The sequence below is a fragment of the Choloepus didactylus genome, chromosome 2 (genome assembly GCF_015220235.1).
Source record: "Choloepus didactylus isolate mChoDid1 chromosome 2, mChoDid1.pri, whole genome shotgun sequence".
In the NCBI taxonomy this organism is placed as follows: Eukaryota; Metazoa; Chordata; class Mammalia; order Pilosa; family Megalonychidae; genus Choloepus; species Choloepus didactylus.
Window position 1 is genome coordinate 127,358,542 of NC_051308.1, and position 144,179 is coordinate 127,502,720.

The 144,179-nt window shown below is 38.8% G+C and overlaps 1 protein-coding gene and 1 pseudogene across 1 annotated transcript in view; one reads left to right on the forward strand and one right to left on the reverse strand.

Moving 5' to 3' along the window:
* Positions 1 to 27,949: 27,949 nt before the first annotated feature.
* On the reverse strand, positions 27,950 to 77,504 carry LOC119513245 (annotated as a pseudogene).
* Positions 77,505 to 129,633: 52,129 nt separating this feature from the next.
* The window catches only part of LOC119518164 (monocarboxylate transporter 1-like), a 16,178-nt gene continuing 1,632 nt past the window's right edge, over positions 129,634 to 144,179 (forward strand). The window contains exons 1-3 of the mRNA XM_037815221.1: positions 129,634 to 129,850; positions 130,890 to 131,033; positions 142,924 to 143,790. Of these exons, the coding sequence (XP_037671149.1) occupies positions 129,634 to 129,850; positions 130,890 to 131,033; positions 142,924 to 143,790 (1,228 nt within the window). The remainder of the gene's footprint in view (positions 129,851 to 130,889; positions 131,034 to 142,923; positions 143,791 to 144,179) is intronic.

The window sequence follows — 144,179 nt, forward strand, 5'->3', positions numbered from 1 at the left end:
TCTGACATCTGAATTGGATCCCATGTGTAGCTATTCTACTCTCCTCTATGAGGAATGGAAAAGAAGTAAATAGGCTTAGTTACTTAGGAAGGATTTAGTTTGACAGAAGAGAATCTCATAGTAATAAGCAGCTCTGTGCTCTCTTGCTGGAATGCTGTTTTCATTGTGTTGAGTGTCCTACACTAATCCTTTGGTCCATACTGTCAAACTCACTTAACAGTCAGGATTCTGCTCAAGGAAGAGAAATCACTCTAGATACGTTTCAATTTGCTAACGCTGCCATTATGTAAAACAGCAGAAATGGATTGGCTTTTATAAAGGGGGTTTATTTGGTTACAAATTTACCATCTGAAGGCCATAAAAATGTCCAGATGAAGGCATCAACATGAGTATACCTGCACTGAAGGAAGCCAATGCGTTCGGAAAACTTCTGTTAGCTGGGATCCTGGGTTGTGTTCCAGCTTCTCTCTCAGCTGCTCTGCATTCTTCAAAATGTTGCTCCAGCTTCTCTGGAGCAAACACTGGGCTAGCATCTCCAAAGTGTCAGCAAAAGACTGCTTTCAGTGGCCATCTACAAAATGTCTCCCAGCTGCTTTCCAAAATGTCACTCTCAGCTGCTCTGAGGTTCCAGTGATTAAATCAAGAGCCCACATCTCCATGGAAATAATCTAATCAAAGGCATTACCCACAGGTGGGTGGGTTACATCTCCGTGGAAACATCCAATCAAGAGGTCACACCCTAATCAAAAAGATTAATCTGCCCCTGCAAGACAGCATCAAAGAATATGGCTTTTTCTGGGGGCATAATATGTACAGACTGGAACAATATCCTAAGCAGAAAGGGATTTGATAAGGGAAAATAGTTGGAAGAGCTGGAGGATTGTATAAGACCCAGGACTCTATAGAACTGACCCACCTCTGAGGCTACCACTGGAATTGTCCATCCGAACTTGACCTTCCTCTATTTTATTGATATGTAAATATTCATTCTCTAGTAAGGAAATGAAGAAACTACTAAAAATACATCATGAGAAAAAAAATACAAAACCTATTTTAGTTATGCACTCATTTTTTCTTAAAAACAAGGCTTTTCAATCCAATTTTGGACCAATTTGAGCTGCTACAGCTCTATACGAGTGTGCCTATTTCAACCCAACTTTATGAGAACTGGATGTTTTCTTTAAACATTTTTCTAACTTTTTTTAAAATTAGGAGACATTTTTATTTTTAAAAAAATGTTCAAATCGTCTTAGAACTCTCTGCCCAAGAAACTCCCAGCAGAAAGGTAGATGCCAGTAACACAGACTGAGGGAGGAATCATGTTTTTTTTCTTTAATTAAATGCTATCACACCTGAAAAATTTTATTCTTAAGGACTAATATTTATCTTCCACTTGTATGTTAATTTGTTATTTTCAGTTTGTCTTTGTGAGTTGTCTCTTATTTTTTGCCCATCTATTGAGGGCTTATTTTTAAATCATAACTTCAATGAGGTTCCTTATTTTTTTGTCAAAATATTTTTTCTGCATTTATTGAGTGACCATATGATTTTTCTCTTTTATTCTGATTATGTGGCAACTTAAATTGATTTTTAAGGTAAATATATGTTCTTTTGCATATTAATATTTTAAAAAGATTTACATGGGTGTGAAGTAAATAGGAAAAATATGAAATTACAGAAACTAAATTAAAACATTCCATTATGGGTGAATCAATCAGGATAAGATAGTCTATGCTGCAGAAGATAGTATACAACAAAAAGTTAATAACTTACATAAACAAAGGTTTAATTCTCTGATGTGGGTTAGTGGGGCTCTTCTCCATTCAGTGGTTCAAGGTATTCTCTACCTCAATATGTTGCTTGCATATTTTTACCCTTTCTGTTGTTCTTTCTTCCTTTCTGATGTTCCAAGATTCTATCTTTTTATTATTTCCTTTCAGTTTGGAGAATTTCCTTTAGCTATTCTTTTAGGATAGCTCTGTGGGTGACAAATTCTCTCAGTTTTCCTCCATCTGAGAATGTCTTTATTTCCTTTTCAGTCCTAAAAGATATTTTTGTGGGGTATAGAATTCTGGATTGACAGTTCTTTTCTCTCAGCACTTGAAAAACATAGTGCCATTCCTTCTGGCCTTCATGGTTTCTGATGGAACCTTCACTCAAAATGTTTTTCCCATGTAGGTAATGCATTGCTTCTCTTTTGCTGCTTTCAAGACTTTTTTGGTTTTAGTTTTCAGAAGTTTGATTAAGATGTGTCTTGTTTTCAGTTTCTTTGAATTCATTCTGTTTGGGGTTTACTCACCTTCTTGAATCTGAGGCTTATGCCTTTTGCCAAATTTAGGAAATATTCAGCCATTATTTCTTCGAATACTTTTTCAGCATCACCCTCTTTCTCCATCTCTATTCACGATTCTAATGACACAAATGTTAGCTCTTCCATTGCAGCCTGAAAGGTCCCTGAGATTCTGATTATTCTTTGTCAATCCATTTTTTTTTTCTCCTTTTAGATTAGGGGTAATTTTATCGACACCTTAAAGTTCACAAATTCTTTCCTCTGTCCGCTCCATTCTACTGTTGAGCCCAACTATTGATTTTTTTTTTTTTTGCAGACACAGATGATTGCAGTATATTTATATATTACAACATATACAGTATATTACAGTATGTTTACATCATATATGGCAATCTGTACCATCACTTCCCAGAAAAAATCATTATTCTGTTCTTCCAATCTGCTTTCCATGTGTACAAATATACATGGCTTGTTCACACACACACACACACACACACACACAGAGGAATATAAAATACACGGATAGGTTTTTTATATATCCATATTCACACAAATTCTATATATGTGCATATATGCTTATAATTATGTTTGTTTATGTATTATAGTTATATAAAACATCTGTTATTGGCACCATAATAAACAAATGTGTCAGTGAACCAAATTCCCTGCATATTTGAAATTTAATAGAGGACAAAGGTTAATATTTCAAAATAGTGGATAAATGATCAATGAAGGATATATAAGCAACTGAATAGTCACACAGAAAAACTCATTAGATCCCTGCACAAATTATTATATTCTATATGATGTATTATTCCATTAAAATATACATTATACTTAAAAATTGATTCTAGATGGAGAAAAGAGCTAATCAAAAGAACCAAAGATGAGGAAAGCAGAAGAGAACATTATATAACCTTGAGTGGAAACATCTTTCTTAAGTAATTCAGGAAGCCTAGGAATCAGAAAGGAAAAAGTAGGAAATTATTGATCACATGAAATGTTAAAAGTTTAATATAATGAAAGAGACCATCACTAAAATTAAAAGGCAAGTGGCAATTTAAGAGAAAATATTCACAACTTGGATATTAAAGTGTAAGTATCCATAAAGAGTAATAATCTCCCAAAAAGCAATAAAGAAAAGAAAAAGAACCAAATGTAAGCAATTCATAAAGTGAAAAATACAAATGCTTAATACACATAAGAAAACATGCTTGACTACATTGGTGATTGGGGGATTGAAAAGAATGGACTGAGATATATTTTTCATCTGCCAGATGAGGAAAACTTACAGACAAGTGTACATCCTGTTAGAGACCCTGGGCACACAGCCCTTTGGCCCACTGTTGGACGGATATAAGCACCCAACTATTGATTTTTACATTTGCTTTCATATTTTTAAGTTCTAAATTTTCTATTTGGTTCTTCTTTATGTCTCCTGTTTTTTTTATGTGGCATTCACATTTGTTAAAAGTGTGCTCATAATTTCTCATTGAAGCCTTTTTAAAATAGCTGCTTTAAAATTCTTGTCAGACTTCCAGGAAGATGGTGGAATAGGGAGTTTCAGGGCTCCCTCCCCTTCCAAAAACAGCTAGGGAAGAGGCAGAAACTGTTTGAAACAGCTGACCTGGGGATCCAGAGACCAGAGGATTACTGCCCAGCATCCAGGGAAGAGTGGAATGGAGACTGAGAAACTGCGGTGATAATCAGCAAGTAACTTGCTCAGATGTGGCACCCGATGCCCACCCCCCACCCTGGAGAAAAGCGGCTTTGGGTTGGCCTGGTCTCTGCCTGGTGGGCTGCTGCAGTATTGGAAGTCCACAGAAGAACAGAGGGGGACATGGCCCAGTACTGATCCAACTACTGGCTGGCCAATTTAGACTATAAGGTCCTGCTGCTTTAGCTCATCCCCAACAAAAGCTGTCACACCATTATTTTGACCCGTCAGAGGTGCAGCAGCCAGAGGGCTAAAAATACCCTGCCTTTTTAGGGCTCCTGAGAATGGGTTGCTGAAGAGCACCATTTTTTGGGCAAGCCAGGAAAGCAGAAATAAAAGCTTTGGGGCATTTGGGGCATCTTTCCTGATCTTCTCCCAAGGGCTGTTTGGAACTGGTCTGTACCCCCAGCATGGGTCCCTGGCCCTGTTTTGGCTGGGAAATGCTGACAAACCAAGTGTCAAAGAAGAGCCTTAACACAAACCCAATCAACAACAAAATCTTAGACAAGAAAAAGAAACAGACCTTAAGAATAATCTCATCAAGATAACCAGATATCAGAAAAAAGTTACAAGCCATACTAAGAAGCTGGAAAATATAGCCCAGCCAAAGGAACAAATTAAAAAGTCAGAAGAGATATGGATTTGGAAAAACTAATCAAAGATGTTCAAACAAATCTACACCAATTCAAGGAGATGAAGGAAACTATGACTAAAGAGATGAAGGATATTAAGAAGACATTGGGTGAACATAAAGAATTTGAAAGCATGAAAAGAAAAATTATGGGAATAAAAGGCACAATTGATGAGATTAAAAATATGCTAGCAGCATACAAAAGCAGATTTGAACAGGCAGAAGAAAGGATCAGCAAGCTGAAAGACTGAACATCCAAAAGCAAACAGACAAAAAACAGATAGAGAAAAGAATGGAAAAAAATGAGCAGGTTCTCAGGGAATTGAATGACAGCATGAAGCACACAAACATACATGTTCAGAAGGGGAAGAGAAGGGAAAAGGGCCAGGAAGAATATTTGAAGAAATGTAGCTGAAAACTTCCCAACTCTTATGAAAGTCATAAATATACAATTCCAAGAAATGCAATGTATTCCAAATAGAGTAAATCAGAATAGACTTACTCTAAGACACATACTAATCAGACTATCAACTGCCAAAGAGGAGAGAACCCTGAAAGCAGGAAGAGAGAAGTGATTCACCACATACAAGGGATGCCCAATAAGACTAAGTACTCAATTCTTATCAGAAGCCACAGAGACAAGAAAGCAGTTGTATGATATGTTTAAGACATTGAAAGAGAGAAACTGCCAGCTAAGAATTCCTTATCTAGCAAAACTGTCCTTCAAATGAGGGAGACACTACTCAGGATATACCCGGAAGATCTGAAAGCAGGGATGCAACAGACATTTGCACACCGATGTTCAAAGCAGCATTATTCACAATTGCCAAAAGATGGAAACAACCCAAGTGTCCATCAACAGATGAGTGGATAAACAAAATGTGCTATATACATATGATGTAATATTATTCAGCAGTGAGAAGGAATGAAGTCCTGAAGCACATGACAACATGGATGAACCTTGAGGATATTATGTTAAGTGAAATAAGTCAGACGTGAAAGGACAGATATTTTATGATCTTACTGGTAAGAACTAATTTATAATATGTAAACTCATAGACACAAAATACAGAATATAGGTTACCAGGATATAGAATGAGACTAAAGAATAGGGAGTAGTTTCTTTTTCTTTTTTTTTTTTTTTGAATTATTATTATTTTTTTAAATCTTCATTTTATTGAGATATATTCACATACCACGCAGTCATACAAAACAAATCGTACTTTCGATTGTTCACAGTACCATTACATAGTTGTATATTCATCACCTAAATCAATCCCTGACACCTTCATTAGCACACACACAAAAATAACAAGAATAATAGTTAGAGTGAAAAAGAGCAATTGAAGTAAAAAAGAACACTGGGTACCTTTGTCTGTTTGTTTGTTTGTTTCCTTTCCCTATTTTTCTACTCATCCATCCATAAACTAGACAAAGTGGAGTGTGGTCCTTATGGCTTTCCCAATCCCATTGTCACCCCTCATAAGCTACATTTTTATACAATTGTCTTCGAGATTCATGGGTTCTGGGTTGTAGTTTGATAGTTTCAGGTATCTACCACCAGCTACCCCAATTCTTTAGAACCTAAAAAGGGTTGTCTAAATTGTGCATAAGAGTGCCCACCAGAGTGACCTCTCAGCTCCTTTTGGAATCTCTCTGCCACTGAAGCTTATTTCATTTCCTTTCACATCCCCCTTTTGGTCAAGAAGATGTTCTCCATCCCACGATGCCAGGTCTACATTCCTGGGGAGTAGTTTCTTAATATGTGCAGGGTAAACTTAAATGTTTGGAAATGGAGAGAGGTGATGGTAGCACATTATTGTGAAAATAATTAACAGTGCTGAATGGTATGTGAGTGTGGTGGAAAGGGGAAGTCATGTATGTCACCAGAAGGAAAGTTAGAGGCTAAAACATGGGAATGTATAACATGGGACATTGTGGTGGAGAATGTCCATGATTAACTGAGCAAATAAAGAATAATTCTTTCATGAACTAGAGCAGGTGTACAACACTATTATAAGGAGTTAATAATAGAGTGGCATATGGGGAAAATGTAACTATTGTAAACTATGGATTATAGTTATCAGTAATATTTTAATTCAATTTTATTGAGATGTATTCACATACCATACAATCATCCAAAGTGTACAATCAATTTTTCACAGAACTGTCAAACAGTTGTGAATTCATCACCACAATCAATTTTTGAACATTTTCATTACTACAAAAAATAAAAAAATAAGAATAAAAATAAAGGTAAAAAAGAACAACCAAAACATCCCCTACTCTACCATACCCCCTATTATTCCTTTACTTTTTGTCCCCATTTTTCTACTCATCTGTCCATACACTGTATAAAGGGAGTGTGAGCCACAAGGTTTTCACAATCACATGGTCATGCTTTGTAAGCTATATAGTTATATGATCATCTTCAAGAATCAAGGCTACTGGGTTGCAGTTCAACAGTTTCAGGTATTTCCTTCTAGGTATTCCAATACATTCAAAACTAAAAAGGAATATCTATATAAGGCATAAAAATAACCTCCAGAATGACCATTCAACCCAATTGAAATCTCTCAGCCACTGAAACTTTATTTTGTTTCATTTCTCTTCCTCCTCTTGGTCTAGAAGACTTTCTCAATCTTGCAATCCTGGGTCTAGGCTCATCCCAGGGGTCATGTCCCACATTGCCAAGGAGATTTACACCTCTGGGAGTCATGTCCCATGAAGTGGGGGAAGGCAGCAATATCACTTGCTGAGTTGGCTTAGAGAGAGGCCAACAAGAGAGGTTCTCTGGAGGTGACTCTTAGGCACAATTATAAGTAGGTTTAGCCTCTCCTTTGCAATAACAAGTTTCATAAGGGCAAATCCCAAGATCGAGGGCTCATCCTACTAAACTGATACTCCCCAATGCTTGTGAGAATATTAGTAATTCCTCAGGTGGGGAAGTTTAATATTTCTGCGTTTTCCCCCAGTCCTTCAAGGGGGCTTTGCAAATACATTTTTATTTCTCTGCCCAAATTACTCTCAGATATATTGGGGCTTCACACTAACCTGTACAAACCAACCAGATCTCATGCCCTGTTCAAAGTTCCATGTAATTATGGTGTTTGAATAAACTGACCATACAAGTTAAATTATATAGTGTGCTACAGAAAACATAAATTTTTGCACCAAATGAACATCTCTTCCTTTGGTGTCACACAGATTTTGAAGTTTTAAAACACCATCAATATTGTCCTTTACCCTTTAGTCTAATTTACCTGCTTCCTAACAAAGTCCATTTCATTCATGTCTCTAATTGATGTCTGATCTCTTTTTCAGCCTCTTTAACATTTGCTGTATGGGGTAATGCTGACATTCATAGCTGCCGAACTCTGGTTCTGAGTATTAGATGTCCCACAGACACCCAAAGTTCCAGGGACTGATCAGGTGAGACACAAAGAGCTCAGCATCTCAGAATTTAGAAATAACCATTACATATCAGGAATAGATGTAACTGCTGTAAGAACTTACAATCTAGGAACTTTTACCATAAGCTTTCCCCTGATAACCTATGCTCTCAGATTCAATTCTCAGTTTGCACTTTACAGTTAGTCCATATTAGTGAAGTGTTATAATGTTTGTCTTTTCATTTCTGGTTTATTTCACTCAACATACTATCCTCAAGGTCTATTCACCTAGTTGCATACCTCACAACTTCATTCCTTCTAGTAGTCACTCAATATTCCATTGAATGTATATACCACAGTTCACCATGCTATTCCATTCATCAGTCGGTGTATCCTTAGGCCACCTCCATCCATTACAAATTGTTAATACTGCCACCATAAACACCAGTGTGCAAATGTCCACTCGTGTCCCAGCTCTCAGTTCTTCCAAGTATATACCCAATATTGGGGTTGCAGAACCGTATGGCAACCCCATACTTAGCTTCCTACGGAGCCACCACCCTGCCCTCCAGATGGGCTGCACCATTCTACTTCCCCACCAACAGTAATTAGGTACATATTCTTTCCACATTTTCTCTAGCACTTGTATCCCTCTGTTTATTTTTTTTATTTTTTTATTTTTTTGGAACTTCAAAATATTCCATTTATTTTTGTCTGCATCATTTCACTTCCTCCCAAATCAATCTAAATTTTGGAACTGAAAGAATTCTTTTCCTTCCTCAAAGCTCACACATGTTCATCTGTTATTGGAAGCTCCCAAAGCTTTAATGCAATAGTAGACTGTAAACTGACCTCTTGAAAATACAGGGGCAAGCTGGTGTTTCCCCAGCCTATTCCAAGAGAAGGAAAGTAGTATTGGGCTTGCAGTTGTTTTTTGTTTTGTTTTGTTTTGCTTTGCTTTTTTTTTTTTTTTTTTTTTTTTTTTTTTTTTTTTTTTTTTTCTTATGTCTTACGTATTTGAATTTTTTTTTTTGTTTTTTGTTTTTTGTTTTTTGTTTTTTTTTTTTAATCATCATTTTATTGAGATATATTCACATACCACGCAGTCATACAAAACAAATTGTACTTTCGATTGTTTACAGTACCATTACATAGTTGTACATTCATCACCTAAATCAATCCCTGACACCTTCATTAGCACACACACAAAAATAACAAGAATAATAATTAGAGTGAAAAAGAGCAATTGAAGTAAAAAAGAACACTAGGTACCTTTGTCTGTTTGTTTGCTTCCCCTACTTTTCTACACATCGATCCATAAACTAGACAAAGTGGAGTTTGGTCCTTATGGCATTCCCAATCCCACTGTCACCCCTCATAAGCTACATTTTTATACAACTGTCTTCGAGATTCATGGGTTCTGGGTTGTAGTTTAATAGTTTCAGGTATCCACCACCAGCTACCCCAATTCTTTAGAACCTAAAAAAGGTTGTCTAAAGTGTGCGTAAGAGTGCCCACCAGAGTGATCTCTCGGCTCGTTTTGGAATCTCTCTGCCACTGAAGCTTATTTCATTTCCTTTCACATCCCCCTTTTGGTCAAGAAGATGTTCTCCATCCCACGATGCCGGGTCTACATTCCTCCCCGGGAGTCATATTCCACGTTGCCAGGGAGATTCACTTCCCTGGGTGTCTGATCCCACGTAGGGGGGAGGGCATTGATTTCACCTTTCAAGTTGGCTTAGCCAGAGAGAGAGGGCCACATCTGAGCAACAAAGAGGCATTCAGAAGGAGACTCTTAGGCACAAATACAGGGAGGCCTAGCCTCTCCTTTGCAGCAACCGTCTTCCCAAGGGTAAAACTTATGGTAGAGGGCTCAACCCATCAAACCACCAGTCCCCTATGTCTGTGGTCATGTTAGCAACCATGGAGGTGGGGTAGGCGAATACCCCTGCATTCTCCACAGGCTCCTCAAGGGGGCACTACATCTTTTTTATTTTTTTTTTCCTTGTTTGTCTTTTTTCTTTTTTTTTTTTTTTTTAACTTTCCCTTCTTTTTTAAATCAACTGTATGAAAAAAAAAGTTAAAAAGAAAACAAACATACAATAAAAGAACATTTCAAAGAGACCATAACAAGGGAGTAAGAAAAAGACAACTAACCTAAGATAACTGCTTAACTTCCAACATGTTCCTACTTTACCCCAAGAAAGTTACATAATATAGCAACATTTCAGTGAACTTGTTCCTACTACATCCATCAGAAATTAACAGACCATAGTCATTTCTGGGCATCCCCAGAACGTTAAATAGCTTATCTGTTCTTCTTGGATTATTGTTCCCCCTTCCTTAATTGCTCTCTACTGCTAGTTCCCCTACATTCTACATTATAAACCATTTGTTTTACATTTTTCAAAGTTCACATTAGTGGTAGCATATAATATTTCTCTTTTTGTGCCTGGCTTATTTCGCTCAGCATTATGTCTTCAAGGTTCATCCATGTTGTCATATGTTTCACCAGATCGTTCCTTCTTACTGCCGCGTAGTATTCCATCGTGTGTATATACCACATTTTATTTATCCACTCATCTGTTGAAGGACATTTGGGTTGTTTCCATCTCTTGGCAATTGTGAATAATGCTGCTATGAACATTGGCGTGCAGATATCTGTTCGTGTCACTGCTTTCCGATCTTCCGGGTATATACCGAGAAGTGCAATCGCTGGATCGAATGGTAGCTCTATATCTAGTTTTCTAAGGAACTGCCAGACTGACTTCCAGAGTGGCTGAACCATTATACAGTCCCAGCAACAATGAATAAGAGTTCCAATTTCTCCACATCCCCTCCAGCATTTGTAGTTTCCTGTTTGTTTAATGGCAGCCATTCTAACCGGTGTTAGATGGTATCTCATTGTGGTCTTAATTTGCATCTCTCTAATAGCTAGTGAAGCTGAACATTTTTTCATGTGTTTCTTGGCCATTTGTATTTCCTCTTCAGAGAACTGTCTTTTCATATCTTTTGCCCATTTTATAATTGGGCTGTCTGTACTATTGTCATTGAGTTGTAGGATTTCTTTGTATATGCAAGATATCAGTCTTTTGTCAGATACATGGTTTCCAAAATTTTTTCCCATTGAGTTGGCTGCCTCTTTACCTTTTTGAGAAATTCCTTTGAGGTGCAGAAACTTCTAAGCTTGAGGAGTTCCCATTTATCTATTTTCTCTTTTGTTGCTTGTGCTTTGGGTGTAAAGTCTAGGAAGTGGCCTCCTAATACAAGGTCTTGAAGATGTTTTCCTACATTATCTTCTAGGAGTTTAATGGTACTTTCTTTTATATTGAGATCTTTGGTCCATTTTGAGTTAATTTTTGTGTAGGGGGTGAGGTAGGGGTCCTCTTTCATTCTTTTGGATATGGATATCCAACTCTCCCAGCCCCATTTGTTGAAAAGACCATTATGGCTCAGTTCGGTGACTTTGGGGGCCTTATCAAAGATCAGTCGGCCATAGATCTGAGGGTCTATCTCTGAATTCTCAATTCGATTCCATTGATCTATATGTCTATCTTTGTGCCAGTACCATGCTGTTTTGGCAACTGTGGCTTTATAATAAGCTTCAAAGTCAGGGAGTGTAAGTCCTCCCACTTCGTTTTTCTTTTTTAAAGTGTCTTTAGCAATTCGAGGCATCTTCCCTTTCCAAATAAATTTGATAACTAGCTTTTCCAAGTCTGCAGAGTAGGTTGTTGGAATTTTGATTGGGATTGCATTGAATCTGTAGATGAGTTTGGGTAGAATTGACATCTTAATGACATTTAGCCTTCCTATCCATGAACATGGAATATTTTTCCATCTTTTAAGGTCCCCTTCTATTTCTTTTAGTAGAGTTATGTAGTTTTCTTTGTATAGGTCTTTACATCTTTGGTTAAGTTTATTCCTAGGTACTTGATTTTTTTAGTTGCTATTGAAAATGGTATCTTTTTCTTGAGTGTCTCTTCAGTTTGTTCATTTCTAGCATATAGAAACATTACTGACTTATGTGCATTAATCTTGTATCCCGCTACTTTGCTAAATTTGTTTATTAGCTCTAGTAGGTGTATCGTTGATTTCTCAGGGTTTTCTAGATATAAGATCATATCATCTGCAAACAATGACAGTTTTACTTCTTCTTTTCCAATTTGGATGCCTTTTATTTCTTTGTCTTGCCGGATTGCCCTGGCTAGCACTTCCAGCACAATGTTGAATAACAGTGGTGACAGCGGGCATCCTTGTCTTGTTCCTGATCTTAGAGGGAAGGCTTTCAGTCTCTCACCATTGAGTACTATGCTGGCTGTGGGTTTTTCATATATGCTCTTTATCATGTTGAGGAAGTTTCCTTCAATTCCTACCTTTTGAAGTGTTTTTATCAAAAAGGGATGTTGGATTTTGTCAAATGCTTTTTCAGCATCTATTGAGATGATCAATTGATTTTTCCCTTTTGACTTGTTAATGTGTTGTAATACATTGATTGATTTTCTTATGTTGAACCATCCTTGCATGCCTGGAATGAACCCCACTTGGTCATGGTGTATGATTTTTTTAATGTGTCTTTGGATTCGATTTGCAAGTGTTTTGTTGAGGATTTTTGCATCTATATTCATTAGGGAGATTGGCCGGTAGTTTTCCTTTTTTGTAGCATCTTTGCCTGGTTTTGGTATTAGATTGATGTTAGCTTCATAAAATGAGTTAGGTAGTGTTCCATTTTCTTCAATGTTTTGAAAGAGTTTGAGTAAGATTGGTGTCAGTTCTTTCTGGAAAGTTTGGTAGAATTCCCCTGTGAAGCCATCTGGCCCTGGGCATTTATTTGTGGGAAGATTTTTGATGACTGATTGGATCTCTTTGCTTGTGATGGGTTGGTTGAGGTCTTCTATTTCTTCTCTGGTCAGTCTAGGTTGTTCATATGTTTCCAGGAAATTTTCCATTTCTTCTACATTATCCAGTTTGTTGCCATACAGTTGTTCATAATATCCTCTTATAATTTTTTTAATTTCTTCAGGATCTGCAGTTATGTCACCTTTTTCACTCATTATTTTGTTTATATGGGTCTTCTCTCTTTTTGATTTTGTCAGTCTAGCTAGGGGCTTGTCAATCTTGTTGATCTTCTCAAAGAACCAACTTTTGGTGATATTTATCCTTTCTATTGTTTTTTTGTTGTCTATGTCATTTATTTCTGCTTTAATCCTTGTTATTTCTTTTCTTGTACTTGGTTTAGGATTGGTTTGCTGTTCATTTTCTAGCTTCTTCAGTTGATCCATTAGTTCTTTGATTTTGGCTCTTTCTTCCTTTTTAATATATGCGTTTAGTGCTATAAATTTCCCCCTTAGCACTGCTTTTGCTGCATCCCATAGGTTTTGGTATGTTGTGTTCTCATTTTCATTCGTCTCTATATATTTAGCAATTTCTCTTGCTATTTCTTCTTTAACCCACTGATTGTTTAGGAGTGTGTTGTTTAACCTCCAGGTATTTGTGAATTTTCTAAGTCTCTGATGGTTATTGACTTCTAATTGTATTCCATTGTGGTCAGAGAATGTGCTTTGAATAATTTCAATCTTTTTAAATTTATTGAGGCTTGTTTTATGTCCCAGCATATGATCTATTCTGGAGAAAGTTCCGTGAGCACTAGAAAAGTATGTGTATCCTGGTGATTTGGGATGTAATGTCCTGTAGATGTCTGTTAAATCTAATTCATTTATCAGATTGTTTAGGTTTTCAATTTCCTTATTGGTCTTCTGTCTGGTTGATCTATCTATAGGAGAGAGTGATGTGTTGAAGTCTCCCACAATTATTGTGGAAACATCAATTGCTTCCTTTAGTTTTGCCAATGTTTCTCTCATGTATTTTGTGGCACCTTGATTGGGTGCATAGACATTTACGATTGTTATTTCTTCTTGCTGAATTGCCCCTTTTATTAGTATGTAGTGGCCTTCTTTGTCTCTCAAAACATCCCTGCATTTGAAGTCTATTTTATCTGAGATTAATATTGCTACACCTGCTTTCTTTTGGCTGTAGCTTGCATGAAATATTTTTTTCCATCCTTTCACTTTCAGTTTCTTTGTGTCCCTGTGTCTAAGATGAGTCTCTTGTATGCAACATATTGATGGTTCATTTTTTTGATCCATTCTGCGAATCTATATCTTTTAATTGGGGAGTTTAATCCATTTACATTCAACGTTAAAACCGTGAAGGCATTTCTTGAATCGGCCATCTTATCCTTTGGATTATGTTTGCCATATTTTTCCCTCTCTCTATTAATATCCTTTATTGTACCCATACCGAATCTCTTTAGTACTGAACCTTTCTCCAAGTCTCTCTGTCCTGTCTTTGTTTCTCTGTCTGTAGGGCTCCCTTTAGTATCTCCAGTAGGGCAGGTCTCTTGTTAGCAAATTCTCTCAGCATTTCTTTGTCTGTGAAAAATTTAAGCTCTCCCTCAAATTTGAAGGAGAGCTTTGCTGGATAAAGTATTCTTGGCTGGAAATTCCTCTCACTCAGAATTTTAAATATATCGTGCCACTGCCTTCTCGCCTCCATGGTGGCTGCTGAGTAGTCACTACTTAGTCTTATGCTGTTTCCTTTGTATGTGGTGAATTGCTTTTCTCTTGCTGCTTTCAGAACTTGCTCCTTCTCTTCTATGTTTGACAGTGTGATCAGTATATGTCTCGGAGTGGGTTTTTTTGGATTTATTCTATTTGGAGTTCGCTGAGCATTTATGATTTGTGTATTTATGTTGTTTAGAAGATTTGGGAAGTTTTCCCCAACAATTTCTTTGAATACTCTTCCTAGACCTTTACCCTTTTCTTCCCCTTCTGGGACACCAATGAGTCTTATATTCGGACGTTTCATATTCTCTATCATATCCCTGAGGTCCATTTCGAGTTTTTCAATTTTTTTCCCCATTCTTTCTTTTATGTTTTCATTTTCCATTCTGTCATCTTCCAGGTCACTGATTCGTTGTTCAACTTCCTCTAGTCTTGTACTATGAGTGTCCAGAATCTTTTTAATTTGGTCAACAGTTTCTTTAATTTCCATAAGATCATCCATTTTTTTTATTTAGTCTTGCAATGTCTTCTTTATGCTCTTCTAGGGTCTTCTTGATTTCCTTCATATCCCGTACTAGGGTCTCATTGTTCATCTTTAGTTCTTTGAGTAGCTGCTCTAGGTGTGTCTCTTCTGGTCTTTTGATTTGGGTGCTTGGGCTTGGGTTATCCATATCGTCTGGTTTTTTCATATGCTTTATAATTTTCTGTTGTTTTTGGCCTCGTGGCATTTGCTGACCTTGATAGGGTTCTTTTAGGGTTTGTAGACCAGTTGAAGTCCTTATCTCTAATTTATCAGATCTACAGCTTCGTGGAGTACACTTTCTCTAACTAACCAGCAGGTGGCGTCCACGAGCCACCTGTTCTCCACAAGCCAGATCTCCCCTGCTTAGCCTTTTTGGTGAGTGGGGGAGTGAGTCTTGTGGGGCCCAATTGGTGTCCCAAGCTTGCGTGTGTAGTTGGTGTTGCCTGCCCTGTATGTGGGGCGTGTTTCTGGGCAGTCGGGGAGGGGGGGTGGCCCTAACAATCAAATCTCCCTGATGATCCTAGAGTTTTAAAGCTACTGCAATAGTCTAATCCTTCAGTTCAGTCCTGCCACAGTTTGTCTCTGCCACTGACCCACAAGTCTTTGGTATTGGCGTATGGCTCCTGAGACTTGCAAGTGGGCCCCTCTTCCAGGCTGTGCACCCCGGGTCCTCTGTTGAGGGATGACTGTGCTATGTCGCAGGTGAGTGCCGTCCCCCCAGGGCAGTTCTGGGCTGCTGGGCTGTGTTGGGAGGCTCCCAGTCTGCTCAAATGATGGCTGAATGGGGCTCTGTTAATTCACACTGCTCCCCCTTCCCAGCTCTGGGACATTCAGCTGAGGTTGCAGGGAAGGCTAATGTCCACGCCCAGTTTTGTGGTGTGTGCCTGTTATTTGAAGCACTTCCGTCACACTGGGTTGTCTGGGGTAGCTCTGGGCTATGGGGCTGGCGATGGGCAGGAGTGTTTCCTGTCCACCAGGATGGTGGCTGTGAGCGGACACCCCCCTTTTCTTGGGAAGTTGTGTTGTTTAGTGAATTTTCTCAGCCACTGGATTATTGCCTTTTGTCTCAGAGCTCTCTTAGTTCTGCTCTTGACTTGACGTGCCCAAATTTCAATTCTTTGAAGCTTTCTGTATTGAGCTTCTTAGAGTAATTGTTTTAGAAAAAGCAAAAAGGATTTAAAAAAAAAAAAAAAAATACGGCCCTCCTCAGAGATCTAATGGGTTATTGAAATGCTAATAGACAAAGCAACCAGGGCCATTAAGGAACGGTGCCCAGGGCAGAGAGATCAGCCTTGCTTCAGGATTTGCATATGCGCCTCAAGGCCTGATCTCCGCCCTTCCCCTTTCTGTGTTCACCAGAACTCCAAAAATCCTCTGCTTTTATTTTGGAGTTTTTCGTGTTGTTTTTTTTCTATGCCTGTCTCCTCTCTGCTGGGCTGGCTGCTCTCAGAGTCTCTGGTGTCTGGCCTCAGTCTATCTATGGTTGGAGTTTGAATCAGTAGAATGAGTTTCCGGTAAGAGCAGCCACTGCAATTCTCCCTTCTCCTTCCTGGAGCTGACAGCCCCTCCTCCCCCGGGACTGAGCCTGGCAGGGAGGGGCGCGGGTCCCCTGGCCGCAAAAACTTACAGATTTCGCTGATCTCAGCAGTTCCACGTTTTCATGAGTGTTGTATGAAGTATGCCCAAAGACAGATTGCTCTGTGGTGTCCAGTCCACGCAGTTCCTGGCTTTTTACCTACTTTCCTGGAGGAGTAACTAAAACATACAGCTCACCAGTCTGCCATCTTGCCCCGCCTCCCCTCTGTTTATTTTTAAACAGTTTTATTCACACACTATACATTCCCTCCTAAGTAAACAATTAATGGTTCCTGATATAATCACATAGTTACACATTCACCACCACAATCTATATGAGGACATTTCCATTTCTTCTGCAAAGAAAGAGGAAGAAGAGAAGAAAGAAAAAAGGAAAAAAAAATAAATGATGACTAAAAAAAGAAAAAGTAAAAATAAAATAAAATAAAAATGTTAATACAACATCACCACTGCCAAAAATCCCATACCCCTCCATTTTGTCCCCCTCTTATAGATATTTAGCTTTGTTATATTGCCTTTGTTACAATTAATGGAAGCATATTACTGTGTTATTGTTAAATATAGACCTAGTTTGCACTGATTGTATTTTTCCCCAATACCATCCCATTTTCAACACCTTGCAAAGTTGACATTCATTTGCTCTCCCTCATGTAAAAACATTCTTATATTTGTGCATCTAATCACTATCATTGACCACTCTAGGTTTCATTAAGTTATAGAGTCTCAGTCTTTATCTCTTATCATACATGCCCCTAACCCTCCTCTTTCAGCTATACTCACAGTCATCTTTGTTTAGTGTACTTAAATATTGTGCTACCATCACACGGTATTGTGCTATCCATTTTTAGATCTATACAATCTATCTTGTTGAATGTTCTATACTCCTTCAGCATCAAATGCCCGATCTCTGCCCTCTTTCTATCTCCTGATAACCTGTGTTCTTAGCTTTAATTCTCAACATTTGCTCATTAATGCCAGTTCATATTAGTGATACCATACAGTATTTGTCTTTTTCTTTCTGGCTAATTTTGCTCAACAGAACATCCCCAAGTTTCATCCACATTGTTATATGCTTCACGACTTTATTCTGTCTTACAGCTGTCTAATATTCCATCATATGTATATACTACAGTTTGTTTATCCATTCATTTGTTGATGGACATTTGACAATTGTGAATAATGCTGCTATAAACATTAGCTTACAAATATCCATTCATATCCAAGCTTTCAGTTCCTCCAAGTATATACCTACTAATGGAATTGCTAGATCATATGGCAATTCTATACTTAACTTCCTGAGGAACCACCACACTGCCTTCCAGAGTGGTTGCCCTAGTTTTACATTCCCACCAACAGTGAGTAATTGTGCCTCTTTCTCCACATCCTCTCCAGCAATTGCAATTTTCTGTTTTATTGTAATGGCCATTCTAATAGGTGTGAGACGATATCTCATTGTGGTTTTGATTTGCATTTCCCTAATAACCAGTGAAGTTGAACATCTTTTCATGTTTTTGAGCCACTTGTATTTCATCTTCAGAAAAGTGTCTGTCCATGTCTTTTGCCCATTTTTGAATTGGCTTTATTGTCTTTTTGCTGTTGAGTTGTAGAATCTTTGTATACATTCTGGATATTAGGCCCTTATCTTGATATGTGGTTTCCGAATATTTCTCCCATTGTATAGGCTGCTTTTTAATTTTTCTGACAAAGTCCTTTGATGCTCAAAACTGTTTAATTTTGAGACAATTCCATTTATCTATTTCTTCATTCATTGCTCATGCTTTGGGTCTAAGGTCTAAGAAATCACCTCCTATCACAAGATCTTTTAGATATTTCTGTATATTTTCTTCTATAAGTTTTATGGTTTAGCTCTGATGTTTAAGTCTTTGATCTATTTTGAGATAATTTTTGTATAAGGTGTGAGATAAAGGTCCTCTTTCATTCTTCTGGATATGGATATCCAGTTCTCCAAGCACCATTTGTTGAATAGGCTGCTCTGTCCCAGTTGAGTTGACTTAACTGCCTTATAAAAGATCAATTGTTTGTAAATGAGAGGGTCTATTTCTGAACACTCAATTCAATTCCATTGGTCAGTATATCTATCTTTATGCCAGTACCATGCTGTTTGACCACAGTCGCTTTGTAGTATGCTTTAAAGTCAGGTAGTATGAAACCTCCCACTTCATTCCTCTTTCTCAAGATATTTTTGGCTATTCAGGGAACACTGCCCTTCCAAATAAATTTGGTTATTGGTTTTTCTATTTCTGCAAAATAAGTTGTTGGGATTTTAATTGGTATTGCATAGAATCTATAAATCAATTTAGACAGAATTAACATCTTATCTATATTTAGTCTTCATACATGAACATGGTATGTACTTCCATTTATTTAGGTCCTCTGTGATTTCTCTTAGCAATTTCTTGTAGTTTTCTGTGTATAGGTCTTTTGTGGCCTTGGTTAAGTTTATTCCTAAATATATGATTCTTTTGGTTGCTATTGTAAATGGAATTTTTTCCTTGATTTCCTCCTCATTGCTAGTGTATAGGAACACTGCTCATTTTTGCATGTCGAACTTGTACCCTGCTGCTTTGTTGTATTCATTGATTAGCTCTAGTAACCTTGTTGTAGATTTTTCAGGATTTTCTACATATAGGACCATGTCATCTGCAGTGAAAGTTTTACTTCTTCCTCTCCAATTGGGTGCCTTTTATTTATTTTTCTTGCCTAATTGCTTTAGCTAGAACTTCCAGAACAATGTTGAATAACAATGGTGACAGTAGGCATCTTTGTCTTGTTCCTGATCTTATAGGTAAACTTTCAGTCTTTCCCCTTTGAGTATTATGTTACCTGTGGGTTTTCCATATATTCTCTTTATTGTGTTGAGGAAGTTTTCTTATATTCCTATCCTTTGAAGTGTTTCACCAAGAAAGGATGTTCAATTTTGTCAAATGCCTTTTCTGCATCAATTGAGAAGATCATGGTTTTTTCCCCTTTGACTTATTGATGTGGTGTATTGCATTAATTGATTTTCTTATACCGTACTACCCTTTCATACCTGGAATAAAACCCACTTGGTCATGGTTTATAATTCTTTAATGTGCTGCTGGATTCTATTTGCAAGTATTTTGTTGAGGATTTTTGCATCTGTATTAAGGAGATTGGTCTGTGATCCTGGACTTTTCTTTTTGGGATTTTTTTGATCACTGATTTAATGTCTTTACTTGTGATTGGTTCATTGAGGCCTTCTATTACTTCTCAAGTCAATGTTCGTTGTTCATGCTTTTTTAGAAAGTTGTCCATTTTATCCAAGTTGTCTAGGTTTTTAGCATATAGTTGTTCATGGTATCATCTCATTATGTCCTTTATTTCTGTAGGGTTGGTAGTTTTGTCCCCCTTCCCATTTCTGATTTTGTGTTCTCTCTCTCTTTTTTTTTAATCAGCCGAGCTAAGGGTCCATCAATTTTATTGATTTTTTCTAAGAACCAACTTCTGAATTTGTTGGCTCTCTCTATGGTTTTCAGGTTCTCAATTTCATTTATTTCTGCTCTACTTTTTGTGATTTCTTTCCTTCTGTTTGCTTTGGAGTTAGATTGCTGTTCTTTCTCTATTTCCTCCAGGTGAGGAGTCAAGTCCTCAATTTTTGCTCTTTCTTTTTTTAAATATAGGGATTTAGGGCAATAGGTTTTCCTCTCAGCACTGCCTTTGCTGCATCCTATAAGTTTTGATATTTTGTGTTCTCATTTCATTTGCTTCCAGATATTTACTGATTTCTCTTGCAATTTCCTTCTTGACCCACTTTATTTAAGAGTGTGTTGTTTAGCCTCCATATATTTGTGAATTTTCCAACCTTCTACCTGTTATTGATCTCCATCTTCATTCCTTATGATCTGAGAAGGTGTTTTGAATAATTTTGGTCTTTCTAAATTTATTGAGACATGTTTTGTGACCCAACATGTGGTCTCTCCTGGAAAATGATCCATGAGAACTTGAGAAAAATGTACATCCTGCTGTCATTGCATACAAAGTTCTTTAAATATCTGTTAAGTCTATTTCATTTATCATATTACTCAAAATCTCTGTTTCCTTATTAATCTTCTGTCTACATGGTCTATCAGTTGGTGAGAGTGGTCTTTTGAAGACTCCAACTATTATTGTAGGAGTGTCTACTTCTCCCTGCAGTGTTGTCAGTGTTCACCTCATGTATTTTGGGGCACTCTGGCTTGGTGCATAGATATTTATGATTGTTATGTCTTCTTGATGGATTGTCCCTTTTATTAATACAGAGTGTCCTTCTTTGTCTCTTAGTTGTCTTATGTTTGATGTCTACTTTGTCAGATATTAGTATAGCTACTTTCACTCTTGTCTGGTTGTTGTTTGCACAAAATCTCTTTTTCCAACCTTTCACCTTTGTTCTAGTTTGCTAATTGTGGCCACAATGCAAAACACCAGAGATAGATTGGCTTTTATAAAAGGGGGTTTATTTGGTTACGCAGTTACAGTCTTAAGGCCGTAAAGTGTCCAAGGTAGACATCATCAACAAATGGGTACCTTCACTGAAGGATGGCCAATGGCATCTGGAAAACCTCTGTTAGCTGGGAAGGCAAGTGGCTGGTGTCTGCTCCAAGTTCTGGTTTCAAAATGACTTTCTTCCAGGATGTTCCTCTCTAGGCTTCAGCTCCTCAAAAATGTCACTCTTAGTTGCTCTTGGGGCATTTGTCCTCTCTTAGCTTTTCTGGAGCAAAAGTCAGCTTTCAAAGGCCATCTCCAAAGTGTCTCTGTAAGCTGAAGCTCCTCTCTCAGCTCCTGGGCGTTCTTCCAAGTGTCCCTTTTGGCTGTAGCTCCTCTTCAAATGTCACTCACAGCTGCACTGAATTCCTTCTGTTTGTCAGCTCATTTATATGGCTCCACTGATCAAGGCCCACCCTGAATGGGTGAGGCCACACCTCCATGGAAATATCTCATCAGAGTTATCACCCACAGCTGGGTGGGACACATCTCCATGGAAACACTCAAAGAATTACAATCTAATCAACACTGATAATGTCTGCCCACACAAGATTACATCAAAGATAATGGTGTTTGGGAGACACAATATATTCAAACTGGCACACTGACCAAAACCTGGCTACATGTGGGGCTCCACCTGTGGCAGAGTACTGCATCAACTGACCCAGTACTCCTGCCATTCCCCAGGCAAGGAAATGGCTGCCCGCTGCTGCTACCATAAACGGTTGGGGAAGGGCTTTCAGACCCAGGGTTGTAAACACACTCTCAGTCCACATTTTCTGTCTCTTTGTCCCTCACTGATCTGGGCCTTGAAATAACCTCCCCTGTCCCCTGTGTCTCCAAATGGTCAGGTATGTCTTACTGCTGTGAGAGATTTTATAGTCTGTATCCCTGGTGGGAGGAATCCCATCTGCTGATTCTTTGTCTTTCCCATATTGAAACCAAGTAAAGGGGAAGGGAGAGGACCAGTTGGTCCAGGACAGAAGATTCCTACCAGATATTTCTTCTCTTTCTTCAATTCAGCTTTTGCAGGGTCCTTCTCCAGTCTATATCCTCCTCCAGAATTTCAAACAATTCAGAATTGTCCTTCTTTTCATTGAATCTCTGGGAGAAGTTTTCAGTAGCTGTTTACATTTCCATGTTGATGATGTCACCTCCCAACAGTAATATTTGAGTACTCTTTTATCAACAGTAACAAATGTATCACACCAACACTATGGGTCAATAATATGGGGGAAATCTGATTTTCTTGATTAGTTTATTACAGAGGTTGTTTTCTCTTTTTCTAGGGTTTTCTTTTTGGTTTTCTTTGATCTCTATATTTCTTTGTTTCTCTCACTGGCCAGTTGTCAGATTATCTCTGCCCCCCAGTTTTTCCCCCAAATCAGGCACCCACCGTGGCCTGCCACAGGGATAAAAAAGGCATTGGGCACCCCATCAGGTTCACTGTGTGTGGTAATATAGATCTGCTTACTTCCAGTGGTGCTCTGTTTTCTATTTTCTTTTTATTTCTTTTTTTTAAAAAATTTTATTTCATTTCTGGAGTAATGAAAATATTCTAAATTTGATCATGGGGCTGTATGCACAACTGTGTGATGATAACTATGAATTAGTGATTGTTTACTCTGGATGGTTTCTATGCTGTGTGAATATCTCTTAATAAAATTACATTAAAATTAAAAAAAAAATCACCAGCATTTATGGGGAAAAAAAGAGAGAGAGAGAATTTAAAATATTCACAGATAAACAAAAGCAAAGAGAATTCATTAACAAGAGATCTGTCCTACAAGGCATACTAAAGGGAGTACTACAGGCTGAAAGGAAAGGACAGGAGAGAGAGGCTTGGAGGAGAATGTAGAAATGCAGATTATCAGTAAGGGTAATTAAAAGGGTTAAAGAGAGGCAAAACAAGATATGACATATAAAAGAAAGCCAAAGGATAAAATGGTTGAAGTAAGTACTGCCTTGTTCTCGTTTGCTAATGCTGCCGGAATGCAAAACACCAGAGACAGATTGGCTTTTATAAAAGAGGGTTTATTTGGTTACACAGTTACAGTCTTAAGGCCATAAAGTCTCCAAGGTAACACATCAACAATTGGGTACCTTCACTGGAGGATGACCAATAGCATCCGGAAAACCTCTGTTAGCTGGGCAAGCATGTGGCTGGCTTCTGCTCCAAGTTCTGGTTTCAAAATGGCTTTCTCCCAGGACGTTCCTCTCTAGGCTGCAGTTCCTCAAAAATGTCACTCTTAGTTGCTCTTGGGGTGTTTGTCCTCTCTTCGCCTCTCTGGAGCAAGAGTCTGCTTTTAACAGCCATCTTCAAACTGTCTCTCATCTGCAGCTACTCTCTCAGTTCCTGTGCATTCTTCAAAGTGTCCCTCTTGGCTGTACCAAGCCCGCTTCTTCTGTCTGAGCTTATATTGTGCTCCAGTAAACTAATCAAGGCCCATGCTGAATGGGGGGGGGGGCACAACTCCATGGAAATTACCCAATTAGAGTTATCACCCACAGTTGGGTGGGGCGCATTTCCATGGAAACAACCTAATCCAAACGTTCCAACTTAATCCCCACTAATATGTCTGCCCCCACAAGATTGCATCAAAGAACATGGCTTTTTCTGGGGGACATAATATATACAAACCAGTACATGCCTTTACAATAATAACACTGAATGTTAATGGAGTAAACTCTCCAATCAAGAGACACAGATTGGCAGAATGGATTAAAAAATCTGACCCATCTGTATGCTGTCTACAAGAGACTCACCTTAGACCCAAGGATAAAAATAGGTTGAAAGTGAAAGACTGGAAAAAGATACTCCATGCAAATACTAACCAAAAAAGAGCTGGGATAGCTATACTAACATCGGACAAAAGAGACTTTAAATGCAGGAATGTTATAAGAGACAAAGAAGGGCATTATATATTAGTAAAAGGGGCAATCCACCAAGAAGAAATAACAATCCTAAATATTTATGCACCTTACCAGGGTGCCCCAAAATACATGAGGCAAACACTGGCAAAACTGAAGGAAGTAATAGACCTCTCTACAATAGTTGGAGACTTCAATACACTACTGTCATCAATAGATAGAACATCTAGACAGGGGATCAATAAGGAAACAGAAAGCTTGAATAATATGATACAATTCTTGTCAGATAATTGTAACATCTGTTTCATCTCAGTGCTGGCATCTGTTGTCTTTTCTCATTCAAATTGAGATTTTCCTGGTTCTTGGTATGATGAGTGATTTTTTATTGAAACCTGAACATTTGGATATTATAAGACAGTGGATTTTATTTAAATCATCTGTTTTGGCAGACCTCCCATGGTTGTGGGGAGAGTGTCACTTGGTAATTGCCAGATGGAGGTGAAAGTCTGTTGATTACAGCTGGGCAGGGAGGGGCTCCTCATGACAGCTGGGTTGTTGATACCATGCTTCTGGGAGGCACAGGGGTGTCTAATCTCTGCTCTCCATGTGGCCTCTACAGACACTATGGCAGGGGTGGGGCGTGTGTGCAGCCCCATTACCACTGGGCAGTGATAAAAGTTCTGAATTCCCACTTGGCCTCTTCTGACACCATCCCAGCAGGGAGGGGGAGGGGCACCTTGTTACAGCAGGATAGGGGTGGCAGCCCAGGCTCCCCGTGTGGTCTCCACTGATACTGGGGGGTGAAGGAGGGTAGCTTGTTACTGCCCAGTGGGCATAAGAGTCCCAGCTCCCCTACTGGCCTTCTCTGACACCACTCTGGCGGGGAGGCTGGGGTACCTCCTTACAGCATGGGAAGAGTAGAAGTCTAGGCTTCCTACTCAGCTTTTGCTGGTGGGGGTGCTAGTGGGGCTGCAACTTTTTCTTTGGTCTTTGGCTTAAGTGGAGTAGTTATTGTCTAAACGTTTTCCATCTTGTTAGGCTGTCACTTTCCCAGTTCTTTGGATAGAGAGAGCAGGCTTCGGCGGGGGCTTATTTTGTCTGTACCTGTTGGTGTTTCTGGGTTGTAGGCTTCTTCAGCATCCAGTCTGGGAAATACAAGCAGAAAGAAACCCTAGGGGGCTCACTGCCCTGTCAGTCCGTGGGTTCTGAGGTCCCTAGCTTATCTGCTTTTCTTCTCTCCACCTTTTAGAGTCAGTCTTTCATTTAAAAACAAAAACAAAAACTTTTTAGTTTGTAATACATTTAAACTTACAGAACAGTTAAAAAAACAATACAGACCTCATACAGAGAACTCCAACATATCCATACTCCCCCCAACCCAGATGCCCAGACCCACCAATTTTAACATTTTCAGAGTCTTTTGATATTTGTTTTATATGTAATGTCCAGGGCTAATAGATATATTTGGTAGGAGGAATAGGAAAAAGTTATCCTACTCCATTTCACCTAAACTGAATTTTTAAATGTAAATTTTTACAATGACATTTTTTAAATTCAGTTTTATTGAGATATATTCACATACCATACAATCATCCATGGTGTACAATCAGCTGTTCACAGTGCCATCTTATAGTTGTGCATTCATCACCCCAATCTATTTTTGAACATTTTCCTTACACCAGAAAGAATCAGAATCAGAATATAAAATAAAAATAAAAAAAGAACACCCAAATCATCCCCCCATCCCACCCTATTTTTCATTTAGGTTTTGTCCCCATTATTCTACTCACCCATCCATACACTGGATAAAGACAGTGCAATCCACAGGGTTTTCACAATCACACTGTACAATGACATTTTACAACAGCTACATTGAGATATAATTCATATATCAAACAATTCATCATTGAAAGTGTACAATTCAATGTTTCTTAGTATACTCACAGCCAGTTAGAGAACATTTTCAGCATTTTCATCACCTCAAAAAGAAACCCCTTACCCTTTAGCTATCACCTCCCTATTCTTCTGCCTGTCCTCACCCTCTTTCTCCTTTCCCCCACCCCAGCCCTAAGCAACCACTAATCTCTGTTCTGTCTCTATAGATCTACCTATTCTGGACTTTCACATGAATAGAATTGTATCATATGTGGTCTTCTGTGACTGGCTGTCCTGGGATGACAGTAGTGGTGGCAGGGCTCTCTTCTACTCTTTACCTGACCATATGCAGCTGACAAACTCCAGAAATTGCCAGATGATTATGCTACTGTTTTTAACAATGTCCTGGGGCAGAAATTTCTTTATAAATCAATCCAATCATATTGTGGCTCATTTGAAGGAACAGTTTCTGAGGTCACTGTTTGATAGTTGTTCTGAACTCAGGAGGGCTTCTCCCAGCTGTCTTATTTCCCAGTTCTCTCCTGCAAATTAGTCGACATATAGTCTAAAGTGTATCTTCATTAGATCTGTCAATCTCCTTCCAGTTGCCTTTCACAACTGCCACTGTTCTGTGAGCACCTTTAGGTTCTAACTTCTTTATGCTCTGTTGCAGATGAAGTCACTGCCTTAGGAGCTATCTGCTCTACAGCCTGCTTCTCCCCCTGGGCAAAATCCCTGAGCCAGGGCTCTGGAGTTAGGGATAGGGACAAAGGCAGGCCTCATTCTAAGTGACCCATGCTCTTCTGAGTGTTTGTTGAGGGTGAGGAGGTACAGTGGTAGCCTGAGGACTTCTTGGCATGCTTCTCCTGGCATGGAACCACACCTCAAGAACCAGGGGAGGGCGATAAGGGCTCCAGTATTCTCAGGGCACCACACCCAAAGTAGAGCCTCTGATCCACAAGTGGGGGCTGGGCAAAAGGGAGCCCCCTCCTCTCAACCACAATCACCTAGACTGAGCCTTAGCAACTGGCAGCCAGAGGCAGGATGAGAAGTGCTAAAGTCCTGCTTCTTCCAGGGAAAAAAAAAAGCCTTCCATTTGGGAGCTGGGAGAGAGAGTCCCATGTTCCTGGCTGTAGCATTCTGGAGTGGGGTCTCTGCATTCCTGAGCTGGGAAGGGGAGGAAAGCAGAGGTCTTGGTTCAAATACCACAGACTCCTGCCTTTCTTATTGAATTTTCATAGATTTTCTTGAATAGATGTTTCTTCATTTGTATCATTGAAAACACCTATTTATACATTTTATTTCTGTATCTTCAATTACAAGGAAAATTTAAACTTGTTTTCCTCAATAATTGAGTCATCCCATGTTTCATGTGAAAGTGTTCTTTTTCATAGAATGCGACAATCTTTAAATATAATTTTTTTCTCCTTAGTCTTTGCAACGTTTCTTTGCACTGTTGCGGGAATTTTCAAAGCCAGAGATTTTAAGCTCTTTGAAGAATTTTAATAAATCTCTGATATGCATTATTGCCATGTCTAGCTGTGTGCTTTTACACTGTAGTGATTTAATGACCAAACTTACTGACTGGGTGCTGTCAGTTCCTGTCTCTCTGAGCAGCCAGTGACAGTCAAGGACAGATTTGCAAGTGGTATGCTGACAGTCGCTGATTTTTAAAAATTGAACTGCAAATGCGATGGGTGAATCTCAACAGTCTTTCCAGAAAGAGCTTTTAAATAAATGTGCTTTTCCGCCGTGCGGGTCGAGTCAGTGACTTCTATCCCTAAAGGGCGGAGGGCTGAACCCCAAAGCCTATTAGCCGGACGCGACAGATCCGAGCTGTTCGGACAGCAGCCTCGGGGGGTGGGGCGGGATGGGGTGGGTAGTGTGGGGAAGTGGGTCTCCTTTTTCCCCTTAAGCCCTCCCCCAGCACGGGGCAGGCTTCTCTTTTCCAACCCCGGAATGGAGCGACCGCGAACGCAGATTCCCTCAGGCTAGTCTCGCCCCACCCGGCTCCTTTCTCTCCCGGTGCCCGAGTGGCCAGTAGTAAGCGGTGACATCCGTCCGTCCCGCCGAGTCGGTGGTCTTAGGTCAATCCAGGTTCCAAGACGCGGCGGCTTCTGCACTCGGCGAATGTGCAAATGGAATTCCCAGGCGCGGAGAGAGCGGCAGGAGGCCAGAGCCCGCGTCCCGGGGCCTCGGGGTTGGAGTCCCGCAAGACTCCTCCAACTCCGCGCGCCATTACCCGAGGAGGAGCGTGGAGACGCATCTCTCTGTTCAGGGATCTCCGGCTTCTGGATACGCAACACCCTCTAGCGGCGAGAATGGCCTAGTTCCCGCAGTCCCCAAACCTGGCGAGGGGCCACAGCAGAGGTCCATGCGCCATCCCCTCTTCCCGCCCTCCCTTGTGACCCAACCACCTGCGCTGGCTCGCGGTGTGGGCTTGCGTCCGCCCAGGAGTCCACGGTGCTAATGGTGTTAATCCGTTGGGTTCCTCTCAAAGCCAGGCCCTGTTGCCCTCGGAGAAAGTCTCCGGTGGGCTCAATTGGACCTCGGGGAGGAACTAAAGGCGCAGAAATAGTTTACTTTGAAGCCCGCATAAATGTGATGCCTTTCATTTCTGGGGGAGCACAGGTCTGAACCGGTGCGGAGTGAGTGGCATGACCTGGAGTAAGAGCTAGATAGTTCTCGAAATCTCTCAGAAAAGCCTCAAGCCCATCTGATTGCAGAGGTGTCTGAGAACTAGAGTTTTTCCCATACACTTTTGATAATGAAGACTTTGCAGGGGTCTGAGATTTCCAGTAACATTTGCAAAGCATGTGATGTTAAAAAACATTTTTACATGCAAAAACCAAACCAAGGGTGAGGGAGCTGGGGAAACCCAGGTAAATTAAATGTACTGTCCTGGCAGGCTCATTTAAAAGAGAATTAGTTGATTAGCCAATGAGAATGGGAAAGGAAAAGAAGGGGTGGGGTGGGGTGAAGGAGTGGACAAGTGGGATGGATTTTGCAATTTGCCAGGGTATGAATGGCACAGATTTTCTTTTAACCAACACCAAATGAGTTGTCATAAACCCATTATCCAGAAGAGGGAACTTGATCAGCTCAAATCCAACATAATGATTGCTTTTCTATTGTCAACTCTCCCAAAGATCACCAGAAAGCCTGTTAAGCAGAGGTAAGCTTATTATATCTACTGCCCTGAGGGAGAACACCTCCTTGACAGAGTCTTGGAGTTTCTCAGGTTCAGGTAAGGTTATTTATAAAGGTTTTGATTCTGGGGTCAAATGGTTTCAGACCATTAAAGTTGATGGAACTGAGAAAAGGTTGTGACAGTAGTCTAGGATTAGTGAACACAGCAAGGCAAGGGTCTTGAAGTGAGTCTTGATAAGTAAATTGTTTGATAAGCAAACTGTTTAGAAAAATTGGCCAATAGTAATTTCATGACAAAAACACTGAAGTTATTTATTGGCTTCTGGTCTTGTGTTCTTGAGCAAGAATTTCTTGGAAACACTTAAATCAGGTTGACACTGGTGATGTCAGTTCTCAGTACTGATTGTTAAGTTATGTGAATTCATGTGATTTCAGTTATCTCCTTCCACCCCTAACTGATCATTCCTCAGCCTGACCTGGAGGATAGACCACTACCATCTTGAGTCAATATCAGTTCAAATCTGGGTCACTGTTTGAGGTGTCATAATTGTTTATCAATTTTCTGGTGATGATTATGTCAACCTTGATAAATTTCAGATTTTCTTGACATTTGTTGAATCATTTAATGAGAGCATAGCTGCTGAACAGCATTTAAATCACACATTTGTCCTCTGCAACATAGACAAATATTAAGAGAAGGATTATGAGCAAAACTGACAGTTCATTTCTAAGCCAGGATCCAAGTGTGTCCAAATTAAACCAAGAGAACAGATGACACCCCCAATATGAAGAGCCTGCAGAACCAGATATAGGGATATTAGTTAACTAATTTCATGATTCATCTTTGTTTCCTAGATTTTCTCAGTAATACTGAAGATCCCAGGAAAGTCTTTAGGGATGTAAGTACGACATTCTCTCCCTACAACAGCACGTGTTCCACCTCGAGAAGTCAGTATTAAACCCAAAGTAACCCTATGTTGAACCACCACTTGTCTAATTTCTTGAACCTATTGGGCAAAATATTCAAGGCCCTTAGTGTCATTGTCTAGTTCTCCTGCTATTCTCTGAACCATAAAATATACAATTCTCTGCACTTTTCTGGACTTTTGAAAATGTGAAATGAAGAGGCTCCAACACAGAAGAAAGCAGTCCAAAATTCACTTTCAGTGGTAAAGGATCAGGTTTTTATCCCTAAATTATATTATCTAAAGATCTCTTTTTCCAAGAAGGTAACTCCAGGCACCAAAATGATCCTGAGTGATATCAGGGACTACCAAAAACAGGCATAGGTTTAATGAGATAACAGATGCTAACTAATTCATGGATGACAGCTAGTCATTATGAGACACTCAAAGATCTGTTTTCAGCCAAAATCCACCATGGAGGTGTCAAATAATATTGTAATGTTTTGGAATTTCTCATTAAAAGTATTCTGGTGCTAGCTGATGAAAATGTAATTAAATTTATAGCACAGAGGTCATCAGGTAGTAAAAAAGCATGCACTTTACATGGAAGGTCTCTATTTGTGTAGCAGCCTCCCAGTATTCAAAATCTATTTCATAGTTCTTTTCCAAAACATTTCTGTGAAAGTTCAGTTACAAATGCTAGCCCCTACTAAAGGTTCCCAAGAATTGTTTGCTAGAAATAGGAACCTCCCCTTCTAGGTATGACATGAAAGGAGTTTTAGATTTCTGGCTGTTTTCTGTTCTGAGTTTGCCATCTAAACCTTCTCTTAGTGGTTGACCCCAATTACCCAAAAAATTAACTGATTTATTGCAAGAAGCTAAGTGATAACCCACTCCCCCAAAGTGAGCACGAATGTAGCAGTTTGTGTAAATTGTTTGTTTTAGCAAAATCACAGGTAAATTGTAGCCAGACTCAGACATAGAAGTGACTAAGGATGCAAAAAGCAATATTAAGCATAAGGGCTTTATAGGTATTAGAGTTAAAAGGTAACAAATGTCTGTTAAAACTTCAGATACTTACCCAAGCAAAGAAAAGTGAAAATAACTAGGAAAATAGAGAACAAAAACATGTACATTAAATTATGACAGTCTGTGACTCTGGTCACCTTGATCTTGTTACATGCATCTTGGGTGGAAGCTGTCTATTTCATGCAATTGTCCACATGGTCCAAAGGTCTTGAGTAAAAACCATCTTCTAATGATGCTATGCTTCAGGAGGCTTTCTAAGAACTCTTGGTTTTAAATCTCACAATGGGAAGGTATCTTAGTTTCCTGGTTGCCTTGACAAAAGCCACGCAATGGGTTGGTTTAATGACAGGAATTGATCAGTTCATGGTTTTGAGGCCAGAAGAAGTCCAAAATCAAAGTGTCAGCAAGGCAATGCTTTTTCTCAAAAGACTGTGGAATTCTGGGGCTGGCTGACCACAGTCTTTGGGTTCCTTGGCTTTCCCATCACATGGCAATGCACATGGTGATGTCCTCTCCTTTCTCTTACAGGTTGTATTGACTTCCAGCTTCGTGCTCCTCCACATGGCTTTTGCTTCATAAAGCCTCCAATAATAGGATTAAGGCCTAACCTCATTCAATTGGCCATGCCTTAACTAAAAATATCATTTACAAAAGATTCTATTTACAATGGGTTCACACCCACAGGAATGGATTAAGATTAAGAACATGTCTTTTTCTGGGTATGTAACTCAACCTACCACAGAAGATGGTCTAAGAGAGTGTGAGACCTTATGTCTTCCTAGGTAGAAGGACAAATCCTGGAGTGTTAATGTTCAAAAGTAACTGATAGTGTCCTTTCCAATGTGGTTCCAAAATGTGTGTGCGTGTGTGTGTGTGTCTTATTCTTTTTTCCAAGAGATAAAGCCTCCAAGTTTTAGGTCATGTAGAGACTACCTGGGAAAATAAGGAGGAAAGGCAGCTTGTACCTGTTTGCCATGAGACAGTATATTGCATGAATCCTTTGCAGATTTCTGCCACGTGGGCCTGAAGTAAGACTGAGTACAAAATTGGTGAGGAAATACCGAACCTCCCAGGACAAGCTGTGAAAAATTCACATGGTGTGAGCTGGGGAGTGCCAGAGAGAGTGGACCTCCTGGTTATGAGGCCCAGAGCCAACACCATTGGGCAGGGAAGACCAAGAGTGTCAGAGAGTATAGCCATTTCAGTTTTCAAATTCCTTTAGTTCTTTCTGCTTAAGATTGAGGGTGATAAGAACAATGACTTTTCTGAATAAGTGGCAAGGTTTTACAAATCTTTTTCACAACCCTCCTCGTAATGACCCTCCCATTGGAGAGTTGGGTTGGAATTCCCCACGTTGGAAATATAAAACCAAGAAATTGGCTCCAGAGAGAGAAGATGGCTGCATAGAGAGGAGTGAAAGTTAGTTTGTCCCCCCCCAGAGCAACTATAAACAATCAGGAACAACTAGTAAAAGATCTGGAATAACTGCTGGGAGAAGACCGTGACTGTCCAGACATTGAGCAACAATCTGGATTTGGAGAAATGCCCAAGATCACAGCATAAAATCTGTAAGTAAAAACTGCAGAACTGAGCTGAGAGCCCCTCCCTCATGGCAGCCTGAACTGCAAAACCTTGCTGTGATAGAGAGCAGCACTCTCCGAACAAGCGAGTATACTTCAGTCCAGCTCCAACTTGGTTTTTTCTTTTTTTTTAAATCTTCATTTTATTGAGATATATTCACATACCACGCAGTCATACAAAACAAATCATACATTCGATTGTTCACAGTACCATTACATAGTTGTACATTCATCACCTAAATCAATCCCTGACACCTTCATTAGCACACACACAAAAATAATAAGAATAATAATTAAAGTGAAAAAGAGCAATTGAAGTAAAAAAGAACACTGGGTACCTTTGTCTGTTTGTTTGTTTGTTTCCTTTCCCTATTTTTCTACTCATCCATCCATAAACTAGACAAAGTGGAGTGTGGTCCTTATGGCTTTCCCAATCCCATTGTCACCCCTCATAAGCTACATTTTTATACAATTGTCTTTGAGATTCACGGGTTCTGGGTTGTAGTTTGATAGTTTCAGGTATCCACCACCAGCTACCCCAATTCTTTAGAACCTAAAAAGGGTTGTCTATATTGTGCATAAGAGTGCCCACCAGAGTGACCTCTCGGCTCCTTTTGGACTCTCTCTGCCACTGAAGCTTATTTCATTTCCTTTCACATCCCCCTTTTGGTCAAGAAGATGTTCTCCGTCCCACGATGCCAGGTCTACATTCCTCCCCGGAAGTCATATTCCACATTGCCAGGGAGATTCACTCCCCTGGGTGTCTGATCCCACGTAGAGGGGAGGGCAGTTATTTCACCTTTCACCAACTTGGGTTTTAATGTTAACTGCTCAAGACAAACTATGAATCCCCAACAAGCCGAGAGAGGCCTTTGGTGACAACTGACCTTGGAGAGCCAGGGGACATATCTGTCTCTGGACGGGGTGTCCAAAGGATCGGATGCTATCTCTGGCCAATGGGTGAATCTGGGGGTTGTAGACTGACCCTGAAAGGGGACCTTCTGTCCCTTCCTGCCTCTCTCAACCTGGGTGGCTCAGTGGAGAAAGCCTTAGCCATTTTCAGGTCACAGTGCTCTGCAGTAGAGAAAGCCTCAGCCATTTTAAACTCGCAGCACTCTGACCCAGACAAGGGTGGAGATAGCAGAGTTAGAGAAACAAAGAATCTATTTATATGCAAATGACCTCTCTCTAGGGGTCATATCTTCCCTAAGAGGAAGAAGGCGGTGCCAAACTCTACTACCCACCTTCCATTCAGAACCAGACTCCAGAGCCTGGGGGAAAACAGGCACAGCCCACATCTCCTTACACCAGTCTGGAGTGACAGGCTGATGGGCGCCACCTGCTGGGCAGAAAAGCATAGGGTGTGTCAATCCTCTAAGACATACCCTCAGGGAAACCAGACAGTGAAAATTTCTTCCTTTTGGGACCTGAGCCTGTTCTGGTCTGGGAAAACCTGATTGGGGTAACCAAGGAAACCAGATGCCTGGACATCAGAAAACTACAACTTACACAAGAAAAATGAAGTTATGGCCCAGTCAAAGAAACAAACTTACACTTCAACTGAGATACAGGGATTTAAACAACTAGTGCTAAATCAATTCAAAAAGCTTAGGGAAGATATGGCAAAAGAGATAAAGGCTATAAAGAAAACACTGAGTGTACATAAGATAGAAATTGAAAATTCAAAAAAACAACTAACAGAATCTATGGAAATGAAAGGCACAACACAAGAGATGAAAGACACATTGGAAACATACAACAGCAGAGCTCATGAGTCAGAAGAAAACACTCAGGAACTGGAGAACAAGACACCTGAAAGCCTACACACAAAAGAACAGATAGAGAAAACAATGGAAAACTATGAGCAATGCCTCTAGGAACTTAAGGACAAAAGGAAATGCAAGAATGTACATGTCATGGGTGTCCCAGAAGGAGACGAGAAAAGGGGCAGAAGCAATAATAAAGGAAATAATCATTGAAAATTTCCCATCTTTAATGAAAGACATAAAATTACAGATCCAAGAAGCTCAGTGTACCCCAAACAGAATAGATCTGAATAGGCCTATGCCAAGACACTTAATAATCAGATTATCAAATGTCAAAGACAAAGAGAGAATCCTGAAAGCAGCAAGAGAAAAATGATCCATCACGTGCAGTACAAAGGAAACTTAATAAGACTATGTGTGGATTTCTCAGCAGAAACCATGAAGGCAAGAAGGAATTGGTGTGATATATTTAAGATACTGAAAGAGAAAAACCACCGAACAAAATCCTATATCTGGCAAAACTGTCCTTCAAATATGAGGGAGAGTTTAAAATATGAGGGAGAGTTAAAAATGACAGAGTTTGTGAACAAGATACCTGCCCTATGGGAAATACTAAAGGGAGCACTACAGACAGATAGGAAAAGATAGGAGTGAGAGGTTTGGAACACAATTTTGGGTGATGGTAACACAGAAATGTAAGTACACTGAACAAAGATAACTATGAATATGGTTGAAAGAGGAAGGTTAGGAGCATGTGGGACACCATATGAGGAAAGATAAAGACTGGGACTGTGTAACTCAGTGAAACCTAGAGTGTTCAACAGTTGTGGTAAAATGTACAAATATGTTTTTTCATGAGGGAGAACAAATTAATGTCAACCTTGCAAGGTGTTAAAAATAGGGATGTATTGGGGAAAAATACAATCAATGTAAACTAGAGACTATAATTAACAGAAGCATCGTGTTATGCTTCCTTTAATGTAACAAAGGCAATATACCAAGGCTAAATGCATGTAAGAGGGGGACATAAGGGAGGGTGTATTGGACTCTTGGCATTGGTAATGTTGTCTGACTCTTCATTATAATTTAGTTTAAGGTTATCTTTCCTTTTGCTGCTTCCTAGCTGTCATGTTTTTTTTTTTCTTTCTTTTTTCTTTTTCTTTTGCCTCCCTGCCTTCTCTGACTCTTCCTTCTGCTTTGTGGAAGAATTGGAGATGTCCTTATACAGATAGTGGTGAGGGTGGTGAATACATAAATATGTGACTATACAGGGAACCATCAATTGTCTACTTAGGATGGAATGTATGGGGTGTGAACAAAACCATCTTAAAAAAATGGGTTGATGAAGAAATCTTGAGGGCAGTATACTGAGTGAAATAAGTCAGACACATAAGGACAAATATTGCAGGATCTCACTGATAGGAACTAATTATAATATGTAGACTCATAGACATGAAGCATGAGATACCAGGATACAGAAAGAGGCTAAACAATGGGGAGCAGTTGCTTATTATGAGTAGAATGTTCAACTAGGTTGAACTTAAATGTTTGGAAATGAACAGAGGTGACAGTAGCACATTGTGAGAATAACTAACAGTGCTGAATGGTCTGTGAATGTGGTGGAAAGGGGAAGCTCAGAGTCATGTATGTCACCAGAAGGAAAGTTGGAAGTTAAAAGATGGAAATGTATAAAACAGTGAATCTTGTGGTGGGCAATGTCAGTGATTAACTGTACAAACATTAGAAATCTCTTTCATGAACCAAAACAAATGTATGACACTACAACTAGAAGATAATAATAGAGGGGCATATAGGGAAAAAATATATACCTAGTGCAAACTACATACCACAGTTAGTAGTATTTCAATGTTCTTTCATCAACAGTAACAAATGTACTATACCAATACTATGAGTCAACAATGGAGGGAGGATGGTTAGGGATATGGGAAGATTGCAGTATCCATTTTTTTTTTTTTTTGGTTGTCTTTATTTCTTTTCCCGAGTAATGACAATGTTCTAAAAATTGAAAAAATTAGATGTGGTGATGGATGCATGAAGGAAAAAAAAGGAAATAATAAAAAATACCCTTAAGTTTCAATAATGTTGAGTCAGATATACTTTAAGTCAGTAAGAAATATTATATGATAGTCAACCTTACCTAAGCAGGAAAACTATTCTACATGGTTAGGAAATTTGGAGTTCTTGTATTGCTTTTATTTTTGACTATGAGGGGGCAAAAATGCCTTGGTTTCTCCCTGTTTTTTTGTTTGTTTGTTTGTTTTGCTTTTTGTTTTTGTGTTTTAATGAAAAGAAGACATGGAAAGAATGTGAAGGAAATTTTTAAAAACTGAGGAAGTTTCTTTGTGAAATAACATAAGAAATTTCTGCAGTTTTGTAAGAAATGCTTTTGTCATTATAGTATGAATATATTCAAAAATTTACCTAATGATTACTGCTCTCAAAGCTATCTCATGAACTTTGTGATTAAAGCCCCACCATTCAACAGCCATAGCTCTCACTCAACAAACTAACATGTGCTTTTAATGCTGACTTTATTGTAAAAAGCCTTCAGATATGGAATGATATTCAAACAAAATAGAAACAACAAAAAGGAACAGAAATGTAAGCTCAACAATCTGTCTTTAGAATTCTGACTGACAATGTGGAAGTCATATTTGTAATCACCTAAATATCAAGGGAGTCAGGGAGTCATATATTCTACTGCAAAAATTAGTTACCCAGTGAGGTTATACATGAAAGGTCCACATGTTGACTGAGAGTAAAAATCTGAGAGAATGGTTTTAAAACAAGTTCAGAACTAAAGAAGGTTATCTGGTAGTTTACTCTAGCCTAATCATATAAGTGCAAGTTTAATAAGTCAGGCTTTATGACCCAACAGGAATAAAAAACAAATCAGATTTTTTTTTTTTTGACATAACTGGAATCAGGAGCAAATTTACTTCCATGGTGTGATGGTTAGGTTCATGTGTCAACTTGGCCAGGTGATAGTACCCAGCTGTCTGGTCAAGCAAGCACTGGCCTAACAATTGCTGCAAGGACATTTGTGGCTGGTTAATAAACCAACAGGCTGGTTTATTAAATCATCAGTCAATTGACTGCAGCTATGACTGATGACTCACCAAAGGGCATGTCTTCAAGAATGAGTAACTGGCAGAATCCTCACATTGGTTCCCTGAATCATGGAATGAGGGCTATTATGGTGGGAAAGGCCAAGTGGAAGCCACTGGAACTGCCCCTGCCTAGCAAAATAGTAAACCAGAAGCAATACCAGATTCCTGGAGGAACTGCAGAAATTAATGCCACTCTTAGGGACTTGAAGGATGCAGGAGTGGGGATTCCCACCACATCTCCATTCAACTCTCCTATTTGGCCTATGCAGAAAACAGATGGGTCTTGGAGGATGACAGTGGATTATCATAAGCTTAACCAGGTGGTGACTTCAATTGCAGCTGCTGTTCCAGCTGTTGTATCATTGCTTGAGCAAATCAACACATCCCCTGGTACCTGGTATGCAGCTATTGATCTGGAAAATGCTTTTTTCTCAATTTCTGTCAGTAAGGACCACCAGAAGCAGTTTGCATTCAGCTGGCAAGGCCAGCAGTTTACATTCACTGTGCTACCTCAGAGTTATATCAGTTTTCCGGCCCTATGTCATAATGTTGTCCACAGGGATCTTGATCATTTCTCCCTCCAAGAGATTGTACTGGTCCATTATATTGATGATATCATGTTGATTGGACCTAGTGAGCAAGAAGTAGCAACTACTCTAGATTTGTTGGTAAGGTATTTGCGTGGCAGAGGATGGGAGATAAATCCAACAAAAATACACTGGCCTTCCACCTCAGTAAAATTTCTAGGTGTCCAGTGGTGTGGGGCCTGTTGAGATATTCCTTCTAAGGTGAATGATAAGCTGTTGCATCTGGCCCCTCTTATGACCAAAAAAGAAGCACAATGCTTAGTTGGCCTCTTTGGATTTTGGAGACAACATATTCCTCATTTAGGTGTGCTACTCTGGCCCATTTACTGAGTGACCAGAAAAGCTTTTAGTTTTGAGTGGCGACTGGAACAAGATGAGGCTCTGCAACAGGTCCAGGCTGCTGTGCAAGCTGCTCTGCCACTTGGACCATATGATCCAGCTGACCCAATGGTGCTGGAAGTGTCAGTGGCAAATAGAGAATCACAATGCAGGCCCTTAGGATTTTGGAGTAAAGCTTTACCATCCTCTGCAGATAACTACTCTCCATCTGAGAAACAGCTGTTGGCCTGCTACTGGGCCTTAGTAGAGACAGAACGCTTAACCATGGGCCACCAAGTTACCATGAGACATGAGTTACCTATCATGAGTTGGGTATTGTCTGACCCACCAAGCCATAAAGTTCAGCGTGCACAGCAGCACTCCATCATAAAATGGAAATGGTATATACGAGATAGAGCTTGAGCAGGTCCTGAAGGTATAAGTAATTACATGAGGAAGTGGCCCAAATGCCCATGGCCCCCACTCCTTCCATCTTACCTTCTCTTTTCCAGCCCACAGCTATGGCATCTTGAGGAGTTCCTCACAATCAGTTGACTGAGGAAGAGAAAACTTGGGCCTGGTTTACAGATGGCTCTGCACTGTATGCAGGCACCACCTGAAAGTGGACAGCTGCAGCACTGCAGCCCCTTTCTGGGATGTCCCTGAAGGACAGTGATGAGGGGAAATCCTCCCATTGGGCAGAACTTCAAGCAGTGCACCTGATTGTTCACTTTGCTTGGAAGGAGAACTGGCCAGAGTTGCATTTGTACAGTGATTCCTGGGCTGTTGCTAATGGTTTGGCTGGATGGTCAGGGACTTGGAAGGAACATGATTGGAAGATTGGTGACAAAGAAGTCTGGGGAAGGGGTATGTGGATAGACCTTTCTGAGTGGGCAAAAAACATGAAGATATTTGTGTCCCATGTGAATGCTCACCAGAGGGTGACTTCAGTAGAAGAAGATTTTAATAACCAAGTGGATAAAATGACCTGTTTGTTAGATACCAATCAGCCTCTTTCCCCAGCAACTCTTGTCATTGCCCAGTGGGCTCATGAACAAAGTGGTCATGGTGGTAGGGATGGAGGTTATACATGGGCTCAGCAACATGGACTTCCACTCACTGAGTCTTACCTGGCTACAGCCACTGCGTGTCCAATCTGCTGGCAGCGGAGACCCACACTCAGTCCCTGATATGGCTCCATTCCCCGAGTGATCAGCCTGCTACCTGGTGGCAGGTTGATTACATTGGACCACTTCCATCATGGAAGGGGCAGTGATTTGTTCTTACTGGAATAGACACATACTCTGGATATGGGTTTGCCTTCCCTGCATGACATGCTTCTTCCAAAACTACCATCCATGGACTTAAAGAATGCCTTATCCACCGTCACAGTATTCACACAGCATTGCTTCAGACCAAGGAACCCACTTCACAGCAAATAAAGTGAGGGAATGGGCACATGCTCATGGAATTCTGTGGTCTTACCATGTTCCCCATCATCCAGAGGCAGTTGGGTTGACAGAATGGTGGAATGGCCTGTTGAAGACTCAATTACGGCGCCAACTAGGTGGCAATACCTTGCAGGGTTGAGGCAGTGTTCTCTAGGAGGCTGTGTATGCTCTGAATCAGTGTCCACTCTATGGTGCTGTTTCTCCCATAGCCAGGATTCATGGGACCAGGAATCAAGGGGTAGAAACAGGAGTGGCACCACTCATTATCACTCCTAGTGATCTACTAGATAAATTTTTGCTTCCCGTCCTTGCAAGCTTAAGCTCTGCTGGTCTACAGGTCTTTGTTCCAAAAGGAGGAGTGCTTCCACCAGGAAACACAATAATCCCATTAAACTGGAAGTTAAGACTGCCACCTGGCCACTTTGGTCTTCTTATGCCTTTGAATCAAAAGGCAAGGAAGGGGATTGCTGTACTGGCTGGGGTGATTGATCCTGACTATCAAGGGGGAAATAGCACTGCAACTACACCATGGAAGTAAAGAAGAGATTTCCTGGAATACAGGAGATCCCCTAGGGTGTCTCTTAGTACTACCATGCCCTGTGATTAAAGTCAATGGAAAACTACAACAACCTAACCCAGGCAGGACTACCAATGGCCAAGAAACTTCAGGAATGAAGGTTTGGGTTGCCCCACCAGGCAAGGAACCACAGCCAGCTGAAGTGCTTGCTGAGGGTCAAGGGAACATGGAATGGGTAGTGGAAGAAGGTAGTGATAAATGTGAACTACGGCCACATGACCAGTTACAGAAACGAGGACAATGATGGTGAGAATATTTCCTCCTTGTTTTGTTATGATTATGTTTGTATTTGTCTGTAAAGCAAATATCTTTGCTTTCTTCTCTGTCTTGTCCCCTTAACATATGGTATAAAGTGTACTGTTCATTTTGCAGTATTTAAGCTAAAGGAAATAAATTTTAAGAGCTAATATCACCCAAGGACTTGCACCCTATTCTGGAGAGATTGTGCATTTTCAGTTGTATGCTGCACAGCGGAGTATTGTTAGGCAAAATATATGTCTGTTATTGCTATGTACTTAGAGATAAAGTTTGGTTTTAGGTGATGTGTATAACTGCCAAGTTGACAAGGAGTGGACTGTGATGGTTAGGTTCATGTGTCACTTGGCCAGGTGATAGTACCCAGCTGTCTGATCAAGCAAGCACTGGCCTAACAATTGCTACAAGGACATTTGTGGCTGGTTAATAAACCAACAGGCTGGTTTATTAAATCATCAGTCAATTGACTGCAGCTGTGACTGATAACTCACCAAAGAGCGTGTCTTCCACAATGAGAGAATGCAATTGGCTGGATTTAATCCAGTTAATCAGTTGAAGACTTACAAGCGAGACAGACAGAGGACCTTCACTTCTTCAGCTGCCCAGTGAAGCGTTTCCTGAGGAGTTCGTCGAATATCTTCCTTGGAGTAGACAGTTTGCTGACTGCGCTACAGAATTTGGACTCTTGCATACCCACAGTTGCATGAGTCACTTTTATAAATTTTATAGTCATAGATACCTCTCATTGATTCTGTTTCCCTAGAGAACCCTAACTAATACACACAGTTTGCAAAGTAACCTAATAAACTACACTAGAGAGGAGAATAATGAAACTGTAATGAAAGGGGAAAGAATTAAAATTTTCACTTTAAAATAAGAAAGATCAGTAAGTTCTTGGGTTAACAATAACAGGAGATTTTGTTGTCATCGTAACACATAAAAATGAATTTATATACATTTATTCAATGTGATTATATATATGTATATATATACATACACACAATAAATTCCTATTATGAAATCTAAAGGAAAAAAAAAAACCAAGACTTTTTTTTCACTACTATTAGAGCCATAACTCTCTGACAGGGAATGGTTTCAATTCATCCCTAGAAGAAGGAAACCATGACCATGATATAGTCAAAATCCATTGCTAGAGGTAGTAGTATGAAATCCATTTGGAGATGTCAAAAAGATCTTGAGGTTTAGGCTCCTGAAACCATCCAACCTTTAAAGTTTTACAATGGTTATATTGGGATAGATGAAACATACATCAGCAACACTTCAGGAATTTTGGTAATTTCATATCAATGCCAATTGAAAACCAGTAGTCAATTTGTCCTTGCTGTGATGGGCAATTTCACGTAAAAAAATTTTTAGGTTCTGTTTGAGGTCCTCAGCCATCCTGAAAGCAACAGAGATTATCTTCATGTAATTTATAAATATATTTTCCCCATTATCTCTACTCTATGGATCCAATCACTGACTTTTTATAATAGCCTCAGTGATTCTCCAAATACATGGCCTCCTAAGGTATCATTGGGACTAGCAGCTTGGTGAGAGCTGACTGTCTGGGATAATGATTAGCCAGAAATTCCTTTAGTCTCTGTGTTACCCCTTTTTGCATGGGCTTCTGCCTTACTAATAACCACCTCCTTAGGAAAATTTAGAACACTTAAAATTCACTAATCTGTTGGCCATTCTTTTTATTTATTTATTTATTTAATTAATTAATTAAATTCAGTTTTATTGAAATATATTCACATACCATACAATCATCCATGGTATACAATCAACTGTTCACAGTACCATCATATAGTTACGCATTCATCACTGCAATCTATTTTTGAACATTTTCCTTACATCAGAAAGAATCAGAATAAGAATAAAAAATAAAAGTAAAAAAGAACACCCAAGTCACCCCCCATCCCACCCTAGTTTTCATTTAGTTTTTGTCCCCATTTTTCTACTCATCCATCCATACATTAGATAAAGGGAGAGTGATCCACAAGGTTTTCACAATCACACTGTCACCCCTTATAATCTACATTGTTATACAATCATCTTCAGGTGTCCAGACTACTGGGTTGGAGTTTGATAGTTTCAGGTATTTACTTCTAGCTATTCCAATACATTAAAACCTAAGAAGTGTAATCCATATAGTGCATAAGAATGTCCACCAGAGTGACCTTGCAACTCCATTTGAAATCTCTCAGCCAATGAAACTTTATTTTGTTTAATTTTGCATCCCCCTTTTGGTCAAGAAGATATTTTCAATCCCATGATGCCGGGTCCAGATTCATCCCCGGGAGTCATATCCCACGTTGCCAGGGAGATTTACACCTCTGGGAGTCAGGTCCCACATAGAGGGGAGGGCACTGAGTTCACCTGCCAAGGTGGCTTAGAGAGAGAGAGAGGGCCACATCTGAGCAACAAAGAGGTACTCAGGGGGAGACTCTCAGGCATAATTATATGCAGGTTTAGCCTCTCCTTTGCAGTAATGAGCTTCATAAGGGTAAGTCCCATGACAGAGGGCTCAGCACATCGAACCACCCATCCTCAACGTTTGTGACAACATCAGCATCAGTCCAGGTGAGGAAGTCCAACACTTCCACATTTTCCCCCAACTCCTTATTGGGACTCTGCAAATATATTTTTATTTTTTGCCCAAATTACTTTGGGATGTGAGTGTTGTTGACCATTCTCAACTGGATTTTCTGCTGAGGTCAAGAACAGTGGTTTTCAAAGTATTCCAAAATCACAGACCATCTCAGAAGCATAGCTGCTATTAAGGCATACATTAACCCTCTTATTTCTAGCTAATCATCAAATGCTGGGTAATTCAATGAATTCTGCCATCTGGGAAGATTTTATTTCTGGTAAAGGGTCATTCTAGCAGTAAGTTTAGATCTGTGATGGAACATCCTGCCTGATATTTTCTTGTTTCAGTTTTAAGATATGAACCATTGAAAACAAGATAAAAGCTTGATTTTCAAGGGGAGTTTCTAATACATCTGTTTGGGGCATAAATAATTTTCACACAAAAGCCAGGAAATCATGAATTCCCCCTTCAAGAAGAACAGCAAGATTTAAAAGTATTATAATGATGAAGGGAAGTGTATGGGGGTGAGATAATAAAATTTCATAGGAGATAAGCCTACTTACTGAGAAATTTGTGCATTTTCAGTATAGCATGAAAGACTATCACATTTAAGGGAGTCCCCAAACCCCAAGTCAACAGAAGCCTCTACTAGTTGAGCTGTAGCTATAATTGCCCTGATACTAAGTAGTTAGTCTTTTGTCACTGGTAAAGAGAGAGGCTGTAGTAAGCAAATGGTTTTTGAAGTTGCCTATTAAATAAAATCTAAACACTAAGAGTTGGTCCAGGTTACTCATGTATAAAAATAAAAAGATTTATAATAGCTAGGTAGTTCCAGGTCAAGGAGGGTTGTTGCAGAGCTAAATTTAAATCATGTAATGCATGCTTATGTTTAGGTTTCCAAAAAAGAGGTTGGGTTACTGAGAACTTCCTCAGATCAGACAGAGGTATGGCAGTCTCAGAAAAGTTGGGAACCCATTGCCTTTGATAACTAGGAATCCTAACCAGGAATGCTCTTGTTTGGTGGTGAGCCAGGGAAAATTTGAATGGCTTGTGGATAGACTGGAGAGAGGGCTTTACCTCCTTGGCTCTAGGCAATGCACTTTGTTTTGACAAAATTGTAACTTTTCTTTGGAAGCTTTTCTTTAGAAAATGTTAACTATGTATTGTATAAAAATAAAATAGTTTAATATTTAAGGTCCTTAAAGTCCTGTTAAGAACTTGTGAAAAGTAGGAGGATGCTTCAGGAAACCTCTGAGGCATAACATTCCAAGTATATTAACCTTCTCGAAACAAGGCAAAGAACTATTGACTAACATGATTTAAAAGAGTACTAAAGAAAAAAAATACAGATTTACAAAATGTAAAATATGTAGCCTCAGGAAGCACTGAAGATAAAATAGTACTTGAGTGCAGTACTGCAGGGAAACAGGCAATGACTATTCTATTCATGGCTCTAATGCATTGAACAAATGTATACCCTCTTCTATTAGATTTCTTAAAATAGGAGTAGTACAAGGAGTACTGTAAGGTATGATAAGTCTTTATTAGCCTTTTAATTATTGGTTTTAGTCCTTTTTTACCTTCTAGTTTTAAAGGCTATTGTTCAAACTTGGATAGAGTTTTGGATAAGTCAATCTAACCTTGATGGGTTCAGCATAGAATATTTTAGAATTTCTACTATATCAGTAGAATTTTTGGCCCACCAAGATCTCCCTTTGGAGGTCTTCAGATTTGGATTTATTTAGACGAAAGGATGGAGGTAAGCCAAAATCCAAATTAACTATGAACTCATTATGAATTGAAGAATCTTCATGAATTTTAAGGAAGAGGCAATCAAGATAGTATTTACACAGTGAATCTCTTGCTATTAAGTCAGCAGGTATCTTGTCAGAAAGAATGTTCCTTGGTCTGAACTCTGAGCATAACAGTTATGGGTGGGATATGGAAATGTCTGAGGGTTGTTAGAGCAACCCACTACCTGAATAGTTCATTGACTCCAAGGGATTGGTGTCAGAGCTTAAGATATTTTATCTTCTGTATCAATAAAAATTTTGCAATGTTGTCTTTTAATATGTAGAGAAATTTCTCCTTTTGGATTTAAGCCAGTCACAAAAGGCCACATATTGTATGATTCCATTTATATTAAATGTCCAGAATAAGTAAATTCATAGAGACAGAAAAGTAGATGATTAGTGGTTGCCAGGGACTAAGGAGAGACTGCAATGGAATTGGGATTCTTTTTGGGGGATGATGAATATATTCTGGAAATTAGGTAGTACTGATGGCTATACAACCTTGTGAATAGACAAAAAAGACCACAGAGCTGTATACTTTAAAAGGGTGACTTTTTTGGTATATAAATCATAACTGCACTTTTAAGAAATGTTCAGTGAGAAGTTGGAGATCTGACAATAGGACTTTTCCCCATTCAAAGTCTTGCTTACTAAACCCCCGATTTCTAGTCTAAGGCCATTAACACAAGGTGAGGAGAGAGCTGGAGTCATATCTGTCTCAGGATTTACTCCTGAATGCGCTCAGAAAATGTTAAGGAGTTATTACTGTCATCTCCTTTGGACTCATCCTTCCTTTGCCTGCAAGACTAAACCAGATTCTAATCTATTTTTCACAGGAAAACCTTTGGGGATAGCTACCAAAAGATCTTGCCCAATAGCTACAGTTTTTCTAACCCCCTCTGGTTCCCTATGCAAGTGCTGGTTTCTTAGGTTACTCTCAAAGTCTGCTTTCTTTTTCATCCAATACTTTTTTTGCATCTGGGGTTTCTACTAAACATATAAACCAATTGATACAGATCTGGGGTACTTAGATTATAAGTTCCTGAAATTATTCTAAATTCCATGTAAATTTCTGTATATCTTTTCTAGACTTTGGAAGGTCTTGCCATTTGTTCTCAGCAGAGTTTGTAGTTTATCTTTTAACCTTCCTCTTACATTCTCTAAGAAAAGAGGCCAAACAGAATCCTAATCCAGAACTTTTGTGGAGCAAGTGGGTGACAGTAGTGTAAAGAGTAGACTTAGTAGATATTGTTTTGTGCAGCCAAGACTTGCCTCTCCCAAATGGAAGTACTCATTTTCCAAGCTGCTGGGAGGTTTGGGGGCTGACAGATTCAGGTAAGTTCTTCCCTAGGAACTGCCCTCAGCTGAAGAAAGCTACCTTCCCTAAGGTCACAGTGTGACAGCCTACCTCCAATGACTATTTGATGAAAAAGTATATAGACTCACTAGCCTCAATTTGGGACATTTCTCATTATCCACTTTCAGTGCTCCCCAAACGATTGGCTGAGGCCTTGGGTGTGAGTGCATTGTTAGTCAACTTTTCCCTCTACACAATACTGCCTTTTTTTTTTTTTTTTTTCCACTCTCCACTGGTGTTCTCCAAACATAACTCCACAATAAACTTCTTTCCTTCCTTCATGCAAATCTCCATCACAGAGATTTTTTTTTTTTTTTTTTTTTTTTTGAGGAAACTAACCCAATCCAGAGTAAACATAGACTTTGGATAAAGAAAATAGGAGAGAGAGAAAGTCATTAGGCATTATTAACATAATGACATTTCTGTCTACTACAGAGCTTCCCTTCCTCTCAAAAAGATACTGCAGGATGCTTGCATGCCTAGTCTGGGAGAATAAAACAATAATAGCAATACTTATAGAGTGCCAGGCACTATTCTAAGTTCTTTAGATAAATAAAGTCATCTAATACTCATGGCAACTGTAAAAGGTTAAGTTCTATTATTATCTTTATTGCCAGAAGAGGGCACTAAGGCACAGTCAGCTTACATGACTTGCACAAGGTTACATAATGAGAAGTGGAGGTTTGGAACCAAACTGACTCCTATCATCTCCATAAGCAACCCCCAGAGCTTCTAGGACAGAAGATTGGGAGGTGGGAAGGGCAAAGGAGGAAGTGCAAGTGGGCAGGTTCTGGTTGAACTTACTAGTCAGAAGGAAGTTTTAACTGAAAGCAGCTGATGAGGTAGAGGGAAATTGCTGCTTCTTGGCCAGTCAATTCTTTTTTTTTTTTTTTTTTTTTTTTTTTCGGTCCTTTTTTTTGTTTTGTTTTTGTTAGTCTGATCAGAAGTTTACCTGTCCCCCCACCCCAGCTGTTCTTTGGAGTTCTGAGAGTTTGTCTACCATGTATGTGATGGTGTGAAGTGAAACTGTACTGGGTGGTGAACTCACTTTTGCCTTCTCTAAACTTCAAATACCTATCCCCAGTTAAGACTGCCTTATGTTGTGATCTGTGTCACTGTTACCAGACAAAGGTGGTGGATTCTTTGCCCCGTGCACTTTTATGACCAATTCCTGAGACACCTGTGCTTCAAAGAGAGAGTTTATTGCTAGGTGCAAAGCAAGAGAGCAGATGGCCTAGCAGCCTAAAAGTCTGTCTTCCCAAACTGCAGAAACTCTGATAATTTTATATTATCAAAAGATGGGCAGGTTTTAGGATAATGAACACAATGGCTTTTGATGATGTAATTAAAGGTGATCTAATTATTGAGCATGTGCAGACTGATTACATGCTTAGTCACAGAATCTAAGTAAATGGCAGACTTAATATGATGATAGGCATGATTTTTAGTATTATAATGAGGTACAGGTGACTTGTAGGTTAAAGTCTAAGCTACGGCTCATGTCAGGCGGGCCCATTTTGGTTAGATCCCGTTAAGGTTATCAAGATAACTTTGAAATTGGGGTGGATTAGTTTTGGACTGATCCAAGGCCCTTCATTAATAAACATTAGGGGCTGTCTTTAGTGATCACAAGATTCCAAAGGCAAAAAAAAAAAAAAGAAAAAGAAAAAACAAAAGGAAAAAATGGATAAAATGGGTACAGATGAATGTGTCACAAGGCTTTTATAATCACAAAGGCACAAGATAAAAGCTATATAATCATTATCAAAGATCAAGGCCATTGGATTACAGTTCAAAGATTTCAGGTATTTCCTACTGTCTACTCCAATATACCAGAAAGCAAAAAGGAATATTTATATAATGATTCAGCAACCATAATCATCCCTTAATGCTAAATTTCTGGTGACCTCACTCATGACTTTTTGATTAGCATGTAGACCAAGACTGTGACCACTCCCTGTGGTCCCCACCCTCCTGCCACAGCACTTAGCACAATTCGGGGCTAGGTGCTACCTGGAGACACGACTGCTCAGAATTCCCAGGTAACCGAGACATCATCTGATCCACCTTCCTCTCTGAAGCCCAGAGAACCACAGCAGATTAGAAACAGAATCAAGACCCAGACCCAGAGTGCGGCATCCGCCTTAAGTGAATATTTTGCATAAGTATATTCTCTCTAAACTTATACAAGCTTACTGATAAAATAAGGTAATATTATAAGTATGTTCTCAAAATTCCTCTTAAAAATAGCCTAACCAGGCAGGTTGTATAAACTGAGAAATGTATCTGGTAATTATGACACTTATAGAAAATGTAATAAAAAGAAAGATATGCTGATGCTTCAAATATGTCCTATTTAAGAAATCAGTTAAGTTTAGTAAGAGATATAAAAGAAATTTTTGTAACCTTGATTACCTGATTTTCAAATAATCTGGCTTTTTAATTACTTTGTCGTTTGTTACCCCAGCATGTGGAAGAATTTGAATTTGTAGTGGCTTTGTTAATGTCAGGCAGTATACTCTGTGAGTATATTTCATAATCAGGTTAATAAGTGCTGTCAGGAATAGGAAAGACATAATTCTTAGCTTCAAAGAGTTTATATTCTAGTGAAAATATACTTGTACCAGAGCACAGTATAAAACAGTAGTATTTAAAGTAACTGCTGATTATCTAAATAAAGAAATTAAAATGCTGGAAGAATTTTAAAAAGCTGATAAATAATGACCAAGGAAGACCTCATAAAAGAGATAACATTTGTAACACTTCTAAATTAAAAAGTAGCATTTGAATAAATAGACCTTTAAACTAGTTTTTTTAGAAGCCATACTTTAATATTGTGAACTAACATGTTCTTGGTATTATTTAGAACCTGGAAATAATGTTGACATTTTAAAGTTTTTTTCTGGATATAAATCCCTTAATCATTAAAGAACTGATTATATTTCAAATCTGGGCTCTTCTGATCTTTGAAGGTAGTGCTAGACTGGACTCAGAAATTTTAGGCATATTGTAAGGTAATCATTGATGTGTTGTGAGTATAAAGTATATAAATGCTTGGATGTATTCCAAACCTAAGCATAAATTTTTCCTTCTTCCATTATGTTGTAGTATCTCTGTCTCTTCTTCCCTTCATGAATACCATTACTGGAAGGTAGCATGCATGTTTTCAAAGAGCTTTGTGAATTTATTATCAAATTTATTTCTGATTATATGCATTCTGGGAAAGTAAAAGCTATAGGTAGAACAGATAGTATTTTTACTATTTTCCATAATATGATGACCATATTTTCTGATTAAAGTAAATTTTGTCTGTTACAGTCAGCAGTGCTGAATGAATATGGAAAGTTGTAGAAGGTTTGAGAAAGTGAATTTTGTTTGTGTGACTACAAGCCCTGAATGGATAGGGAAAGTTGTAGAAGGTTTACAAAAGTAAATTCTGTCTGTCATAGTCAATGCTGGCCAAAAATTTGATAAGCCTGTTTATAATGTTTTTTGAAAAAAAAAAAAAAAAAAAAAAAAGCTCTTGTGTCAAATCTTGTATTCGTACAAAACTGAAGTTTGCTTTGCTCTGTTAAAATAATGTGGATTGTTAGTCTGCTCTTAATGAAAGTTATAAAAAGTTTTCTTAACCATCTGAGTACTCTGTTTAGAAGACAAAGATTTTATATCACAATAATATCTCTATTGATGTTTATGTTGACCATATCATCCTTTATTTCAGAAGACAAGTCTCACTTTTAAAGGAAAACTGTTTCAAAAGATTTATTTCACCTTGTAAAAGTGAGTTGCTAAAATAGTTTAACAGTATTACATAAGGTGACTGGGAAGTATTAAAATAATTAAAATGGATTTTTTAATCCTTCTGTTTGTTAGCTAAATTTATATGGGTGAAATGTTAGTCATATATTTAGAGATTGTATAAAATTCCTTAAAACTTGGCAATGTTCTCACTATTCAGGTTATATCCTGATAGTGTTTTGTATGATTTTAGACAATGGTATGATGTTGTTATTCATGGTTTTAGTTATTCTTAGACAAAGCCTGTAGATCATAAAAACAGCAAAATTTACTTGTCAGTTACACTGCTTTGCTCTGATATTTCTTTAAAAGTATAGGTAGTCAGATGTAAGTCAGAACTTCATTTGCAACAGAAAGGGAGTTTAAAAGAGAAGCAAGACAAATATATAAATTATGTCCTACCTGTTAATTAACATAACCCCAGTAAATGTGTAAAGTTGGAACAGGACAAATCCTCTGCTATGGTTTGTCAGTATAAGACAACTGTCAATGTTATTTCTGAAAATAGCATAATTCAGAAATGCTTGTAAGAAAATTAGGGCTTAGATTGTAAGCTCTTACAGCAGTCACATTTACTCTTAAACTTTAACTGTTATTTCTAAATTCTGAGGTGTTTTGCTTTTTGTATAACCTGGTAGTTCCCTAGCACTTTAGATATCCATGTGACACATGAGACTCAGAATTAGAGGCCTCCAGCTCTGAGAGTCAGCATTACTCCAGAAAACAACTGTTAAAAGCTGAAAAAGAAATCAGACTTTGATTGAAGTGTGAATAAAGCTGATCTGGTTAAGAGTAAGGTAAATCAGAGTACAGGGTAAAAGATAATATTGTCTGTATTTTAAAACTGACTTTTATGTGAGACCAAAAGAAGGAATGTTTACTTTTTCCAAAATTTAAATTCCCTCTAGCACATTATCTAATTTAACCCATATAGTCAGTTTAACTGAACAACCTAATTCAGCTTTATTTTACATGGAAGCTAGAAAAAGGAATAAAATCTTGATATTTGGTACAAGTTACTGTTATACCCTGATGGATTTCAAAGTAATTTGGATGTTCATGGATAGGAAGGCCAAATGTCATTAAGATGTCAATTCTACCCAAACTCATCTACAGATTCAATGCAATCCCAATCAAAATTCCAACAACCTACTTTGCAGACTTGGAAAAGCTAGTTATCAAAGTTATTTGGAAAGGGAAGATGCCTCGAATTGCTAAAGACACTCTAAAAAAGAAAAACGAAATGGGAGGACTTACACTCCCTGACTTTGATGCTTCTTATAAAGCCACAGTTGTCGAAACAGCATGGTACTGGCACAAAGATAGACATATAGATCAATGGAATCGAATTGAGAATTCAGAGATAGACCCCCAGATCTATGGCCGACTGATCTTTGATAAGGCCCCCAAAGTTACTGAACTGGGTCATAATGTTCTTTTCAACAAATGGGGCTGGGAGAGTTGGATATCCATATCCAAAACAATGAAAGAGGACCCCTACCTCACCCCCTACACAAAAATTAACTCAAAATGGACCAAAGATCTCAATATAAAAGAAAGTACCATAAAACTCCTAGAAGATACTGTAGGAAAACATCTTCAAGACCTTGTATTAGGTGGCCACTTCCTAGACTTTACACCCAAAGCACAAGCAACAAAAGAAAAAAATAGATAAATGGGAACTCCTCAAGCTTAGAAGTTTCTGTACCTCAAAGGAATTTGTCAAAAAGGTAAAGAGGCAGCCAACTCAATGGGAAAAAATTTTTGGAAACCATGTATCTGACAAAAGACTGATATCTTGCATATATAAAGAAATCCTACAACTCAATGATGATAGTACAGACAGCCCAATTATAAAATGGGCAAAAGATATGAAAAGACAGTTCTCTGAAGAGGAAATACAAATGGCCAAGAAACACATGAAAAAATGTTCAGCTTCACTAGCTATTAGAGAGATGCAAATTAAGACCACAATGAGATACCATCTCATACCAGTTAGAATGCTGCCATTAAACAAACAGGAAACTACAAATGCTGGAGGGGATGTGGAGAAATTGGAACTCATATTCATTGTTGGTGGGACTGTATAATGGTTCAGCCACTCTGGAAGTCAGTCTGGCAGTTCTTTAGAAAACCAGTTATAGAGATACCCTTCGATCCAACGATTGCACTTCTCGGTATATACCCGGAAAATCGGAAAGCAGTAACACGAACAGATATCTGCACGCCAATGTTCATAGCAGCATTATTCACAATTGCCAAGAGATGGAAACAACCCAAATGTCCTTCAACAGATGAGTGGATAAATAAAATGTGGTATATACACACGATGGAATACTACACGGCAGTAAGAAGGAACGATCTCGTGAAACATATGACAACATGGATGAACCTTGAAGACATAATGCTGAGTGAAATAAGCCAGGCACAAAAAGAGAAATATTATATGCTACCACTAATGTGAACTTTGATAAATGTAAAACAAATGGTTTATAATGTAGAATGTAGGGGAACTAGCAATAGAGAGCAATTAAGGAAGGGGGAACAATAATCCAAGAAGAACAGATAAGCTGTCATGGGTAAATTTAACGTTCTGGGAATGCCCAGGAATGACTATGGTCTGTTAGTTTCTGATGGGTATAGTAGGAACAAGTTCACAGAAATGTTGCTATATTAGGTTACTTTCTTGGGGTAGAGTAGGAACATGTTGGAAGTAAAGTAGTTATCTTAGGTTAGTTGTCTTTTTCTTACTCCCTTGTTGTGGTCTCTTTGAAATGTTCTTTTATTGTATGTTTTTTTTAATTTTTAAAAAAATTTTTTTAGTTTTCATACAGTTGATTTAGAAAAAAAAAGTTTAAAAAAAAAAACAAGGAAAAAAAATATGCAGAGCCCCCTTGAGCAGCTGGTGGAGAATGCAGGGGTATTCGCCTACCCCACCTCCATGGTTGCTAACATGACCACAGACATAGGGGACTGGTGGTTTGATGGGTTGAGCCCTCTACCATAAGTTTTACCCTTGGGAAGACGGTTGCTGCAAAGGAGAGGCTAGGCCTCCCTATGGTTGTGCCTAAGAGTCTCCTCCCGAATGCCTCTTTGTTGCTCAGATGTGGCCCTCTCTCTCTGGCTAAGCCAACTTGAAAGGTGAAATCACTGCCCTCCCCCCTATGTGGGATCAGACACCCAGGGGAGTGAATCTCCCCGGCAACGTGGAATATGACTCCCGGGGAGGAATGTAGACCTGACATCGTGGGACGGAGAACATCTTCTTGACCAAAAGGGGGATGTGAAAGGAAATGAAATAAGCTTCAGTAGCAGAGAGATTCCAAAAGGAGCCGAGAGGTCACTCTGGTGGGCACTCTTACGCACACTTCAGACAACCCTTTTTAGGTTTTAAAGAATTGGGGTAGCTGGTGGTGGATACCTGAAACTATCAAACTACAACCCAGAACCCATGAATCTCGAAGACAGTTGCATAAAAATGTAGCTTATGAGGGGTGACAATGGGATTGGGAAAGCCATAAGGACCACACTCCACTTTGTCTAGTTTATGGATGGATGAGTAGAAGAATAGGGGAAGGAAACAGACAGACAAAGGTACCCAGTGTTCTTTTTTACTACAATTGCTCTTTTTCACTCTAATTATTATTCTTGTTATTTTTGTGTGTGTGCTAATGAAGGTGTCAGGGATTGATTTAGGTGATGAATGTACAACTATGTAATGGTACTGTGAACAATCGAAAGTGCAATTTGTTTTGTATGACTGCATGGTATGTGAATATATCTCAATAAAATGAAGATAAAAAAAAAAAAAAAAGATGGAATGACTCAGTAGAAAGACCAAAAATAAGGATGCAGAGAAGAGACAGGACACCTCATAAGAGCCATGTTCTTGAGAAGATGAGAGGTGATTGGATCCAATGTACAAATGAAGGATTATTCTTATACGGATGTACAGATAGTTCATTCATTTTAACGGTAGTCAGAGCATACAGGGAGAGGATTCAACGGTGTGTGATTTGGTGGTGTGACCAATGGACTCAGCTATTTTTCAGTAAAAAAGGAAATGGATTTTATGGCCATTAAAATTCCCTTGATCACTCCAAATCCTTTGACTTCCTTACCCAATGAAGACAAAGTTTCCAGCTTCTTCTAATGAGATACATTTGTACAGTGTTTAACTTAAACAGGTTCATATGCTATGACACACTAGTTTCAGCCCTTGTAATCTCCCCTAAGGGAAACTGTAAATTCAGAAAACATTTATTGAAAAATTGAAAAACACATATAATAGTAACAACTAATTACGTAAACAAGCTAAGGGATTGGTTTAGGTGATGAATGTACAACTATGTAATGGTACTGTGAACAATCGAATGTACGATTTGTTTTGTATGACTGCGTGGTATGTGAATATATCTCAATATAATGAATATTAAAAATAAATAAATAAATAAAACAAAAAAAAAAGTAATTTGGGCAAAAAAATGAGAAAGTATTTGCAAGGTCCCTTGAGGGACTAGAGAAAAAGTGGAACTGTTGAACTTCCCACCTGGGGAATTCCTGATGTTCTCCTAAGCAGTGGGGCTCCCAGTGTGATGGGCCAAGGCCTTAATCTTGAGGCTTGCCCTTGTGAAACTTATTTCTGTAATGGCAAAGCTAAGCCTATTTATAATTAATGCCTAAGAGTCACCCCAGAAAACCTCTTTTGTTACTTAAATGTGGTCTGTCTTTCTCTCTCTAAGCCAAACTCTGCAAATAAACTCACTACCGCCTGCCTACGGGACATGACTTCCAAGGGTCTAAGTCTCCCTGGCAACTGGAACATGACTCTCAGGGATAAACCTGGCCCTGACAACGTGGGACATGACTCCCAGGGATGAGCCTAGCTCTAGCATCATGGAATTGGATGCCCGAAAGGGGGAAAAGAAGTAAATAGAGTTTTAATGGCTAAGAGATTTCAAATCAAGTTGAGAGGTCATTCTGGAGGTTACTTTTATGCAAATTTCAGCCAAATATCACAAACTTCCACAATATGGCAAGCCCCAACCAACACTGTCCCTGAAAACCCTCAAGGGCACCATGGGCTCTATAAAAATATTACTAAGTTTGTTTTTCAGAGATTTAAAGCCTCTGGATTGTTCCTATGCCAGATAAGCTCTGAAACCCAGAAGTACTGGTCTCTCCAGAAGGAACAACAACCAGTTTCATGCCTCTATCCCATAATGTTGATGCCCCTTTCCAGCACAAAGAAGTTAGTAGAGTTATTGCCCGGATATCCCTCAAGATTGAGGGAAAATTATCAAATGAGAGGGGGGAGTTGTAACTGAGAAGTTAGGATTTAAGGGCTGATTATAATTACTGAATCATTATATAGATATTCCTTTTAAGAGAGGACAAACACTCCAAGAGCACCTAAAAGTGACATTTTTGAGGAACTGCAGCATAGAGAGGAACATCCTGGGAGAAAGCCATTTAGAAACCAGAACTCTGGAGCAGATGCCAGCCACATGCCTTCCCAGTTAACAGAGGTTTTCCAGACACCATTGGCCATCCTCCACTGAAGGTACCCAATTGTTGATGACTTACCTTGGACACTTTATGGCTTTAAGACTGTAACTGTGTAGCCAAATAAACCCCCTTTATAAAAGCTGATCCATTTCTTGTGTTTTGTGCAAAGGCAGCATTAGCAAACTACGACAGCTTACTATGTTGTCTCCTCTAAATCTTGCCTGATTTCTCTAGAGTAGTTGGGCTAGGTCACTGTGGGGGGCAAGCAATATCTCCTGGGACTCTGACAGGGCCGGACAGGAAGACTATGACTGTCTGAAGCCTTTATCTTCTCCCATGACTAGTGTTTTCCTTATATGCTTCTCTGTGGTAAATACAGCCTCATTTCAAAATGTGAAAGAGGAGTGGGTACCAGAACTTAAGGAATACACACCAAATGTACCCTTTTTATTAATAGGAACTCAGATTGCTCTCCAAGATGACCCCAAAACTTTAGCAAGACTGAATGACATGAAAGAAAAGTCTATATGTGTGGAACAAGGACAAAAACTAGCAAAAGAGATATGTGTAATGTTCAGATTCAACCCAGAAGGGATTGAAGACTGTTTTTGATGAGGCTATCATAGCCATTGTAACTCCAAAGAAACACAAAGTAAAAAAAAGAATAGGATCAAGATGTATAAATTGTTGTTTGATTACATGAGAAACGTTTTCAGTGGCCAAGGAAACTCTGTTTCTCTCAGAAAGTGTATGAATACTACAGCTATTCTCAGACCTCTTCTAGATAATGAAACAGTTTAAAATTTGGGGGGAAAAACCCCACAAAAAAACTGCCCTCAGAATTCTATATTGTTAAGAATGTTTCTTATATGTCCAAGAAGCAGTAAACAGCATATGAAATCACAATTTATTATATATACTTCATTTCAACTAGAAAGTATAATCTCTCAGGGGCTTCATAGTTTAAAAAGCTACAATCACATCATGTAATTACATTAAAAAAAGTGCTGTAAATGGAACTGCTTGGCTTTGACCATACACATTTCTGCACAGTCTTTATGGAACCTGCACAAAGAAGTATCTTCTCCCTTTGCCCTAACTAATTGTACTTGTGTGTAAGTCACTATCTATTCCAGTATATCCAGAGTGTGAAATAACAAGGCCAGCCACATAGCCAAAGGTTGCTCCAAGCATATAGGAGATGGGCCATACCTGAGGAGAGAACGTATGAGATCAAAAAAGAGCAAGTGTTTTATAATTACTTGAGTACAAGTTAAGTGTAACTTAAATATTTCTATATTAAAGCTTAACTGTTTTCTTAAAGAATGCCAAAGTGTAACAAGTTTATAACTGCATTTACCATGATCACTAAAAATGTACACATTTTATTTAATGTGCATTAAACTGTAAGAATGCTTCTGGAAACTGTAGATTTAGTTTGATGCTCCCCAACTTGCATGAGATACATGCTAAAATTACAAATTAAAACAACAACAAAAAATGAATACACCAGACTTCTGGTTCCATTCCAATATATGAAGAGATCGAAAGTCTTCACTCTCATCCTTGCAAGAAAACAGCTGAAAAGCTAAAAATCAACAACTCTTCTTTGATTCATCAGAGAATGAAGACCACAGGATAAACCACTGCTCCAAAAACTGGAGAGATAGGCAGGTATGAAGAATCACAGCTTAAGAGGAATAGAAACCACCACTGGAGCCACTGTCTGGTAGGAATACTTAAGAGGATAATTGACTAATTGCTGGAGACTGAGCATGGATTAGTTTGAGAGCTAAAAACTCCTGGAGACCTAGCCTGGGGGTAGGGGTGGGGGAGACCCACACTTCATGAGTTTTCCCTCCAGGAAGCCCTCCAGGTTCCCACTGTGAAGACTGGAGAAAAATCCCCTCATGCTTCCAGCAGCGGAAAGAGAAAGAAACCACTTTGAAATATACCCAAAGCTTTCTGTTTTCGTTAACAAATGCTTGCCTTCGAGGGAAACAATGTTACTGGAGCTTAACCAACATGGGGGAAGGGAAATACCTAACTCCACCCCTCTCTAACCTTTCTGTCGCACTTGAGGGGTAGAGGGAAAAAGGCTTAGAAGCCCTTATGAAGGTCGCAGGTGAAGGGCACAGGTTCACTAAAACACTGAGACCCAATCAAAGGATTATAGAATCCTTCACCTCTCCCCACACCTCACCACTACATTAATAAGGATCCTGTATAATAACGGGATTACAGCTGAAAGGACAGCAAAGCTCAGACCCTATCTAAAAAGGAGTCTCTAAGGAAATCCATAGACAACAAGGGAGACAAAAAGGACACCAGAGGAAATATCAGCCTCTGGCACCTACAGGTATAGCAAATAGTAAACACAGACTAACTCCTAGCGGGATAAACATAAAACCTCATACTAAAGGCCCATTTACCTAAATTCCTTTTACCTCAAACATCATGTCCTGCTTTCAACCAAAAATTGCAAGGCATACTAGAAGGCAAAAAAGCACAGTCTGAAGAGACATGCAAGCATTAGAACCAGACTCAGTTATGGCAAGAGATTTTGGAATTATCAGGCTGAGAATTTAAAATAACTGTGGTTAGTATTCTAAGGACTCTAATGGAAAAACTGGACAATACGCAAGAACAGATGGGAAATGTAAGCACAGTAGAAGACAAAAAAGAAACAAAGAATAAGGGCACCAAGTAGAAAACAGTTACGAGTATAGTAGCTATTAATCCAACTATATCAATAATCACTTTAAATGGGAGTGGTCTAAATACACCAATTAAAAGACAGAGACTCTCAGGGTGGATAAAAAAACAAGATACAATGATATAAGAAACCCTCTTTAAATATGAAGACAGTGATAGATTAACAATAAAGATATGGAAAAAGATATGCCATGCTAACACTAATGAAAAAGATGGAGTAGCTATACTAATTTCAGACAAAGCAGAATTCTGAGCAATGAAAATTGTTAGAGATAGAGGGGCATTACATAATCACAAAGGGGTCAATTCTCCAAGAAGACAAAACAATCTTTAATGTGTCTGTGCCTAACAGCAGTGTCAAAATACGAGAGGCAAAAACTGATAGAATTGCAAGGAGAAATAGGCAAATCCATTATTATAGTTGATTTCAACATGCCTCTGACAGTAAATGACAGCTCTAGCAGGCAGAAAATCAATAAAGATATAGTTGAACTGAACAGCACCATCAATCAACTGGATTAATTGACATTTTAAAAATACTTCATTCAACAACAGCAGAATATACTTTCTTCTCAAACTCACATTGAACATTCACCATTATAGACCACAACCTGGGCCATAAAGCACACCTAAACAAATTTAAAAGAATGGAAATCATATAAAGTATGCTCTCAGAGCACTAAGTAATTAAATTAGAAATCAACAACAGAAAGCAAATATCTGGAGGTTAACAACATACTTCTAAATAACACTTGGATCAAAGAAGAAGTCTCAAGAAAAATTGAAAAATATTTAAGGAATGAAAGTGAAAATGCAGCTTATCAAAATTTGTAGGGTACAGCCAAAGCAGTGCATAGAGAAAATTTATAGCATTGCTTGCATCTATTAGGAAAAATGAAAGATCTAAAACCAATAATCTAAACTTTCACCCTAAGGAAACGAAAAAGAAGAGGAAAATTAAACCCAAAGTAAGAAGAAAAGGAATAAAAATCAGAACAGAAGTGAATGAAATTGAAAAAAGGAAAACAATAGATAATATCAATGAAATTAAATCTGGTTCTATGAAAATATCAATAAAATTCATAAACTTCTAGTCAAGGTAATCAAGAAAAAGAGAAAGAAGGCACAAATTACTAATATTAGAAATGAATACTGGTTATCCCTATTGATCCCATGAACATTAAAAGTATAATAAAGGAATATTATGGACAACTCTATGCCCACAAATTTGATAACTAGGATGAAATTTACCAATTCCTTGAAAGATAAATCTACTGAAACTCACAAAGGAAAAATAGATAATCTCAATAGGCCTCTATCAAAGAAATTTAATGAACAATAACCTTTCAAAGCAGAAAGCATCAAGCCCAAATGGTTTCACTGCTGAATTCTACTCAACATTTAAAGAAGAAATGATACCAATTCTCTTTAATCTCTTCCAGAAAATAGAAGCAGAAGGAACACTTCCTAATTCATTTTATGAGGCTAATATTACCCTAATACCAAAACCTGACAAAGACATTACAATAAAGGAAAATTACCAATCAATATATCTCATGAACATAAATGTGAAAATCCTGAACAAAAGTATGAGTAAATGGAATCCAACAATGTATGACAAGAATTTTATGCAGCAACCAAATGGGATTTATTCCAGGAATGCAAGGCTAATTTCAACATTTGAAAATCAGTTAATGTAATCCATCACATCAATAGGCTAAAGAAGAAAAACCATAGGATCATATCAATAGATGCAGAAAAAGCATTTAAAAAACTCCAATACCCATTCATGGTAAAAACTCTCAGTAAACCAGGAATATAGGTAAACTTCCTCAACTTAATAAAGAACATCTACAAAAATACCCTACAGCTAACATACTTAATGTTGAGAAATTACATGCTTTCTCCTAAGATCAGGTACAAGACAAAGATGTCCCCTCTCACCACTTCTATTCAAAATTGTACTGGAAGTCCTAACTAATGCAATCATACATGAAAAGGGAATAATAGTCATCCAGATTAGGAAGGAAGAAATAAAACCATCTTTGTTCACACATGTTATGATCATCCATACAGAAAATCCCAAAGAAGCAACAAAAGCACTTCTGGTCAATTGCTTTCCCATATACCATCAGGGAACAATTGCAATTTGAAATGTAAAACACAACACTACATACAGTAGCACCCAAAAATTAAATACTTGGGCATAAACCTAACAAAATATGGACAGGATATATAGGAGGAAAACTACAAAACTCTGATGAAAGAAATCAAAGAAGGGCTAAATAAATGGAGAGATATTCCATGTTCATGGTCAGGAAGACTCGATATTATTAAGATGTAAATTATTCATATCTTGATTTATAGATTCAATGCAATCCTATCAAAATCCTAGCAAATTATTTTGTGGATATTGACAAATTGATTCTAAAGTTTATATAAAAAGGCAATAGACACAGAATAGCCAACACAATAGTGAAGAAGAACAAAATCTGAGGACTGCTACTACTGAACTTCAAGACTAACTATAAGGTGGCAAATAGTGGTACACTCATACATATGTGGTCAACTGCTCTTTGTCAAGGGAGCAAAGGCAGTTCAGTGGAGAAAGGACAGTCTTTTCAACAAGTGGTGCTGAAACAACCATTTTGCACTGGACATCCACAAGTAAAAAGATTTGCTAGACACAAACCTTAGACTTTTCACAAAAAAAAATCAAAATAGATTGTAGACCTAAATGTAAAATGCCAAGACTATAAAACTTCTAGAGGATAACAAAAGAGAAATCTAGCTAACCTTGGGTTCAGCAATTACTTTTAGATACAATACCAAAAGCACAAGCCATGAAAGAAAAAAATATAAGTTGGAATTCATTATAATTAAAAACTTCAGCTCTGTGAAAGATACAGTTAAGAGAATGGAAAGAGAAGCCACAGACTGGAGAAAATATTCACAGACTGCTGAAAACACTTATCTGATAAAGGACTTCTATCCACAAGAACTTCTAAAACTCAACAATATGAAAACAAACAACCCATTTACAAAATAGGCAAAGGATCTGAACAGACATCTCACCAAGAAGATATACAGATGGCAAAAACATATGAAAAGATGTTCAATATCATATATCATTAGGATCTGCAAACCAAAACAACAATGAGATATCATTACACACCTATTAGAATGGCTAAAATCCAAAACACTGACAACACCAAATGCTAACAAAGGTTGTGAAGCAACAGGAACTCACTTCTTGCTGGTGGGAATGCAAAATGGTACAGCTACTTTAGAAGACAGTTTAGCATTTTCTTACAAAGCTAAACATAGACTTACCATATGATACAACAATTGTGCTCATAGATATTTACCCAAATGAGTTGAAAACTGATGTGCATGCACATACCTGTGCACAGAATAAGTGATGCCACTAAGATAACAGAGTGAGATGTCCCAGGGTTCTGTCTCCCCACAGAATCTTTAAACAACTAGCAAAAACTAGCACAGCCATCTTTCTTGGAGCTCAAAAAAGCAGTTAAAGGATTGCAGTAACTGGGAAAGTACTGAATCAACAATAAGGCAACTTAAAAACAGTAGAAAAATCTCATTGTTGGCCCTTTCCCCACCCTCTCGCAGCTCACTGCAAAAGCCAGTCTGTGCTCTGAGTGTAGGTCCTGTCCTAGCTCCAGAGTGAGCAGAATAATCCCTAGGCACCTACTTGGGATAATGTATGCCTGTATCAATCTGTCTGGTGGCAACCTGAAGGACTAAACTAAGACACTCATCTCTGAATTGCTGTTCCAGACTTGCCCTGCATATACAAGCTGCTTGTGGGCAGCTAAATTGGTGTAAGAAACACTCAAAATGCAGAAGCCTGGGGAAATGATTACTGGCTTTAAGACATATGATAGAGCAACCAGAGGAGGGAAGAATATTTCCTAAGCAGAAAAGAAGCATTCAGATCAATGTAAATAGGGGAATTCCTAGTATGCCCAGGAAGAAGATGCATGCTCAGAAAATACTGGAGAGGACCTTATGATTTCACCTCTGGCTGTTCTTCAGAGTCATTGTTAGGCAGGCTAAATTCTGAAGAAATACACCAGCCAACACAGAGCTAATCTGCAAAGACTATGAAAAGTAGCATGTGTTTTTTATTTTGTTCACTCCTGACATTTAAGGAAATTTCTTGTCATATCACTAGCTGTATGTAAATTTAAGGAACAGACTTTTAAAATATTAAAGATAAACAGAAGTTGAGAGAGTTTGTTAACAAGAGATCTTCCTAAAAAGAAATACTAAAGAGAGTCTTGAAAGGAAAGGACAGGAGAGACTTGGAGTAGAGTGTGGAAATGAAGATTATCAGTAAGGGTAACTAAATGGGTAAAAAGAGAGACAAAAACAAGATATGACATATAAAAGCCAAAGGATAAAGTTGTTGAAGCAAGTACTTCCTCAACAGTAATAACATTGAGTGTTAATGGTTTAAAGACAGTTTTAAAGACACAGTTTTGCAGAATGGATAAAATAATTTGATCCATCTAAATGTTGTTTATAGGAGATTCACCTTAGACCCAAGGATACAAGTAGGTTGAAAGTGAAAGACTGGTAAAAGATATTCCATACAAACAGTAACCAAAAAAGAGCTGGGGCAGCTATACTAACATTGGGCAAAATATACTTTAAATGCAAAAATGTTGTAAGAGACAAGGAAGGCTATTATATAGTAATAAAACAGGCAAGCCACCAAGAAGAAATAACAATCATAAATATTTATGCACCTAACAAGAGTGCCCCAAAATACATGAGATAACACTGGCAAAACTGAAGGGAGTAATAGATATCTCTAAAATAGGAGCTGGAGACTTTAATACACCACTCTCATCAGTAGCTAACAAAATCTAGAAAGAGGATCAATAAAGAAACAGAGAACTCGAATAAAATGATAAATGAACTAGAGCTAACAGACATAAACAGAACATTGCAGCCCAAAACAGCAGAATATACATGCTTCTCAAATGATCATGGATCATTCTCCACAATAGACCACATGTTGGGTCACAAAACAGGTCTCAATAAATGTAAAAAGGTTGAAATTTTACAAAGCACATTCTCTGATCATAATGAAATGAAGCTGAAATAAATAAAGACAGAGAACTGGAAAATTCACAAATATAAGGAGGTTAAACAACACACTGTTAAACAATCAGTGGGTCAAAGAAGAAATTGCAAGAGAAATCAGTAAATATCTCAAGATGAATGAAATGAGCACACAATAGAACAAAACTTCAAGATGCAGCAAATGCAGTGTTGATAGGGAAATTTATAGCTCTAAATGTCTACATCAAGAAGAAAGAGTTAAAATCAAAGACCTAACTGAACACCTGGAGAAACTAGAGAAAGAACAGCAAACTAATCCCAAAGCAAGCAGATGTATAGAAATAACAAAGATTAGAGTAGGAATAAATGAAATTGAGATAAAAAAAAATAGAATAAAAATACCGTAAGTTGGTTCTTTGAGAAGATCAACAAAATTGACAAGCCCTTAGCTAGACTGACAAGGATAAAGAAAAGAGAGAAGATACAAATAAATAAAATCAGAAATGAGAGGGGGGTCATTACTACTGACCCCATAGAAATAAAAAAGATCATAAGAGGATACTATTAACAACCATAAGCCAAAAATTAGACAATGTAGATGAAATGGAAAATTTCCTGAAATACATGAAAAGCCAATAATGACTTGAGAAGAAACAGAAGACCTCAACAAACCAAACATAAGTAAAGAGATTGAATCAGTCATCAAAAACCTCCCAAGAAAGAAAAGCCCATGACCAGATGGCTTCACAGGTGAAATCTACCAATCATTCCAAGAAGAATTAATACCAATCTGCTCAAACTCTTCCAAAAAAATTGAAGAAGATGGAACACTATCTCACTCATTCTATGAAGACAACAACACCCTAATACCAAAGCCTGATAAAGATACTACAAGAAAAGAAAATTACAGACTAATCTCTCTAATTAATATAGATGCAAAAATCCTGAACAAAATACTTGCAAATTGAATCCAAAATCACCTTAAAGAATTATGCAAGTGACTTTTATCCAAGGTATGCAAGGGTGGTTCAACACAAGAAGATCAATTAAAATAATACACCACATTAACAAATCAAAAGGTAACAACCACATGATCATCTCGATCAACACAGAAAAGGCATTTGACAAAATCCAGCATCTTTTCTTGATAAAACACTTTGAAAGATAGGAATTGAAGGAAATTTCCTCAACATGATAAAGTGCATATATGAAAAACCCATAGCTAACATCAGACTCAATGGTGAGAGACTGACAGCTTTCCCTCTAAGAGTAGAAATGAGACAACAATGCCCACTGTCATCATTATTATTCAACATTGTGTTATAAGTTCTAGCAAGAGCAATTAGGCAAGAAAAAGAAGTAAAAAGCATCCAAATCAGAAAGGAAGAAGTAAAACTTTCATTATCTGCAGATAACATGATCCTATATTTGGAAAGTCCTGAGAAATCTACAGCAAAGCTACTAGAACTAATAAACAAGTTCAGCAAAGTGGCAGTATACAAGATTAACACAAAAAATCAGCAGTGTTTGTAAACACTAGCAACAAGCACTCTGCAGAGGAAATCAAGAAAAAAATTCCATTTGCAATAGCATCTAAAGGAATCCAATACAGGGAAAAATTTAACCAAGGATGTAAAGGATGTATTCAGAAAACTACAAAGCACTGCTAAAAGAAATCAATGAGGACTGTGCTCATGTATTGGAAGACTAAATATTATTAGGATTTCATTTCTACCCAAAATGATTTTCACATTCAATGCAATTCCAATGAAAATCCAGTGGCATACTTCAAATAAATGGAATAGCCAATTACCAAATTTATTTGGAAGGGTAAGGGGCCCTGAATACCCAAGATATCTTGAAAAAGAACAAAGTAGAGTTGAATGGGGATGTGGTAGGAATCACCACCCCTGCATTCTTCCAGTCCTTGATAGTGGCACTAATCTCTGTAATCCCTCCAAGACTGTTGTATTGCTTTTGATTTATTACTTTGCTAGGTAGAGGCAGTTCTGTTTGCTTCCACTTGGCCTTTCTTACAGTAATACCCCTCACTCTACAAGTCGGAATCAATAAGGGGATTCTGCCAGTTGCTGAGTATGTCTATTCCAATCATGCATCTGGAACTGGGGAAATAACTACAGAATGGGTTCAGGGTCACACTGGACCCACTTTGAGATAGACCTGAGTTAAAACTCCATTGATCTGACTCCCAGGGGTATAAATCTCCCTGGAACATGGGACATGACTCTAAGAAATGCGCCTGAACCTAGAAGTGTGGGATTGAGAAAATCTTCTTCATTAAAAGGGGGAGGTGAAATGAAACAAAAAAGTCTCAGTGGCTGTGAGATTTCAAATGGAGTCAAGAGGTCACTCTGGAGGGCATTCTTATGCACAATATAGATAACCTTTTCCGGTTTTTAGTGTATTGGAATAACTAGAAGGAAATACCTGAAACTGTAAAACTGCAACCCAGTAGGCTTGATTCTTGAAGACTATTGTATAACTATGTAGCTTACATGATGTGACTGTGTGATTGTGAAAACCTCATGGCTCTCACTCCCTTTATCCAATACATGGACAGATGAGTAGAAAAATGTGGACAAAAAATAAATGAAAAATAGGGTGAGTTGGGGGGGATGGGATGTTTTAGGTGTTCTTTCTTTTTATTTTTTATACAGTTTTATTGAGATATATTCACATACCCTACAATCATCCACAATGTACAATCAACTATTCATAGTACCATCATATAGTTGTGCATTCATCACCAGAATCAACTTTTGAACACTTTCCTAAATAAATAAATAAATAAATAAATAAATAAACAAACAAACAAATAAATAAATAAATATAAAAGTAAAAAAGAACACCCAAAACATTCTATCACCCTATCCCACCCTATTTTTCATTTACTTTTTGTCCACATTTTTCTACTCATCTGTCCATACACTGGATAAAGGTAGTGTGAGCCGCAGGGTTTTCACAATCACACAGTCACACCATGTAAGCTACATGGTTATGCAGCTGTCTTCAAGAATCAAGGCTACTGGACTGCAGTTTGTTGGTGTCAGGTATTTCCTTCTAGCTATTCCAATACACTAAAAACTAAAAAGGGATATCTATGCAACACATAAGAATGCCCTCCAGAGTGACCTCTCGACTCCATTTGAAATCTCACAGCCACTGAAATTTATTTTGTTTCATTTCACTTCCCCCTTTTGGTCAAGAAGATTTTCTCAATCCCACGATGCTGGGTCCAGGCTAATTTCTGGGAGTCATGCACCACATCGCCAGGGAGATTTATACCCTTGGAAGTCATGTCCCAGCTAGCGGGGGGAGGGCAGTGAGTTCACCTGACACATGAGCTTAGAGATAGAGAGGGCCACATCTGAGCAACAAAGAATTCTCCGGGGGAGACTCCTAGGCACAATTATAAGGAGGATCAGCATTATCTTTACAGCAACAAGCTTCACAAGGGCAAGCCCCAAGATTGAGGGCTCATCCTACAAAACTGTCAGTCCTCAATGCTTGTGAGGACACCAGTAACAACCTAGGTGGGGAAGTCCAAAACTTCCACACTCTTTCCCAGTTCCCACAAGGGGGCCCTGCAAGCAAATATATCCTCATTCTCTGCCCAAATTACTTTGGGATGTATCAGAATTTCACACTGATCTGTACAAACCTACTAGATCTCACTTTCTATTCAAAGTTCCATGTAATTATGGTGTTTGAATAATCTGACCACACAAGATAAATTATTTAGTGTGCTGCAGAAAATATAGATCCTGTACCAAATAAACATCTCTTCCCTTGGTCTCACTCAGAAGTTGAAGTTTTAAACCACAGTGAATATTGTACTTGCGAAGTAGGCCTTAGAGTTTTTGTTTGTAAGCAGAGAACCTGAGAAAGTTTTTATGAATTCCCCAAGAGAAGCTGGCTGGTTTAAGTAAAGATGAACATTGTCCCTTCTGGCTGCTGAAATCATCACTGCTCCCTGTAGGATCTTCAACTGACTGGATGAGAGTTCTTTCATTGCTGAAGACAATCTTGATTATAGATATAATCAGTCAAAGATGCAATCAACTGACTAATTTAATTCCATGAAAATATCCTCACAGTAACAATCAGGCCAGTGTTTGCTTGACCAAATGACTTGATACCATAAGATAGTCAAGTTATTACATGAAATTAGCCATCACAGTAATTTTATTTTCCTGTGTTGTCTTTATCTGGCTTTGGTAGTAAGGTAAATCTGGCATCACAGAATGATTTAAGAAGTACTCATTACTGTTCTATTTTTTGGTAGAGTTTAGAAGAATTAGTGTTAAATCTTCTTTAAATGTTTGGTAGAATTCTGCAGTGAAACCATCCAGTCCTGGACTTTTCTTTGTTGGGAATTTTTTTGAAGTTTCTTTTCTTTTTATATAGATTCAGTAGTATTTTCAAACAAACAAACAAACAAACAACAACAACAAAAACAAACCGAAGTTTGCTATTCCATCACAATAACAAATAAGGTCTCTTTTTTTTTCACATTGGCAAAACTATATTTATTTATTTATTTATTTAAATTCACCTTCATCCTATTTTTCTACAGATATTAAAATTTTTATACTTAGTTTTCTTTATCACAACACCAGCAGTTGTTATTTATAAGTAAAAAGTCAGTTTTAGTTCATACTGTTGTTTTTGGATCCCTGGAACTCTAACAACACTGGGCCCATGCCACCTCAAGAAGACAGAACTGCTTTTTTTTAGCTTCTCTATTTCCACCTCTAGCTTACTTCTCATTGCCTTCTCCTCTTCAAAATCTTTTCATAGTTTTTCCATTTCTTTCCCATGATCCTTTTTCAATGCTTCTACAATGCACAGCAGTTCAATTATCTGTGCTTTAAGTTCATACAGGGGATGTTTTCTTCATCATCTCTTTCTACTTTAGCCTTGATTTCTAATGCAGTTAGGAAAACAGCCATATTTGGTTTAGAAGAAGCACTGGAAGGTGTTGAAAGGTACACAGATGGCTTTGAAGAGTAGCATGTATCCTTCTTAAATATAGATGGTGTTCTAGTTGCTAACGCTGCTGGAATGCAAAACACCAGAGATGGATTGGCTTTTATAAAAGGGGGTTTATTTGGTTACACAGTTACAGTCTTAAGGCCATAAAGTGTCCAAGGTAACACATCAGCAATTGGGTACCTTCACTGGAGGATGGCCAGTGGTGTCCGGAAAACCTCTGTTAGCTGGGAGGCACGTGGCTGGCGTCTGCTCCAAAGTTCTGGTTTCAAAATGGCTTTCTCCCAGGATGTTCCTCTCTAGGCTGCAGTTCTTCAAAAATGTCACTCTTAGTTGCATTTTGAGTATTTGTCCTCTCTTAGCTTCTCTGGAGCAAGAGTCTGCTTCCAATGGCCATCTTCAAACTGTCTCTCATCTGCAGCTCCTGTGCTTTCTTCAAAGTGTCCCTCTTGGCTGTAGCTCCTCTTCAAATGTCACTCACAGCTGCACTGAGTTTCTTCTCTTTGTCTGCTCATTTACATGGCTCCAGTGATTTAATTTAGACCCACCCTGAATGGAAATTATCCAATCAGAGTCATCACCCACAGTTGGGTGGGGCACATCTCCATGGAAACACTCAAAGAATTACTATCTAATTAACACTGATAGGTCTGCCTACACAAGATTACATCAAAGATAATGGTGTTTGGAGGGACATAATACATTCAAACTGGCACAGATGGCTTTAAACTTGGCACTATCTTCTTCTTTTGTTAATTTCAAGTATTTTCTGGGCTTTGAGTTGGAGAATGTCCACAATCGAAGTGACCAGGCAACCTTCTTTCAGGCATATTCAGTATATTTGCAGTGAGATGTAGTAAGTATTCTGAGGAGGCTATATCATTAAAATTTACAAGATCTATTTCTTTAGATTTCCTTACTGCAAAGGAATCTAGCTCTACTGATTTTGGTCTAAGTGGTAACTGTTCAAAATCTAGCTTTTGTTTTGATACTGGCTTGTTGCTGACAGGGCGGTGCAGGAATGAGACACAGACACAAAGTTAAGAATTAAGGGAGCAGGGGGCCCATTGCATCTCGTGCTAAGTGGACAATAATGCACCTTTGCTCCAGTTATTTATTTCAGAAGATCAGGGAGTATATGCTAAATATCCTCAGGCTCGGGAGAGCCCACCAGATACCTATGTTTACATCCTGTTGCATATCAGAAGGAACACTCTAGGTTTAGGACAATAGTAAACGTTGTTGTCATAGTCACAAGACACATATCTTTACAGGGTGGGCCCGCATGGCGTTCCATGCAGGCCTGTGGCTTAGCGTTCTAAGCCACCACCCTAGATATGCCTCAGGCAACATGGAAGACTCAGTTTCCCACACTGGCTCTGTCTCAAATTTTGATTAAGTGATAGAAACTTCCCCATTAATCTTGACTATAGGAGGTGGTGGAAGAACAGGTTTTTCAGGTCACTTTGGGTACTTGGTTCCAGGAGATCTCAATAGATTATTGACTTTGGTGGGTAGAGTAGGCTTCTTGGTTGGGATTGTGGAGGAGCTGGTTTAGAAGGGTTCTCTCCTTGGATTTATTTTTTCATCATTTTCTTAAGGATTTATAGGAAAATTCTTCTCTGCAGCTAACAGTTCAGGTTTTGGAGCTGGGCCCTTAGCAGGAGGTTGTGGTTTCTTTGGTTTTGGAAAGTTCTTAACCTGTTCATTTATCTTAACAGCAAAATTGTCTGGAAATACTCCTTTTTTATAATTAAGTTCACCGTTCTGCCAGCCAGCTTCTCCAGTGTCCTTACTTATCAAATGGATTATCTCCCCCTCTTTAAAAGTAAGTTCGTCTTCATTAGTACCTTCACAGGTGTGCCAGTTCTATGTATTATGTCCCCCTAAATACCATTATCTTTGATGCAATCTTGTGTGGGCAGACATATTAGCATTGATTAGATTTTGGAATCCTTTGGGTGTTTCCATGGAGATGTGATTCAATCAACTGTGGACAAGACATTTAATTCAGGGTGGGTCTGAATTAAATTACTGGAGCACTATATAAGCTCAGACAGAAGGAGCAAGCTTGCTACAGCCAAGAGAGGCACTTTAAAGAATGCACAGAAGCTGAGAGAGTAGCTGTAGATGAGAGACAGTTTGAAGATGGCAGTTGAAAGCAGACTCTTGCTCTAGAGAAGCTAAGAGAGGACAAACACCCAAAGTGGACAATCAGTTGCCCCCGGTACCCTCATATAGCTGTGCATCCATCACCACACTTAATTTTGTTCAATTTTTAGAACCTTTTCATTACTCCAGACAAGAAATAGAGTGAAAGAAGAAAAAAAAAAAAAAGAAAGAAAGAAAAGGAAACTCGAATCCTCCCATATCCCTAAACAAGTCCCCTCCATTGTTGACTCATAGTATTGGTATACTACATTTGTTACTGTTTATGAATGAATGTCGAAATATGACTAACTGTAGTATATAGTTTGCAATAGGTATATATTTTTTCCCTATATGCCTCTCTATTATTAACTTCTAGTTATAGTGTCATACATTCTGCTGAAAGAGATATTTATACAGTTAATCACAGACATTGCCCACGACAGGATTCAATTTTATATATTCTTGTCTTTTGACCTCGAACTTTCCTTCTGGTGACATACATGACTCTGAGCTTACCCTTTCCACCACTTTCACACACCTTTCAACACTGTTAGTTATTCTCACATCTTGCTACTGACTCCTCTGTTCATTTCCAAACATTTAAGTTCAACCTAGTTGAACATTCTGCTCATACTAAGCAACTGCTCCCCATTTTTAGCCTTGTTCTATATCTTGGTACCTTATATTTCATGTGTATGGGTTTACAGATTATAATTAGTTCCTATCAGTGAGAAACTGAAATATTTGTCCTTAATGTGTCTGGCTTATTTCACTCAGTATATTGCCCTCAAGGTTTCACCATCAACCCATTTTTTTTTTTTTCTTAAGGTGGTTTTGTTCACTTGCCATACATTCCAACCTAAGTAAACAATTGATGGTTCCCTGTATAGTCCCATATTTATGTGTTCACCACTCTCACCACTATCTATATAAGAGCATCTACATTTCTTCCACAAGGCAGGAGGGAGAGTTAAAGGAGGTAGAGAGGCAACAGAAAAAGAAAAAAGAAAGAGAAAGAAAAAATGACAGCTAGGAAGCAGCAAAAGGAAAGATAACCTTAAATCAAAGTAGAATAAAGAGTCAGACAACACCACCAATATCAAATGTCTCACACCCATCCCCTATCCCCCCCTCTTATCTGCATTTACCTTGGTATATTGCCTTTGTTACTTTAAAGGGAGCATAATACAATGATTCTGTTACTTACAGTCTCCAGTTTATGTTGATTGCATCCCTCCCCCAATAACTCCTCATTTTTAACATCTTGCAAGGTTGACATTCACTTGTTCTCCCTATCAAAGAACATATTTGTACATTTTATCACAATTGTTGAACACTCTAGATTTCACTGAGTTACACAGTCCCAGTCTTTATCTTTCCTCCTTTCTTCTGGTGCCCCACATGCTCCCAACCCTCCTCTCTCAACCATATTCAAAGTTATCTTTGTTCAGTGTATATACCTTGCTATGCTACCATCTCCCCAAAAAATTGTGTTCCAAAGCTCTCACTCCTGTCTTCTATGACTCTGTAGTGCTCCCTTTAGTCTTTCCTGTAGGGCAGGTGTCTTGTTCATAAAGTCTCTCATTGTCTGTTTGTTGGAAAATATTTTGAGCTCTCCCTCATATTTGAAGGACAGTTTTGCTGGATATAGGATTCTTGGTTAACAGTTTTCCTCTTTCAGTATCTTAAATATATCAGACCACTTCCTTCTTTCCTCCATGGTTTCTGCTGAGAGATCCACACATAGTCTTATTAAGCTTCCTTTGTAGGTGATGGATCGCTTTTCTCTTGCTGCTTTCAGGATTCTCTCTTTGTCTTTGACGTTTGATAATCTGATTATTAAGTGTCTTGGTGTAGGCCTATTCAGATCTATTCTGTTTGGAGTACGCTGTGCTTCTTGGATCTGTAATCTTGTGTCTTTCATAAGAGATGGGAAATTTTCATTGATTATTTCCTTTATTATTGGTTCTGCCCCTTTTCCCTTCTCTTCTCCTTCTGGGACACCAATGATATGTACATTCTTGTATTTCATTTCCTTAAGTTCCCAGAGATGTTGCTCATATTTTTTCATTCTTTTCTTCATCTGCTCCTTTGCATGTAGGCTTTCAGGTGTTTTCTTCTCCAGTTCCTGAGTGTTTCTTCTGCCTCTTGAGATCTGCTGTTGTATGTTTCCACTATGTCTTTCATGTCTTGTGTTGTGCCTTTCATTTCCATAGATTTTGCTGTTTTTTTGAGCTTTTGATTTCTGCCTTATGTATGCTCAGTGTTTTCTTTATAGCCTTTATCTTTTTTGCCATACCTTCTCTAAACTTTTTGAATTGATTTAGCATTAGTTGTTTAAATTCCTGTATCTCAGTTGAAGTGTAAGTTTGTTCCTTTCACTGGGCCATAACTTCATCTTTCCTAGCGTAGGTTGTAGTTTTTTGTTGTCTAGGCATCTGACCTCCCAGGCCACCCCAATAAGGTTTTCCCAGAGAACAGGCTCAGGTCAAAGAAGGAGGAAATATTCAGTGTCCAGTTTCCTTGATGGTTTTTCTTAGAGGATTGACACACCCTGTGTTTTTCTGCCCAGCAGGTGCTCCTGTCAGCCTGTCAGGGCTGGTGTAAGGGGGTGTGGCCCTTGGCTCTCCTCCCCCAGGCTTTGAGGTCTGGTTCTGGTAAGGCAGGTAGTAGAGCTTGGCCCCTCCCTTTCCTCTTGGGAGGTATGCCCCCTCCAGAGGGGTCATTTGCATATAAATACATTCTTTGTTTCTCTGACTCAGAGTGCTGAGATTTTAAAATGGCTGAGGCTTTCTCTACTGTGAAGAGCTATAAGCTGAAAATGGCTGAGGCTTTCTCCTCTGAGCTGCCAGGTTGAGAGAGAGAGAAAGGGACAGAAAGCTCCCAGATTCACCCATTGGCCAAAGATAGCACCCGACCCTCTGGGCTCCCTGCCCTGAGGCAAATATGTCCCCTGACTTTCCCAAGTCAGTCATCACCAAAAGCCCCTGTCTGCTTCTTGGGGGTTCGCAGTCTGTTTTTGAGCAGTTAACATTAAAACCCCAGTTGGGGCTGGGCTGAGGTACACTACCTTATTTGGAGAGTGATGCTCTCTAGCACCATGAGGCTTCCATGAGGGAGGGGCTCTCAGCTCTCGGCTTGGGTCTGCAGTTTTTACTTACAGATTTTATGCTGTAATCTTGGGCATTCCTCCCAATTCAGATGAGTGTGTAATGTTGTCTCCCCACAGTTATTACAGGTTATTTACTAGTTTTTTGGTAGTTTATTAATTGTTCCAGGGGGACTAACTGGCTTCCACTCCTCTCTATGCCTCCATCTTAGCTCCAAGAGTGACACTTTTGAGGAACTGCAGTCTAGAGAGGAACTTCTGGGAGAAAGCCATTTCGAAACCAGAACTTCAGAGCACATGCTTTCCCAGCTAGCAGAGGTTTTCCAGATGCCATTGGCCAGCCTCCAGTGAAGGTACCTGATTGTTGATGACTTACCTTGAGCACTTTATGGCCTTAAGACTGTAACTTTGTAACCAAATAAACCCCTTTTATAAAAAGCCAATCCATTTCTGGTGTTTTGCATTCTGGCAGCATTAGCAAACTAGAACAACAGGCAAATAATGTTCTGCACTATTTAGCTTTAATTTTACCTTCAGTGCCTGTTTTTGTTATATCCACACTCTGAGTGTTGGATTCTAATAACTGTATGATCAAGGGCTTTTCTGTTTTTGTTTGTTTGTTTGTTTGTTTTTTGTTTTTTTTTCTCTCTCTTCTGTTTCATTACTGGCTGTTCTTCTAAGTTTCACAGAGCCTCCTTTAAAAATTTCCCCAAATCCAATTCCTTGAATTTTCTTTGGTTGGGCAGCTGGTCCAGATACGGTTTCACTCCCATTCCCTGGAGAGGGTAAAGGTGAGGTAGACCCAGTCAAAAAAAGTTTCGTTTGAGGCTGTGAAATAGTACAAATCAAAGCATCATCAAACAATGCTTTCTTCCTGAAGACTGTGCTGTTTTGGGGCTGGCTGCTGGCAATCTTTGGCCTTAGCTTGTCACATTGCAATGCACATGGCAGTGTCTCCTGGTCTCTCCCTTTTCTTCCAGGTTCCATTGATGTTCAGTTTCTTGCTTCCTGTGGCTTTCTTCCTTCACTGGAATTTTAAAGTTAATTATTCCATCTCTTTACTTGTTATATGTCTGCTGAGATTTCCCATTTCTTCTTGTGTTAGACTAGGTAATTTGTATGTTTCTAGGAATTCACCATTTCATCAAGATTTTCTAACTTTTTTGGCATGTAATTGTTCAAAGTAGCTCTTATAATCCTTTTTATTACTGTAAGGTTGTTAGTAATTTCCCCACTTTCATTTCTGATTTAGTTGGGTCCTCCCTCTTTTTCTTTGTCAGTTTGGCTAAAGGTTTGTTGATTTTATTGATCTTTTTAAAAACAATTTTTTTTGATTTGCTGGTTCCCTCCCTGTTTTCTTATTCTCTGTTCCATGTTTCTTTAATCTTTACTAATTCCTTCCTTCTACTAATTTTGGGTTTAGTTTGCTCTTCCTGTTCTAGTTTCTTTAGGTGTGAAGTTAGGTTACTGGTTTGCAATCTATCTTCTTTTTAATATACGCATTTAAAGCTATAAATTTCCCTTTGCCTCCACTGTATCCCATAAGTTTTGGTATGTTGTATTTTCATTTTCATTTGTTCAAGATATTTCCTAATTTCCCTTGTGATTTCTTCTTTGACCTATTGGTTAACAATGTTTTGTTTAATGGCTACATATTTGTAAATTTTCCAGTTTTTTTTTCTGTTATTGATTTCTAGCTTTATTCCATTGTGGTCTGAGAAAATACTTTCTATGATTTCAATATTTTTAAATTTATTAAGATTTGATTTGTGGCCTAACATCTGGTCTATTCTGGAAAATATTCCATGTGCATTTCAGAAGAATGAGTATTCTGCTTTTATTGGGTGGAGTGTTCTATATATGTCCATTAGGTCTAGTTGGTTAATCATATTGTTCAAGTCCTCTATTTCCTTATTGATCTTCTGTTTAAATATTCTGTCAATTATTGAAAGTGGTGTATTGAAGTTTTCAAATATTATCATAAAACAATTTATTTCTCCCTTGAATTCTATCAATTTTTTCTTCATGTATTTTGGGGTTCTTTTATGAGGTGCATATATGTTTATCAATGTTATATCTTCTTGCAAGATTGAATCTTTTAGGATTATATAATATCCTTCTGTGTCTTTATCTCTTTTGACTTAAAGTCTATTTTATCTAACAATATTATAGCCATCCTGGCTCTTTTCATCACTGTTTGCATGGAATATTTTTTTCTATCATTTTACTTTTCACCACTTTGTGTCTTTGTACCTAAAATGGGCCTCTCATAGACAGCATATAGATAGATCAATCTTTTTCATCCAATTTGCCAATCTCTGCCTTTTAATAGGGAAGTTTCATCTATTGATATTTTAGGTAATGACATGAAAGAATTTACTTATGCCATTTAGCTATTTGTTTTCTGTATGTCTTTTGTTCCTCAATTACTCCATTATTGCAATTTTGTTTTCATTTTTTTTTCTAGTATACCATTTAGATTCTCTTCTTTCTTCCTTTTCTCTATATTTTTAGTTATATTCTTAGTGATTACCTTTGTAATTACAATTAACAACTTGTTACAGTTTGCTAATGATACTGTTATGCAAAATACCAGAAATGGATTGGCTTTTATAAAGGGGGATTATTTGCTTACACAGTTACAGTCTTAAAGCCATAAAGTATCCAAGGTAAGGCATCAACAATTGGGTACCTTCACTGGAGGATGGCCAATGGCATCTGGAAAACCTCTGTTAGCTGGGAAGGCATGTGGCTGGCATCTGCTTGCTCCCAGGTTGCATTTCAAAATGGCGTTCTCCAAAATGTTGCTCTTGGAGCACTTTGCCCTCTCTTAGCTGCAGCTCCTTTTCAAAATGTCACTCTCAGTTGCTCTCCAAATATCACTCACAGCTGCTCCAACATCTGGGCTATGTGGCTCTTTCTAAAGTACTCCAGTGATCCAATTAAGACCCACCCTGCATGGGTGGGAAAACACCTCCTTGGAAATGATCCAATGAAATGTCTCATCCAAAGTTGATTCAGTCATATGTCCATGGAAACACCCAATCAAATAATTCCAATCTAATTAACACTAATACGTCTGCTTCCACAAGATTGCATCAAAGATAATGGCATTTTTGTGGCCATAATACATCCAAACTGGCACATTCTACCCCCTGGACCTCAAAATGACATTATCTTTGCGTATACAACATACATTCATCCCATTGCAATGTCACAGAAACTTAAACCATTTCAGTAACAATAAGTAAGTACAGGATCCTATCAAAATCAGTCAGAGGCATGGTCTGTCCTAAAGCAAAATTCTCCTCTAGAGCTGGACCTGTGAAACTTAGAATAAGTTATCTACTTCCAATATACAAAGGAGGGACAGTCATAGGATAAACATTCCCATTGCCATAAGGAGAAACTGAAAGGAAGATAGGGTTAACAGGACCAAAACAGTTCCTAAAACCTACAGGGCAAACTCCATTAGATTTCAAAGTCTGAGAGTCATTTATAGAAAGATGTTTTATCCTTGGGGCTTGACAGAGTGGGAGTCCAACCCTTTCCAAGGGTCTTTGCAGCAGTCCTTTTCTCTCCTAACACAGGGGTGAATGCTCCAACATATCCACACATTGGGGAGACCACCTTTTTCTCAGCCTTATCTTCCTCAAACATCGGGTGCCACACAGACTCTGTCTCTATGGGGCAAAGGCTCTCTGCTCTCTGAACAGTGGGGTGGCAGCCAGGCTCTCCCCCATTCCTGGGGAATGTGCTCCACCCTCTCTGGGACCTGGGGTGGCAGCGCTTTTCCTGGGCATTGAGGTGGAAGTCCCATGCTCTGCCTCTGGGTCAAACTCACCCTTTCCACATGCATAGGCTGCTCCACTCTCCCAGCCCGAGACCTCTTGACTCCGGACTTGACTCTCCATGGCTCTGTCTTTGAAGAAAATTTTCCTTAAATTTGTTCCTTTGTCCCCTCCAGTCCAGACTGGCCATGAATCCAGCTATACAGATCTCTCAAAAATCTCATTAGCTTGGTGTTAAGCACACGGGTCAAAACTGTCAGACAGTAGGACTTCCCACAAATTCTGTCTGGATAACTCCATCTCCAATCATGGCTTGTACTGAAATGGCAGTCGGTTTCCATGTTTGGTTAAGTCCTCATGTGGGGTTCCACCCCCTGGAAGCTCAGAGTTTTCCAGGCCATCAATTTCTCGTTTCTGTGTACCTAAGAGTTCAATTCTTAGCTTATCTCTCTCCGCTCACATTTTACTATAAGCTGCAAGGAAAGCCAGGCCACACCCTCAATATTTAGTGTTAAAATCTCTTTAGCTAAGTATCCCAGGTCATCGTTTTCAAATTCTGCCTTCCATCCAACACCAGGTCTCAATTTTGCCAAATTCTCTGCCACTTTAAAACAAGGCTCACCTTTCTTCCAGTTGGCAATGACACAGTCATCATTTCTGTTCAAGGCCTCATTGTAAGTATCTTTAGAGTCCATATTTCCACAGTGTATTCAAAACAGTCTAGGCTTTTTCTATCAAGCTCCTCACAGTTTTTCCAGAATCTTCCCCTTATCAATTTAAAAAGCAGTTCCAACAAGTTTGGTATTTGCAAGCTCAGCAGCACCCCACTTCTCTGATACCAGAATCTATTCTGGTTTGCTAATGTTGCTGGAATGCAAAATACCAGAAATGGATTGGCTTTTATAAAGGGGGTTTATTTGGTTACAAAGTTACAGTCTTAAGGCCATAAAGTGTCCAAAGTAAGGCACCAACAATAGGGTGCCATTACTGGAGAAAGGCCATTGGCATCCGTAAAACCTCTGTTAGCTGGGAAAGCATGTGGCTGGCACCTGTTTGCTCCCAGGTTGTGTTTCAAAATGGCATTCTGCAAAGCATTAGCTTTCAATGGCCATCTTCAAATGTCTGTCTCAGCTGCAGCAGCAAGCTCCTTCTGTCTGAGCTCTTATATAGGGCTCCAGTAAACCAACGAAGGCCCACACTGATGGGTGGGTCCACACCTCCATGGAAATAATCTAATCAGAGTTATCACCTACAGTTGGGTGGGACACATCTCCATGGAAACACTCAATCAAAGGATTCCAACCCAATCAACACAATATTTCTGCCCACACAAGACTGCATCAAAGAACATGGCTTTTTCTGGTGGACATAATATATACAAACCAGCACACAACTTAAACTAATAACAACCAAGTTCTACCAGTTGTAGAACCAACCTAGTTTCTCTAGGATAAACACTCTGTGTTCCTATATATCTCCTTCTATCCACCTTTATATTGTTATAGTCTCATATTACATCATTATACACTATACCCATTAGCATAAATTTAAAATGATATTTTATTTATTTGCCTGTTAAGTCATATGGGGGGGGGTAAGCACTTACAAACAAAAAGTACAAGAATACAGGATTTTATATTAACCTATGCAGTTACCATTCCCAAGATTCATTTCATTTTTGGCTTCAAGTTACTGTCTAGTGTCATTATATTTCAGCCTAAAGGACTCCCTTTAGCAATTCTTGTGGGCAGGTCTTCTGGTGTTGAACTCTTTATCTTTCAAAAAATCTTTAAATGTCTTTGCTTCTCCTTCATTATTGAAAGATAATTTTGCTGGATATAAAATTCTTGGTTGACAGTTTTTCTTTAAGGATTCTAAATATGCCATCCCACTATCTTCTGGCCTCCATAGTTTCTGATGAGAAATCTGTTGTTGAGTTTACCAGGGATTCCCAGTGTGATGGTTAGGTTCATGTGTCAACTTGGCCAGGTGATGGTTTCTAGGTGTCTGGTCAAGTAAGCACTGGCCTAACTGTTACTGCATGGTCATATATTGGAACAGAATGGGATCCTGAAACTTGGGATGGGGGCATATGGATTGATAATAATAGCAGTGAGGATGCTGGAACCCTGGATTCTGCTGAGTCTTTGCTAATTATACCTGTAGTGGTCTGCCCTGATAATCAGTCCCCCCACCTCCAGTGTGCCCTGAGGAGCCTGCCCTCAGGGCATCCACCTACAGAGATGAATGCGTCAGTGCCTGGTAAACCTATACTCACCTCCTCTGAGGAAGTAGCCCTCACTCTTCTGTCTGGAGAGATTAATCCTGTTTCACAAGATGAAACTACAATGGGATGTCCTGAGGTAAATGTCCTGAGGGATATTTCTAATTCTTTTCATGATCCACACCCACCACCAGTCTTTGTTTCAAAACCAATAACTAGACTAAAGTCCCAACAGGCCCTGAAGGGTGAAGTACAAAGTGTGGCCCATGAGGAAGTATGCTATACTCCAAAAGAACTGTATGAGTTTTCCAACTTATGCAGACAGAAACAAGGATATGTGTGGGAATGGATATTAAGGGTGTGGATAATGATAGAAGGAATATAAAGTTGGATCAAGCTGCATTTACAGATATGGGCCCACTAAGCAGAGATTCTGCATTCAGTGTTGTAGCTTGAGGGGTTAGAAAGGGTGTTAACAATTTATTTGGATGGTTGGCTGAAACATGGATCAAAAGGTGGCTGGCATTAATGGAGGTTGAAATGATGGAACTGCCCTGGTATAATGTAGAGGAGGTGATTCAAAGGCTTAGAGAAATTGGAATGTTAGAGTGGCTTTATCATGGAAAACTTGCTCACACACCCCTGAAATGTCCAAAGGACACACCTTTTACCAGGACTGTGAGGAATAAATTTGTGAGACTAGCTCCATCATCCCTGAAGAGCTCTGTAGTTGCCCTTCTCTGTAGTTCAGCTATTACTGTGGGAACTGTTGTCACTGGGTTGGAATCCTTAAACACAAAGGGGATAATGATATCCCAAGTCAGCAGAAGCCACGTGGCAGCAGTTAATTGCCAAAGACAAGGTGGGCGTGCCTACCATAATGGAAAACAGGCTTAAAGAAGCAGTCAAAATAATCTGACTCGCAGACACTTATAGCATTGGCTATTAGATCATGGAGTACCTAGAAGTAAAATAGATAGGCAGTCTATTAAATTCTTGTTTGATCTGTATAAGCAGAATTCTAGGTCAATTGAATAAAAGTCTACTTTGAACTACAAAAACAGAGTCATGGCTCCTTAATCAATTCCCAGATTTGAGACAGTTTGGAGACCCAGAGCCCCTTGAATGAGGGAAAGGCCAGGTACCCGTGGGGAAGGACCCTGTTACACTGCCAAATTTTATACTGTTAATCATCCTCTCAGCCTTCCAAAGAGACCTATGGCCTTTTACCAGGGTAACTGTGCATTGGAGAAAGGAAATGATCAGCTATTTGGGGGATTATTAGACAGTGGTTCAGAAGTGACTTTAATTCTAGGAGACTCAAAACGTCACCCTAGTCCAACAGTCAGGATAGGGACTTACAGAGGTCAGGTGATCAATGGAGTTTTAGCTCAGGTTCATCTCACAGTGGGTTCCTGGATGCATTCTGTGGTTATTTCTCCAGTTCCAGAATGCATAATTGGAATAGACATACTCAGCAACTGGCAGAACCCTCACTTGGGTTGTTGCAGTTTTCCATTGACTTCAATAGCAGAACATTGTAGTACTAAAGATACCCTAGGGGGCTCTCCTGTATTCAGAGCAAACTCTTCTTTTCCTCCATTGTGTAGTTGCATGCTTTTTCCTCCTTGGAAATCAAGATCAATCTCCTCAGCGAGTACAGTAACCCCATCCTATGCCTATTGATTCAGAGGCATGAGGAGCACAAAGTGGTCAGGTGGCAATCCTAAGGTTCAATAGAATTGTTATGCCTCCTGGTGGAAGCACTCCTCCTTTGGAACTAAGACCTACAGACCAGCAGAGCTTAAGGTTGCAGGGACAGGAAGCAAAATTTTTTCTAGTGGATCACTAGTGGTAATAGTGAGTGGTGCGACTCCCATGTCCATCCCTTCATTAATGGACCCATGAATCCTTGCTATGGGAGAAAGAGCACCATAGAGTGGATGCTGGTTCAGAGCATACACAGCCTCCTGGAGAACATTGCCCTAGCTCTGCAAGGTACTGCCACCTACTTGGCTCTCTAATTGAGTCTTCAAAAGGCCATTACACTATTCTATTAACCGAGCTGCTTCAGGATGATGTGAAACATGGTAAGACAGAAAATTCCATGAGCATTTCCCCTTTCCCACACTTCATTTGCTGTGAAGTGGGTTCTTTGATCAGAAGCAATGCTTTGTGCAATGCCATGATAGTGTTTAAAGTATTCTGTAAGTCCACATTGGTAGTTTTTGTAGAAGTGTTGCATACATGGAAAGCAAACTCATATCCAGAGTATGCGTCTATTCCAATTAGAACAAATCACTTCCCCTTTGTTCTGGTTTGCTAAAGTTGCTGGAATGCAAAATACCAGAAGTGGATTGGCTTTTATAAATGGGTTTTATTAGATTACAAATTTAGTTATAAGGCCATAAAATGTCCAAACTAAGGCATCAACAAGAGGATACCTTCACTGAAGAAAGGCTGATGGTTTCTGAAACACCTCTGTCAGCTGGAAAGGCTCATGGCTGGCATCTGCTGGTCCTTTGCTCCTGGGTTCTGATTTAAAATGGCTTTCTTCAAAATGTCTCTCGACTTCTGTCTCTCTTAGCTTCTCTCTCTCAGCTCTGGTGCATCCTTGCTTGTTCTTCCAGGGCATTTCTCTCCAAGCACCCAGAGGTCCTCTCTTAGCTTCTCCAGGACAAACTCTAGGCTTTGTCCCTTAGCTTAACCTCTCCAAATGTCTTTCAGTCTGCATCTCTAAGTGCCTGGGCCTGTGCCAGCTCCTGAGCTCTCTTAAGGTATCCAGTAAACTAATCAAGACCCACTTTGAATGGATGGGGTCACACCTCTATGGAAATAATCTGATCAAAATGTCTCCCCACAGTTGGGTGGGTTGCATCTCCACAGAAACAGCCTAATCAAAAGATCCCACCCATAATATGTCTGCACCCACAAGACTGGATTAAAAGAACATGGCTTTTGTGGGGGACATAATAGATTTGAACAGTCCACCCTTCCATGATGGAAGTGGTCCAATGTAATCAACTTGCCACTAGGGATCAGGCTGATCATGTCAGGGAATTGTGCTATATTGGGGACTGAGGGTGAGTCTCTGCTGCTGGCAGATTGGGCAGTCAGTAGTGTCTGTAGCCAGGTCAGCCTCGGTGAGTGGAAGTCCATGTTGCTGAGCCCATGAATAACCTCTGTCCCTACCACCAAGGCCACTTTGTGATCCCATTGGGCAATGACAGGAGTGGCTGGGGAAACAGGTTGACTGGTAGCCACAGAATGAGTCATTTTATCTACTTGATTTTTAAAATCTTCCTCTGCTGAAGTCACCTTCTGGTGAACATTCACATGGGATTTTTGCCCACTCAGAAAGGTCTATCCATATACCTCTTCCCAGACTTCTTTGTCACCAATTTTCCAGTCACATTCCTTTCAAGTCCCTGAACATCCAGCCAAACCATTAGCAACAGCCCATGAATCAGTATACCAATGCACTTCTGACCAGTTCTCCTTCCAAGGAAAATGAACCAGGTGCACTGCTCAAAATTCTGCCCACTGGGAGGATTTCCCCTCAGCACTGTCCTTCAGGGACATCCCAGAAAGGGGCTGCAGTGTTGCAGCTCTCTACTTTTGGGATGTACCTGCATATCGTGAGGAACTATCTGTAAACTCAGCCAGAGTTTTCTATTCCTCAGTCAACTGATTGTAAGGAACTCCCCAAGAGGCCATAGCTCTGGGCTGGGAAAAAGAATGTAATGTGGCAGGTATGGGGGCCATGGGCATTTGGGTCATTTCCTCATGTAACTAACTTGTGCCTTCAGGACCTGCTTGAGAGCTTTCTTGTATATACCACTTCCATTTTATGATGGAGTGCTGTTGTGCATTCCCAAATTTGTGGCTTGGGGGATCAGACAACACCTAGCTCATGATCGGCAACTCAGGTCTCATGGTAACTTGGTGGCCCATGGTTAAGTGTTCAGTCTCTACTAAGGCCCAGTAGCAGGCCAAAAGCTGTTTCTCAAAAGGAGAATAATTATCTGCAGAGGATGGCAAGACTTTGCTCCAAAATCTTAAGGGTCTTCACAGTGATTCTCCTATAGGGGCCTGCCAAAGGCTCCAGATAGCATCTCTGTTTGCTGCTAATACTTTCAGCACCATTGGATCTGCTGGATCATGTGGCCCAAGTGGCAAAGCAGTTTGCACAGCAGCCCGTAGCTGTTGTAGAGCATCCTCTTTTTCCAGCCCCCACTCAAAAGTAGAAGCTATTCTGGTCACTCAGTAAATGGGCTGGAGTAGCACACCCAAATGAAGAATACGTTGTCTCCAAAATCCAGAGGCCAACTAGGTGCTATGCCTCTTCTTTGATTGTAGGAGGGGTCAGATGCAACAGCTTATCCTTCACCTTAGAAGGGTAACAGGAATGGTTCTTGAAAAACAGAACCTTAAAAATGGGTTTTAGCAATTGGTTTCCTACTGTGATTAGATTCAAAGGCACTAATGACTCTATTTCCAATCATCAAGATGGCATTGACAGTCTGTGGCATGAGTTGGCAGTAGAGATACAGAAAATATCACCATTGGATACTCTTACTTATATGCTTACAGGAGGCAAGGATCTGGGTGAAAGTATTTCTTATACCTTGACAGTTTTTATGGAGTTTAAAGGCATAATGATGTTGGCTGATTGATCCCAGATACACTGGATACAGTTATGAAAGAAAAGGATGAAGTGAAGGCTACAAATTTGCAAGTTAAGCACCGTATGAAAGATGTAAGAGTTTTTATGTGGGCCCTGAAAGAAAATCTTATTTCCTGTGGCCGCAGACTTGAGGTCCCTGAAAACCAGACACAGAGTCTCATCCTGTGAATGACAGAGTTACAATGTAAACTAAATTCTCAACCTTGCAGAATGTCTGCTGTTAAAATGAGGGTAATGATTGGAAAGGAATGGGATTCTGAAAATTGGAATGAAGACATGTAGGTTGATAATGATGGCAGTGGGGACATTGAAACGCTAGATTTTGCCGAGTCTTTGCTAGATAAACCTGTAATGGTTTGCCCTGAGGAAACAGCTGTCCCACCTCCAACCTATCCTGAGGAGACAGGTACCAGACCTCCAGTGTGCCCTTAGGAGTCTGCCATCCAACCTCCACCTGAAGAGATTAACCCTACAATGACTGATAAGCTTGTAACCACTTCCCCTGAGGAAAGTGCATTCATTCCTCCATCTGAAAAGAATAATTCTGTTTCACCATATGAAACTGCGATGGAATGCCCTGAGGTAATTGGCTTGAAAAACACTTCTAATTATTTTTGTAACCCATCTTCACTACCCCTCTTTTCTTATAGACCAATAACTAGACCAAAGTCCCAACAGGCCCCTGATAGGTGAGGTGCAAAGTCTGACCCATGAGGAGATATGCCATACCCCACTCTCAGTACCAAAGCTGTATTAGGGTTCTCTATGGAAACAGAACCAACAGGAGACAGCTGAAAATATTAGGAGACTTTATAAAAATGTCTGACACAACTGCAGGGATGTATGAGTCCGAATTCCACAGGACCAGTTGCAAGCTGGCAACTCTGATGAAGGTTTTCGGTGAATTCCCCAGGCGAAGTTGGCTGGCTGAAGTTGAGATGAAAGTTCTCTCTTCTGACTGACAAAATCATCATTTCTCATTTTAGTGCTTTCAACTGATTGGATTGAATATCTCTCATTGCTGAAGACACTCTCCTTAGTTGATTGTACATGTAATCAGCCATAAACGCAATCAACTTACCAATGATGTAAGTCTATGAAATGTGTGCTGGTTTGAATGTATTATGTCCCCCAAAACACCATTATCTTTGATGTAATCTTGCGTGGGTAGACGTATCAATGTTGATTAGATTGTAATTCTTTGAGTGTTTCCACGGAGATTTGCCCCACCCGACTGTGAGTGATGACTCTGATTGGATAATTTCCATGGAGATGTTGCCCCAACCATTCAGGGTGGGTCTAAATTAAATCACTGGAGCCATATAAATGAGCTGACAAACAGAAGGAACTCAGTGCAGCTGAGAGTGACATTTTGAAGAGGAGCTACAGCCAAGAGGGACACCTTGAAGAATGCACAGAAGCTAAGAGAGTAGCTGCAGATGAGAGACAGTTTGAAGATGGCCATTGAAAGCAGACTCTTGCTCCAGAGAAGCTAAGAGAGGGCAAACACCCCAAGAGCAACTGAGAGTGACATTTTGAAGAAGAGCTGAAGCCTAGGGAGGAACATCCTGGGAGAAAGCCATTTTGAAACCAGAACTCTGGAGCAGATGACAGCATATGCTTATTTTGCTTATTATACTTACTACACTTGTCATTTATGAAGTCTACTGGCCACACACACACACACACAAAATGTGTTAAATAAGTATCCCTAAGGCTTTAAAATGTAAACAGAAATAATTTTATTAGTAATTGAAATTGTAAAAAAAAAATACTGGTAAAAATCAAGTTTGCTGGGTCAGGGACTGCAAAACAAAGATTTTAAAAAGCAATACTAGTGGCTGATTGGGTCAGGAATTATTGGGCAGTACAACCTGGGGAGAGGGGAGTAGCTTCCTTGTCATCCCTACCTCCCAACTCAGGCTACTTTCAGTCCCATCAATCCACAGAACCTCAACAGCTTTGGAGCCAGGCCATGAGGAGGGGGTGGAGTGAAAACTCGAGTGTGAGGGTCCAGAAAAGAAAGTGGGTCTATGCATCTTTTTTTTGGACCCTGAAACTGCTACTCCCCACCAGTCCACAGTCTCTCCACTCCATCCTTAGATGAGGGCACAGAAGTTGAAAAGACTACATCTGTCAGGATATATGAAGACTTTGCAGACTATTATGAAAGTTTTTGCTAATCTGATTATCCCTCCAGTGAACCGAATTATAGTGAGTTCTTCCAACAAGATTAGCATCAAGTAGATTTGCTAAATTTACTGTCAGCAGTCTTTGCCAGTAATGGAGAAAGAGCAGAATAAACAGAGGCTTCTGTTCCTTTCTTAGTCCTTTCCTTCATTCTACTTTCTCCTTCCCGCTCTCTGAAACTTCTAGGCCTTCAATAGAAAAAGTTTGTAAATCACAGTCTATTCAATGATCTGCATCCATTGGAGCAAAGATTTTCACCTGTTTTCTGCCACATCCTGCACTGTTCTTCCCTCCTGCTAAATGTAAACAGCCCTTCATTACCTCAGCAGCTTGTCTCTCTTCTCTGGCAGTTCCTGCCCTTTAGGGAGTAATAATTGAACCAAAGGTTGGAGCTGATAGGAAAATGATTTTTCCTCATTGAGTGTTGGGTGTAGGTTGAGTGCAAATTGATCAGTAATTGGTCACAGCCTGGGGAGGTTCTGCCTCCCTCATTACCCAACTCAGAAATTTAATGAAGGTCTAAATCTAAAGCCATTTCCCCCTCAGAGTCACCTGTCCAGCTTTCTCTTTTGCATTTGTTTTCTAAGTCTCCCTTTAACATGCTAGCAGAATAAGAATTGCCAGCTATGTGACTTCGCAGCTAACAGAGGTTTTCCAAGTGCCATTGGCCATCTTCCAGTGAAAGTACCCGATTGCTGATGCATTACCTTGGGCACTTTATGGCCTTAAGACTGTAACTGTGTAACCTAATAACCCCCCTTTTATAAAAGCCAATCCATTTCTGGTGTTTTGCATTCTGGCAGCATTAGCAAACTAGAATAAAATGTTCTTGCAGTAAGAGGCCAGTGCTTTCTTGACAAGACAACTGGGCACCATTACCTGGCCAAGTTGACACATAAGCTTAACCATCACAGTGTGGTCCAAAGAAATGGGGTTGGCCTAATGCACATCACTGGGGGCCTTTGAAGAGAAGACCACAGGGAGAAGCAGAAAATCAGCAGAAAGCCAGAAGAGAAAGTTAAGGACACTGCCATTTGATGAGAGGCAGAGACAAGCTAAGGAACCCAAAGACTGTAAACAGCCATCAGCAAAACTCTACTGATGCAAGAAGAAAGCATGGTCTTGCCAATGCTTTTATTTAGATTTCTGGCTTCTGCAACCAATAAATGCTAGTTGTTTCAGCCAGACCAGTTTGTGGTATTTGTGGTAGCAGCTCTGGCAAACTAAGACATCCTCTTGAAGAAAAACAACACAAAGTTATGATTACAAAGTTATATATGATCCTATGAATATACTGTTAGGAACCCTTCCCAGGGGCCCTAAGTAGTAAGCCTTATGAGATTCATGGAAAATCAGTTTCTCCATATTAATTCGTTTTAATAAATAATTCAACATTTGCTACATGCCAGGCTCTCTGCTTCAAGTGCTTTACAATCACTAATTCTATTCCCATGACAACCCTATGGAATAGGGACTTTCCTTGTTGGAAACAGGGCAGCCTGGTTCCCAAATCCATATTCTGAACCCACCACACTATGCTGCTTTATAACCTTCTTTGGGAAGTTCCCTGGGTATCAGCTTATTCTAACTCTTCCATAAGCCAGGCGCTTATGAACTCACACCTGAACCAGAGTCTCCTACTGTGTCTCCTTAACTCTCTCTGAAGGGTCCTGTCACTCTAATAATTCTAAAGCACCCCAATTATCTGAAGTGCCTTCCCCCTCTCTGCATTATGAAAGGCAAAAAACAATTATTGCTCATAAGCCATATTTGGCCATGGATTGTACATTGTCCTGTACTAATGTGTTAAACTGTACTGAGAAATTTTCTGTATGTGAAACAAAGGCCTAGCAGGTGACAGGAAAGCACATGGGACCTCTCAGGACCTGAGCACTCAATCCCCACTTCTCCTCAGTCTCAAGTTCTCTGCTTACAAACAAAAACTCTAAGGCCTACTTTGCAAGGTTGTTGAAAATCAAGTGTGTGTGTGCGTCTCTGGGTGAGGGGTCCTGGCATGCAGCAAATGCTCCACCAGTGTTCATATACCTGACTCAGTCTCCCCAAAGAGCTTATAAACTTCCTGAAGGAAGGGGCCTTGACCCATACTGTTTTGATATTTCTCAAAAATCCTAATATCAATACTATATTAACAGGAAAACTTGGGTATCTGGACCCACTCATGATGCTGCAATGGCTCTTATGCAGGAATCAGGCTCTGGAGTCTAACTTCATATGTTGGCCCCTTCCTAGCTCAGGGATCTCTGGAAAATTATTTAATCTCTTTGAGCCTCAGGTCCCTTATCTGTAAAATGTTAAGGTCACCTACTGTATAGGGTTTGGAGGATTATACAAGATAATTCAGGTGAAGTGATTAGTATGCAATCAGCTCCTCCTCCCCCCAATTGTTAGCTATAGTTCTATCTAGCTCCAATACTTAATGTCTATAAAAACTTGATCTTTCTGAATTCTCATTTCTCAATATTTCCAACTTACACATTCTACTCCATCAAGCCAGTCTCTCCACCCTCTTACCTACGCTTCTCTTCAGGTTCTGGTGTAAATACACACCATTCATCAAAGACCATAGGTCAGGCTATGGTAAGCAAGTTCCATAAATTCTCTCATCAAAACCTCCTAGAAATGGGAGGCGCAGGTCTGAGAGGCTCTGCATCTCCCCTCTGAGGTGCGGATCTTCAGGATGCAGCAGCCAGTGCCCACGTAGGCAGCGCTATCAGGAGAAAGCAGGCCGAGGCCACCACCCTGAAGGTGACAAGGATCACCATCTCATTGGCTGAGGTGTCTGCACAGGCCAGCTTGAGGATGGGTGGAGCGTCACAGAAGTAATGCTGTATGTGGTGGGGCCACAGTAAGAGTGGATTGGATGTTCCTCAAATTATATATTCAAAGAGAAAAGAAATAAAAAAGTATGAAGAAATGGAGAAAACTCTGGCTGGAGAACAATATCTCTGATAGAAAAAGAGCATTTCTTTGCTAATTTCCAAGATGCTTCTTCCCTATGGCAGCAAGAAGCATGGCATTTCCATCTTTGAATTTCTGAGAGAAATGGTATGTTTCCATTGGTTGCTAAGAAAGCTTTACGGAGAAATCATTTTATTAATCTGAGGTTTTGTAGCATTTTGAATTCATGACTAAGGTGATCTAAAACCAAAGCTCAAGAATAAAGAACTATGAACATATATACTCCGTAGTCACCCAAATATGCACAATAATGAAAAAGTGCTGAGATTTTGCCAATTTTTACTACCTACTAATTTTCAAAGTAGGTTTTTGGTTCGTAAGCCAAAATTAAAGGTTTAAAGAAACTGTCCAAAAAAAAAAAAAAAAAGAAAAAAGAAAAAAAAAGAAACCCTCCTTAGAGGTCGGTTCTATTAGTTGCCATTTTGAGACTAGGAAACCGGGAACAGGGGGTTTGAGTAACTTCCTCGAGGTCACTGAACTGAGGTGACAAGGTCGGGATTGGAATCAACACACATCCGAGTCCACAACCCGGGCTCTTTAGCTGCCAGCCCCTCGGTTTTTTCCCGGGTCGGAGTTGCGCCCTCAGCCCTTCAAGCCTGCCCAGTCCCTCCTCTTCCAGTCGCTTCCTCGCCTAGTCTGTGCGCCCATCGCTCCGCACATCTCATAGTCAGCCCCCTGTTCTCACGCCCACCCGATCTTAGCGGCTCTTTTTCTTTGCTATAAATAAGGGGTGCTCTTGACATTTGTGACCTGGACACACGTGGTCAACCCAAGCTTCTAGGGAGACCCTCGGCGGCGGGGATGCAGCAGGTGGAGACGCGGCCTTGGGAGGGATTCTGATTGCCGGAGAGGGGGCGGCCGCCGGGAGGGCAGACCCCACCCCCCTCGCGCCTGCCAAGGCGCCCGCAGGTCTTCAGGCCGCCGCGCCCGCGCCCAGAGGCGGTGTCCGGCGAGCTGCTGCGGCGTGGGGGCCGCGAGTGCAGAGTGCGGAGCTCCCCTCCGCGCGGTGCTTCACCACCGGCCTCTGCCCGGCTAGCCGCGCGCGTAACGGTTAGTTGGGGAACTGGAGGCGGGACCCCTGCGGTGGGACCGTCGGGGGAGCGTAGACCCCCGCCCCCGCGGGGTGGGAGGTGACCGCGCGGTGGTCGTCGTGGCCGCGGAACTGGGAGCGCAGCGCTGGTGAAGGCGGTGCGGTCCTGCGCCCGGCTGCCGGCTGGGGAGAGGAGCCGGGTCCTTGTGATCTTGGGCAAGTGGCTTCATCCCCACAGGAGATGCTTGTGATCTGGAAGAATTAGGAACTGGGCTGAAAATACAAGTCGGGTTGATCAGGCTTCTGCCTTCCAGGCTCTCCTGGCCAAGTTCTGCCTCAGGGTGATGACTGCGGTGGGAGGATTGTTGATGTTGGTCTTTCTTTATCGTTGCCCTTTAATTCTTCGTGACAAACGAGTTTTCCCTCAGTCTCGATTCTGTGACTTTGCTCTGTCCTTGGAAATTCCTATTTCTCCTCCTCAAATCCTAGCCATCCCCATTCTTCCTTGTTTTATTATTTGTATAATGTGTACTTTTACTCTGTGTTGTTTACGTTCTCTCCTCTAACAGAATGTAAGTTTCTTGAAGGAACACATGGTTAAATGGGAGAGTGAGAATCATCAGCAACTTTTTAGGTGATTATCGTGACCTGTGGCGTACCCACCTCTTGCTGGTCCAGCCACGTCGGTCACATTACTCCTCAAACCTCGTCTTCAGTATGCATTCTGTAAGATGGGGTTCGGGGCTGTGCCAGTTGTGGTCTCCCCCAGAGGTCGATGAGCCTCGGTTTGCACACCTGCTCAGCACCTTAGAAAGGCACGTGTTCACCTCTGTTGTGGCTGCGCCTTGCTGATGTCTGTAGTTGTCATGTAGAAAACTCAGCAGAGGACAGGGAGGGGAATAGATCAACAGTTTACTCTCATTTTTAGCAAAGTAAAATAGATTGTTGAAATTACTATAGGTGTATTTCTATCAGATTTTTATCTTACTGACAGCATCTTCTAGGACTTATATTGTCAGCATTTAAAAATCCTAATCTTTTAAGTGTATTTTGAAGTAACAAAACTGCCTTTTTGATACTCCTTTGGTGGCCCCAAATGTCCTCTGAATCAGCTGTGCAAAAGCCATTGCTCTGTGATTGGTAAGTGATACTTTATGCTAGGCAAACAATACTTAATTTATTAGTCTTTTGTGGGTTTTCAGGTACTCTGAAAAAACGAAATAACTTTGCTCCTTCTTTGAGGTAATGGACTCAGATGTAGGAGTAATAATGATTTGTGGAATATTAAGCAATTATTGTGTGCACAAGAAATTACTAGAAGGAGGGTAAATGTCTAGTACTTTTAGGCAAAATACTAGAAGTCTTAAATTTGGGATGAAAACAGAATGATGAGTAAAGCTTAAAAATGTTAGTGTATGATCTTTAGTCATCAAGGTCTATTGAAATATTTTTATATAAGACTATTAAAACTACAAAACTAAGTATAATGTTAAATATATCTATGGGTGAGTACTTCATGCTTTTTTCGTTCTAAGAAAAGGGAGAACAACTTTCTTGCTGGCTTCCAGTTTATGACTGTTTTCCTACCTGGGCTCAAAGTATTGCATAGCAGAAATATATTACTCAAAAGCAGTAATATAGAGGATCATAATCCTAACACCTCCCTTATTTGTTATTCTAAATGAGACAGTACATTTCTGCTTTAAACTCTGGAACAAGTCAGTCATAGGCTAATAAAGTAGTGTATGTAGGTTTCATTTTGGAGAGTGTACTTTGTATTGCTGTAGCAAACCAAATTTTACAAGATTATATTCTAGAGTTTAATTTGGAATTTTGCCAAGCAAAATGTTTTCATTTTATAGTTATCAGTGTCATTGAAAGACAGCCTCTGAGTTCCCTTTATTCACTATTATGTGTCAGATTCTTTTATCCTTTTAAATGTGAAAAAAAATGGGTCTGTGTTTAGAAACACATGCCAAAATAAAAAAAATCAAGTGACAAGGACAGCACTTAGTGAGTTTGGCTGAATTTCAAATCCATGTCTAGGTTTTCAAATTTTTTCTCAATTTTTCTTTGGGATGTCCTTTATTCATTCACTTTCTTCCATTTTCTTTCTGAATCTGTTTCTACTTGTGATTTTAGATATAAATTCAACACTGTGGAATAAGATGATTTTGAAAAAATAAACTTTATTTTTATAGCTGTTTTATGTTTATAGAAAAATTGCACAGAAAGTATGTCGTTTCAGGTATTATTAAATCTTGCTCTAGTCTGGTACATTTGTTACATCGGTGAACCAATATCAATAAATTATGAGTATCTAAAGGCTATAGTTTACGTTAGGGTTGAAAAAAGAAAAATTTTTAACATGAAATTTAGGATCTCACAGCTTTATTGAGCAATTCATGAATTGGGCAGCATCCTTGTCCAGAAACAAAAGGGAGTTCCACTGAGGTAGAAAGGGCAGTGTTTATATAAACAGGCTTCACAACTAACAGGGAAGCTAGCAGCCTAAATGACTCCATTGACTGTATCGAGACATTTTATTTGAACTGAAACATTGCTACCAGATTACAGCACTTTTCAGAGTTAGAGTAACATTATGGTCTTGAAAATTATAGCAAAGAGTTTGACAAAGCAAGAATACATTAAGTTCTACATAGATATTTTTACTTTTTAATGACCACGTCTCCTTGTTTCGGGTTTATACTTAGTATATCTGACCTACTGTAACCTAGTGATATCCTAGTTTATTAATGAGAGCTGCAATAAAAATTTAAGGCACGGGTGCCACTTCCAGTTACCACTTGGAGTTTCAAATCCGTATTCACAGATCACAATGTTGGACTCATAAATGATTGTGATACCACATGTTCATCCTTCTTTTGTTGTTCTAGGTGCAAAGAGATCATTTGTTGAGTCATAGGCAGCTGGGTACACCCAGAGAGACTATAATGATTACTATCAGCAGTAAAATATCCAACATTTGGAGCATGTTCCTAAGCCAGGATCCCCATGGCCCAAACCAATTGAAATCAAAGAGATAAAAAGATGACCCTGAGGAAGGACTTACCTGTCTAAGCTAAATGCCCTGTTAAATTATGTCATGTAGTTGTGTCTCTGCTTCCCCAGAAATGTTTGCCCAAGTACGATAGGTTGTGTTTGCAACAGCACACATGCCTCCTTGTTCAGCTAACAAGTAATCAGTTGCAATCCTATTGCTCAAAACAACCATAGCTAATGAGTCTAATGATTTTTGTTGTGAAGCTGTAGCTCTAGTGGTAGATTCAACAATCTGTTCCACTGTGATTGACAGATTTCTAATCATGTGTTCATTAGTGGGGACCCCGAGCCAAGGCATCAATCTTCAGGCAGATCTAAATCATGAAATCCCCCAGGCAAATCACATTTTGCTTGAGGATGTAGCTTGAGAGAAGTAGTCCAATGAGAGGTCTCACACTGGTTTTGAATGTCCAAGGGGGCAACAGGAAAACCTAACCCACATTGTCCTGTCATTTGGCAGCCATCTAGGCATTGGGCTGCCCAAGAATGTGGGGAATGGATGGTCATGGTCTCGAACTCTTACCTAGACAAATGTGTACCCCAAAGGTGCACAGAGCACACATGTGAGGATTTGGTTATCCAGGTCTGCTTCTTTGGGAATGCTAAAATTGGTGGTTTGAAACCCACCCTCTGTTATGGAATTATTACTATATCTAAGATCTACAAGGGCCGAAAGTCTTCTTCCATATGTAGCACCCAGCATAGCAGAGGCATGCTTTTCCTTGCCTGCATCTGATTATGACTGTTTGTGTTTATTGGACATGTGGAATTAAAATGTAAAATCTGGGTCAGTCATAAGTACCTAATGTTTCTCATCATGAGGAAACAAACCTGATCTTTCTAGAAGGGCTGAATGATTGAAGAAAGCATGAGTAATAAGGGCTATAACAATGTCTCTAAATGTAATCCCGGCTAGTGCAAATGAGAAAAACAGTGGCATTTGGACCTGGGAAATAATTGGTCACAGGCAAAACAACTGGATTCCCAGCATCATGCACAGAATGGGGTTTACAATGACAGATCCAACCCTCTGTAAAGTCACCCCAGTGTGGAATGTCCTGGGAGAAACAGACAATGGCAAGGACATGCTTCAATCCATCCAGAAACCAAACATGCAAGTACAAGTACATAATTACAACCCATGCTTGATGGTAACTGAATAAAATCAAGTTATAGATGATTAAAAGGACCACATGGAGGTGGAAAATACCCTCTAGAAACAGGTATTCTTTTTCCGTGATTATGGGTTTGGCAAATTAAGCATTTGTTTATGGCCATCTTTAGCTGCTTTTTTAAAGCTTCCCCACCTGTCTTTGTTTAGACCTTTAATTGTTTATCAACACCATGGTTATGCGTGATGGTTTGCGGCAGTTTCAGTTGGTTTAACCTTAAAGTGCATTTGTTTTGTAACATGTTCAGAGTCAGAGTATTAGCAGATTGGGAATAATCAGGTAGAGGAAGATATAGAGGAACTGAGGGAGGGGCAGTAGGAGTTGCATCAAGCAAGGATTCAGAACCATCAAGTCTAGGTTTTTTATGAGTTTTAATTTCTCATTTGCCTTTTGTAAAGAATCCTTTAATGAAGCTATTTAGAGTCTTGGAATGTCTTACTAGACTCGGAGTACCAATTAAAAGAGGCATCCCATTCAGCTTGTTTAATTTGGGAGACCTTTTTCTTGAATACACTTCTGAGATGAGTTAATTGGAACATTCCCCATAATGGCCATTGCAATTCTAGTTGCTGTTTTGTTAGATGGGCATAGTTCCTGGACCTGTAATTTTTGAACATGTAATATACCAGGGTGCCAGAGAATGGAGAATCAAAGTTTTTAGCATTGGAGGATACCATCTCTATCTTATCACTTCTTACTTGTGCACAGGACAAAGAAACCAGCAGTAGAAAAATTAAACTGCGAACTGTACCAAAGGCTAGGGACTTGGGCTCAGAACCCCTTCTCATCAATAAGACTGACCCACTAACCTTTGGATTGAAAACTAGTGAGTTCGGAAGCTCAAACTAAAAGATTGGCGCTCAGCTCCCAGAGGCACTCGCCCAGGACACTTGGAGATGGCAAGGAGTGGGGGTGGGTGGGTGGAGGGGGGTCAGGACTCAAATGCCTGTCTTCCTCATTGTCCCCCAAATCATCAACAGTCACCTTTGGATCCCGTCCCTGTCACCAGAACTGAAAAGAGAAAAACTTTCAACAACATGAAATTTAGGATCTCATGGCTCTGTTGAGCAGTTCATGAATTGGGCAGCATCCCATCCAAGAAAGAGAAGGGAGCTCCACCAAGAAGTAGAAAGGACAGGGTTAATATAGGCAGGCTTTCACAACCAACAAGGAAGCTTGCATTATAAATGATTGTGTTGCCTGCATCAAGATATTTATCTTTATTTGACTAATGTCAAATCAGAGGAGCCAGGACACACAAGCTAAACTGGAGTTGGCGGACTATGATTGGTTGGCCTGTTAGAGCTGAGTGCTCTAATAAACAGGAACTAAATAAAATTTTGGTTTGCTGATGTGTGGTTTGGCATGAGTGACTCCATCTTGCATTATTTAACAGGATTCACTCTTTGTGTTGTACATACCTATGGGTTTTGACAAATAATGTCATGTGTCCACCATTAAAGTATCATAAATAGTTTCCCTGCCCTATTCATCCCCTGCTTCCCTCCCTCCCCCTAGTGGCAACCACTGGTGATTTTTGCTGTATGGTTTTGTCTTTTCCAGAATGTCATATACAGTATGTAGCTGTTTCAGACTATCTTCTTTCACTTAGCAATATGCATTTAAAGTTTCTGCGAGTCTTTTTGTGGCTTGATAGCTTATTTCTTTTTATTGCTGACTAGTAGGATGTTTCACAGTTTGTTTGTTCACCAATTGTGATCTTGATTGCTTCCAGTTTTTGGCAATTATGAATAAAGTTGCTATAAACATTTGTGTGCAGGTTTTTGTGTGGCCATAACTTATAAACATTTGTGTGCAGGTTTTTGTGTGGCCATAACTTTTCAACTCCTTTGGGCAAATATCTAGACACATGATTGCTGGATCATATGCTAAGCCTATGTTTAGCTTTGTTAGAAACTGCCAAACTGTCTTCCAAAGTGTCTGTATCATTTTGCTTTTCCAGCAGCAATGAATGAAAGCTCCTGTTGCTCCACATCTTTGTCATTTGGTATTGCTGGTGTTTGGGATTTGAACCACTCAAATAGGTGTGTAGTGGTATCTCGTTTTAATTTGCAATTCCTAATGGCCTTTGATGTTGAGCATCTTTTCATATGCTTATTTTCCATCTGTGTATCTTTGGTGAGGTGTCTATCTGGGTCTTTCACCCATTTTTTAATGGGGTTATTTGTTTTTAATACAGAAAGATGTTACCTATTAAGATTGTGATGAGACAGTTAATGGCGACCAAAAATTTGACTCTCTAAAAAAACTATGACAAAGCATAACTGGTAATTAAACTCAAAGATTAATCACATCTGGCATTAATTATATTAGCTGTTCCACGTGAACCTTACTATGTCAAACATCTCAGCTGGGATGTGCATGTATGTGTAAGTTTTAGTGTAAATATTCCGAGATGAAATAACCTGGGTTGATTTTTTTAATTGACTGTATCAGGGACTTTGGATAGACCAAGTTTCTGCATCAGAACCAACCAGCAATTCTGACCTGTGCCAGCTAATTCCTTTACAAAGGAAGAATTATGCTTTGGGAGATCAGGGCACAGTTGGGTGGGGAACTTTGAAATGGTTCTTAGAGCAATCATACCTCTTCTGCAGGCGAAATACCTGCAGAAATAGAAGATCTTTTCTGTATTCTCTCAAAGACGTTCGCTTCTCCTGGTTTGTCTGCTCCATCAGGAATGGGAGTGGGTAGAAAATTGTATTTCTAATTTTATGGCATAATCTTACCCATTCTGATGAAATAATCAGGGAAATCCCTGAAGGAGATGTATCTGTAATTGCTATCAGGCCCTAGAACAGTGTGGCATCCTGTTCAGATTTGATTCTATGTATTTCTGGGATAGAACAGCCACTTGGGAAGTTCTCAATGTTAGGAGAAGATGTGGAAGATGCCCCTACATAGATCCTTTCTGGGCTGTTTGTTCTCCATCACTTTAGAAGGCTTGAAGCAATCTGATATGGTTTCTAGGCTCCTGCAGCAAGGGCTATCCCAGCAGAACTCGCTGGCCCTGGTCACATCTCTGTCCTATTTCTCCAGCCAGGAGACCCTGGAGAAGTTTGGGACAAGGCTAGAGCCTCTCCTGGAATTCTGCAGAAGTCTCAAATCCTTCTGGAGGAAAAAGGAGCAATCTGCAGAGTGTGCTCAGGCTTCTGCTTTTGGGGATGGTATTGCCCGGAAGTATGTGTTTTCAAATGAGCAGACTACAAAATAGGTTAACATTTCTTAGATATCTGTGTACATATATTTGAAGCTAATTCTTTATGAGAATTTTTCATATTTTTAATTTTATTGACAATCTAAAATTTTATGGATTTCAAAAGCATTTTCTGGATACCATGGATGACCATCCTTTCAAAGGGAAAATGCATTTGTATTTGTTTAAAATCAATCCTCATACCCAATGGTATGAATTTAATTGGGCAGGCTGATGAAGAATTTGGAAGCACACTTAATATTTAAGTGACGGGTTTACACAAATGAAGACCAGTTGATTTTGTGGCTGACTTTAAACACTGTAAAAATAAGTTTAGTATTAGTTTAAATAGAAACAATCACCTTGAACTGGGGTTAAAAGTTGAACAAGTGCCCTTTTTACCCCCAAAAAGACACGTTCTTCCCACATGCAAAAAACATTCACCCCTATTCCCACATCCCAAAAGCCTCAAGCCGTTTCAGTAACAATTATAAGTCCAACATCTCATCTGTATCAGCTATGGGTGTGGTCCATCCTAGTACAAAATTCTTGTCTGCCTCGATCTGTGAAACCTAGAATACAAATTGCTCCCGGAATACAATGGAGGGACAGATACAGGATAGGTATTACCATTCCAGAAGGGAGAAATTAGAAGGTAAACAGGGGGCATGGGTCCCAAGCATGTCTGAAACCCAGCAGGGCAAGACTCCATTAGATTTCAAGGTCTGAGAGTCATCTGTGGCTCAATGCTCTGTCTTCCAGTCCTGCCAGAGTGGCAGCCCACCCCTTTACAAATACCAGAGCAGAGGCCTCACCCTCTTCAAGTACCAGGGTGGCGGCCACACTCTCTTAAAGTGAGAGAAGCAGCAGCACCTCTCTGTTGGCCGAAAAAGGTCCTTTCAGCCCAGACTTTTGCATCCATGGTTCCATCCTTGGGATCATTCTTTATTTCCTCCTACTTCTATCACTTTCAGTCCAAGCTGGCAGTGTTTTTACTCACAAAATTCTCAAAAACTTCATCAGTTTTCCATGCATGTCTGATCTCAGCCATCAGACAATAGGATCTTCCACAGATTCTTTTTGGGTAATTGCATTTCTATTTCTGACTTACTCTAAAATGGTTAATTGGATTTGTGAGCCTTACACTTTTCAGCAAATAGCCGCTCAGCCACACCCTTGCACAGAGCCCTGTTCTCTGGGGAGTCACCTTCTGGGAACTCAGGGAAGGCCCTGTTAGGGCCATTTCTGGCCCTTGTATTACAGCACACTATCTGGATAGGCTGAGAATTTTCCAGATGCTCACATGCTGGTTCCATTTTGCTTAACAGTTCAGTCCTCAGTTTATCTATTTTCTCTTGCCTTTTACTATATACAGCAAGGAGAAACCAGGCCACACTTTCCATACTTTGGAAATTTCCCCACCTAAATATCCAAGTTCATTGTTTCTAACTTCTGCCTTCCAATAGACATCAGCACGCAACTTCCCCAAGTTCTCTGCCACTTTATAACAAGGATCATCTTTCTTCCAGTTTCCAATAACACATTCATTATTTCCTTCTAAGTCCTCACCAGGAGTACCTTTAATGTCCACATTTCTACCAACATTTTGTTCAGGATGCTATAAGTATTGTTTATCATAATGCAATCTACCACAAGTAGTATGGGCATATTCTCATTGACTGCATTAATTTGGTTACAGCAAAACATTATCTAATAAAAGTTCATTTGCAGTGATTTTGTTTTGTAATGCTGTATCTTTGAAAATATGTAACATTATAATAAAAGAATCCATCAACTCAGTGGTCTATAAGAGATTCTTTTGACCCTTTAAAAACGGTCTTTATGTTAGTATATATGTATTTTGGAGCCATAGTTACTTGGATTTGGATATGGGCTGTGCACTTAACAACCCTGGGTGCCTCTTCATCTATAAAATCGGGCTTCATTTAATTTTTTTTAATTTTTATTTATTTTTTAATACAGTTTTATTGAGATATATTCAGATACTCTACAATCATCTACAGTGTATGTTTCAGTTTGCTAATGCTGTTGTTAGGCAAAATACCAGAAATGGATTGGCTTTTATAAAGGGGGTTTATCTGGTTACAAAGTTACAGTCTGAAGGCCATAAAGTTTCCAAGGTAAGGGATCAACAACAGGGTACTTTCACAGGAGGATGGCCAGTGGTGTTTGGAAAACCTCTGTTAGCTGGGAAGGCACATGGCTGACATCTGCTTGCCCCCAAGTTGCGTTTCAAAATGGTGTTCTCCAAGATGTTGCTTTTGGGGCATTTGTCCTCTCTTAGCTTCTCTGGAGCAAAAGTCTCCTTTCAAAGGCTGTCTCCAGAATGTCTCTGTAAGCTGCATCTCTGAGGTCCTTCTATTTGTGGGCTTTTATAAGACTCCAGTGAACTAATCAAAGCCCACGCTGAATGGGTAGGACCACACCTCCATGGAAACATTTAATCAGAGGTCATACCCTAACCAAAGGTGTTACTCACAGTTGGGTGGGTCACATCTCCATGGAAACAACCCAATCCCAATATCCCAGGAGACTGGATTAAAAGATCATGGCTTTTTCTTGGGGGACATAATATATCCAAACCATCAAAGTGTACAATCAGTTATGCACAGTACCATCATATAGTTGTGCATTCATCATCAGAATCAATTTTTGAACATTTTCCTTATTCCAAAAGAAATAAAAATAAAAGTAACAAAGAACACCTAAAACATTCCATCCCCCCATCCCACCTTATTTTTCATTTTGTTTTTGTCCCCATTTTTCTACTCATCTGTCCATACACTGAATAAAGGGAGTGTGAGACACCAGGTTGTCACAATCACACAGTCACACCATGTAAGCAATGTAGTCATGCAATCACCTTCAAGAATCAAGGCTACTGGGTTGCAGTTTGACAGTTTCAGGTATTTCCTTCTAGCTATTCCAATATACTAAAAACTAAAGAGGGATATTTATATAGCACATAAGAATGCCCTCCAGAGTGAACTCTCAACTCCATTTGAAATCTCTCAGCCACTGAAACTTTATTTTGTTTCATTTCACTTCCCCACTTTCGGTCAAGAAGATTTTCTCAGTCCCATGATACTGGGTCCAGGCTCATCCCTGGGAGTCATGTACTGCATTGCCAGGGAGATTTACACCCCTTGGAGTCATATCCCATGTAGAGGGGAGGGCAGTGAGTTCACCTGCTGCATGGGCTTAGAGAGGAGGTGGGCCACATCTGAGCAACAAAGAGGGGAGACTCTTAGGCACAATTATAAGTAGGCTTAGGCTCTCCTTTGCAGTAACAGGGCTTCATTTAATTTTACAAATATAATGGCTACTATCTACCAGATACTATTCTAGACAATGGGAGTATCTCACTGATCACAGTGGATGTGGTCTCGGGTCACAAGTAGCATACAAGTTTAGCTGGGGAGACCAGCAAACAAATTACCGCACAACCTAGATGTTATGATAGGTGTTATGAGACTGGCATCTCATGGGTGAATACAGTGGAGATGACTAATCTGCCCTTGGTAGTTCAAGGAAAATGAAGGTAGATAGCAGTTAGGTAATAGGAGAGGCAGTTCTAGAAAAAAAGGAACAGAAATTGTGCAAAAAGCAGATGAGAGAACTTCACATACTTTGTTGTGACTGGAGCATGGCATATGATGGAAGACAGGAAGAGATGAAGCTGGAAATGTAAGCAAAAGCAAGAGTAGCATAAGTTTTGAATGTTTTGTTAAATTAAAGTGAGCTTGGTATATCTGGAGCCATAGACAGGATTTAAGAATAGCAATAAAGTGACCGAGCTTCATCTCAAAAGATCACTTGGGCTGCAATGTAGAGAATGAAGTGGGTAAATAGAAAGGTGAGAAGCAAGGAAACCGATTAGGTCACCATGAGAGATGGTGACTTAAAGCATATAATGGCTGTGAGGGTGAAAAACAGGACAGATTCTGGAGGTATTTAGAACTTGATGATTGGTCAGATATGGAGCATGAGGATAAATGAGACAAAGATGACTTCTAGGCTTCCAGTTTGGCCTGAGATTTGTGCTGGAAATATGTGATTGAGCCTTCATCACCTATATGCTATTGAAGCCACTGGAAGAGATGAGTTCTGAGAGCGTATTGATTTACAAGTGTGTGTGTGTGTGTGTGCGTGCGTGCGCGTGTGCAGTGTGTGTTTAAGATGTGCCTAGATGCCTAGCATCTCCTTTCTTCTTTATTCATTTTTTATTCATTTACTGAATATTTGTTGAATATTATTACATGTCAAAAAGCTGGGGATATAGAATTGTAAAAAAGTCCCTCTTTTCATACAGCTTATTTTCTAGTGTGGGGAGACTGACAACAATAAGAGTCAACATAAGTTAGTGGTTAAGAGCACAGAGCTGAGAACCATTCTGATTAGGTTTGAATCCCAGCTCTGTACATCCTGGGAAAGTTACTTAACCTTTCTGTTCCTCAGTTTCCCCAACTTTAAATTAGGAATAGTAATTGTACTTACCTCATAGGATTAAGAGCATTAAATTAGTTAATACAAGTAAAGTGCTTAATCTAATTCCTGCCACATCAAAAGCACTGTAGGTTGTTTGCTGTCAGTTATTAGATAGGTTGTTACTGGTTTGGATACATTATGTCCCCCCAAAACCATGTTCTTTAATGCAATCTTGTGGGGGCAGTTGTTAATCTTTTTGATTAGGGTATGACCTCTTGATTGAATGTTTCCATGGAGATTTGACACTGCCCATTCAGGGTAGGTCTTGATTAGTTTACTGGAGTCCTTCAAAGGGAGCTTACACAGAGAGCAGCTGGGAGGGACATTTTGGAGAGCAGCTGAGAGAGACTTTTGAAGAGAAGCTAAGAGCTGACAGTGATGCTGACACTTGGAGAGATGCTTGGAGATGTTTGGAGATGCTAGTCCAGAGTTTGCCCCAAGAGAACAAAGCAGAGAGCTGTTAGAAGCTAAGACAGACACCCAGAGACATTTTGGAGAAAGCCATTTTGAAATGCAACCCGGGAGCAAAGGAACAGCAGATGCCAGTCACATGCCTTCCCGGATAACAGAGGTTTTCCGGACACCATCGGCCTTTCTTCAGTGATGGTATCCTCTTGTTGATGCCTTAGTTTGGACACTTTTATGGTCTTAGAACTGTAAATTCATGACCTAATAAATTTCCTTTATAAAAACCAATCCATTTCTGGTATTTTGCATAATGGCAGCATTAGCAAACTGGAACAGGTTGCTATTTGATCCGAGATAGTCCAGGAAGACTTCATTGATATATGAACATTTGAGCAAAGACTTTATTAAATTAATATCTGGGTACACAAATTTCCAGGCAGAGATAACAGTAAATCCAGAATTCCTAAGGGATGAACATGCTTAATATACTCAAAGATAATAAGGCTGCTGTAGTTGAAGCAGGATGAGCCAGGAGAGACAAAAGTAGGCGTTGAAGTCAGAGGAAATCATGTGGGAACTTTGTATTGTTTAAAGACTTTTGCTTTCCATTGTATCTACTTTGTGACTGGACCCCAGACTTCAGTAGTAGGCCCAGCCAATCAAATCATACACAGTGATTAGGCCTGATTGAACTGAGTACTTAATCAAAGCTAATTATGTCGCCATAGTGAACATTCTGGCAATAATGTTGCCTGGAGGGAAGCTGGCATTGTTACAGGACAGTGTGTAGGCTTGGAGTCACTGGTAGTCTTGCCTCAGTGAGTTGATGGTCTGTCTGAAAATGAAGCCAACACAGAGGAAGGTACAGCCGGTAAATAGTGATAGTTTCTGTCCTTCTCTGCTACTAACTTGTAAATTCCCTAAGAGCAGGAATCATATTTTAATTTACAATCTCTTTAGTCTGTTGAAGCTATCACTCAAAGGTTTGAATTGTGTTTTACTCTACGGTATGCCTTATGTTATTGGGCCAATAGGTGGGAGATAAGCCTGGGAAGAAGAGCAAAGAAAAGCTGAATCTTTGCCCCACATTAAGCCAGGAACCCTAGAAAGGCTAAAGCCATCCGGGTACATAGTACTCTTGGCTTCTTGGAGAAGCAAATCTTTTTCTGGAAGAAAACACCTTCAGTTTAGTTCCCCAGTTTTTACAGAAATTAAGATCAACCACCTAGACTTTTTATTTTTTTATTTTTTTTAAATTCATTTTTATTGAGATATATTCACATAACACGCAGTCAGACAAAGCATACATTCAGTTGTTCACAGTACCTTTATATAGTTGTGTTCATCACCAAAATTAATTTTTGAACATTTTCATTACCACACACACGCAAATAATAAGAATAAAAATTAAAGTGAAAAAGAACAATTAAAGTAAAAAAGAACACTGGGTGCCTTTTTTTTTTTTTTGTTCCCCATTTTTCTACTCATTCATACATACACTGGACAAAGGGGAGTATAATCTATATGGCTTTCTCAATCTCATTGTCACCCCTCGTAAGCTACATTTTTATACAGTCGTCTTCAAGATTCATGGGTGCTGGGTTGTAGTTTGATAGTTTCAGGTATTTACTGCTAGCTATTCCAATTCATTAGAACCTAAAAAGGGTTGTCTGTTTTGTGCATAAGAGTGCCCACCAGAGTGACCTCTCAGCTCCTTTTGGAATCTCTCAGCCACTGAAACTTTATTTTGTTTCATTTCGCTTCCCCCTTTTGGTCAAGAAGATTTTCTCAATCCTATGATGATGGGTCCAGGCTCATCCCCAGGAGTCATGTCCTAGGTTGCCAGGGAGATTTACACCCCTGGGATTCGGGTCCCACATAGTGGGGAGGGCAGTGAGTTCACCTGTCGAGTTGGCTTAGCTAGAGAGAGAGGTCACATCTGAGCAACAAAGAGGTTCTCAGGGGGAGATTCCTAGGCACAATTATAAGTAGGCTTAGACTACTGCAGTAACAGGCTTCATAAGGGCAAGCCCCTAGATTGAGGGCTCATTCTACTAAATTGTTAGTCCTTAAAGTTTGTGAGAATATCAATAATTACCTAGGTGAAGTCCAACATTCATGCATTTTCCCCCAGTTCCTCAGGGGGCCCCTGAAAATATATTTTTATTCTCTGCTGATATTACTTTGGGATGTAACAGGATTTCACACTAACCTGTACAAAGCTACCAGATCTCACTTCCTATTCAAAGTTTCATGTAATTATGGTGTTTGAATAAACTGACCATACAAGTTAAATTATTTAGTGTGCTGCAGAAAATAAACCTCTCTTCCCTTAGTCTCACAGGGAAGTTGAAGTTTTAAAACACAGTCAGTATCATCCTTTATCCTTTGGCCTGATTTGCCTTAGTCCTAAACAGATCTTCTTCATAACTCTAATTGAAGTCTTAACTCTTTTTCAGCTTTTTTTAAACAGTTGTTTTATGCGGCAATGCTGACATTCATAGCTGCTGAGCTCTAGCTCTGAGTTTCAGGTGTCAGCATCCAATAGGTTTCGATCTTTTAAGTTCTCATGAAATATCTCATAAATTATCTCAAGCTGTTTACTGATTTCTCATGCTATTTCTTCTTTAACTCACTGAGTGTTTAAGAACGTGTTTTTTAACCTCCATATATTTTAACCTCCATATATTTGTGTATTTTCCAGTTCTCTGTTTGTTATTGATTTCCAGCTTCATTCCATTATGATCAGAGAAGGTGCTTTGTACCATTTCAGTCTTTTTATATTTATTAAGCCTTGTTTTGTGCCCCAGCATGTGGTCTATCCTGGATAATGTTCCATGAGCCCTCGAGAAGAATGTATATCCTGTTGTTTGGGGGTACAATGTTCTGTATACATCTGTTAGGTCTAGTTCATTTATCATACTATTTAGGTTCTCTGTTTCTTTATTGATCCTTTGTTTAGATGTTCTATCTAAACTATTGTGGTAGAGTCATCTATTACTCCCTTCAGTTTTGCCACTGTTTGCCTCATGTACTTTGGGGCACCTTGATTAGGAGCATAGCTATTAATGATTGTTATTTCTTGGTGGATTGCCCCTTTTATTAATGTACAAAGTCCTTCTTTACCTTATAACATTTTTGCATTTAAAGTCTATTTTGTCTGATATTAGTATAGTTACCTCAGCTTTTTTTTTGGTTACTGCTTGCATAGAGTATCTTTTTCCATACTTTCACTTTCGACCTATTTGTATCTTTGGTTCTAAAATGAAATTCTTGTAAACAGCATATAGATGGTTTATATTTTTTAATCCATTTTGCCAATCTGTGTCTTTGAATTGGGGAATTAATCTGTTAACATTCAAAGTTATTACTGTGAAGGCAGTACTTAATTCAACCATCTTATCTTTTTTTCATTTTATTGAGATATATTCACATACCATGCAGTCATACAAAACAAAACATACATTCAATTGTTCACAGTACCACCACATAGTTGTACATTCATCAACAAAATCAATCCCTGACACCTTAATTACCACATACACAAAAATAACAGGAATAAAAATTAATGTGAAAAAGAGCAATTAAAGTAAAAAAGAACACTGGGTGCTTTTTGTTTGTTTCTTTGTTTTTCCTTCCCCCATTTTTCTACTCATCCATCCATAAACTAGACAAAGGGGAGTGTGGACCATATGGCTTTCTTAATCACATTGTCACCCCTAATAAGCTACATTTCTATACAATCGCCTTCAAGGTTCACGGGTTCTGGGTTGTAGTTTGATAGTTTCAGGTATTTACTGCTAGCTACTCCAATTCACTAGAACCTAAAAAGGGTTGTCTATATTGTGCGTAAGAGTGCCCACCAGAGTGACCTCTTGGCTCCTTTTGGAATCTCTCTGCCACTGAAGCTTATTTCATTTCCTTTCACATCCCCCTTTTGGTCAAGAAGATGTTCTCCATCCCACGATGCCGGGTCTAGATTCCTCCCCAGGGGTCATATTCCACATTGCCAGGGAGATTCACTCCCCTGAGTGTCAGATCCCACATAGGGGGGAGGGCAGTGATTTCACTTGCCAAGTTGGCTTAGCTAGAGAGAGAGGGTCACATCTGAGCAACAAAGAGGCATTTGGGAGGAGGTGCTTAGGCACAATTATAAGGAGGCCTAACCTCTCCTTTGCAGCAACAGTCTTCCCAAGGGCAAGTTCTGTGGTAGAGGGCTCAACCCATCAAACCACCAGTCCCCTATATCTGTGAGCACATCAGCAACCATCAAGGTGGGGAAGCCCAATAACCCTGCATTCTCCACCAACTCCTCAAGGGGGCTCTGCATATTTTTTTCATTTTTTTAATTAACTCTTTTAAATTTTTAAATCAAGCATATCAAAAAAAATTTTTAAAAACATACAATAAAAAAGCATTTCAAACAAACCATAACAAGGGAGTAAGAAAAAGACAACTAACCTACGATAACTACTTTACTTCCAACATGTTCCTACTCTACCCCAAGAAAATAACCTAATATGCAACATTTTTGTGAACTTGTTCCTACCATACCAGTCAGAAATTAACAGACCATAGTCATTCCTGGGCATTCCCAGAACGTTAATTTTACCCACGATAGCTTATCTGTACTTATTGGGTTATCATTCCCCCTTCCTTAATTGCTCTCTATCACTAGTTCCCCTACATCCTACATTATAAACCATTTGTTTTACATTTTTCAATGTTCACATTAGTGGTAGCATATAACATTCCTCTTTTTGTGCCTGGCTTATTTCACTCAGCATTATGTCTTCAAGGTTCATCCATGTTGTCATATGTTTCACAACATCGTTCCTTCTTACAGCTGCGTAGTATTCCATCGTGTGTATATACCACATTTTATTTATCCACTTATCTGTTGAAGGACATTTGGGTTGTTTCCATCTCTTGACAATTGTGAATAATGCTGGTATGAACATTGGCGTGCAGATATCTGTTCGTGTCACTGCTTTCCGATCCTCTGGGTATATACTGAGAAGTGCAATTGCTGGATCGAACGGTAACTTTATATCTAGTTTTCTAAGGAACTGCCAGACTGACTTACAGAGTGGCTGAACCATTATGCAGTCCCACCAACAATGAATAAAAGTTCCAATTTCTCCACATCCTCTCCAGCATTTGTAGTTTCCTGTTTGTTTCATGGCAGCCATTCTAATAAGTGTGAGTTGGTATCTCATTGTGGTCTTAATTTGCATCTCTGTAATAGCTAGAGAAGCTGAACATTTTTTCATATATTTCTTGGCCATTTGCATTTCCTCTTCAGAGAACTGTCTTTTCATATCTTTTGCCCATTTTATAATTGGGCTGTCTGTACTATTGTCATTGAGTTGTAGGATTTCTTTATATATGCAAGGTATCAGTCTTTTGTCAGATACATGGTTTCCAAAAATTTTTTCCCATTGAGTTGACTGCCTCTTCACTTTTTTGACAGATTCCTTTGAGGTACAAAAACTTCTAAGCTTGAGGAGTTCCCATTTATCTATTTTTTCTTTTGTTGCTTGTGCTTTGGGTGTAAAGTCTAGGAAGTGGCTGCCTAATACAAGGTCTTGAAGATGTTTCCTACATTATTTTCTAGGAGTTTTATGATACTGTCTTTTATATTGAGATCTTTGATCCACTTTGAGTTAATTTTTGTGTAGGGTGTGAGGTAGGGGTCCTCTTTCATTCTTTTGGATATGGATATCCAACTCTCCCAGCCCCATTTGTTGAAAAGACTGTTATGTCCCAGTTCAGTGGCTTTGGGGGTCTTATCAAAGATCAGTCAGCTGTAGATCTGTGGGTCTATCTCTGAATTCTCAGTTTGATTCCATTGATCAGTATGTCTATCTTTGTGCCAGTACCATGCTGTTTTGACAACTGTGGCTTTATAATAAGCTTCAAAGTCGGGGAGTGTAAGTCCTCCCACTTTGTTTTTCTTTTTTAGGGTGTCGTTAGCAATTCGAGGCATCTTCCCTTTCCAAATAAATTTGATTACTAGCTTTTCCAAGTTTGCAAAGTAGGTTATTGGAATTTTGATTGGGATTGCATTGAATCTGTAGATGAGTTTGGGTATAATTGACATCTTAATGACATTTAGCCTTCTTATCCATGAACGTGGAATATTTTTCCATCTTTTAAGGTCCCCTTCTATTTCTTTTAGTAGAGTTATGTAGTTTTCTTTGTATAGGTCTTTTACATCTTTGGTTAAGTTTATTCCTAGGTACTTGATTTTTTCAGTTGCTATTGAAAATGGTATCTTTTTCATGAGTGTCTCTTCAATTTGTTCATTTCTAGCATATAGAAACATTACTGACTTTGTGCATTAATCTTGTATCCTGCTACTTTGCTAAATTTGCTTATTAGCTCTAGTAGCTGTATCATCGATTTCTCAGTGTTTTCCAGAAATAAGGTTATATCATCTGCAAACAATGACAATTTTACTTCTTCCTTTCCAATTTGGATGCCTTTTATTTCTTTGTCTTGCCAGATTGCCCTGGCTAGCACTTCCAGCACAATGTTGAATAACAGTGGTGACAGCGGGCATCCTTATCTTGTTCCTGATCTTAGAGGGAAGGCTTTCAGTCTCTCACCATTGAGTACTGTGCTGGCTGTGGGTTTTTCATATATGCTCTTTATCATATTGAGGAAGTTTCCTTCAATTCCTATCCTTTGAAGTGTTTTTATCAAAAAGGGATGTTGGATTTTGTTGAATGCATTTTCAGCATCTATTGTGATGATAATTTGATTTTTCTCTTTTGATTTGTTAATGTGTTGTAATACATTGATTTTCTTATGTTGAACCATCCTTGCATGCCTGGAATGAACCCCACTTGGTCATGGTGTATGATTTTTTTAATGTGTCTTTGGATTCAATTTGCAATTATTTTGTTGAGAATTTTTGTGTCTATATTCATTAGGGAGATTGGCCTATAGTTTTCCTTTTTTCTAGCATCTTTGCCTGGTTTTGGTATTAGATTGATGTTAGCGTCATAAAATGAGTTAGGTAGTGTTCCATTTTCTTCAATGTTTTGAAAGAGTTTAAGTGAGATTGGTGTAGTTGTTTTTGGAAAGTTTGGTAGAATTCCCCTGTGAAGCCATCCAGCCCTGGGCATTTATTTGTGGGAAGCTTTTTGGTGACTGATTGGATCTCTTTGCTTGTAATTGGTTGGTTGAGGTCTTCTGTTTCTTCTCTGGTCAGTCTAGGTTGTTCATATGTTTCCAGGAAATTGTCCATTTCTTCTACATTATCCAGTTTGTTGGCATACAGTTGTTCATAGTATCCTTGTATAATTTTTAAAATTTCTTTGGGGTCTACAGTAATGTCACCTTTCTCATTCATTATTTTGTTTATATGGGTCTTCTGTCTTTTTTATTTTGTCAGTCTAGCTAGGGGCTTGTCAATCTTGTAGACCTTCTCAAAGAACCAACTTTTGGTGTTATTTATCCTCTCGATTGTTTTTTTGTTCTCTATGTCATTTATTTCTGCTTTAATCCTTGTTATTTCTTTTCTTCTACTTGGTTTAGGATTGGTTTGCTGTTCATTTTCTAGCTTCTTCAGTTGATCCATTAGTTCTTTGATTTTGGCTCTTTTTTCCTTTTTAATATATGCATTTAGTGCTATAAATTTCTCCCTCAGTACCGCTTTTGCTGCATCCCATAGGTTTTGGTATGTTGTGTGTTCATTTTCATTTGTCTCTATATATTTAACAATTTCTCTTGCTATTTCTTTAACCCAAAGATTGTTTAGGAGTGTGTTGTTTAACCTCCAGGTATTTGTGAATTTTCTAAGTTTCTGATGGTTATTGACTTCTAATTGTATTCCATTGTGGTCAGAGAATGTGCTTTGAATAATTTAATTTTTTTTAAAATTTATTGAGGGTTGCTTTATGTCCTAGAATATGATCTATTCTGGAGAAAGTTCCATGAGCACTAGAGAAGAATGTGTATCCTGGTGATTTGGGATGTAATGTTCTATATATGTCTGTTAAATCCAATTCATTTATCAGATTGTTTAGGCTTTCAATTTCCTTATTGGTCTTCTGTCTGGTTGGTCTATCTATAGAGGAGAGTGATGTGTTGAAGTCTCTCACAATTGTTGTGGAAACATCAATTGCTTCCTTTAGTTTTGCCAGTGTTTCTCTCATGTATTTTGTGGCACCTTGATTGGGTGCATAAACATTTATGATTGTTATTTCTTCTTGTTGAATTGCCCCTTTTTTTTAGTATGTGGTGGCCTTCTTTGTCTCTCATAACATCCTTGCATTTAAAGTCTATTTTATCTGAGATTAATATTGCTACTCCTGCTTTCTTTAGGCTGTAGCTTGCATGAAATATTTTTTTCCATCCTTTCACTTTCAATTACTTTGTGTTCCTGTGTCTAAGATGAGTCTCTTGTATGCAACATATTGATGGTTCATATTTTTTGATCCATTCTGCGAATCTATATCTTTTAATTGGGGAGTTTAATCCATTTACATTCAATGTTATTACTGTGGAGGCTTTTCTTGAATCAGCCATCTTATCCTTTGGTTTATGTTTGTCATATATATTTTTTCCCTCTCTCTCTTAATGTCTTTTAACGTACCAGTACTGAATCTCTTTAGTACTGAATGTTTCTTTGTTTCTCTGTTGGAAGAGCTTCCTTTAGTATCTCATGTAGGGCTGGTCTCTTGTTAGCAAATTCTCTTAGCATTTGTTTGTCTGTGAAAAATTTAAGCTCTCCTTCAAATCTGAAAGAGAGCTTTGCTGGATAAAGAATTTTTGGTTGGCAATTTTTCTGTCTCAGAATTTTAAATATGTCATGCCACTGCCTTCTCGCCTCCATAGTGGCTGCTGAGTAGTCACAACTTAGTCTTATGCTGTTTCCTTTGTATGTGGTGAATTTCTTTTCTCTTGTGCTTTCAGAACTTGCTCCTTCTCTTCCATATTTGACAGTGTGATCAGAATGTTTTGGAGTGGGTTTATTTGGATTTATTCTATTTGGAGTTCGCTGGGCATTTAGATTTGTTTATTTATGGTGTTTAGAAGATTTGGGAAGTTTTCCCCAACAATTTCTTTGAATACTCTTTCTAGACCTTTACCCTTCTCTTCCCCTTCTGGAACACCAATGAATCTTATATTTGCATGATTTATATTATCTGTCATATCCCTGAGGTCCATTTTGATTTTTTCAATTTTTTTTCCCCATTCTTTCTTTTGTTCTTTCATTTTTCCATTTTGTCATCTTCCATGTTACTGATTCACTGTTCAGCTTCCTCTAGTCTTGTACTATGAGTATCCAGAATCTTTTTAATTTGGTCAACAGTTTCTTTTATTTCCATAAGATCATATTTTTTTATTTAGTCTTGAAATTTCTTCTTTACGCTCTTCTAGGGTTTTTTTCATGTCCTTTATAGCCTGTGCCATGTTCTTCTTCATGTCCTTTATATCCTGTGCCATGGTCTCATTGTTCATCTTTAGTTCTTTGATTAATTGCTCCAAGTACTGTGTCTCTGGTCTTTTTATTTGGGTGCTTGGGCTTGGGTTATCCATATCATCTGGTTTTTCCATATGCTTTAAAATTTTCTGTTGTTTTTGGCCTCTTGGCATTTGCTTAACTTGGTAGGGTTCTTTTAGGATTTGTAGACTGAATAAAACCCTTATCTCTAATTTGTCAGTTCTACAGCTTTGTGGAGTACACTTTCTCTAAATAACCAGCAGGTGGTGTCCATGAGCCACCTATTCCCCTCAAGCCAGTTCTCCCCCACTTTGTATTTTTGGTGAGTGGGGGTGTGAGTCTTGCAGAGGTCCAATTGGTGCATGAAGCTTGCGTGTGTAGTTGGTGTTGCCCGCCCTGTATGTGGGGCGTGTTTCTGAGCAGTTGGGGGGGGGAGCAGCTCTAATAATCAAATCTCCCTGGTGTTCCTGGAGATTTAAAGCTGTTGCAATAGTCTAAGCCTTCAGTTTAGTCTTGCCACAGTTTGTCTCTGCTGCTGACCTGCAAGTCCTTGGTATTGGCATATGGTCCCTGGGGCTTGCTAGTGGGTCCCTCTTCCAAGCCATGCTCTCCTAGGTCCTCTGTTGAGGGATGACTGTGCTATGTCACAGGTGAGCGCTGTTCCCCCCAGGGCAGTTCTGGGCTGCAGGGCTGTCTAGGGGCATTCCCAGTCTGCTGAAAGGATGGCTGAGTGGGGAGTGTTAATTTCCCCCTTTTCACACAGCTCTGCCTTCCCAACTCTGGGACAATTAGCTGAGGATGCAGGAAAGGCTAATGTTCATGCCTAATTTTGTGGTGTGTGAGTGTGTTGTTGGAAATACTTCCCATCACACTGGGTTGTTTGGGGAAGCTCTGGGCTGTGGAGCTGGCGCCGGGCAAGAGCATTCCCTGCCCACCAGGAAAATGGCTGTAAGGGAACACCCCCCCCCCTTTTCTTGGGAAGTTGTGGTGTTTAGCAAATTTTCTCAGCCACTGGACTTACTGCCTTGTGTCTCAGAGCTCTCTTAGCTCTGCTCTTGTCTGAGCCCAAATTGCAGGTCTTTGAGGCTCTCTGTAATGGGCTTTTTAGAGTAATTGTTTTAGAAAAAGAGGAAAAGATTAAAAAAAAAAAAAAAAAAAAAGGGAACGGCCCTGCTGGCAGATCTAATGGGCTATTGAAAAGCTAAGAGACAAGGAGATTAAGACCATTAAGGGAGCAGAGAAACTGGTTCTTCAGACAAAGAAACTCGCCCTCTGGATTTGCATATGAGCCTGACTCTGCCTGAGCTCTGCCCCTCCCCGTTCTATGTTCACCAGAACTCCAAAAAGTCTCCGCTTTTATTTTTGGGTTTTCCTTGCTGTTTTTGCTGTCCCTATCTCCTCTCCATCAGGCTGACTCCTCCGGGATTCTCTGGTGTCTGGTCTCAGTCTATCTATGATTGGAGTTTGGACCATTAGAATGAGTTGCTGATAAGAGCCACAACTGCAGTTCTCCCTCCTTGTTCCCAGTGCTGACAGCCCCTCCTCCCACGAGACTGAGCCTGGCAGAGAGGGGAATGGATCCCCTGGCCATGAAAACTTACAGATTTCACTGATCTCAGCTGTTCCATGCATTCATGAGTGTTATATGAAGTATGCCCAAAGTCAAATTGCTCTGCAGTGTCTGGTTCACGCAGGCCCTGGCTTTCTACCTACTACTCTGGAGGAGTAACTAAAACCTACACCTCACCACTCCGCCATCTTGCCCCGCCTCATCTTTTGGTTTTTATTTATCAGATCTATTCCCTTTAAACTTTTGGCTTTGCAGAAATCTGAGGCTGTTGGGAAAGTTGACAGCATGCCCCAACACACAGGGTCCCTTGCAAAGGCTGGGATAATTACTGATTCAAGGTACTTAAGAAAATCTCTGCCCAATATTTAGCTGGCTGCTAAGCTAACCAAGCAGACTTCAGTGACCACACATGACTCAGAATATATATTTTACATTGTTAGTTTAGGAAAGCCACTAAAGAAATAGCAACAATAAAACAAACAACAAACAGCAGCAACAACATCCCTGGGGAGGAAGAGAATCCAATTTTCATAATTGCCACTGTGGCTATATTATGTCCCCGAGAAAACACCATATTCTTTGATGCAATCTTGTGGGGGCAGATGTATCAGTGTTGATTAGATTGGAATTCATTGATTGTTTCCATGGAGATGTGACTCAATCAACTGCGAGTGAAACATTTGATTGGATAATTTCCATGGAGGTGTTACCCGGCCCATTCAGGGTGGGTGTTAATTAGATCACTGGAGTTGTATAAAGGAATTAACAGATAGAGAGACTCAGAGCAATTGAGAGTGACATTTTGACAAGGAGCTGCAGCTAAGAAAGGACAAAACATCCCAAGAGCAACATCTTGGAGAATGCCATTTTGAAATGCAGCCTAGGAGCAAGCAGACGCCAGCCACATGCCTTCCAAGCTAACAGAGGTTTCCTGGATGCCAATGGCCATCCCTCAGTGAAGGTGCCTGATTGTTGACGCCTTACCTTGGACACTTTATGGCCTTAAGACTGTAACTGTGGAGAACCTAAGATGGCAGCTAGGTGAGATAGGGCAAAAAAAACGCCTCTGTGAAAAATACTAGATAAAAGCCAGAAAGTGACCCAGAACACCAGTTCCAGCTATGCACCAGCTGGACAAGGTCTGCTAAATCCACAGGGACCTTGCATTTGGTGAAACTGGGAGTCTGCATTCTGAAATGAGTGAGTAAGCCAGCAGAAAGTCTGGTGGCCGTGCTGCAGTTTGGGGAAACTGTAGGTTGGCATTTGGTGATGGACTAGTTCTTTTAAAAAAGAAAAAAAACAAAAAAAACCCTGGAGTGGCTACAGATACGGCAGTGAGAACCGCGCAGTGAAGCACCGCAGGAGCAGGCTGTTGCCAACGCCTCAGTGTCTGGTGTAGGGGATAGCCCTCCCCATACCCACTCCTGATTGTCTCAGGGCCAGTGGGATAGAGGGTAGCCAAAAGAAGAAAGAAACCACGTCCCTTGCAGATATCTCCCCGGCGGGTTGGAGACTCTCCTGCCCAGGGATGGAGCCATAGCCCAGAGCCACACCAAGAGTGTTTCCCACAGTGCCACGCACACGCTGCAGTATTGGCCATGGACAGTGGCCTTTAGTGCACACACAGCTAATTGTCCTGGAGCTGGGAAGGTGGAGCTGTGCAAAAAGGGGGAAATTAATACACCCCATTCAACCATCCTTATGGCAGGCTGGGAACACCCCTGCATGGCCCAGTGGCCCAGGGCTTCCCTGGAAGCCGGCACACACTTGTGACATGGCACAGCCTTCCCTCAGCAGAGATCCTGGAAGAGCATAGCTGGGAAGGGGGACCCGCTCAGAAATCCCAGGGACCCTACACCAATACCAAGGACTTGTGGGTCAGCGGTAGAGACAATCTGTGGCAAGACTAAAATAAAGGCTTAGACTCTTGTAACAGCCTTAAATCTCCAGGAACACCTGGGAGGTTTGATTATTAAAGCTGCCCTGTCTCCCTAACCACCCATACACATGCCCCACATTCAGGGTGGACAGCACCAACAACACACCCAAACTTAGTGCACCAGTTAAACCCCACAAGAATCAGATCCCCACACACCACAAAGACAAAGTTGGGGAGAACTGACTTGAGGGGAATAGGTGACTCATGGACGCCATCTGCTGGCTAGTTAGAGAACGTATACACCACCAAGCTGTAGATCTGAAAAATTAGATATTGGTATTATATCCTGAAAGAACCCTATCAAGTAAAGCAAATGGCTAGAGGCCAAAAACAACAGAAAATCTTAAAGCATATGATAAAACCAGACAATACAGAGAACCCAAACCAAAACACCCAAATTAAAAGATCAGAAGACACACAGTACTTGGCACAATTAATCAAAGGCCTAAAATCAAACTATGAGAGCATGGCACAGGATATAAAGGACATAAAGAAGACCCTAGAAGAGCATAAAGAAGACATTGCAAGAGTTAATAAAAAAAAGATCTTATGGAAATAAAAGAAACTGTTGGCCAAATTGAAAAGACTCTGGATACTCAAAATACAAGATTACAGGAAGTTGAACAACAACTCACTCTCCTTGACAACCAAAGAACAGAAAATGAAAGAACAAAAGAAAGAATGGGGAAAAAAATCAAATAAAATTGAAATGGATCTCAGGGATACGATAGATAAAATAAAACATCCAAACTTAAGACTCATTGGTGTCCCAGAAGGGGAAGAGAAGGGTAAAGGTCTAGAAAGAGTATTCAAAGAAATTTTGGGGGAAAATTTCCCAAACCTTCTACACAATATAAATACACAAAGCATAAATGCCCAGCGAACTCCAAATAGAATAAATCCAAATAAACCTACTCCGAGACATATTCTGATCAGACTGTCAAATACCAAAGAGAAGGAGCAAGTTCTGAAAGCAACAAGAGAAAAGCAATTCACCACATACAAAGGAAACAGCATAAGACTAAGTAGTGACTACTCAGCAGCCACCATGGAGGCAAGAAGGCAGTGGCATGATATATTTAAAATTCTGAGAGAGAAAAATTTCCAACCAAGAATACTTTATCCAGCAAAACTCTCCTTCAAATTTGAGGGAGAGCTTAAATTTTTCACAAAAACAAATGCTGAGAGATTTTGCTAGTAAAAGACCTGCCCTACTTCCGATACTAAAGGGAACCCTACCAACAGACAAACAAAGAAAGGAGAGAGGGATATAGAAAAATTTAACAGACATATATAGAACCTTACATCCCAAATCACCAGGACACACATTTTTCTCTAGTGATCACGGATCTTTCTCCAGAATAGACCATATGCTGGGACATAAAACAAGCCTCAAGAAATTAAAAAAAAAATTGAATATATTCAAAGCACATTCTCTGATCACAATGGAATACAAATAGAAGTCAATAATTTTTGATTTGTAACTCCACTATATACTTCCTACAGGATATAAAATACATAAACTCTAATGACAAATCAGTGGCTTTGGACTCAATGTAAAATATGTAATTTTTGACAAGAACTACATAAAGGTGGGGGAGTGGAAGAGTATAGGAACATAGTTTACATGTCCTATTGAAATTAAGTTGGTATCAAAGAAAAACAAGATTATTACAGATTTAAGAGGTTAAATTTAAGCCCCATAGTAAACAAAAAGAAATTATCAGAGAACATGACCATAGAGATGAAGAGTATGGGTTACGAGAAGTGGGGGAAGGGGCAATGGGGAGTTAAGAAATGAGTGTAGGGTTGCTGTTTGGGGTGAAGGGAAATTTCTAGTAATGTATGGTGGGAAGGTGATAGCATTACAACATTCTAAATGTGATTAATCCCACTAATGGAATGATAGGGAGGGGTTGGAATGGGAAGCTTTAGGCTGTATATATGTTTCCACATTTGAGAAAAAAAAAGAAAAAGTCTAAATAGGCAATGACAATTAAATGCCAAGGAAGATCCTGGATGGGATCTGAGGATGGAGGAGAGGAAGCTCAGAGGGACACAGTTGGGGCATAAGGAGAAAAAAAAAAAAAAAGGAAATATAGAATGTAAGCTTTGTATCAATTTTGAATTTTTTGAACTTCTTAGCTGCACTTAATGGGAATGTATAAAAAAAAGTTCTTGTTCATGGGAAATGTATATGTGAATTATATTGTTTGTTCAAGGATCTGTACAGTCTGCTCTCATATGTTCAGAAGACAGAGCAATAGATGATGGATAGTAGACAAGGAGGGAGGGAGGGAGGGAAAGAAAGAAAGAAATGGTGATGTGACAATACATTAAAGTTGGTGGATTGGGGTATTGGGGGAGGGGTGTTGGAATTTTTTGTATGGGTTTTGTATTGTTTTTGCAACTATTCCTGTAACTTGAATTATTTCAAAATAAAATTAAAAAAAAAAGTTTGTAACTGTGTAACCAAATAAACCCCCTTTATAAAAGCCAATCCATTTCTGATGTTTTGCAAAATGGCAGCATTAGCAAACCAGAACAGCCACATTGTATTATTTTAAATGTCCACTTTTCAACAACAACAACAAAAATATGATGCGCAAAGAAGATGGTATGGCTCAAATAAGGGAAAAACTTGATTCGATTGAAACCATCCCTGAGGAAACTAAGACATTGAAATTGTTAGACAAAGGCCATTTAGTTTCCTAGGCCACTCAGGCAAATAACATGAAATGGATAAGGTTAAACAGTGGGAATTTATTCACTCACAATTTGATGCTGGGGAAATGCCCTAATCAAGGCATCATCAAGGTGATGTTCTCTTCCCAAGACCAGCTGCTAGTAGTCCTTGGCTCTCCTGTCACATAGCAAGGCACTTGCTGGCCTCTCCTTGTGTTTGCCTTCTCTTCCAGGTTTTGCTGATTTCAGGTTCTTGCTTCCATGGCTTTTTTTTTTCTCTGATCTGAATTTCATTCTCCTATGAAGGTCTCCAGTAACAGTATTAACACCCATCCTGATTAAAAAAAAAAATTTTTGGATCACAAGAATCATATGATTTGCATACAAGAAGAAACAAACCAAGTAGCAACAGTGTTGTTATCTACACGAACAGGTCAGGTACCTTATTTGGTACCTGAGCAAATGAATTCACTTGGTTATGGAGGTAGCCATACTGCAGGGCTCCCAGGTGGTGTGCAGCCTTCTGCGAGAGCTGCTGCATAGAACTAGGGAGTCAGAAGGACATGGATGGAATCAGAAGGCCAAGAAAAGACAGGGTAGGTTGGAGAATTTCTATAAACGTCAAGAGAAACTTAAATTTTTAAGAACTTCTGGGAGTTCACAGACCTTTGCTTCTCCCACTGGCCTTGTTTTTTCCCCCAGAAATGTTAGCCAATTTTTTTTTGTTCTCTCTACGTTAAAAGTATTACTATAATGATTGGTTCATAGACTAGAAAATAAGAAAATTCACCCTGTTCGCTATGCTTGTGAGCTGAATTAGTATTGCAGTGTTCAAACTACTATTAAAATCACAGCCCTCTCCTTATACCTTATGGCTGCCCAAGGAACGTAGCATTAAATAGGGGTATGGTCAACCACCTGTCTGAAACTGACATAAATAATATGAGCAGTTATTATATTGTAATACAAGAAAACCAGGAATAGGTCAGGTTCCAGGTTAGATATGGCCATTAATTGATAATGTCATTCTTTTCACCCTAACTTTACATTTCTTCTCTCTGCCATCTGTGGGGAAGTTCTGTGGGGAAGAGGGGATCCACCCCTTAAGGTCACAAGAGGCAATAGCATTTCCTGAGAGATTGTAGTAACACATGACAAAGCCAGGGAAGAGGAGTCCATTTGCTCCAGTATATCATTTTAGGAATGAATAAACTGTTCCAGGAAGCCCTTCATTAGATTTGCCATCATGTTTCATTGGCCAGGATATCATTGCATCCACATTCCTAGATTTATAATCTGGAGTGATGTGGATGTTTTAGATTCGATCATTTTGACTAATTCAGAGATACAACAGCTAAGGATTTTCATGATAAGACACTTTAACAGAGAATTCATGTGCACGGGCTTGGTACACTCCATGTTTAAACATCAGAGGGGATGGTTTGCATTTGGATAAAACTAGTGCATATTAATTAATCAGAGGATCCACTACCCCACCTCCCCAGAACAGGGAGAAGCTTCATAAAGAAAAGGATCTAATTGCTATTTTCTTTAAGGTACTGATTAGGCACTGAGAAACATTGAGAGACTGGATTAAAACAAATCTCATATGGCTCAGATGGGAAGTATTTTCTTCACTCCAATGTAGACATGATTGGAAAACATTAGATAAAGAAGGAAGAGTTTTGTGTCAGAAGCAACAGCAATCTATGTGTTAGCACTGATAGGAAAAGAGAGAAGAAAGAAAAAACATGTTCCATGACTTTTAGGAGATGTGGCTAAAATTTTAACATTTGGTAGTAAGTGTGAAAATCTCTAGGAGAACTAATTGCATGGTTTGAAAATGTATCAGGAAATTTGGCAGATCCATGCAAATCTGGAAAGAATACTGATTGCTGTTATTATTACAATATTTTACCTCATGATTTTTGGCCTGGGAAAATATGTGCTACATAGGGCAATCAGTGAAATTATTTTTTATAGGAAAGAAAATGAAAGTGGTTTGGGACGTATTAAGCTTATTTTCCCATTGAAGCACCAACACAGTATAACTGTAAAAATTACTTCCCATTTATGGCATTTCATTGCCTAACAGTTATTTTAGAAGTATATTTGTAGGTAATATGAACACTAATTTTTCTGTTCAACATATGAAAAGAATTCCCCTCAACTCAGACAAACACATGCGTGCACGCACATACCAAACATGTTTATAGGTAAAAACTTAGTGTTTACCATATGGTGTATTTTTTGTTAATTCATTTTATTGAGATATATTCACATACCATGCAGTCATACAAAACAAAGCGTACATTCACTTGTTTACAGTACCATTATATAGTTGTGCATTCATCACCAAAATTAATTTTTGACATTTTCATTACCACACACACAAAAATAATAAGAATAAAAATTAAAGTGAAAAAGAACAAAGTAAAAAAGAACGCTGAGTGCCTTTTTTTGTTGTTGTTGTTTTTGTTTGTTTTTGTTTTTTTCCTTCCCCCATTTTTCTACTCATCCATCCATAAACTAGACAAAGGGGAGTGTGGTCCATATGGCTTTCCCAATCACATTGTCACCCCTCATAAACTACATTTTTATATAATCGTCTTCAAGATTCATGGGTTCTGGGTTGTAGTTTGATAGTTTTAGGTATTTACTGCTAGCTATTCCAATTCATTAGAACTTAAAAAGGGTTGTCTATATTGTGCATAAGAGTGCCCACCAGAGTGAACTCTCGGCTCCTTTTGAATCTCTCAGCCACTGAAACTTATTTAATTTCCTTTCACATCCCCCTTTTGGTCAAGAAGATGTTCTCCATCCTGCGATGCTGGGTCTAGATTCTTCCCCGGGAGTCATATTCCATGTTGTCGGGGAGATTCACTCCCCTGGGTGTCCAATCCCAAGTAGAGAGGAGGGCAGTGATTTCACCTGCCAAGATGGCTAACCGAGAGAGAGAGGGCCATATCTGAGCAACAAAGAGGCATTCAGGAGGAGGCTCTTAGGCACAATTATAGGGAGCCTAGCCTCTCCTTTGCAGCAACAGTCTTCTGTTTTATCTTTTGTACTCAAAGTAGTATAAAACAGTCCTTGTTTTATTGATACCCTTGTCATTTGGTACTTTGATTTGTTTTGTGCAAGCATTTTTTTTTAACAAACATCTTTTTTAACAAACATATTTGAACAAATAAATTTTATTGTACATTTTAACACATATTATGGGCTTTTTATTACTTATATCTTAAGTTATCTGAAAGCTCTAACTAATAGTAATGTCTCATTTGGGTTTTGTAATTGTTATATCCTAAATTTGTCATCTGACTCTCTTTATTTTCTTTAATAGAAGATTAGCATTTTTTAAAAGCACATTTTATTAAACTCTCATATGGTGAAATTATCAGGAAATAAGATATTTATTTTTTTCTGACTTGGATTAATCATACAATGCATATTCTAGTTTATTCCCAAATTCCTCAATGAATTTATTCATTCATTCATGCATGCAAGTAAATATGTAAAAGTACACTGTGCTAGAGCACATACCAAATGTTAAAAAGGTAAATCTCTGTATTTTTAGAACCTGCTGTCTAGTGGGAAAGAGTCATCAAACAAATAGCATATCCACTGGATAATCATAAGGAAAGAATAAACATGTACTACGGAGAAACTAATGGTTAGGGGCAAATAAACTAATTTGTAATGGTAGCATGGTGAGACTAGGAGATGAAAAGGATCAGCCAGCCACATAAAGAGTCTGGTATAAAGAGTGTATGAAAAGGGAAGTGGAGAATTGGGTGCAAGAAATGACTTATTCAACTGAGGGCAAAAGAAAGTCAGAAAGCCCATTAGCTGAGCATAAACTCTATGATATAATAGCTGTCTCAAAGAGCTTCAGATCTGGTAGAACGTATGAAAGTGTATCTTCAAGAATCTCATGGATTTTGATAAATCAAATGAAGATTACCTGCTTAAAGTCATACCCAATCAGGACTGAATAAAATCATACTGCTTAAATGAAATGAAATAAAGCTTCAGTGGCTGAGAGATTTCAAATGGAGTCCAGAGGTCACTCTGGTGGACATTCTTATGCACTATATAGATAACCCTTTTTAGGTTTTAATGTATTGGAATAGCTAGAAGTAAATACCTGAAACTACCAAACTCTAACACAGTAGCCTTGATTCTTGAAGACAATTGTATAACAATGTAGCTTACAAGAGGTGACAATTTGATTGTGAAAACCCAGTGGATCGCCCTCCCTTTACCCAGTGTATGAATGGATGAGTAGATAAATGGGGACAAAAACTAAATGAAAAATAGGGTGGGATGGGGGGGGGGATAATTTGGGTGTTCTTTTTTACTTTTATTTTTTATTCTTATTCTGATTCTTTCTGGTATAAGGAAAATGTTCAAAAATAGATTGGGGTGAGTGAATGCACAACTCTATGATGGTACTGTAAGCAGTTGATTGTACACCATGGATGACTGTATGGTATGTGAATATATCTCAATAAAACTGAATTAAAAAAAAAAAAGACCCATCCTGAATGTGATGGGCACTCTTTAACTGAAGTAAATTCATCAAAAGATCCTACTTACAATGGGTTTATAGCCACAGGAGTGGATTAAATTTAAGAAAATGTATTTTTGGAGTACATACAGCTTCAAACTACCACAAAGGCTTTAAATGAGCTATTATTTAAAAAACTAAAAGAAACCATGTCTAAAGAGGTAAGAGAAAGTAGGAGAACAATGTCTGGCTAAATAAGAGTATCATCAAAGAGCTAGGAATCATAACAGAGAATCAAATTGAAAATCTTGAGTTAAAAAGTACAATTCCTGCAAAGAAAATTCACAGGAGGGGTTTAAAAGTGGATTTGAGATAGCAGAAGAAAGTATCAGCAAACTTGAATATAGGTCAATTAAGGCTGTGGAAAAGTAAGAAGAATGAACAGAGCCTCAGAGACCTTTGGGACACCACCAAGTGTTTCAACATATGCATAATGGGATTTCCAGAAAGCAAGGAGAGAAAGGGGCAGAAAGAATATTTGAAAAACTAATGGCCAGAAACTTCCCAGGTTTGATAAAAACATTAATCTACACATCCAAGAAATGCCATAAACTCCAAATAGGATAAATCTAAAGATATCCGCACTGGACACATTATATTCAAACTGTTGAAAATCAAACAAAGTATCTTGAAAGTGACTCATCATGTGCAAGGAATGTTCAATTACATTAAGAGCCAATTTCTCATCAGAAACCATGGAGGCCAGAAAGCAGTAAGATAACATATTCAAAGTGCTGAAAGAAAATTCTGTCAGCTAATAATTCTGTATCCAGCAAAACTGTCCTTTAAAACAAAGTAGAAATTGACATCCCAAGATAAACAAAACCAGAGAACTCATCACCAAATTGCCTCCCCGGCAAGTTAGACTAAAAATTAGCCTTCAGATTTGTATTAGTTAGGGTTCTCTAGGGAAACAGAATCAACAAGAGATATCTAAATAAAAGATTTTATGAAAGTGTCTCACGCAACTGTGGGGATGCATGAGTCCAAATTCCACAGGGCAGGCAGCAAACTGGCAACTCCGATGAAGGTGTTTGATGAACTCCTGAGGCAGCGAACTGGCAACTCTGATGAACTCCTCAGGAAACTTCACTGGCTAGTGGAAGATGAAGTGGAGGTCCTCTATCTGACCCACTTAAAAGTCTTCAACTGATTGGATCAAATCCAGCTGATTGCATTCTCTTAAAGCAAGGGGATGGAAAAAGATATACCATGCAAACAGAGTACCCAAAAGAGATCTGAAATGGCTAAAGGGATAGCGGACAAAACATGCTTTAAGGAAGAAAGAAAAGGTTACTAGAGACAAAGATATTTTATGATGATCAAATCCAGCTGATTGTGGAAGACACGCCCTTCGTTGATGTAACCAGTCACACCTGCAGCCAATTGACTGATGATTTAATAAACCAGCCTTCTGGTTTATTAACCAGCCGCAAATGTCCTTGCAGTAATGATTAGGCCAGTGCTTGCTTGACCAGACACCCTGGGTACCATCACCTGGCCAAGTTGACGCATGAACCTAACCATTACAAGATTGAAATGAAAGGACACTAGACATTAATTCAAATTCACATGAAGAAATAAAGAGCACCAGTAAAGGTAATGCATAGGTAAATACATGACTCTTTTTATTCTTCTATCTGATTTAAAAGACAACTGCATGCACAAAAATTATAAATCTATGTTGATAGGCTATAATGTTTAAAGATGTAATTTGTATGACAATAATGGCACAAATGAGAGGGGGGAAGAAACTGTCCAAGAGCAAAATTTTTGTATGCTATTGAAATCAAGTTGGCATAAATCAAAACAAGATTGTTTTGAGCTAAGATGTTAATTGTAATCCCCAGGACAACTGCTAAGAAAATTAAAAAATATATATGTAAAAGAAACAACCAGGGAATTAAAAGGGTACATTGAAGAAAATATCTGTTTAACACAAAATAAGGCAGTAATGGAGGAATAGATAAAAAAGACATAAGACATATAGAAAACAAAGCAAAATCAAAGAATTAAATTCTGCATTTTCAGTAATTACTGATTAGGTAATTAAATGTAAGTGGAGTGCACATTACAGTCAAAAGGCAAAGATGGGCAAAATTAATTTTTTAGAACCATGTTCCAGCTATATGCTATCTGCAAGTGACACAAGTTAGATGCAAAGACACAAATAGGGTTAAAGCAAGGGGATGGAAAAAGATATACCATGCAAACAGAGTACCCAAAAGAGATCTGAAATGGCTAAAGGGGTATCGGACAAAACATACTTTAAGGAAGAAAGAAAAGGTTACTAGAGACAAAGATATTTTATGATGATAAAAGAGTCAATTCATCAGGAAGACACAGAAAGTTTAAACTTATATACAACTAACAGAGCCCCAAACTTCATGAAGTACAAACTAATAAAAATAGAAGGGAAAAATAGACAATTCTGTGATAATAGTTGGAGACTTCAATAGGACAACTGGTAAGAAAATAAACAAGGAGATACAGGACTCTGTAAACCAACTAAACCTAAAAGATATCTATAGACCATGTCACCAACAATAGAATACATATTCTTCTTAAATACACATGGACCACTTTCAGGTTAGAGCATATGCTAAGCCATAAAACAAACCTCATAAATTTTTAAGGATGGAAATCATGCAGAGTATGTTCTCTGACCACAATGGAATGAAATTAGAAATAAACAACCAAATAAATTTTGGGAAAATCACACATGTGGAAAGTAACAACACATTCCTAGATAGCCAGTAGTTCAAAGAATAAAATCACAAGGGAAATTAGAAAATATTTGAGGTAAATGAAAATGGAAACACAGTATACTAAAAGTTATGGGATGCAGCTAAAATAGTGCTTAGAGGGAAATATATAGCTCTAAGTGTCTGCATTAAAAAATGAGAACTCAGATCAATAACTTAACCTACCAACATAAGAAACTAGAAAAAGAAGAGCAAACTAAACCCAAAGCAAACAAAATTAGCAAACCTTTACCTAGAATAACCAAAAGGAGGAGGAAGAGGAAGAGTGGAAGACTCAAATTCCTACTATAAGAAATGAAAGGGGACCTTGCTATCAACTGTACAGAAATAAAAAGGACTATAAGGGAATACTATGAACAATTTTAGCCAATAAATTAGATAACCTAGATGAAATTGACAAATGACTAGAAAGACAAACTATCAAACTGGTAAGAAGATAGAGAATATCTGAATATTCCTATAACAAGTAAAAAAAATTGAAATAGTCATAAAAAAAACTATCCACAATACCCTTTCATTATAAAAACACTCAAAAGACTAGGAATAGAGGGGAACTTCCTAAATATGATACAGATCATTTATGAAAAAATCCATAGCTAATGTTATACTGAATGGTGAAAGAGTGAAGGTCTTTCTTCATAAGATTAGTAACAAGGTAAAGATGCCTGCTCTTTGACATTGTACTGGAAATTCTAGCCAGCAATTAGTTAAGCAAGAGAAATAAGGCATCCAAATTGGAAAGGTAGAAGTAAAACCACCCCTCTTCAAAGATGATATGATCCTACTTTTAGAAAACCTCAAAAATCCACAAGAAAGCTACTGGAGCTAATAAAAGAATTCAGCAAATTTGCAGGATACAAGTTCAACAACAACACAAAAATCAGTGTGCTTCTATACACCTGCAGTGAACAATCTGAAAAGGAAATTAAGAATATAATTCTGTTTACGTTAGCATGTAAAGAATAAAATCTCTAGGAATAAATTTAACATAGGAGATGAAAAACATATACACTGAAAACTACAAAGCACCTGACACAGGAAACTGAAGAAGCTGTAAATAAGTGGCAAGACATTGAGTGTTCATGGATTGGAAGACTTAATATTGTTAAGATGTCAATATACTCAAAACAATCTACAGATTTAACACAATCCCTATCAAAATTGCAACAACCATTTTGGAAAAATTGAAAAGCCAATCTTCAAATTCATATAGAATTGCAAAGGGCCCCAAAGCCAAAAACCATCTTGGAAAAGAAGAACAAAGTTGGAGAACTCAAACTGCTCAATTTCAAAACTTATAACAAAGCTACAGTAATAAAGACAGTGTGGTATTAGCAAAATGATAGACATATGGACCAACTGAATAGAATTCAGAGTTTAGAAATAAGCCCACACGTCTATAGCCAGTTGATTTTTGACAAGGATTCCAAGATCATTCTGTGAGGAAAGAATAGTCTCTTCAACAAATGATGTTGGGAAAACTGGATATTCATATGCAAAATAATTTAAGTTGATCTCTGCCTTACACTGTATCTTTTAGTTTCCTAGATGCTAAAACAAATACCATACAGTGGATTGACTTAAATCACAGGAATTTATTGGCTAATGATTTTGAGGCTAGAAGTCCAAATTTGAGGTGTCAGCAAGGTGATGCTTCCTCCCTGAAGACTGGGGCATTCTGGGGCTGGCTGCTGGCAATCCTTGGTCTTTGGCTTTTCCATCACATGACAATGCACATGGCATTGTCTCCTCTTTTCTCTTCTGGGTTTCATTGCCTTCCAGATTCTTCTTCTTCTCATGGCTTTCTTTCCTTATAAGGACTTCAGCCGTACTGAATCAAGGCCCACCTTCAGTTTGGGCACATCTTAACTAATATCATCTTCCAAGGTCCTATCTACAAGTAGGTTCACACCCACAGGACCAGCATTTAGGATCTGAACATGCCCTTTGTGGGGACATGTTTCAGTATCCAACCATATATATAAAAATTAACTCAAAGTGGAACAATGACTGAGAGATAAGAGCTAAAACTATAAAACTCTTGGAAGATAACAAAGAGACAGATTTTCATGAGCTTCAATTTGGCAGTAGATTCTTAGATATGATGCCAAAAGCATGAGCAACAACAAAAAAATAGACAAATTGAACTTATTCAAAATTAAAAACTATAATGCATCAAAGGATTTTATCAGGAAAGTAAAAAGATCTACAGAATGGGAGAAAATAGCTACAGATCATATATCTGATAAGGGTTTACCATCAGAATGTATAAAGAACTCCTACAACTCAACAATAAAAAGACAAACAACCCAATTAAAAAACGGCCGAAGGACTTGCATAGACATTTCCAAAGAAGTAGTTTAAATGGCCCCAGAGCACTTTAAAAATTGTTTGTCGTTAGTTATTAGGAAAATGCACAACAAAACCACAGTGAGACACTGCTTCACACCCATAAGGATGGGTATTGAAAAAAAAATGGAAAATAAGGGTTGATATGGATGTGGAAAATTTGGAGCCCTTGCACCAATGTAGAATGTAAAATGGTGCAGCCACTGTGGGAAACAGTTTGATGGTTCCTCAAAAAATTAAACATAGAAATGTTACCAAATGACCTGGCAATTCCACTCCCAGATATACCCAAAGGAACTGGAAAATGGGGCTCAAGGAGATAGTTGCTCAGCAATGTCCATAACATTATTGCTTACAATGGCCAAAAGGTGCAAACAACCTAAGTGTCTAACCATAGAAGAATGGATATACAAAATGTGGTATACCATGCAAGGGAATATTCTAAAGCCATATTGCTTCCAAAAGGAATGAGGTTCTGTTACATGCTACAACACAGATGAATCTTGAAAACATATTGGTGAGTAAAATAAGCCAGACACATAAGACAAATATTGTATCTTTCCACTCATATGAAATAAGTAGAATAAGCAAAATTGTAGAGACAGAAAGTAGATTAGAAGTTACCAGGGTCTGAGAGGAGGAGGAAATGTGGAGATACTGCTTAATGGGTACAAAGTTTCTGTTTGATGTAATGAAAAAAGTTTGGAAATGAATGGCGGTGATGGTTGCACAACTTGTAATTAATGCCACTGAATTGTGCATTTAAAAGTGGTTAAAATGGCAAATTTTATATTATATATGTGTTATCACAATTAAAACAAATACTACCCACCATAAAGGGGAAAACCACATGATGATCTCAATTGCTGCAGAAAAGGCATTTGACAAAGTCTAAATTTGAAGAAAAAAGACTAATTACTGAAAAGGATTTTGGTGTATGGTTCAAGTTATGGTAAGTTTTAACTTTAAGCCTCTAAAAATATGGGCAGTATCATGTCTTTAGACTATTTTTCTAATGTGTTCAGAGTACAAGTAATACTGAAAAGCAATTCAGGTTTTGCAACCTAAGTGCAAAGGGTTTTGTGGGAATGCTTTATTTGACCTACTTGGTATGTACTCTTTTAATTTCATATCCTCCAGATATTTGGATTTGAACTGCATTTTGGAATTCATCTTCAGTTACAATGCCACCATCAAATGGAGGTCCACTTGGATATACCCCCCCAGATGGAGGCTGGGGGTGGGTGGTAGTTTTTGGAGCTTTCATTTCCGTTGGCTTCTCTTGTGCATTTGGCAAATCTATTTCTGTGTTTTACAAAGAAATCCAAGGTATATTCAATGCCAGCACCAGTGAAGTGTCATGGATAAGTTCCATCCCGTTTGCTGTTACAAATGGTGCAGGTAAGAACCCACTAAGACCTCCCTTTTTAACTTTCAATGGGCAGACAAAGGCTCTGTATTAAGTACTTTGTAGTTCTTGATGCCTTTATCAGTGAGGTATTTGAAATGTTAGTTTTTGAAGCTACATGATTAGAGTGATATTTTTTATTCCCTTTAATGATAAAAGCTACGTAGGAACTGCATGCTTTGTTAGTCAGCTATAATATTATAAAACAAATGCCATTATAAAGGGTAAGTGTTTAAAAAATGTGTTTTCTGTTTGTGGATGTTATATGAAAAGGCAATTGATTTTTGTATTTTAATCATACATTTTGTAGCCATTTTAAACTCTTGTTATTTCCAATAGTTTGTTGGTAGATTCTTTCAGTATTTTTTAGATTAAAAAAATGTATCTTCTGCAAGTACTGATAGTTTGGTTTCTTCCTTTCCAATCCTTGCAACTTTTTGTCTTTTTTGTGTCTTACTGCACTGGATTGGACCACCATATAATGTTGAAGAAAAGTGGTAATGGTAGGCATTTGTGTTTTGTAGTTTTGTTTTGGTTTTGTTGTTGTTATTTTCTATGAGAAACAAAATACATTTTTGCTACTGTATAAAAATGCTCCACAGTCATAAATTTGATCAGATTTCTTCATACATCACATCATATCCATGTGTCTTTGCTCTAGATGCTCATCTAAAAAATTAAAAAGGACAAACCTGCTAAATACATGTTAATAATATCCTACAAACACTTAAAATCAATGTATTTGCAGCCTGTTCTGCCTTACAAAATACAGACTAAGATCTTGATTTTAGTTACAGTCCATAAGTATATGCACAACGAATGCTACTATTTTCCCATTACACAAACCTATGACTCTAAAATAATCACAGAAAGCAACATTCCTTACCAGTGCCTTCTGTTTTATCTGTTTATTTTGGGGGTGCAGGGAACATCTGGCTGGGCACCCTTTCGTGTCAGCAGTACCTTGTGTGGGTATGGATGTGAGAAAGGGGGCTTCTCCTTTGTATTACTAAGTTGTTTGTTCTCTCTAAGGTCCTATCAGCAGTATCCTTGTGAATAAATACGGCAGTCGTCCTGTCATGATCGCTGGTGGCTGCTTGTCAGGCTGTGGCTTGATTGCAGCTTCTTTCTGTAACACCATACAGGAACTTTACTTGTGGGTTGGAGTCATTGCAGGTGAGTGACTACTGATATATTTTCAAGCATTAATATTTCGTGGTCTATTTGCAGCATTCATTTGCCAATTCTTGTGAGAAATTAAATTTCTTCTTTAGGAAAATTATAGGGCCATTGTTTTTAAGACCTGTCCTTTTCAAGTTTTTTTGGTTGTTGTTTTGTTTTGTTTTGTTTTTTTGCTTAAGTAAAGATAATGGGGGTAGGTAAAGGGTGTTTGGCAAATTTTTTGACAGAGTGGTTATCAGCTATTCCTACCCATTACCTCTTCCACTAAAGACGAAATGTGTGCAAATTGGTGCAGGAAAGAATGTCAGGCACAAAGCAAGAATTTTCCGGTAGAGAAGCCAGATACGTTTTTAAGGGGTAAACGTATACATTGTCCTCCTTCCCCCATTTAAAAATGTTTCTGTGGGAGCTCAAGCCGTGGCGCTGCCAAGTCCCAGGCGGCGGTGGGAGTGTGAGCTGTTGGGCGCCAGGCGGCTCCGGGAGTCAGGGCGTTACCCTGTACTGCTGCAGGCGCCCCTGCTGTGCGTCAGAGCCGTCGCTGGTGCTGCACGAGCAGTGCTTCCTTAAGAAGCACTGGGGAACAGATCAGGGAATTGGTGGATTCGGAGGGGAGCCAGGAATCACATCTCAGCTGATGAACCTTATTCCATCTGTAAGAACCGTGCTGAGAGTGTCATTGATAATAGTAAACTCAACTGCAATAGTGTTACTTTTATTATTTGGGTGAAGATCCATGGGGGAAATGGAGACTGGGAAGAAAAAATGCAAGCAGAAGTTATCACTTCAGTCATTATTCGAATATAGATATCTTAGCAGGCTAACCTTGCACTTGACAAAAATGTAAAGCTGGCAATAAAATAAGAGTTCCTATTTAACTGATTTTTTAAAATGTTGCACTTGTAGTTTCATTACAAAAAGAGCAGATCAAAAAAATAGAGGCAGTAACTATTCAGACTTGAGACACATTTGATTGCTGGCTGTTAACAATAGTCCATGCTGTGGAAAAGTTTGTTAAAAAGGTACTAGACTGTCATATCTATGTTCATAGAGATTTTTCTTTCTCTCACTTCTCGGGGATGAGTTTGTTGTTGTTTTCCCAAATTTTTGACATTCCTTAGGACTTAGCTATGAAGTGAGAGTGATTATCCCCCCTAGATAAAATTTAAAGGATTTTAAAAACCAATTATTACATATAAAATGATAAACAGGTAATTTTAAACTTTTCAGTTAAATTTTTTGCCTGTGTATTTTCTCAGCTATGGAAAGCTCAAGTTTCTAGTAACTTGAGGAGCAGTACTCCCTGATTTCAGGGAGAATTCTACTTTTGTAAGTCAGTCAGTCACATGATGATTGTGCTTTTAAGTTCTTTCTTGCATTTGTTATTGTATTGACTTGCTGAATGATGAGACCAGACAGTATTTTCACTGGTAGAAAAATCTGTGTAGAAAAGTCTGTGCCTGTTTTACAATGATGACTTATTTTTTTTTAACCAGCATAAATGTAAGCCTACAAGAGCAATCCTAAACAATCACAATTAAACCATACTACATAAAAGACTATGTTTATTGTGAAAGATTTATCTCCAAAAAATTGCCATGTTTTTATTTCCTGGTGGAAACGTTAAGACATGTGAGTTTAATTCTTCATTCTGCCTGACAATAGAACATTTGTGCTGAATAAGTTCTACGTTTGATTTTGTTTTTATGTCTAAGGCCATCTTGTGAGGTTACTTGCTCATCTCAATACAGCTTTGTGCAAAAAGATTAAAATTCTGTAATTTTTTTTGTGGAAATAATCAGTTATAGTATTTTGAAGGGATGGAATAACGTCTTTGTTTATAGGAGAACATTTGTAAATAAAGTTGAATTTCCAAGTCTAGCATTTGGTTTTATACCTTAGTACATACCTGCCAGTGTTAATTGAATTAACCTCCATTTTGTGTATAGAACACTTGCTATAAAATCGCTGAGCACAGATTTAATGAAACATTCCCAATCCTTTTTTTTTCCTTTAACGGATTAACTGAATTGTTGCTGTACATCAAGAGGACTCATAAGCAACTTTGTATTTCATGGTTTAAGTTATTTCTAAAACTTTGGAGCAGGTAATGAATGCCTATCGGCCATGCTCAAGTCAGAGATAGATGATCTGTGGGTCATGGGCTTGCAGGTGAGCCAGAGATCCTTACTTGATGACTTGGCTCATGTGAGTAACCAACATATTTGCCACCTAGAGGCAGTGTTCTTTTGGATTTAGAAAGAGCTGATACATGAGTTTGAGTTTAAGCCATAGAACAGATTCAAAAGAAGCTGTTACTTGAGGGCACTCTCATTTCTCCATATGCTTGAGCTATACAAATGTAAAAAAGAAAAAAGAGAGAGAGAGACAAACACCTTGGTCTGATGCCATTTTCATGTAAGACATACATACACCTTCATGTTTTAATTTACTATTGGGATGGTGCCTAAATTCACACTTCACTGGTGAGGGCAGTATCAGAGTTTTCAACAGTAAAATGGTTCTGAGGAAAGTGAGGCACTAAAGATCAAAATGTTTCATCTCTGGATGCCACTTACACAATTCTAGTTTAAATGTTCCTCAAGGGAGATCTGTAAAGTTTCCCCTGGGCAGTTTGATTCAGTAACCTAGTATCATATTTTAGTAGACAATAACTTAAGTACTTGATTGCCTACCTACATTCTCCCCCTTATCCATTCTCAGGATTAATTATTTGTGATTGTCTGGACTCCAAATGTCCATTATATTTATAGTTCTTATGTGTTCTGGCCCGGCATCTGTAATGCTCTGGACTGTCACAAATGGTCTTGGCTCTAGTCTATAGATATTAACTGAATTCTTAACTTAATCCTTAATCAATACAGTGGTTTTACATTTTGACTGTTAGCAGCAGAACTAGATTTTCAAAGGAGTCCTAACGGAACTGTAATTTTCCAACTACTAAAACAGATGAGAGCAGCACTGTTTATTTACTTATTTATTTTTAGCTGAAGCAGAGTTGTTGCCCAAAGGCCTACTGTTCAGCCTCCACCTCACTCTTGTCAAGCTTCCTGGGGCACTTCCACAGAATCTTAAGTTTTCAAAAACATGGTTAAAATTATTAAATCTCTGCTTTACACAAAGTAAGAGGAGACAGTGTACTCTATGCTCTATAAGTATATACAATCATGTGTGTGTTTATCTCATGAAGTGACTTGAGAGAAAGGAAGATATTTGAATGGTGAAATGAGTAGGAAGAATATTTCTAATATGCCAAGAACATCTTTTACCATGTGACTTACAGAAGCTTCCTAGGACCTTAGATGTATTTTTTGGTTGTCTCATCTGTAAAATTGGTCAATAACTATTTGAGAACAGAAATTTAGACCAGATAATGTCTTCCATTTCACTAACCTTTGATTCTGAATGTACCTCAGTCAGAGATGTTCTCCTGAAGTAAAATGTTTTTGATAAAGAAAAATCACTTTCTCATTAACTTCTAACATTTGAAGTTATTGCCAATAAAATTTTGATTCTTAGCAAAAAAAAAAATGTTATTGTGGCAACATGTAAACACATAACATTTCCCATTTTAATCACTTTCAAGTATACAATTCAGTGGGGCTAATTACATTTACAATGTTGTACTACCATCACCACCATCCATTACCAAAACTTTTCCATCACCCAATCAGAAACTCTTTTCCATTTAAGCATTAGCTCCTCATTCTCCACTACACCCCTGCCCTGGTACCCTGTAATTTTCTTTTTAACTCCATGAATTTGCATATTCAGGTTATTTCATAGTGAGGTCAGACAATATTTGTTCTTTTGTGTCTGTTTTATTTCACTCAACATGATGTATTCAAGCTACATCCATATTGTAGCATGTATCAGAACTTCCTTCCTTTTTTGTAGCAGGACAATGTCCCATAATATGCATATACCACATTTTGTTTACCATTCATCATTGATGGACAGTTGGGTTGCTTCCACCTTTTGGCAATTGTGAATATTGCTGCCATGAGCATGGGTATACAGATGTCAGCCTGAGTCCCTGATTTCAATTATTTTAGGGATATATCTAGAGTAGAATTGCCAGAGTATATGGTAGTTCTATGTTTTACTTCCTGAGGAGCTGCAAAATTCTATTCCACAGTGGCTGTACCCTTTTGCATTCCCGTCAACAATGCACAGGGTTTCCTGTTTTTCCACATCCTCTTCAGCACTTGTTATTTTCTGATTTTTTTTTCTGTTGTTTGTTTGTTTGTATTTAAATAATAGCCATTCTAATGTGAAGTGATATCTCATTGTGGTTTTGATGGTCATTCCCTAATGGCCGATGATGTTGAACATCTGTTCATTGCTTACTGGTGATTTGTATATTTTCTTTGGAGAAGTACCTATCTAAACTCTTGGCCTTTTTTTTTTTTTTAATCATTTGAAATGAATTGAGTCTTTTAAATTACTTAGTATATAGTATATCTTAGTGAATTTTCCATAATACTTGAAAATAATGTGTATTTTGCCATTCTTAAGTGTTGTGTTTTACAACTATCAATTAGATAAGTTGGTCAACAGTTATTGTTCAAATCTTCTATATCTTTACTGATTTTATTTGTCTATTTGTTTTTCAACTGTTGATGGAGGAATGTTAACATCTCTAGCTATAATTATGGAAAGCTATATTTTTCCTTTTAGTTCTGTCAGGTTTTTTTCTTCCTATAATTTTTTAATGCATTTTTTATTGTGAACTTTAACATATATACATAACAGTGACAATTTTCAAAGTACAATTGAACAAATAGTTAGTTAGAGAGCAAATTTCAAAGAATGTCATGGATCACAGTTCCACAACTTCAGCTATTTCCATTGCTGTAAAATATAACATACATACAGAAAGGTGTTAACTTTTGATGTATAGCTCAACAAGCGGTCATATAGGTAATTTAAAATGTAATGAGTTACAATTCTACAGTTTCAGTTCTTTCCTTATTATGAAATATAGGATATATACATAGGGCATAGGGTATATACAGAAAGGTGAAGACTTTCAAAGCAGAATTCAATAAGCAGCTATAGAGCAAATTTCAAAGAATGTTATAAGGTACAGTTCCACCATATCATTCACCTCTTTCCAGCAATTTCAACACCCCAGCATCTATCTATGTATCTATGTATCTATGTATCTATCTATCTATAAAGTTTTGTATTCTTAGAACTTTGTTCAATCTTGTTTATTGCTACCCCTTCCTCTCACTTAATCCCTTTCTCCATCTTTAGGGGCATTTAGGCAGTGAGCACCCTAACTTGTTCTTACTTAAAGGGGGTGTTGACAACATGGGGAGGGGGCCGCATCTGGTTGCTGTTCTTTAAGAGGCTGTTGCCTCTGGGTTTTAGGACTTGTCTGGCATAGGAATACTTGTGTGAATTTAAGTTTCAGAGATAAAACTTAGTGAGTGAATCTTTTATAGAACCTCAAGTAGGTACCTAGGTATTTGGGAACTACTTTTGGTAAGGGAATGGCATACTGTGGCCATTTCGGATTTCTAGCTGGAGCTTGCATAAGAGAAACAAACCCCCAGGATAGCCTCTTGACTCTATTTGGGATCTCTCAGCCACTGTAATCTCAGCTTGTTACCTTTCGTTTTCCCGCTTTTGGTCAAGTAGGCATTTTCAATCCCTTGCTCCCTTGGCCTGTTTTTAAAATGGGCTATTTTTTTCTTTTTCTTATTGAGGTGTGGCTCTTCATATATTCTGGATATTAAACTCTTCTCAGGTATATGATTTTACAAGTATTTTCTCCCATTCTATAGGTTGTCTTTTCAGTTTCTTAATAATGTCCTTTGATGCACAAATATTTTTCATTTTGATTAGATTAGTTCTTATATTTAGGTCTTTGATCCATTTTTAGTTAGTTTTTATATACAATGTGAGGTAGGAGTCAACTTTCATTCTTTTGCAAGTGAATATCCAGTTTTCTCAGCACCATTTGCTGAAGAAACTACTCTTCCCCCATTGAATGTACTGGGCACCTTTGTCAAAAATCAATTGACTACAAAATGATAAATATTATATAATCTCAATATATGAAATAATTAGAATATGCAAATTTAAGATTCATAAACTAGAATACAGGTTTCCAGGAGCTGGGGTGAGAGTAGGAAATGGTAAGTTAATGCTTAATTGGTACAGAGCTTCCCTTTGGGGTTCTGAAAGAGTTTTGGTAATGGATGGTGGTGGTGACAGCACATGTGTTCATTTGGAGGCTGTATGTACCCCGGAAAGAATCACGTTCTTTAAATCCATCCCTGTTGGTATACACCTCATGTGGGTGGGACCCTTTGATTAGGTTGTTTTGGTTGAGCTATGACCCACCTCATTCAGGGTGGCTCTTACTCCTCTTACTGGAGTCCCTTGTAAGAGGATAAAGAACACACGGAATATAGAAACAAACAGAGAAGTTTAGAGAAAAAGCCACAGACCAAGAAGCCAGAAGCTGAAGCAGCAAAACCCAGAAGAGAAGGACCAGCAGACGCCAGCCATGTGCCTTGCTACCTGACAAGAGGAGCCCAAGCTCACGTGTAACTGGTCTTCAGAGAAAGTGTCATCCGGTGGGTGCCTTAACTGGGACATTTTCATGGCCTTAGAACTGTAAATTTGTGAGCTAATAATTCCTCATTGTTAAAAGCCAGTCCATTTCTGGTACATTGCCTTTTGTCAGCTTTTGCAAACCAAAATGGCACAACATTGTCAATGTAATTACCACCACTGAATTGTATACTTGAAAGGGGTTAAAATAGGGAAATTTTAGCTCCTATATAAGTTACCAGGAAAATTAAAAACCCGTAGAACTATATTACACCACAAAGAGTGAACCCTAATGCAAAATATGGGCTATAGTTAATAGTATAATTATAATAATAGTGTTTCATCAAATGTAACAAAGATACCTGTGCCAGTTTGAATGTATTATGTCCCCCCAAACACCATTATCTTTGATGTAATCTTGTGTGGGCAGACCTATCAGTGTTAATTAGATTGTAGTTCTTTGAGTGTTTCCATGGAGATGTGCCCCACCCAACTGTGGGTGATGACTCTGATTGGGTAATTTCCATGGAGGTGTTGGCCCACCCATTCAGGGTGGGTTTGAATTAAATTACTGGAGCACTGTATAAGATCAGACAGAAGGAGCAAGCTGCTACAGCCAAGAGGGACACTTTGAAGAAAGCACAGGAGCTGCAGATGAGAGACAGTTTGAAGACAGCTGTTGAAAGCAGACTCTTGCTCTGGAGAAGCTGAGAGAGGACAAATATCCCAAGTGCAACTAAGAGTGACATTTTTGAGGAACTGCAGCCTAGAGAGGAATGTCCCAGGAGAAAGCCATTTTGAAACCAGAACTTTGGAGCAGACGCCAGCCACGTGCCTTCCCAGCTAACGGAGGTTTTCGGGACACCATTGGCCATCTTCCAGTGAAGATACCCGATTGCTGATGTGTTACCTTGGACACTTTATGGCCTTAAGACTGTAACTGTGTAACCAAGTAAACCCCTTTTTATAAAAGCCAATCCATCTCTGGTGTTTTGCATTCTGGCAGCATTAGCAAACTAGAACAATATCAGACTAATGCAAAATGTTAATAATAGGGAAAACTGTGTGTGAGGGAGGGTATATGGGAACTCTGTACTCTCTGCATAATTTTTCAACTTCTCTAATAAAAAAAAATAAGGAAAAACAAAAAACAAAAAACAATTGGCCATAGATGTGAGAGTTTATTTCTGAACTCTCAGTTCTATTCCATTGGTCTAAATACCTGTCCTTGTGCCAATACCACACCATTTTGATTACTGTAGCTTTGAGACATTTTGAAATTGTGAAACGTGAGTCCTCCAACTTTGTTCTTTTCCAAAACTATGACAAAGAATCCCCATTTTTCATAACTAAATTAAGAAATGAAACTTTTGATGAGGAATATAGATCACTTCTATAACTCAGAAAACCAACATTAATATTTTGATGCTATATCTACTCATACATTTTTTAGGCACGTGCAAAAGAATTTTTAGAACAAAAAGGGATGAGATTTTTGTAATGTTTGTAACCAACAGTTTTCACAATGTAATACATCATGCACATAGTTTCCCAACTCAATAAATACGCTTTAACAGCTATTATTTTTCCCTTCTTTGAACATACCATAATTTATTCCACTAGTGCTTGATGGACATTTAGGTTGCTTGCATTTTTCACTGTTAATCAACTGTGCTTCTCAATACATCTTTGTGAAACATATGTATATATAAACATATGTGAATATATATGTGTTCCTTAGGACAAATTTGTAGAAGCAGAACTACTAGGGGAAAGGATTTTTTTTTAACAAATAAAATAAACTTTAATAAAAAGTGAACTAAAATTTTAAAATGTCTATTTAAAATCATCTTTCCATTAAATATTTTTAATAAGGGTGTTTTGGAATTCATCATAGTACATTCTTATTTTTAATTAGAAAAGAGTGTTTTAAAAAAATCCATATTTCTTGGGGAAAGCTTAAAAAATAGAAAGCTTTCCAAATTGTGACAAAGATGCTTACATAACTCTTCAGAGAGGTAAACATCCTTAAAGGTAGATCAAAAAATCTTCCCATGATAATTTGATCTCCGTTTGCTGTGAAAAGTGAAAAGGTTTTTCGGGTTTTTTTTGTTTGTTTGTTTTTTTATGATAGTTTTTATTGTGGAATATAACATATACACATAGAAGTGATAACTTTCCAAGTACAATTTAACAAGTAGTTAGCAAATTTCAAAGAATGTTATGGGTTACAGTTCTATGGTTTCAATTATTTCCTTATTGTGAAATACAACATATATTCAAAAAGGTAGTAACTTTCAAAGTATGATTTAACAAGTAGTTATATAGGAAATTTCCAAAAATGTTATGAGTTACAGTACCATAGCTTCAGTTATTTCCTTATTGTGTAATATAACATAAATACAAAAAGGTGATAACTTTCAAATTACAATTTAACAAGTAGCTATAGAGCAAATTTCAAAAAATGCTATGGGTTATAGTTTCACCATTTCAATTCTTTCCTTTTAGCTATTCTAGTACCCTAGCAACTAAGATAAAGAAATTATATAGAGATTCGGTATTCATAATTTTTTGTTAAATTCCATCTTGTCTGTTGCTACCCCTTCCTCTAGTTTAATCACTTTCCCAATCTTCAGGGATGTCTAGGCAGTGACCACCCTAACTTGTTCATATTGAAAAGGGGTGTCAACATTATGGGAAGAGGGGACACATCTGGTTGATGTTCTTTAAGAGGTTATTGCCTCTGGGTTTGGGGACTTAGCTGGCATAGGAATTCTCTGGAGGATTTAAGTTTCTGAAGAATTAACTTAGGGAGTGAAACTTTTATAGAGTCTCAGATAGGGAACTGGGTATTCTTTAGGGTTTTTGGGACTACTGTTGACTTGGGGTTATCGTACGGTGGGCATTTGGCATATCTAGCTGAAGCTTACGAGTAACCTCCATGACAGCCTCTCAACTCTATTTGAATTCTCTTAGCTACTGAAACCTTATTTTGTTGCCTTTCTTTTCTCCCTTTTGGTCAAAAAGGCATTCTCAACCCCTTGATGCCAGGGTCAGGCTCATTCCTGAAATCTGTGTTCCATGTTGCCAAGGAGACTCCTCACATAGGGTGTCCTGTCTCACATCAGGGGGGCGGTGATGGATTTATTTGCAGAGTTGGGCTTAGAGAGAAAATGTCCACATCTGAGCAACAAAAGAGGTTCTCTGGTGGTGACTACTAGGCTTAATTATAGGTGGGCTTAGCCTCCCCTTTACAACTTAAGTTTCACAAGAGCAAGCCTCAAGATTGAGTGTTTGACTTATAAAGTGAGGGGTTCCTAAGTTCATATAGTTTATGTATGTTCTGTCCACAATTATCCATCCATAGCTCACATTATCATCACTTAGTTGTACAATCCTCATCACTCTCCATTTTAAACAATTCTCATGATCCAAAACACCCCATAGGTTTTTTCAGCCCTTAATTATTTGTCCCTAGTATTTGTATGGTACTAGTAAGGTATTCCTATTAATTATAGTCCCTAGTATGAAATAGGTAGATTTTTCCCATATACCATTCTGTTGTCAACTCTCTGTACTAGGGTCACACCTTAGAAGTATATCATGGAAACACCTATCTATATTTGTAGGGCTGATCTGTGGGATATATGCCATTAAACAACCCCTTTCAGTCCTATTTGTCTTCAATACAGCTCTGATACTTATAATCCTGTTAACAAACAATCATCATCCTTATCCATTCCTATATCTTTGAATTTACCCTCATTAACGTATCTAAACAGACTAGATTTCATTCTCCCTCCACTAGCTTTTGTCTAATCACCAGGTTTCCAATATGCTACATCATAAGACATTGATTTTACATTGTTCAGGGAGTTCATAGTAGTGGTAACATACAATACCTCTCATTTTGTGTCTGATTTATTTCACTCAGCATTATATCTTCAAGGTTCATCCATGTTGCCAAATGTTTCAGGACTTTGTCCCTTCTTACTGCTGCATAGTATTCCATCATTTGTATATACCACATTTTGTTTATCCACTAATCTGTTGAAGGACACTTGGATTGTTTCCATTTCTTGGCAATTGTGGACAATGCCACAATGAACATCTGTGTACAAATGTCTGTTCATGTCACTGCTTTCAGATAATCTGGGTATATACCGAGAAGTAAGATTGCCAGATCAAAGGGTAATTTGACATCTAGTTTTCTGAGAAACCGCCAGACTGTCCTCCAGAGTGGTTGTACCATTATACATTCCCACCAGCAATGAATAAGAGTACCAATTCCTCCACATCCTCTCCAGCATTTGTTGTTTCCTGTTTGTTTAATGGCAGCCATTCTTATTGGTGTGAGATGATATCTCATTATGGTCTTGATTTGCATTTCCCTAATAGCTAGTGAGGGTGAACAATTTTTTCATGTGTTTTTTAGCCATTTGTATTTCCTCTCCAGAAAAATGCCTTTTAATATCTTTTGCCCATTTTATAATTGGGCTGTTTGTACTATTGTTGAGTTGTAGGATTTCTTTATATATGCAGGATATCAGTCTCTTATCAGATATATGGTTTCCAAATATTTGGGGAGAAAGGATTTTTTATATGATCAGCCAACTTCCTCTTCAGAAAGATTAAAATAATTTGCAATCCTATATATAGGATGTGAGATAATACCAAAATGGGTATTATTTCTTTGGTTCTATTCTTTCACTACATTGACTACATTTTTTACATTTAAATATTTTAATCCATCCAGAATTTTCAAGTAACATAAGAAAGGAGGAATATAACCTTATTTGTTCCCACATGGTTATCCAGCCTCTTCATTATTTAATTTATTAATTCATTCAGCAAATATTTATTGAGCCCCCTACTGCTGTATGTGAGGCACTGTTCCAGGTGCTGTAGAGAGAAAGTCAACACAACAGGTAATATCCCTACTTGGTGGTGGGGGGAAGCAGCCAATAAATAGACTAACAAATAAATGAATAAATTTTTAAAAAATTAGTAATAAATCCCATTCAAAGACTTAAAACAGCATTTTGATAGGGCAGGATTGGGGCAGCCTAAAGCAAGGCTTTTCTGAGGTGGTAAGTTGAGATCTGAATGACAACAAGGAGCCAGGTTTGCGAAAATCTGACTGAAAAACTAGTAGAAAGACCCTCAGGCACATGTAAGCACAGACTGAAAAGGGTAGATTTACAGTCTTTTTTCCATTCAGTTTCTTAATCTAGTTAATTAATAATAAATATGTTTCTGCCATTTATTATAGCGCACACTTTTTCTTCTTCTCCAGGCCTTGGGCTTGCCTTCAACTTCAATCCAGCACTGACCATGATTGGCAAGTATTTCTACAAGAGGCGACCGCTGGCAAATGGACTGGCCATGGCAGGCAGCCCTGTGCTCCTCACCATTCTGGCCCCCCTCAACCAGGCACTTCTTGATGTTTTTGGCTGGAGAGGAAGCTTCCTAATTCTTGGGGGCATATTACTGAACAGCTGTGTAGCTGGAGCTCTGATGCGACCAATAGGGCCCAAGCCAACCAAGGCAGGGAAAGATAGGTCTAAAGGATCCCCTCAGGAAGCCAGAAAATGTGATGCAAGAAAAGATGCAGGTGATATAAATGCAGAATTTAATGATGGAAACCCCAGCAAACAGAAACAGTCAGTCTTTCAAGCAGTTAATAAATTTCTGGACTTTTCCCTGTTTACCCACAGAGGCTTTGTGGTATACCTCTCTGGTGCTGTGCTACTGCATTTTGGACTATTTGCCCCTGTAGTCTTTCTTGGTAATTATGCCAGGAGTCATCATTTCCCTGGTGAGAAGTCTGCCCTCCTTCTTTCTATTCTGTCTTTTGTTGACATGATAGGCAGACCTTCCATGGGACTTATAGCCAATACAAAGTGGATAAGGCCTCGAGTTCAGTATTACTTTGCTGTTTCTGTTATCATAAATGGACTGTGTCATATGCTACTCCCTTTAGCCACCAGCTATGCTGGGTTCTGTGTCTATGCGGGATTCCTTGGATTTTCATTTGGGTGGCTAACCTCAGTATTGTTTGAATCACTGATGGACCTCGTTGGACCCCAGAGGTTCTCCAGTGCCTTGGGATTGGTGACCATTATGGAATGCTGTCCTATCCTCCTGGGGCCACCGCTTTTAGGTATACTATGTTTTCCCACCTGTTATCGTATGATGGGTATAAAGATTGGGGAAGTGATAGAAAGTAGAGATTAGTGAGATGCTTGATGGCAGAAAGCAAGTCTTCCTCCTTTCTGTACCCTCTTTGCTGCACAATGCTTGGCACAGCACAGTTGCTCAAATACTTACAGAACTACACCTAAACTGCCATCCTTATCCAAGCTCCTTTCTCTAACCTGGGCTGCTCTAATATTCTTCTGACTGATCTACCAACAGTCAGTTTTCTACTCTGCAGGCAAGATGATCTTTGCATATGCACATCTGAAACCCCAGCTCATTTAGAACTTTCCAGTTGCTTCCCATTGCTCTGAGGATGACCATCAAATTCTCTAATGTGCCCGCCTGGCCTGC